General features: G+C 40.0%; 1 protein-coding gene and 2 non-coding genes across 4 annotated transcripts; 1 reads left to right on the top strand and 2 right to left on the bottom strand.

Moving 5' to 3' along the window:
* Positions 1-18,888: 18,888 nt before the first annotated feature.
* On the top strand, positions 18,889-18,995 carry LOC126974584 (U6 spliceosomal RNA). Its single transcript, XR_007731547.1, has one exon. It is a non-coding gene; the product is annotated as a U6 spliceosomal RNA (small nuclear RNA).
* An 8,261-nt stretch (positions 18,996-27,256) lies between these two features.
* On the bottom strand, positions 27,257-55,408 carry LOC126974414 (uncharacterized protein DDB_G0284459-like). 2 transcript variants are annotated; one of them, XM_050821896.1, is made up of 10 exons: positions 55,007-55,407; positions 52,299-52,433; positions 49,201-49,396; positions 47,668-48,073; positions 44,987-45,796; positions 43,644-43,777; positions 38,103-38,226; positions 36,243-36,380; positions 33,639-33,866; positions 27,257-30,794 (listed from the first exon to the last, which is right to left on the bottom strand). In XM_050821896.1, exons 1-10 carry the CDS (start codon positions 55,176-55,178, stop codon positions 30,699-30,701), a joined length of 2,439 nt encoding a protein of 812 aa, XP_050677853.1. In that variant the 5' UTR covers positions 55,179-55,407; the 3' UTR covers positions 27,257-30,698. The 2 variants fall into 2 exon arrangements, 1 of the variants encoding a protein (XP_050677853.1); XR_007731526.1 differs by lacking the exons at positions 27,257-30,794; positions 33,639-33,866 and having other exon boundaries at positions 36,366-36,380; positions 39,855-43,777; positions 55,007-55,408.
* On the bottom strand, positions 33,978-34,048 carry Trnal-uaa (transfer RNA leucine (anticodon UAA)). Its single transcript has one exon. It is a non-coding gene; the product is annotated as a tRNA-Leu (tRNA).
* Positions 55,409-120,281: the final 64,873 nt, after the last annotated feature.

The raw sequence follows: 120,281 nt of genomic DNA, 5'->3' as shown, positions 1-120,281 counted from the left end.
CCGTGAAGCATTATTGTGTTTCAGTCTGAAAAGTCGGTCGTAGCTAGAGAAATTACTGGGCAAATGATATTTTACATCTTTAATTGTCTCAAGGTGTCGAGCGCAATTGTGGTGCCTCTAAGAATATTTGGGTTTTTCAAGAATCTTGAGCGGCACTTCATTGTGATGGGCAGAATCAATTATGTATCTGTTTGTCTTCGTCCCTTATAAATAAAATATTTTCAGATTTCACATTTCCGACACGGTGATCAACGAAAAAATATAGAAAGAAATATTTATAGATATTATCTTTTCTTTTGATGATAATTAAGTTGGATATTTGCAAAGGTAACTGTATGTTTTTTTTCCCCCGCTTAGTATTACTAACAGCTGCTTTTCATTTTATTCACTCTAGTAAGGCTAGATTAGAAACTAGTAGAATGTCCCTCCCAGATACCAGTTTTTCATTTTGTGAACCATGCCAAGAATTAAGTTAAGTAAAGTAAAGTATGCATTTATTCATGACAACACAAAACTTCTTAATATATAAAAATTACGTGACACGTTGTTTGTCCGCGATGGACTCCTAAACTAATGAACGGATTTAAATGGGGATTACTTCATGGAGTGCAGTTAGGTCCAACTTGAGAGATAGGATACTTTTTATTACGATTTGAGATCCATAGTTATTTTTATTTCCAATTTTTTTTTGTACGAACATATTTTCTGTGAGAGAGTATTTAAGTGACGCACGGTTTGACAGTTCTGCTGTGAAACAATTTCATAATTACAACAAGGAGCATACGTTACGAAATAATTCTTGATGTTATGAAAAATTATTGACAGATACGTAAAAAACAGTACTTTTTTTATTATCTACAGAACAACGTCTGTCGGGTCAGCTAGTATTATATAGTAAAATTAACAAATTAAAAATAGGATGTCAAGAAAAGGACACCCACTCAGCATATTTGGAATTGAAATAAGGATCACCCCAATCCCACACTGATTATCACCAGGTCGACCTGACAGCAGCCGTAGACAACACGGTTCCTTTGTTATAGGTCTTAAAAGTGACCGTCTAAAAATAGTAGAAAGAGAGAAGAAACTAAAAAGGTTGAACTCTAATGGGAGTTTTAAAATATTTTTTTATTTTATTGAATAGGATATATATCTTTAGATTTTTTTAATTATTGTATATTTTCTGATTATTATTATTTTTATGCCTCTGAACCCTTTTGTTTTTCTAATAGAAAAGATTTCAGATTGTTTTTAAAAGAGAACAAACTTTATTGATATATATAATTTAAGTATATTTATTATCCTAAGATAGCCACTAATATTTAACTAGCTGGAGCGACATTTCTAGCATCAAAAGTTAAATTTAAATGGTTTTTACGATAATAAAAATATACCAAATAAATCTGCGTATTTCATAGCCTGTACTTTCATTACTTTCACTTTTAAATATAAAATAAATTTACCTTAACAACTGTTCACAATATTCAAACCAATTTACATTAAAATTGAATCTTTATGTTCCCCAACATTGGTCTGTAACAACATCAAACTTTACCGAGCCATTTGTAACAAGAAATCTTTAAAGATTCATTATTCTCCCGTTGATTGAATTATTTATTTAAATTTATGAGATAGCCCTTAGCGTGGAGTTTAATGAAACAGCCTTTAAGAGGCGTTCATTTTTTCGCAGGTAATAATGATTTTGTTACTCAGGGATAAATATATCATATAAAATAAATTTTAATATTAATTCATAAAGGTGTTTTTTTTTAGAATAAGGGACGAGACGAACAGGACGTTCAGTTGATGGTAATTGATACTCCCTGCCCAATACAATGCAGTGGCGCTCAGGATTCTTGAAAAACCAAAAACATTTGCTCTTGAGGTTGCCACGGAATTGGAAATCTTTGTGCTGCAGAGTATGCAATTTACAATATGGGTCTCAAAGAATCAAAAAAAAATTAAAGAGATAAGTGTAATTACCGTCACTTGTCAATATATTTATGAAAATCTAATGTATGTGCACAGGAATATTAACTTGTTACCTTACCTTATTAAAAAACCTGTCGACAGATAGCATTGGACTATAACTAATAATATAATTATATTGGACATAACTCTGGATACATAAGATCTTGTCATTCAACGGTGATAGCAATATATCCGTAACTAGAGATACGTAATTGAAAACGCCCGTTAGCTCGCTCCAATTAAAGGTAACGTGATCGCTACTAAGGGCTGAAACACTTAACCGCGTTGCAGCAGCGCGCTGCTGAAAGCGGTAGTTTGCGTTGCGGCGTTACGGCGTCGGGAAAAAGAGCGTTTTACTATCGTATGGTATAGGGTAATAGTAGGGTTTTTTTAATGTGAATAGACGTGTCTCTGGTATCGTCGTAAAACACTTATTGCTTAGTTGTTAGAAGACATTACTTTATTTTAAATATACGACACACCTTTGGAAATGCTGGGCTTGACTATAAGGTAACGTAAAACAAACGTTGCAAAGCTTCGACGTACATGACGAGGGTTGTCAAACTTAATGTCACGTAGCAAAGCTTCGACGTACATGACGAGAGTTGTTAAACTTCAAAGCATTGATAATTTAGACAGCTCCGTCAACAATACTCGTCGCTCAGCGGAAAAGTGTTTACTTCAGACGCTGTAGACCCGGGTTCGATACACCTACCAGTGTAAGGAATTGTTGGGGTTTTGTAAAATTACAGGCGATTTCTAGAAAGTTCAGGATTAAATCGAACAGAGGAAAAAAAATGTGGAAGCAGGATAAAAATACTTAAAAGAAATTTCTAGTTCTATTTAAAGATAGAATGGAAGAGAATCATTTTGAAAATCGAACAGATCCGAGGGTAGGCTCATAAGCCGTACTTGAAAGTGAAAAGGAAAAGAAGGAAGAAACGAGGAAGTTGTGAAATGTGGATAGTGATCCAGGAGAAGACGAAGAAGAAGATAGAAGAGAACTAGTGTTCAATGCGGTATGATCTATTGAAGGTACCGCCATCGACAAGAGGAACAGTGACATACCGGCGAAGTGCAAGTTCAGAAAAGTGATCGCAAATAAAGACTCGTTCCTTTAAGCGGAGTATTTATATCCAATCCCTGACCCACTCTCGTGTCAGAACCTTAAGTGTAGTGTGTGAAGTTCCCGAACAAGAGATGATTGAAGCTTCATCTGCGCACGAGCATACCAACTGCAACCCCTGTGATATTCCAGGTTGGTGCACTTGCTCCTTTAATCAATCCTTTTGTTCACGCCTTAAATCATCCCGCATCCATTTCATAACATCCATTCATCCGGCATTTAACATCCGGCTAGATTATGGGTACCACAACGGTGTCTAATTCTGCCGTGAAGCAGTAAGGTGTGAGCATTTCTGTGTTTCGGTCTGAAGGGCGCCGTAGCTAGTGAAATTACTGTGCAAATGCGACTTAACATCTTATGTATCAAAGTGACGAGCGCAGTTGTAGTGCCGCTCAGAATTTTTGGGTTTCTCAAGAATCCTTAGTGGTAGTGTATTGTAATAGGCTAGGCGTATCAATTACCATCAGCCGAACGTCCTGCTCGTCTCGTCTCTTACTTTCATAAAATAAAAAATGTATTGCTTGGAATAATTAAGGTGAAAATTTATTGAAACATTTTATGTGCTAGCTAACAATAATGAATAGTAATGGTGAAAGCAAAGTATGAAACTAATAGTTGAGTTCATTTAAAAAGAACTAACTCGTTCTATAGAAATATAAAATCAACTGGAATAAAGCTGAGTAAAGAATGATAAATCGCGAAAGTTTTCACAAAGGAACAATTTTCGCAGTTAAAAGAAGTTGGGTCGCGGACAGCGCGGAACTGAATTGAGCGAACTTATTCAGTTTGTCACGCAAACTTCTCTGCGATATTAAACTTGAAATAACTTGTATTTCTGTACGTTGGTTTCACTGAGAACACTGGGAAACTATGAGAGCTCTCATTAACCTGTTAATGTTAACTAACGGCGAAGCTGGTGATGTTACTGGGATAGTAAGATTTTGCATCTCATCTCCTAAAGTAACAAGCGCAATTGGGTTTCCGTACAGAATTTTGAGTTCAATCAAAGCTCCTGAGCGACACTGCATATTTTTTTAATAGAACGAGTCACCTGGTGTTAAGTGATCACCGCCGCCCAAATTCTCTTGCAACACCAGAGGAACATGCAGGAGTGTTGCCGTGCCGGCCTTTAAGGAAAGTGTACGCGCTTTTTTGATGGTATCATTGCGGATGGTAGGAAATACCGAACAGAAGATCTCCACGACGGTCTTGACCAGATCGTCGATCCATCTTGTGGAGTAATTGGTTATAATATATACGACAGTTGGATGAATGTATGGATGTACGGACCTGTGAATATCTCAGCCCTACCTTCTGGCTTTCTAAAGTAGTATCTACTAATATTATAAATACGAAAGTTAATAAGAATGTATGGATGTCTACTAAATGGATTTTATTGAAACTTGACAATAATATAGCTTAAATATCAGAATCATACTTACATAAAAGATATGTAAAATAGATAATCTCTGTCTATATTATTTACATATTTATAAATATTTGAATAGTTATGACGATGACAATAACCAACCGAGTGCGATTCTACGTGACTTGCTTATACTTCTTAAATCGCAAAATCAGCATGTTTATGCTGACTGAATGAATAACTGGGCAAATGAGACTTAACATTTAATGTCTCAAGGTGACGAGCGCAGTTGTAGTGCCGTTCAGAATTTTTGGGGTTTTTCAAGAATCCTGAGCGGCACTGCATTGTAATGGTCAGGGCGTATCAATTACCATCAGCTCAACGTCCTGCTCGTCTTGTCCCTTATTTTCATAAAAAAAAATGACGGAAGAACGGCTGGACTGATGTTCATGACTTTTAATTGGCTGGATTTGCCTCCGTCCCGAATCGCAGAATAATATAAAATCATTGAAAAATTGACTAAAAAAGAAAATACTTATTTTCATTTAAAATCATGATCACAATTTTCTACAGGGTAATCTATTTTTATGGAAAAGGAGGACTCAAGAGCATATGGGCCACTTGGTGTTAAGTGATCACCGCCACCCACATGCTCTTGCAACACCAGAGGAATCAAAAGAGCATTGACGGCCTTTATCTCTGGATCTACTAAGCCGATAGAAATAGAAATTTAAATCTTTGTGAGTGTCATATATATACTATATATTAACCCTCTAATACTTTTTCACAGTAGTTGTATTTGTAAAATACGTCGGAGAAAAAACCGTAGAACACTAAAAATTAATTATATGGCAAAACAACGTTTGCCGGGTTACCTAGTTGGTTATAAATTATTTATATTCATCTATACTAATATTATCAATCATTAACGCATTTGAGATTCGCTGATGACATAGTGCTATTCGCTAAAACATCCGAAGATATGAAAACTATGATAGAAGAACTTGCAACAGAAAGTGAAAAAATAGGGTTAAAACTCAATCCAGACAAAACTAGAGTGATGACAAATGGGAAAAAAGACATGATACAATTAGGAAATACTGAAATCAACTATACTGATGAATTCATATATCTGGGACAGCTCAAAACTCAAAAAGAACCTATGCGCGAGGAAGTAAAGAGAAGAATTACGAACAGCTGGAGAAGATATTGGAGTTTGAGAGAGGTTATGAAAGACGAAAAACTTAATATTAATATCAAGAGCAAATTGTATAACACCTGTATTTTACCCGTTCTGATGTATGGCTTTCAATCATGGACTTTAACTCATGAAATGATTACCAAACTCGCAACTTGCCAATATGCTATGGAGAGAAGTATTCTGAACGTGAAAAGATCAGACAGACTAAAAAACCGCGTCATCAGAAGTAAAACAAAAGTCATTGACGTCAAATCCAAAATTAGAAGACTCAAATGGAGATGGGCTGGGCACATGGTAAGAGGACATGACACATGGAGTAAGAAAGTGACAAGATGGTATCCCAGGGAAGGGAAAAGGAAAAGAGGTAGACCCCAGAAAAGATGGGAGGACGATATCAGGGAAGTGGCAGGAGTAACTTGGAACAGAGTGGCTCAAGAAAGACACGAATGGAAACGGTTGGAGGAGGCCTTTGCCGATTGGCAAACAGATTCACAAAAAATAAAAAAAGTACAAATACTAGAATAAGTTATTTTGTTTCTAATGTTTTATGTTTGAGTATTGTTAGTTCTCTATGTTAGTAAGGATCTGAATAAAGGCTATATTATTATTATTATTATTATTATTATTATTATTATTATTATTATTATTATTATTATTATTATTATTATTATTATTATTATACTAATATTATAAAGCTGCAGTGATTGTTTGTTTGTTTGTTTGTTTGAACGCGCTAATCTCTGGTACTACTGGTCCGATTTGAATGATTCTTTCAGCTAGTAATTTTCTAAAGTTCTAGTCTTTCGGGTCAGCTAGTAATTTATAAAACAATGAAAGCTGTAAATGCTAATTTCAAGGAGTGGCAATGAGTTTCTTGCCACTCATCACATTAAACCTCAACCTTTTCCGAAGTGGTGGTAAAAGTAAAAAGAAAAGATAATTGACAATCATAAGTGTCATTTTCTTGACCTACATGAATAAAGTGACTTTGATTGGATTTACTCTTAATTCTTTATAATAACTATCGACGATTAAGACAAGGTAAAACACGAATGCGTTTATGTTTGTAGTTAGCTTTGAGTAATAAATCTATTTTGACATTCTGTGTAAGTTTGAAAAAAAAAGCAAATTTGAACATTGGGGTATTTTTGTTGTATCAATACATAGGTTGTAATATTTGATTGAGGATTGGTCTCTGCTGTGCTCCAACTAGATACCGCAGGCGTAGTCGCAGCAACGGTACTCAAGCCAGTCTCGAATAATGTGTGACGTTGACGCGCCACATGTTCTGTTAAACTAATAATATTATCATAGGTAAGTATTTTGTATTTTATTAATTTTAATGTAAAATAACACGAAGCGTATGTTACAAAATTTGAAAGGTGCGATTAAGTGTCAAGATGACACGCACACAAGCATCTAAAAGTTGCCGTAATAAAAAAGCTTTTGTTCTTAGGTAGTGCGGTATCTAGTTGGAGTGCGGCGGAGACCAATCCATAATCTAAGTTAATATAATTTTTAAAACGAAGCTGTAAATAATGAGTGAGTGAGATTGGCAATGCGTTTTAATAATTGACTTAATTTGTGTCTTACAGCATATTGACTTGTTCAACTGTTCATTTATTCAGACGGAGGTATTCGCCTGACAATAATATGTCAAACAATTAATTATCACAACAAGATCGACACTAGACTGGAGGCTCTATTAATTAAGCTACGGCGAGCTCACATATTGATAATTAATATGTATTGTAAGAGGCTTTGACGCGTGAAGGAAATTATTAATGTGTAAAGGTTAAGTTGTTACATTTTGTACTTCAAGTGATCTGATAAATGTCAATTGATAGTGTAGGTTAATGTTGAGAAACGCTTAATTATTATTTTTTGCATTTAAAATTATTAGTATGCAGTTTGTCAGAGTTTTAGAATGTTACTAGGGGTTTCTAGAAAATTCAAAATTCGTTATTTTATTTTTATTTCATAAGGTGGCAGATGAATGCAAATATATAATATATCTACATGTTTACATAGTGACAATTAAAAGCCTCCACAAATAACTCTTAAGCAGTTTTTTAACGTTTTTACATTTAACTTACTGCTTAAACTAATTGAAGGTTAATACTATGTACCAGGTAGGTAAAGAACTTACATATTTTTGCAATTTAAGCTAACTTTAAGTATACATATATTGTCATTATATTATTTTTCTTTGACCTGCCAATAATCTTGTAGAATATGTTTTTAACACTGCGTAAACTGGAACAAACAATATGTATTTTTACAAAAAAATGCACTTTTTAATTAAATTAGAAAATTAAATTAGAAATGGCATTGAATATTGAAGGATTAGTATTAATTGTGAAGTTTTTTTGTAAATCACTTCTAGCCACATGCAAGATATGTTTAAGTTTTGATATCCATAAAGTGCACAGTAGTGATAATCTTATGTAACATATTCTCAGTATCACGAAACAAAATTGACCGAAATCGGTTGTTTTACGGCCGTACCCAATATTTCTTACTTGAGATAAAAATCGTGACTATCGTTGACTTTTCTGTCCCAATAAACTTATCGACGGTAACTTATGCGTACACGCTGTCGGTCGACATAGATTGTCAGCGATAAAAGTTTGTATGGAAATTGCAATTCATGCGTCCCAATATAAGCCAATAAGAATTACTTATCGGGTATATTGGGACAACTTCAGATTATTGACAGAATTAATTACTGACAGAAGAAGGTAGTAATATATCTCTTTCTATAGATACTGTCTGATACGGACTGCCTTTGAGTAATAATACCTAGATTTTCTCACTCTAATTTTTATGCTCCCGTCTGAACCAATCGAACAATATCAACACAGCTTTATAAACAGTTTGTGAAGCTAACAGAGACGTTTTTGGGTTTAATTCTGATTTGGAAGTCAATAAAGGTCGCTCGGATCGGATCCTACATACGAAAGTAGTTACGCGGGTGATATATAAATTTGAACCTACCAACATTATTCCGTAACCCTACAGGGTAAGTTGACCTAGATCAGCAAAGGGCTTTGTAGTAGAGGTAAATACTATTTTATTTGACAAAGGAATACGATATCTAAAGGCATTTATTTTTTCAAATTCATGCCTTTGGAACTTTTTGATGCCAATAAAAGCATTACCATCGGTTCGAAAACGAAATATTGATCTTTAATTACTACACTACTAGTGTATTTTTTAATCCGCTGGCTCCTTGAAACCTTTTTTAGCAGCGTTGAGCTTTTTTCTTGGGATGGGTATAAAATGTTAAACCCGCGTCAGGACACGTGGCCTGATCGAAAATTCGAAAGACACTGTTGTTGAAATTATGGATGAGAGATTTATACTTGTAACTAATTATAGTTCGGCTATTTCAATTTAATTATCATTCGGTCATTGGACCAGTGGTTGAATAATTGTGTGTGCGAAGGCGAAACACCGCGAGTTCGAGGGGTCAAATCTCAGCCGTGAAGTATTTTTAAAGTTAATTTTATTTTATTTTAAGGCTTTGTCATTAGCGAAGACTCTCCTTAAGGCGATAGTTTAAGAAATCACTTTATGAACAACAAAAAATACACATCTATAATTTAAAAATATTAATTACAATCTTAAAATGCTAAATTAAATGAGATAAGTAATAAAAACTAAACGAGCTCAAAAAGTCAGCTTTTCAATGTTTTTGAGCTTTTCGAGATGAAAAGTCTGATAAAAGTTAAATAAAACCCTTTTTTATATATTATGTTTAAACCGCAATTACTTTTGAATGAAAAACCGATTTCACGGAGTTTTCAGTCGATCGGCAAAGCCGTTTAACAACTATTCCAAACTAACCACATTAATTAAATTTTTTTTGTAGTTGTTTTAAGAATTCTATAAAAACTACCTGTCTATCTAAGTTTGGTCAAGCCCTTTAAAATGGCGCTAACCGCGATGAGATCAGTCGTGCCGTTCCAAAGTTATAAATGGTTTACATACATCCGTACATCGACACACACATATATACATACATAATGACGTACGACACCATCGCAGGAATTTTCAGGGAAGCTTCCTGTGATCTTAACACGTCAAGATCTGATGAAGGCTCGATTTTCGAAAAACGAGCTAAAACCAATAACTTCCTGATTTTTGACACTTTTCATTGAGCGGGAAGTTAAAAATGAAGAAGAACTGTCCGGCACGTGATTCCCAGCTAATAGGAGCTGATTTTGTACTTTATTGTGTTAGTACATAAGACATCAAACAACACTGGTTTTCAGTAGCTCCTCGTGATACTTAGAGTTGACAGTTATAGTAGTCTTCCCACCGTAGTTAACTTTTGTTTATTAAATATATTGAATATTATAGTTTTTGATTTTGTCTTTACATATTCAAGATTCACGAGATCACCGCACGCTTGTCACTATTGAATAACCATTAAATGAAGGAATGAATGAAAGTACTTTATTGCAATAAATATTATATTATAAAATAAATTTACAATTTGTGCATAACAGTTATAGTAGCACGAATAGGCGACCTTATCGCTATCCAGCGATCTCTTCCGGGTGTAGGAATTGAAGGAGATTTTATTTATCACTTGACAATAAGCAATAAATTAACATACTCTAGGGTATATGTAATATTATACATACAACTTACATCTATACTTTTAAATATACGCACAGAAGATATACTAAAATAATAACATAAGCATATATTTATATACTTAATAGTTATACTATACATTTTCTCTAGACGACTTGTTCTAAGTAATATTTTTTATTAAGTTTTTGAATGTATTTGGCGTCTGAGCTTTTCTTATATACCTTTTCTACCTGGTCTATATATATTAGAAATTTGTATGTTCATTAAAAATTTGGTGAACTTTTTAAACCAGCAAAGGACTATTCCATATTAGGATTAGGGGAGAGGCGTACAAAATGGCATAGGCGGGTAATATGGCACACCTACTTATTTCTTAAATGAAACAAATATTTGTTCGCGCAATGGCCTGTAGAGGGTCGCTTGGTGACAGGTCGTAACCTGTGGCAGCTCCAGTAGTTTCCGTTCGACCGTGTGGTGCGCACGCGTGTTTTTATGATTTCTGCAGTCACGAGTTTTGTTTTGTTGGATTTTGCAAGTCGTAAAAGTGAGTATTTTTTGACGTTTATTTGTTTGTTCTTAGCGTTAAAATATTGTAATATTACTAAATAAGTTCCAGAATGTTTTGAAATCTCAAAATTCTTGTTACATTTTTATTCGTTGATTTCTAAAATTGCAGGTTATGAAGTGGACAAAATGGCATACACCTTGTTCGAGTAAAATAGCATACTATGTCATTTAACCCACCTTTTTATATTTCTAGCGTTGGGATACAATCTCCATGGAAAAGGCTATTCAGGCTATAAATAATAATGAAGCCCGAAGAAGATTCAACGGCAGCTGATAATCTATGCATACCATCAGGAGGTCCATCTCAGGTAGTAGCTGGCAGTTCTACGTCCCTGGTAATTGCAAGTACATCAGCTGCAGACAACCCAAGTCCAGTCTCAGTTGCCGAGTCTACAGGCTCAGTTACTGCAGGACCTATGATACCTACGTCATCTAGGATACTCCAAGACGTGAATATCAATGGTCCTGTTAGCGTGCTATCTCCAGTACCTAAAGGAATATATGTGACTGGACAAGGCAAAAGAAAACCACGCAAGAAACCATCAGTATTGTTACTAACTTCAACGCCAAATATAGAAGAAACAAAACCAAAATCCGCTCCTCTACCTCGTCCAAAGAAAAAGACAAGAAAGGTTACAAAAGTTTTAGACTTTAGTTCTGATAGCGAAAATGATTTTTTTCTTTAATTGCTTACACAGTAACCATAGACGATGACGAAGATTGTCCGTGTATTTATTGTAATGACCTCTTCTCAAGATCCAAGCCAAAAGAGGTCTGGCTCCGGTGCTTGAGCTGTAAAAGATGGGCTCATGCATCTTGTGCAGATGTTCCGAAAAAGACAAAGCGTTATACGTGTGAACTCTGCATGTCGAGTCGATGCATGCAATCGACTGATTTTTGTTCCTAATTTAGTATGTCATTTTGTCCACAGCACGTGTGTCATTTTACCCGCCGAGGGCGGACAAAACGGATTTTTTCTAAGTTTTTTAAAAATATTTTTTAATATTATTGTTTTTGTACTCAGATGATTGATCTCCATAATTATAAGTAGGTAATGAACCAAAGAATACATAATTACTTAAAGTGATGAATATTATAAATAAATAAATATTTTATGACTGATTTTATAACTAGTATGTCATTTTGTACGCCTCTCCCCTACGAGATCCAACTCGCCTTCTGATGCCATACTGTAGAACAGCGCTTCATCAAAATAACGCAAATGTGTATTAGTCTTTAACCACCTTCCAAAGAATATTAGAGAGATGCCTAAAACATTAATGCATAAAAAATTAAAATTATGGCTAATAGATAAATGCTTTTATAGTTTAAAAGAATTCTTTAGCCAAAAATAATAGTATATATATGTAATTTTTTGAGAGGTACCTATTATATTATTGAATTAAAACTGTGTAATGTTTATTAGTGACGTATAAATATAAAAATTCCAATATTGACAATCAAATATTTGTATGCCGATATATTGGCGAATTGTGCTGTACACCAATTAATTGTTAACAACTATGTTACCACAATTCATACAAATAAATCATTTCATTTCATTTCATTTTCTTGGGGAGTTTTTGGGTTAAAAAAGTAAAGTGCCTACGGAAGACGAAAAATATAAGTAGTCAATCTCAATGTAAAATAAAAATTGAAATTTTATTTGTGGAAAATAAAATTTATTAAATTAGGATTTAACAAATCTCTTTTGAATCGTCACTATAAATATTTCTTTTAAATTACTGAATCTACCATATGTTCGAAAAAGGAGAGCTCGTGAGAAGAACATACAAGAAACTCAACGAGCACTGTTTACAAAGTTTTTTTTATGAAAATAAGGGACGAGACGAGCAGGACGTACAGCTGATGGTAATGGATACGACCTGCCCATTACAATGCAGTGCTGCTCAGGATTCTTGAAAAACCCCTAAAATTCTGAGTGGCACTACAACTGCGCTCATCACCTTGAGACAAGATGTTAGGTCTAATTTGCCCAGTAATTTTACTAGCTACGGCGCCCTTCAGACCGAAACACAGTAATGCTAACACATTACTGCTTCACGGCAGAAATAGGCGCCGTTGTGGTACCCATAATCTAGCCGGCATCCTGTGCAAAGGAGCCTCCCACTGGTAAAGAATAAACTGTATAAATATAAATTATCGTAACTTGGATGCATCAACCTTTAGAGCTTGAATTCATTGTTAGTGTAAGAATGCATCATGTTCACCAATTAGTAATTGCATCCAACAAATATTTATTAACAACTAGCTGATACCCGCGACTTCGTCCGCATAAACACATGACAAAACACGTATTACTTATAAAGATCTTTATTTCTTAAAACTTTATATTAAATGAAGATATCGCCATATTTTATCAATTTACATAAAAATAATCTGATAGATAGTTAACAGCTGTAAGTAATCTACCAACTAAAGTAAGCTTAAATTAAGTTTATTTTTTACCTCCTGAGAAAGTTGGAAAGATATAAAAATTCTAATTAGCTTATTCATTTTAAACTATTCTCTCAATTTGATTTCTGAACGACGCGACGCAGGATACATCAAAGGAATAATGAAATTGTTGTTTTTATTTAATTCCAAGCATTTTCATATTTATTCATTTTAAGCCATCTCTGGACTACCACGAATAATTCAAGACCAAAATTAGCCAAATCGAAACTAACAAACAGCAATTCATTTTTATATATATAGATAACAGCTCGATCTGGAACCATTCCGGCGAATGGCAATATTCAGGCGAAATCGAATTGAGAGCCACTTGAGTCTTTTCCAAAATTCAGATACTTGACCATATAATAATAATAAACTTTATAAGCAACATAATTATTACACTGCAGGTCGTAGAAAATAAGTAACTTCAACATAATGTGTAAGAATAATAAAGAATAGTAAATACAGATCTAGTGGAATTTAAAAAGAAAAATTAGTTCAATAACATTGAGGAGCACTTCAATCACTTTAGTATTGCCCATCGGAGGAGTATAAGTTGAGCCAACTGAGCCATAAGGCGACACTAAATGCCAGCGACCTTGAGCGATATGAGTTCACGGCTGCCGGCCCGCCATCTATGTAACCAAGCCAATATTTTCAAAATTCTTGGGTGGAAAACAGTTTATATGCTTACAATCCTCGTTATTCACTACTAACCTGAATAAATGAACCTACACAAAAAAGTACAAGCTATAAGAATAACTGTTCTGAGAGAAGTACCAAAAAAATGCGTAACGCCATGCCAAAAAACTTGTTTAACAATTTAAAAATTTGTTTAAGTTCAAAAAGGCTCGGCAGTATTAACTATAACCAACAGCAAGCATTAGCAACCTACAAATAAGACTTAAGGATATGTGTAACAGGATTAAGTAGTGTTCATAGCTCGAAATGCTATACTTTCACCACAAAACTTGTCTAAAAACACCATGTTTGTCTGTTTTCTGCTTACTCTTCGCCTTAACACCGATTTTCAGTGGGCACCGTGTTTCGCAGCACGGACAGCGACCACGACATACAAATCTTCATCTTAATATATATAAATTACGTGACACGTTGTTCGTCCGCGATGGACTCCTAAACTAATGAACGGATTTTATTTGAGATTACTTCATGGATTGCAGTTTAGTCCAACTTGAGAGATAGAATAGCTTTTATTTCGATTTGGGACCCATAATTATTTTTATTTCCAATATTTGTTTTGCATGGACATATTTTCTATGAGAGCATTTTTTGACGCATGGTTTGACAGTGCTGCTGTGAAACAATTTCCTTTCAACAACAAACTTACGATAGGTATCCGTCGGTCGAGAATAGGCGCCACCTCCGCCACCTACAGCGGGTGGTACGGGAACGTATCGCGGAACTCCGCGGCGAACGTTGGGACCGCTTGCTCGGCAACCTTAAGCCATCACATGTGGCTTTCTGGAAGCTGCCTCGCGCGTTCAAACAGGAGCCGCCCACTGTCATGCCTCCTTTGGACAGACCGGGACTGCAGCCGGCGCTCGATGACGATAAGAAGGCTGAATGCCTCGCTGATAGTCTCGAGAGTCAGTGCTCGCCAAATGCAGCAGCCGACCCGACACACGTTGACGAAGTTGATCGTGAAGTTGAATGAAATGTAATAAATCCCACCTCTTACGAAGAGGTGAAGCTAATCATTAAGGACCTTTACTCCAAGAAGGCCCCGGGGCCCGACACTATAAACAATAGGGTTCTTAATATCCTACCCTCGACTCTTATTACTTTATTGGTTACCATTTTTAATATTCTATTGTCTAATAGCGCGTTCCCCGAACAATGGAAAGATTCCATTGTTATCGGTATCCCAAAACCCAATATACCTAAAGCTAATCCGAGTAGCTATAGGCCTATTAGCTTAATTAACTCGATCGGGAAACTTTACGAAAGATTAATTCTCGCGCGTCTTAATCATTACATCGCGGAGCTCAACCTGATACCCGACATACAGTTCGGATTCAGAACCGCTCACTCGTGTCCCCAGCAGGCTCACCGACTCACCGAGTACATTCTCGTACGGCGTCAACTTCACGCTACCACGGCAGCCGTGTTTTTCGATGTCGCGAAGGCATTCGACAAGGTATGGCACAACGGCTTAGTATTCAAGCTGTATCAATTGGGAGACAGACCAGACAGGCTCGTGCGCATCATACGAGCCTACCTTACTGATCGCTCCTTCCAATATCGAGTAGAGGGCACCCTATCCTCACCCAGACCCATCAGGTCTGGCGTGCCACAGGGTTCAGTCCTCTCTCCCACTCTTTTCTCGCTCTTCACGAGCGACATTCCCAAGTTTCCGAGTGTCCAGCTCGCTCAGTACGCTGACGATACGGCACTCTACTTTGGCTCCGCTCTATTGAACCGCTCAACCTTGAGCAGGAACATTAAAGTGCTTCAAGCCGCCGTCGATGAACTAGGCAACTGGTTCAGAAAATGGCAGATTGAAGTGAACCCCACCAAGAGTGCAGCGGTACTCTTCGGTAACGCGAATAGCATCCGCGCTAAAAAATGACCGACCGACGTCATTAAATTGTATGAAACACCCATACCGTGGGTGAAGGATTACAAATACTTAGGAGTCATGTTCAACAGCAATATGAACTTCAAGAAACATATTGATACGGTATGCAATAGAGCCCGATTTGTCCTCAGTCGCCTTTATCCACTTGTGTGTGGGCGAAGCAAACTTCCGCTCAAACACAAAGTGACGCTGTACAAAACCATCGTACGGCCCATACTGTCATACGCAAGCGTCGTTTTCGCGCACACCTGACCGAGCTACTTACGTCGTTTGCAAGTAGTTCAAAATAAATTCTCGCGCATGACAACCGGAGCCCCGTGGTTCATCCGAAACGTTGACCTTCACCGCGACCTAGAGCTTCCGACGATAGCTCAACACTTTAAAGAGATCTCGCGACGCTTCTTTGACAAGGCGCCTAACCATCCCAACATCTTGGTTAGGAAGGCATGCGGGTACACCCCCCTTCACCATAGTCTCAACCCAATAAGACGTCCCAAACACGTAACGGTAGACCCGGATAACGACATCACCATTGCGAATGCGAAAACCACACAAACACCGACACAGACACGCACACACCGCCTTCGCAGGCGTAGGCGCGGTCAACCACCGCAAACCACTGGCACTCGTCACTCTGACGATGGCCCCGCACCCTAGATGCACCACACATTGTTTTGATACCCGACGAGACGCTAGTCCTCGTCCTGTAATCGTTTCACTACACTCACTCACACACGGACTGACTGACGGACTGACATACACCACTTACACAATCACAAACACACTCCACAAACAGACACAAACACAAACATACATGCACACAAACATTTACACTACTTGCATACATACAAACATACATACATACAATCATAAACACATACATACACACTTACATACATTACACAAAACATCACCACACTCGCCGGCGAATGTGTTCTTCTCACCTTTCATCTTTCATCCTCATTTCATCTTCATTTTCATTCTCTCTCCTTCCCACAAGCACACATCCGGTCTGAGGTTCGAGTCTCCTTAGGAGACGCCCCGCGGCTGTTGTTGCGTAGTCTTTGCGGCCTCCACGGCCCACGTCCTACTTCGCTGTGAAAGCCAGGGCTGCTAACAGCACAGAGGAGGTTTTAGTCGGTATGGGGCGTCCGCTTACGCGGACACTCGAGTCCGACATACTACGTCCAGGAGGTCTATTATCAAAATCGAAAGCCGAATTTCGGTCCGAAACGAAAAAATGACAAACTTTGAATTAAATCCTATTACCAAAGTTTTTCGGATCCGAATAGTGCGGACGGATATCGTTCTAGAACCATAGACATGACCATAAAAAGTGAGGTGAAACAGCGAAAAAGTAAATGTCAAGTGAATTTGGGAATAAGGTAAACGAAAGACAAAATGTCTAATCGCAAATTCGCATCGATTTTCGGATCCGAAGCACTTTCGTAATTGCAAAATGCACGATCCGTCCACCGAAACTTCGTATTTCGATTTTGGTAATAGGGCTCCAGGGCGTAAATACGTAACAGTATTTCCTCTTCTCAAAAAAAAAAAAAAAATTCAACAACAGCGAGCATATTTTTGGAAATAATTCTTGGTGTTATTATTGACGAATTCAATAAATAGCAGGGATTGTTTATTATTTACAAAACAACGTATGTCGGCTAGTACATCTATAATTTAAAATACTTAATAACATTTACATAATATTATTATACTAAAGGTAAACTAAACTAAATTGTTTATATACTTTGATATTTATAATTTATTTTAACTTAGTTTATAATTAATTGCGTAACCAAAATATGAACATAATTGCAATTTTTGAAGACGCTCGAGTTAGTTTAGATAGCTAGTATCTTCATAGTCAAGATAAGAGGGTAGAAGAATAAAGCAGGCAAAATTTTGGTGGGAATAGGTTAAAAATTACGAAGCCTACATAAGGTATACACGGCTAGAAAAATGAGTACCTATACATTATTCGACATTATCATGCAAATTTTTTACCGACTTAGTGAAAGGTACAATATCGTTAAGGCATTAATTTTCTCAAAATTGATTTCTTTAGAATTCTTTTTCAAGTCATTTCTAATACTACCATCGCTTCGAAAACGCTCTGAGAGAGAAGAAGCCGCAAGACACTTTCCCCCGGCATTCTTTTGTCATTGTTATTGCTATAAACTTATCATAATCTAGTCCCAGGCTGTCCGATCACTTAGATATTCAACTGTGGAGTAGTAGGATTAACGACAGAGCCATTTTTAATATAACATATAAATTTATTTATAGATAATGCTTGAACAGTGGCCGGGACTTTATTATAGAAATATATAATATATTTACTCTTAAAGCTATTATGTATCATATAAAGCCTGCTAGAATTAGTTACAAGCAATCCATTATTTCTAGTGTTATAAAAATGAAAATCAATATTTAGAGCATATTTTATTAGTTATTTAGGCAAATTGGAGGGAGATTCGACCATTTAACGAAACCATTCAATACGAAATATATGTATATAGGATGAACTGCCAATAACAATTGCCTGTGTCTTGTGTGGATTTATCTCACATTCACTTTCGCATGGAGTTTCGAAACATATAATATTTATTTTGCTATATTATTTCATTTAAGCATAGAAGGACTTCTAAAAAAGCATATAAAGCCGGTCTTGTAAGTCCCACTACTCGTCTTTGCCGCTATCAACCCTTCTTTAATATTGTACAGCGGTTTAAACGTTAGCCGTGACGCTAGATGGCGCTTTCAACAAAATTTGCTCATATTGAGTTAAAATGTTCAAAATTGTTATAATTTATGCAAAACATTAGCCTTAAATATGAAATTATGTACTAAATATCCATAATTGTTTTTAAAATGTTAAAAAAAATACAATTACAGACACGATTTAGTCAGAAACGTGATGAATTCTGAATCACGCTAACAATGTTTATCGTTCTGATAAGTATATATACTTTACTCACTACAAATTTAGTGTACTAGCTTCGGCAGTACATATACTAAAATTGGAACGATACAGAGAAGATTAGCATGGCCCCTGCGCAAGGATGACACGCAAAATCGTGAAGCGTTCCACATTTTTTTGACAAATTTACCTACATAATTTTAAACATTAATTATTATTGAACTACTATTACTACTGTTGAATATAATATAATAATAGTATTTATTTAAGACAAGTGGAGTCGGAGGTAGGGATGCCAACTTTTATAAGAAAAAAAAGAGTAGGTATATCTGATTTCAAAATAGATAAAGAAAGAGTACGGACTTCAAAAAAAGAGTATCATATTTTATTGTATATTTTAACAAAGGTTAGTTTTAGTAGCACATAATAATTTTACATGGTTTTTAAAAGAATTGTATGACTCCAAACACCTTTACCAGTGGGAGACTCCTTTGCACAGTATGGCGGCTAGATTATAGGTACCACAACGTCGCCTATTTCTGCCGTGAAGTAGTAATGTGTAAACATTACTGTGTTTCAGACTGAAGGGCGCCGCTAGTAAACTGGGCAAATCAGGCTTAACATCTTATATCTCAAGGTGACGAGCGTAATTGAAGTGCCGCTCAGAATTTTTGGGCTTTTAAGAATCCTGAGTGGCATTGCATTGTAATGAGCAGGGCGTAATAATAACCGTAGCTGAACGCCTTGCTCGTCTCGTCCCGTATTTTCATTAAAAAAAACCATTCTAACTCTCAATTTACATAAAGCAAGACCTCATTTTTAATTAATTTGAATGAAGCCCAGTTTCTCTCATCCCGCTACTTGACATTCATGACCGTCAAAATGTGGCTTGGGGAAATGGGTTTACCAACATACCTACATAACAGTAAATAAACGACTTTTTTGGTTATGATAATCGGCTTACAAATGGACTAAGTATGGTAAATATTACATTTATAATAAGTATTTATAATAAGTTACCGAGTGGCTAGTTAAGTTAGTTTAGTTAAATTCTAGATTATTAAAGAATTTAAAATAAATAAAAAAATATTTCTTAATAATATTTACAAATAGCCCATATTCACTAAAACTATAGTTTTAAGTTATTTTATTAAGTATTATCATTGTTAAGTACATCTTATTCTATTTTATTCAATTTACTGTAAAGGGTTTCAAATGTCTGAAATAAATGACATATTATTATTATTATTAATATAAAGTTGCCCTTATACAAAAGCTATTGTTCTTAGGTAGCACGGTATCTAGTTGGAATGCAGCGACCAATGCATGCAGACCAATTATTATCGGCCATCAAAATATCGACATATCTTATGAAGATGTGGTTTTAAAACGTAGTGCCATCGTGTAAATCTGCATTTAGTAAACAATTCAATTTACAAGAGATGACTAAAAAACTGTTGAAGAAAAGTGTTGTGCCTTGTGCGGTGTTTCCGGGACGATACGACATGGGTACCTTCAAAAAAAAAGCGCGTACACCTTCCTTAAAGGCCGGCAACGCTCTTGTGATTCCTCTGGTGTTGCAAGAGAATGTGGACGGCGGTGATCATTTAACAGCAGGTGACCCGTACGCTCTTTTGTCCTCCTTCCTTTCCATAAAAAATAAAAAAATAAAAAATAAAGAATAGCAATTCCCTTAAAATGCGGAACATCTAATGTTATAAATACACGAGTATACAATACAATACAGTTATTAAATACACGCACATCCTACTTTGCTTAAAAGTCTACATAAATCAATATTCTCCCTGAGATCTCGGATCAAAGACAGTAAATCACAGAAGGAGGCGTGATTAAGGAGCCATCAAGCTGAGGAAACTAAGAGAATTTAAACGAATGTCTGTTTCACGAAACAATTTCCTTAAAAGGTTGACAGTGGGGGCGGAGGCGACTAGGGAAGGGGGTGGTATCGACCTTGACCCTTTGATGTATCGCGTCGATAAAGTTACACCACCATTAGCTGAGACAGTGACGTATCTGAACGTTCGTGTTCGAAAATTAGTTTTATGAACGTTTTCAGTTTGAACACACATACAACTACGTAAGGCTTAGGATAATAAAAAAGCGATTTGCTCGATTGTATGAAACGTGCAGTCATTGATAGATTGAAAGATGACAGCTATAATCTTGTAAAAAACAGAGAAAGCCGATATCCACTACGTTTTATGTAACTGTTCGCTTTCAAACTTAGCCGCATTATGCTTCCTCCACAAGACGGGCCTGCGATCTGGTTAAGATCGCCGGAATACGTTGGATGAGGGCAGCGCAGGACCGATCGGTTAGAGTCGACTAAAGGAGCTGTAAGAGGAAAAATTAAGAGTAATTTATGTACAATTATTTTACCTCCAATTTTCCCTACAATTATTTTAAATACGAAAGTAGCTCTGTCTAATGGTTTTGCTTGTTTGGTACAAAATTTACTTGACATTGAGAAAGGATATTTTAGTTACCTTGTGATGGGTTGCGGTGATCAGGTGACCCTTTCGCTCGTTTGTACTCCTCTTCGATAAAAAAAAAAACTTGGAACAGAGATAGACTAGACCTAGAGAAAGAACACATACAGGTTTTATATGCATTTAATCACTGTTCATTTTTTTATGAAATTAAGGGACGAGGCGAACAGGAGGTTCATTTGATGCTATTTGATACGCCCTGCCCATTACAATGCAGTGCTGCTCAGGATTCTTGAAAAACACAAAAATTCTGAGTGGCACTACAATTGCGCTCGTCAGTTTGAGATGTTAATTCTCATTTGCCCAGTAATTTCACGGCGTCCTTCAGACCCAAACACAGTAATGCTTACACATTACTGCTTCACGGCAGTAATATGCGCCGTTGTGGTACCCATAATCTAGCCGGCATCCTGTGCAAAGGAGCCTCCAACGGGTGGTATTCATAGGTATCTATCTATAGCGAAAAATGGATTGAAGGAAAAGATATAAGTTTGTATTATGTAAGTTCGCCTCTGTTGCAGGTTTATAAAATCATATATCACAATACCAAGGTACTCACGCACTTGATAACAAATAAATAAGTATTTTTTTCCTATTAAGTATCGTGCGCAAAGTTCGATTTTGCACATGCATTTGCGTTCGCAAAGTACCACTTTCCCATACGTTGACAAGAGCGTGCGGGAATGTAACTGAGCGTGCGGGAATGTAACTGAGCGTGCCGGAATGTTTGAAAATATAAGTTACGCCTAAAGCTATCTCAAAATTGTTTGTTTTGGTGCATCACTACATATTATATATATTCTTTTTATGGAATAGGGGGACAAATGAGCGTACGGGTCACCTGTTGTTAAATGATCACCGCCGCGCCGCCAACAATCTCTTGCAACACCAGAGGAATCACAGGAGCGTTGCCGGGCTTTAAGGAAGGTGTACGCGCTTGTACACAGTAAATGCTTGTTGCTTATCTTGTAATTTAAATGATTTGTAAAACGATGAAAATGTAAATCATGATTTAAAATAGTGGCAATGAGTTTCTTGCTACTTCTTCTCATAGCTCAACCCTTTACGAAGTAGCAGTAGATTCTATAGGAAAAAAAAAAACATTTTTAAATGTCATTTCTTTGACCTACATGAATAAAGTGATTTTGATTCGATTTGATTGTCTAGACCTAGAAGTAGCAGATGGTGTAGCCGTGTAGGGTTAACCTTTATATATGAATAGGAATGCTCGAAACTCATAAATTTCCTCTCAGATCCTAGATACATCGCAGAGCATTTAAACCCATGACGGATAAGCTGAACTAAAGGGCGAAGGAAGGCTGAGGAAACGATAAAATAATTTGCACTGCTTACGAGTATGTTTGAAACAAAATTCGAGAAAATGGATTTTCTACGGCATTTGCTTTAGGCGCCTATTCGAGGAGCACGGAAAGGACGCCGATGTATCTCGAAAATGTGAAATTGAAATTACTGCGCAAATGAGACTTAACATCTTATGTCTCAAGGTGAAGAGCGCAGTTATAGTTCCGCTCAGAATTTTTAGGGTTTTTCAAGAATCCTGAGTGGCACTGCATTGTAAGCAGAGCGTATCAATCACTATCAGCTGAACGTCCTGCTGGTCTCGTCCCTTATTTTCATTAAAAAAATATCAAATGACCATAAGAACGAAATCAAAGATTATACTAAGCTTACACTCAGTTATGTTTTTCGTAAGTGAAGTCTGAACAAAGAGTGAGTACACTCTACAGAACTCAGTCTACAGTTTAAATGTACCAAGAAATACGAGGGTAATTTGATAAGCGATGCCCCCGAGCTCGGAGCATTTATATCACTCTAGTTTTATGATGGACTTGCCCCAACGTGTCGATTAGATTATCCTTACACGTTGGAACTAAGTGGAAGCTTTACTCGCAACAATAATATTTTATCTGAATGTACATGAATGAAATGAATGTAAATCTGAATGTAATGTACATTTATCAACATTTGGATAGCTAGACTAAGCCAAAGAATTCGCATTACTGCTTCACGACAAAAATAGGCGCCGTTGTGGTACCGATAATCTAGCCGGCATCCTGTGCAAAGTAGCCTGGTAGAATAATAACAATTGTGTCGCAATTTTGGATCGCGCGGGCGGAGAGAGTAAACAAACGAAGATGTAATAATAATGACAACGTCTTATTGGTCACTTTAAACAAAAGCGGTGTTAGTTTGTTGAAAACAACTTACAAAACATTGTACTGGTCTTCTGGTTTTCTCGTAGTGTACTAAACGAGTTGCAACGTCAAAACCAAAACTCAGTGAGCAACAGAGCTTGTAAAAGTAGTAACATTGAAGTCTTCGGTCTTTTCAATTATCGTTTGTACGTTTAAAACAGCCAGCCTAGCTCAACTACAAAAAGATAGTTGTGCCCGCTTATCACAGTCATAAGGAATCAATTCCAAAATCTTAGAAAATAATAATTCATGTGTAATAAAAACATTTGATGTATAAATACACACAAGGAGATACTCTTTCCATTGCAGACGTAGATTTTATCGTATTATACATTGCGCAAATAACATATATGCGCACATTCCTGGAAATTCAACTTCTATTTTGATAAACAGATGTGTTAATGGAGATTATAGTTGTACGTACACACAATAATTTACATTGGTAGCGGCTTCACGTCCGCAGGTAATTATCGAATCCAGTATAAGCAATGCTTTAAGTTAGCAGACTATTATGAATAAGGGGGTGAATCTTTACTTGTATATTATAACTGTTTTAATTCTGTAAAAACTTTAAATTATGCATTGTATTTTAGTAGTTAGTATACTTTAGTGTTTATTCGTATTGTTGAATTTAATTATTCTGTCACAACGTGGTGTGTGGGGTGGGTGGAGACCTATAAATGGGTCACAGTTATGTAAATTAACATACATTAAGATTGCTAATAGCTGTTGGTCTTCCTAATAAATAAATAATCCCAATTAAATTCCGTCATCCTCGAGGGATTTGCCCATGTTGATGATGATGATGAGAGTAAATTTAAAAGTTTATTTATGTATGCATATATAAGTATTAAGTCTTAGTATTATTATTGTATAGTACAGTTTTTATTATTATCTAGTCGTATTAGTTAATTCTGTAATAAGCTTAAGCTGGAATAAAAAATAAATAAAAAAAAAAACCATTGAGGTTTGATTTCCTTCATGAATCAAGGTAAGGGTAATTACTCACAAGGGACCATTCTCGCTAATCAGCTGATTCTCTAGGTATCCCATGAGATCATAACTTAGAAAAGATGGTGTAGTGGGTTCATTAGTTAGTTGGATGGATTCGAGACTTTTTTTTTAGCGGTCGGATGCTCTAAGGCTACCTTCCAATAGTCTGGGCCTAATCCTAATAAAAAGGAGAGCTGGAAAAGATGGGTATCGGCGTCAGTTCTGGAGCACGGGTTCGTTGCACTATCAGGGAATGCCGTTCGATTTATGGAAGTCCAAGTGGAAGTCAAGGTTAAAGGAGCTTTAAGGAGAGCCTCCGGGAACATATAGATATGGCCATAGATGAATTTCACCGTGCGACAAGCGGTGGTGAAGAACCTTGACCACCCAAAATTGAATTGGACGCGAAAAGAGAGCCTAGGAGAAAAGCTTAATCGTTAGCGTTTTGGGACAGCGAGTCAGCATTCCATAGAACACGAAAATATTAATAATTTATGTATAACATATAAATAAAAACTGACTTAGAATATATGAACTCATCCCTAACTTCAATTGTCATCAGATGGCATCTGCCATTAGCAGAGAAAACGTTACACGTGGCGGCACTCTGAGGACCGGTATCCATCAAAGCGGAGAGGAGAGATGTATTTTGATAACCAATCAGATTTCGTTATTTCCACATCTCCTCTCCGCTTAGCTTCGGTGGAAATGGATTTAGCGGAGAGGAGACGGGGTGTCTCATTTTAGATAGTATATTGCGTCGCGTCGTGAATTCAAGCGGCCTGTGCAATGCCCGGCCGAAAGCGTTGTTATAAACACAGCTCACATCTCCTATCCTCTTTGGCGGAAATAGCCTGACAGCTTCGCGGCTTATCTCCTCTCGTCTCCTTTCCTATACATACTTAAATATTTACACTTATGTACACTTAAATATCTATGTTTAAAGAACGTTCAGACGTGGTGACTGTTGTATGTAAGTACTATGGAAATCGGAACAGGCTGGAGCGTGCCATTGTTCTAGTTTTTTCTGTTCTGTGGTTGTAACCATATACAGTTTACTTACAGTTGCGTTTATAATTTTAGTGTATTGGAAGAAATTGTCTAATGTGAATCTTAGAAGTAGTGGACTTTAATATTGATTCACTGACCTGCATTTGATAAAATGAAATTGTAATCAAATACTAAATCGCTTAAGTAATACACATTCTCTATCGTATATATATCTAATTTTGGATTTGCTCTTGGTTAAACTGATATTTTTATTTTAAAATGAGACTTTATTAGTGGGAGGCTTCTTTGCACATTCCCACAACGACACCTATATCTGCCGTGAAGCAATATTGTGCAAACATTATTGTATTTCGGTCGCCGTAGCTAGTGAAATTACTGGGCAAATGAGACATCTTATATCTCAAGGTGACGAGAGAAATCGTAGTGCCGCTCAGAATTTTAGGGGTTTTTCAATAATTCTGAGCGGCACTGCATTATAATCAATTCCTATCAGCTGAACGACCTACGCGTCTCGTTCTTTATTTTAATAAGAAAGAAAAACACTCATTTGGCGGTTTGTAACGGTTTATCAAATCCTGGGCTCAACGATGTGTGTAAGTTCGTCAGTCTCCTACGTCTCACTACACTAGATACATTCTAGGATAATTATTAAGCGTTTCCAAAGACCCAAACACTTGTTATACAACGTGGCGCTATGTCTACATTAAACTAACTTTAAACAGCCGACACAAGCAAGACGTTCAGCTGATGGTAATTGATACGATACATTACAATACAGTGCCGCTCAGGATTATTGAAAAAACCTAGAAATTCTGAGCGGTACTACTATTGCGTTCATTACCTTGAGACATAAGATGATGTCTCATTTGCCCAGGAATGAGAGCAGGCAGACTAGATTGCATAGGTAACCCATAAGTGTGAACCCATTGCGGGTGGAGTAGTCTGTAAATGGCTATAATATTGTCATTAAAGCATTGCCTAGAATCGGAATACTGGGTCTTGAAATCTCTAGCGATTATGTTTCGAATTACATTCTAGCGCTCTACAAAGCGCAGGTCCGGCCACACATGGAGTATTGCTGTCATCTCTGGTCTGGCGCACCCCAGTATCAGCTCGATCCATTTGACCGCGTGCAACGCAGAGCAGCTCGAATTGTCGGGGACCTAGCGCTCTGTGAACGGCTGGATCACTTGGCGTTGCGTAGAGACGTCGCTTCACTGTGTGTCTTCTACCGCATTTATCACGGGGAGTGTTCCGAAGAGCTGTTCAACCTGATTCCTGCCGCCGAATTTCACCTTCGCACGACACGCCACAAGTTAGGATATCCCCACCATCTGGATGTGTGGCGGTCCTCCACAGTGCGGTTTTCAAGGAGCTTTCTTCCATGTACTACAAAGCTGTGGAATAAGCTTCCTTGTGCGGTGTTCCCGGAACGATACAAAATGGTTCAACAACCTTCAAAAAAAGCGCGTACAGCTTCCTTAGAGGCCGGCAACGCTCCTGTGATTCCTCTGGTGTTGCAAGAGAATGTGTGCGTCGGTGATCACTTTAAAACAGGTGACCCGTACGCTCGTTTGTCCTCCTTTTCCATAAAAAAAGTCTATCAGTCTGTTTTTATGTCGATTGTAAACAAACATGTCTGAATTATTGTTATTTTAGAAATGTACACCGATATAATCAATTGTAATGAATAAAACATTTCTACAAAGTTTATTTACAAATTTATTCAAATCTACAATAGTAATACTTCCTATTTACAATAATTACAACTTAAATATCAAATAATTTATATTTTCACACAATGTTGGAACAATTTGTTCGTGCACAGAATTACGACTTTGAAGACCTTATCATAATTATCCACATTCAAGATTTAAATGCAAGAAACAAGTCAAGTCTGTTTCCATATGTAAACCGATTGTCACAGTATTTTCATGTGTAAAGTAAGCGCCTCTACAAACTAAACGTTAACCAGAATATTCTGAAGACCGAATAAAAAAATTAAATTAAATATGTAACCCAAATGTATGAACGATGCGGGACTCGAACCCGCGACCTCTTGGGTTCCGTCCGAGCACTCTTGCAACTGAGCTTACCGTTCGAGTGACGTATGGCTCCATCTACAGGATCTACTTTACAGTTGATAGCCTGCTCAACCCCTATAATTGCAGTCTAGCGAAAATCTTTAACAAAAAAAGCGATTCACTCGATTGTATGAAACGTACAGTCATTGACAGATTGGCAGATGACGGCTATAATCTTGTAAAGAATAGAAATAGCCGAAATACACTACGTTATAAGCAATTTTTCGCTTTCAAACTTAGCGGGATTATAATTCATGGCCAATTGCGATACTGTAATTACTATTTCAATCTTATGTCAAATCACTACAAGTTTCATATTAAACTAAATTTCGTAGTCCTAATTACGTTGTATTTACATCCTCTTTGATAATTATTGCATATTAGGAAATTGACTTGAGATGTCGCTCTTGCAAATCTAAGGAAGTGAGGGTTATCACTTTAAAACAACAAATTGTTCAGTTTATTGTCATTAATTTCCCATTGGAAGGCGAATATATTATTTATTTAAAGTCACAAAATAATTTTATTCAAATAAATTAGAGATTGAGAGAAAATTGCAATTAATTAAATTGTGAAGCAATTCTCGTATTTCATGTATCCAGTTTAGTATCCAAATAATTATCCAGATGTTGTGAGCATTCTTGAATGTAAATTCCGCAAAAATTCGTTTTCAAATAATTCGACACGTGTTCCGCCTCTAGACGAGGAATCCTCAGATGTTGACTCACCAAATTCTGGCACGAGACTGAAAGCAACACACAAGAATGCTCGCAATATTTAGATAACCAGTTTAACCGATTTCATATTTTTTATATTCGGATTAAGAGTTAACATAACATATTTAAAATAAGTTAAAATTTATTTTGCTAATTCGATAAGATTTATTTGTGATAGGCATATCTTCTTAATTTAATTATATTTAGCTTAATAAAGTTGTTAAATAACTATCACAAATAAAAAAGGCACACATTGGAAAGAAAAACCACTTAAGTAATTATTTCATCAACATAAATAAGATACAATCTTGTTGTATACATTTTCGGCCTTACAAATAAACTTGGTATAAAGTTATAACTGATGATAAACAAAGAAAATGCAAAATGTTTACAATATCCTTGACAACATTGTCAATACAATGATAATTCTGAAGTTTTCCGAATGACAAGCTGCCTTGCAAATAAACGCGGGAAACGTTATACGTCCGAACAAACCATTCGTAAGCAAAATCTCTATTTGTAAACATTTTACATATTCTTGGTTTATGCTTAGTTATAACTTTATGCCAATTTTATTTGTAAGGCCGTTTATATTTATATATTGACTTATGGTTTTTTAATAGTACCACATAAAACAGAATACATTTACAGAATATATCATTGGATCTATTCTGTTTTATGTGGTATTTTATCCAATGATAAAATTAACCGATTCTTAGTCGCATATTACTATATCCACAAACTTTATATATGAGGAGGCAAACGGGCAAGTCTCACGGGATGGGTAGTGTTGAGGCAACCGCCCATGGACATTCACAACAACAGGTGTCAAGAGATGTGTTGCCGGCCTTTAAGGTGCTCTATTCTTGAAGGTCCCTAAGTGGCATCTGTTCGTGAAAACAGCAGCCGGTAATTCATTCCACAAAGTGGCTGTTCGAGGCAAGAAATTTCTAGCAAAACGCGCGGTTTTGGAATACCAGACGTCAACGTGATGCGAGTAGTATTTTGCATTTTGACGTTAAGTCCGGTGGTGGAATTCGGCCGCTGGAATCAACCGAACGGCTCCTCTGAGTGTTATTGCACACTATAATTTCCACATTCTCAATTCACAGAATTCGACTTATTAAAACAGGCACACTTTTTATGATAAATCTCTGGCTTATTTTATTTTTCTGATCATTAATACGATCGCGCACATATTCCAAGTAACAATCACTCTAAAGCGTCATTCACACGAGAGTTAAAGAATAGCGTTAAAACCCAGAGCAAGAAATGCCACAACATAATAGGTTGGTGGAGGGGTTTCTTCGCATTTTATTACAATATATGTATATTATTATTATTAGCATATTATATGCTACTTTGTTCGATTAACACTGTCTAAAGAATTCTGAAGAGATCAAAACAGGTGGTTAGCATACTATGTGCGAAAAGACTTTTTCTCCGTCCTTACATTCCACCCGTCTCCTACCCTTAATATTAAACACAAGTTCGATAAAAAACGTCGCGTTTTAAAAAAAGCGTTGACATATTATGATTAATTGGCAAAGTGCTGGGGCATATATAACGACACAAGAAGTTTATTTGTAACAAACTTTAAGAGTAAAAAGTAAGTGCAATAAGCCCAGATTAAATAATTTCAAAAAATGCCAGTGAAACAAAAATTTATCGAGATACCGCTTTTTGTACCGCGTCTGTCTTGGCCCAACTTCCGACCATAGCGCCACCGTGCCTTTGGGCTTAGACTAGGTAAATTTATTGAATTAGGCGTTACTTTGCAGAAATCCATAATTATACAAATGATTTAAGTTTTCTTTAGTGTTAATTCCGCCAATATTTGATTTTAAAAGAAATCGACACGTGTTTCGCCTCTACACGAGGCATCCTCAGGACGTGTTGTCTCGCCAAAATCTGGCGAGTCTCGTGCCAGATTGTTTTAAAAACAAATATTGGCGGAATTAACACTAAAGAAAACTTAAATCATTTGTATTAGACTAGGTATGCTACCACCATCAAATATATTTTAGTGCTCTCGTGTGAATGGGGCCTAATAGTATACCCATATTATAAACAGTATTTCTGAAGAGGGCGAGGGATATCTATGCTTAATATTAAAAGCATATCGAAATCGTTGTATATAATAATATAATGTAAGGTAATAAATAATTTTTAAAAATATTTAAATCTCAGGGTGGCGAGCACTACGCCCTAGGTCGTTTGCGACGCTTCACGAGTCAGGTCATAATGTCACTGTTATGAGTAGCTGATGACAGTTAACACCAAGTGTTAACCTGCTCGTTACGTCACTTTTGCTGTCCTAGTATAAATCCAGGTCAGCTTGTTGGCTGCATCAGTCAGAGCAGACCTCCTCGGCCACCTGCTGCCACTTGGCGACCAGCGATGACACTGTCCTGTGCTTCATACCGATGGAGTTCGTTATCTTTACCTGAAAACAATTACAAAGAAAATATAGTATATATGAGAAGCCCAGACGATAATAATTCGATCGTTCAATAGTGACCACAATATGAATATTAAAAAAGTGGCTTGGCGATCACACTAAAAATATAATTTAATAAAATAATATGTTTTACTTGAGCGAGACATTGTATTTTATTTTAAAAAAAGTAGCAATATGTCATTAAGATTCGTTTTGGTGTCTATTTTTTTTATATGAGAGGGGGCAAACGGGCAAGAGGCTCACGGGATGGGGAGAGGTGAGGCAACCGCCCATGGACATCCGCAACAACAGGTGTGTCAAGAAATGCGTTGCCGGCCTTTAAGGTGGGAGTATGCTTTTTTCTTGAAGGTCCCCAAGTCGTATCTGTTCGGGAAGATCGCTGCCGGTAGTTGATTCCACAAAGTGGCTGTGCGAGGCAAGAAATTTCGAAGAAAACGCGCGGTTGTGGAATGCCAGACGTCTACGTGATGCGGATGGTACTTTGCACGTAATGTCCGATGGTGGAATTCGGCCGCTGGAATCAACCCGAACAGCTCCTCTGAGCACTCCCCGTGATAAATGCGGTAGAAGATGCAGAGAGAACCCACATCTCTACGCAATGCTAGAGAATCAAGCCGATCGGAGATGACTTGATCGTCGATGATTCGAGCCGCTCTTCGTTGTATGCGGTCAAATGGAAGAAGCTGGTACTGGGGAGCACCCGCCCAGAGGTGAGAACAGTACTCCATGTGAGGCCGAATTTGCGCCTTATAAAGTTGCAGGCGGTGGCTTTTAGTGAAGTACTGTCTCGCCTTACTGAGTACACCAAGCTTTTTAGAGGCCAGTTTGGCCTTCTCTTCCAAGTGACCACGGAACTGAACGTCGCTCGATATATCGACGCCAAGTATGCCAATACAGGCTGTGGCAGTTAGAAGGGGATACGACAAAGGGAGACTTTTTAGTGGTGAACGCACAAACTTGTGTCTTCTTGGGGTTGAATTGGACTAAATTATGTCGGCCCCATTCCGAGACTTTGCAAAGCATAGTCTCGATTTCAGACACAAGTTTGTTCCGGTTCTCGTCGACGCTATCCCGGGACATGTTGGCACGGCCGGTGTAGGAAGCATACCCTGTGCTGTCGTCTGCATAGCAATGAATATTGCTGATTTGCAGCATATCATTGATATGCAGAAGAAACAGCGTAGGGGATAGCACGCAGCCTTGCGGGACACCAGCGTTTATGGGTTTTAAGTCGGAGCATGCACCGTTGATAACAACCTTGATGCTCCGATCAGCCAAAAAGCTAGCGACCCATTTGCACAACTTCTCGGGAAGCCCATAGGATGGCAGTTTCGTTATAAGCGCTTTATGCCACACCCGATCGAAGGCCTTCGCTATGTCCAAACTCACCGCCAACGCCTCTCCCTTCGACTCAACCGCTTGCGCCCATTTATGGGTGAGGTATGCAAGAAGATCACCAGCTGAGCGATCCTGACGGAAACCGTACTGGCAGTCGCTGATCAGCTGGTGCCCCTCTAGGTATCCCAAGAGCTGGCGGTTGATGATCGACTCCATTACTTTGGAGAAAATGGAGGTAATGGCAATAGGGCGGTAGTTGGACGGATCTGAGCGTACACCTTTCTTAGGGATCGGGTGCACTAAAGCCGCCTTCCATAATTTCGGGACTACGCCTGATGAGTAGGAGAGCCGGAAAAGACGGGTAAGGACCAGCGCCAGTTCCGGAGCACATGTCCGCAGCACTATCGGCGGAATGCCATCGGGCCCGCTCGATTTGTGAATGTCCAAGGTGAGAAGCGCCTTAAGCACGGCACTATGCCGGATTTTTACCTCCGGCATATATGAATCGCACCGCGGAATATGCGGTGGTGGTGCACCTTGGTCATCCAGAGTCGAGTTGGACGCGAAGAGGGAGCCCAGGAGATCAGCTTTCTCTTTCGCGTCATGGGCCAGCGAGTCATCATCCCTGTGCAGTGGCGGAATGGCTGGCTGGCAGAAGTTTCCTTGGACAGCCTGTCTGGCTTGTGGCGGCGACATGAGACGGGTCGACTCCTTCCCTAAAATATGGTCGAGGGAGGCGATAGCTGACCCATGCGTCATGCTCGTGAATGGGCGCTACCTGTGATGGCAGGATGATCCTGTTACCGGAAGCTCTGCTTCAGAATCTTAAAAGCTATTATTTTTTTAATTATCGCTTATAAAATACTCGCAAAATAACTTTATTTATTTACGGTGTGTGTGGATGCAGCTACTGTACTCAATAACTTTTGTTTTGTATTAATTTACATTTATTTTTTTGACCTACTTACTTTACGTTTCTTGCTACTTCTTCTCATTAGCTCAACCCTTTACGAAGAAGTGGCAGAATCAATAAGAAAAAAATTCTTTTTTGACATTCGTAAGTGTCATTTCCGTGACCTACATGAATAAAGTGATGTTGATTTGATTTAATTTGTGAGAGCCAAGGTTATCTATTAAGTATTTTAAAACAACGGATTTTTTTAAATTTACATGATCACTATAAGATTTTGTTAGGCTAGCTAATTACGTAATAACTTAAGACAGAAGGACCCTTACGTTGGGACTGAATAAATTGACAGACTTGGTATTGTAATACCTCTCTATATTGATATCACAACTTTTAACGGAAGATGAATTTGTTATGTTTATGGCGTTATCATTTGAAATACCATTATAGTAAGGGGTAAAACTAGCATTAACAATTTTCATATTTGTAAACTAAGCAAACTGATGTTTCATTAGTCATAAGTAGCTAATTATGTTAGGATTATTATTATTTATTAAATTAGGATTAAAATTCAAAGCGCATACCTTAGACTTTTTCTTCGTGCCCTTATCTTTATCTCTCTCGCTCTCTTTCACCTTATCCTTCTCACTTTCTCTCGCTTTCTCTTTTTGACTCTCTCTGATTCTCTCCTTTTCTCCGCTTCTGTCCCGCTCGGGGGTGTTCTCGGCAGTGCTTGGCGCGGTTTCTTTCTCAAGAGCTGCTATATCGTTGTAGAACGACATTAGTTCGTCACCAATCTCTTTCTTCTTCTCCTATATAATTAATTTCATAATTAATAATAATAAACAATTTGTTAAGTTTTTAAAGTGATAACCCTCACTTCTAGGATTAATACACAAATAAAATTTGAAAACAAAATATTATGAACGATGCGGGACTCGAACCCACGACCTCTCGCGTTAGGCGAGTGCTCTTCCAACTGAGCTAACCGTTCGAGTGACGTATCCTTTATAAAATCTTGTATGCTTTCTTCAACTCTCAGGTTGTGGCTTCATCTACAGGATCTACTTTACAGTTGATAACCTGCTTAACCCCAATATTTGCATATTAGGAAATTGACTTGAGATGAATTGATGAGCACCCGCACGGAACGCGAGAGGTCGTGGGTTCGAGTCCCGCATCGTTCATAGAATTTTGTTTTCAAATTTCATTTGTGTTATTATAATAAATGAGAATACTGAATGTACTTTTAATTCAATTTAAAAAATGTCAGCAATATTATTATATTGATTAGTTATTGTGTTAACAAGCGCTACCAACGTCCTGGAGCCAGAAGATATCCCAATTAATAATTACATTTATATAACTGTCGTTACACAAATAAAATTTGAAAAACAAAATTTTATGAACGATGCGGGATTCGAACCCACGACCTCCGGCGTTCCGTGCCGGTGCTCTAACCAACTGAGCTAACTGTTCGAGTACCGTCTCGTTATAAAATCCTGTTTGCTTTGTTCAACTCTCAGGTTGTGGCTTCATCTACAGGATCTACTTTACAGTTGATAACCTGCTCAACCCCAGTATCCGCATATTAGGAAATTGACTTGAGATGTCGCTCTTGTAAATCTAAGCAATATGTTATGTTTTTAAAGTGATAACTCTCACTTCTAGGATTAATACACAAATAAAATTTGAAAAAAAAAAATTATGAACTGTCGTTAATTATACCTAGCTGTTATTTTATATAATTATCATTTCAGTTTAAATATGATTACAAATAACTATAACAGGATATAATATTCAGATCTTTAGTAAGATTAACTTTAATTTGATTCGTGTAAGTTAGTTGGCACTACAGCAGTGCCAACTAACAGTTGATAGTATTACCACGGTTGGCAGTAGTGCCCTAAATGAGCTAGAGTGCTAAGTTCGAGTATTTATTATTTATTGTGAATTCTAATTTTAACTCTGCCCAAACACAGTGATTATACGAATTGTGTGTGTTTAACTTAGATAATTTATACATCTAGATAGAGTCTTTCGCTGTTAGACTACCGATAAAAACAAGCCAGGATTATTAGTTTAGTGTGCGTGACAAGTTACGTCTTACACTCGCGATTTATATGACTCTTTGTGTTAGTGTGCGTGAATTGTTCAAAATAGAAGTTAGTTCTAAATTCAATTTTTTTCGACGTTTTCACAGCTGTCATAGTCTATCTAGACGTATAACTGATCAACGGTGTTTAAATTATCAAGCCCTTCTACCTAAATATTAACAATTTATTTTCCCAAATGTTTATTAATTATGTCCAAATAATATTTATATCAATGACCAAAATAAATTTGACTTGCAACAACACTACCATTAATAACACGGCCTTACAAATAAACTTGGTATTATCTTACAGGTATAACTTAATACCAAGTTTATTTGTTAGTTTATTTAGTGTAAGCCAAGAATATTCAAAATAACTATATCGTTGACAACACTGTAAATACAATGATAATTCTGAAGTCCTCCCAATGTCGAGCAGCCTTGCAAATAAACGCGGGAAACGTTATACGTCTGAATAAACCAAACCACAATATGACTATTTGTAAACATTTTGCATAATCTTGGTTTACACTGAGGTATAACATTACGCCAAGTTTATTTGTAAAGGCGCTTATGATGAATAAGTTCTGTTTTTTTATGTAGAGAAAAATCAGCAGCATTCTTTGAAGGTGGTAAGCCTGAAACATAATTAAGCGAAGCGATGCGAAGCTGAACGGAGCTCCTACCCGGTGATTCCAATTGATTTCTGTGTTAAATTGTTTCTCGGCCATTTCTGAACCGATTTTAAAAAATTTTGAACTCATAGAAGGCTTTCGAAATTGTCGAGACATTTCATACTTGATTCAATTATTACAATTAAAAACAAATATGATTTACAAATTATTCTGGTCAGGGATCCTATGCTAAGGTTGAACCATGTCCGGGGATTTTTAAGCCACGAAGTACGCCTTCTTCCGGGTGGACGCTTTCCCTGGACTTTCCCCTGCATGATGAGTTGGAGCAGGTCGTATTTATCACTACGCATTATGTGACCAAAGTACTGCAGCTTGCGTTTCTTGACAGTATTAAAGATCTCTACCTTTTTGTTCATCATCTGCACTCCACAACATCCTGGAACTGGAGACATACTAACCGTGACTATGACAGGGGGCGGCGGCGGCGTGGGGTCGCGGGTGCCAGGGGGAGGGGGGTCGGACCACGCGGGGGGCGGCGGGGTGACCGCTCTCGACGGCGGGGACGGCTGAGGAGGGTTAGTGTTGATGATGTCCTCCTGAATATAATGAAACATTACACAAATAAAATTAGAACACACATTATTTTATTAACGATGCGGGACACGAACCGGCGACCTATCGCGGTCCGTGAGAGCACTCTCCCAACTGAGCCAACCGTTCCAGCCATTGATAAAATCTTGTATGCTTTGTTCAACTCTCGGGATGTGACATTTGACATTACATTTCCGACGACAGTCGAGTAGAAATAACAAACTAAGAAATCAGGCTTAGATATTTCAAAAGAATCTGCTTCATCTTAACGACAATAATTAAAAAAATGTTCACTGCCTAGAGATGCCTATTTTAGTTTCAATATTGTATATGTATATATTTAAGTGTGCTTGGAATAAAGATTAATATTGTGTATACCAAGAAAAGACTTACTAAACCGACTCAAAACAGTATGTAAGCATTACAAGTTTATGTTTGTTCCTGGTGTAAACATTGTGATTGAGAGGCATCAGTTATTATGTTTATATTATAGACCTAGGGTATAAATAACACAAATAGCCCTCTTCTGCAGTACAGAGATGGTATTAATATCGGTACCACTGCCAATAACCCCATATGACATAAAACATAATGAAAATAAATATAGTTAGGTTACTCACGCAGAATCTATGTCAGTTAAATGTCTGATCTTTTTAATGGCGTGTGTTGTAATTAAGTCTTTTAGCCAATTATTCAATATGTTATTTGGAATTAAAAATACTACTAAAAATATAGCAGATTGCAGAATCAACTATTTCCGTTTAACAAAAAATTCGCAATTACATTTTTGACATAATTCCACCTTCGCACGACACGCCACAAGTTAGGATATCATCCCCACCATCTGGATGTGTGGCGGTCCTCCACAGTGCGGTGTTCACTTTTCAAGGAGCTTTCTTCCACGTACTACAAAGCTGTGGAATGAGCTTCCTTGTGCGGTATTTCCGGGACGATACGACATGGGTACCTTCAAAAAAAGCGCGTATACCTTCCTTAAAGGCCAGCAACGCTCTTGTGATTCCTCTGGTGTTGCAAGAGAATGTGGGCGGCGGTGATCACTTAACACCAGGTGACCCGTACGCTCGTTTGTCCTCCTATTCCATAAAAAAAATGGCGCTTTATGTTTGATTTTCTTGCTATTTAACAATAGGTTATTGGCGTTAAACCAGTACACTATGTAAGATACTTCGCCATACATAACTTGGTTATATTTCACTTTAAAAATGATTGATATCTCATCTGCAAACAATACTACCTTGTTTTTATTTTAAAGTAAGGAAGATCATTAACGTAAATAATGAATTGAGTGAAGTTTGGTTGTTATCATTACTGTAACATAACATTGACAGTAAGGGACGAGGCGAGACGAGCAGGACGTTCAGCTGACGGTAATTGATACACCCTGCCCATTACAATGCAGTACCGTTCAGGATTCCGAAGGAAAAACCCAAAAGTTCAGAGCGGCACTACTATTGCGCTCGTCACTTTAAGACATAAGATGTTAAGTCTCATTTGCCCAGTAATTTCACTAGCTACGGTGCCTTACTGCTTCACGGCAGAAACCGCTGTGGTACCCATAATCTAGCCAGCATCCTGTGCAAAGAAGCCTCCCACTTGTAAATGCCCTCAGTCGTCTCTTACGACACCCTTGAGCCTGGGACTTCCCTTTTCTTTTTAAGCCCCGGGAAAACAGGGCAACTCTTCACTGGTCTTGCAATGATAGTTACCTTGTCGTCGACGCTGGCATGAGGAGGCGTGGTGCTGATGTCCATGTCGGTAGTGAGCACGGCGGGAAACTCCCACTGCACGAGCCCATCCGCCTCGCGCCGGTAGCAGTACCGTCCCTCCGACCTGCGTCACACAAACGTACAAACACAAGTCCCGGTAGGCTCACGACACGCCCCGTCACTCTATTTCAACTAATGTTAATTAAGCTCTCATTTACTCACAATCTAAGGCCTTTACGCGGTGACTTAAGTCAAATCTAAATCACTCCATTCATGTAGGTCAAGGAAATGACACTTATGAATGTCAAGTTCTCTTATATGATTCATTTTTAAGTTATTTGAAATGTACCCACAATTTACGTTTTACTAATAGATATGTTATTTCAGTCATAACTCTATATTTCTCTAAGTATTTTAAGTCAGACGTGTCATATCGTACCATACCTTACTTCAATTATGAGTATAGGTGATCTGGTGATCTCTGTTGTAATGGAAGAAATCTCAAACATTAAGGCTTTAATAAGACGGTCACGGCAACCACATCTCCGTAGTCTGTCCCACCTAAACACATAAATATTACCTAAATGTAAAAATGCATATGGTAGGCGGAATACTAAATGGTTTGCCAGCAAACGTTTTAGAAAGCATTGAGAAAAAACCGGAAAAGGCAAAGTATTTATTAAACAAACAATTTATAATGTAATTATGTATATTATCAGGCGTGTTAATATAATTGTTATAGGAATTTAATATAATAATATAAGTAATTAAGAGCGATCTCGTCCCCACGGATAAACCTTACATGGTTTCTTGTGGGTGACTTTATATGTATTTTCTTTGTAATACTTTTAATTGTGAACAATAAAGGAAAAAAAAAGTTTGGTTGGTACACCAGTATAGAGACACCAACAACTCTACAGAAACCTGGATTCGAGATACAATAACCGAAGATGCAAGTGACTCAATGATTTAACAGATGACGTTATTAAAAATAATTATTTGCGTAAAATCGCGTTTAATATTTGCATTTTTTGATGAAACATTCAATCTTACCCGTGACGCGGCAGGATACATTGAGTAAATACACGCGTTAGTATGAGCACAAAACCAATCCAGTTGATTCACGTAGTATTTCAGTTATCAAACAAAGTTAATTTATACAGGATGGTTTTCCTTTTTTTTGAGAACGACGCGTGGTGATGGCCAAGTCGAAAACTACGAGACTTAGAGAAAAGTCGTGAAACGAGCCCTCGATTTATAAGAAATCAATAAATACATATTTAGTTTTCGACCCGAATGATAACGACATTACCTATGAAAGCTTAATTCACAAATGAGATGAAATAACAGTACAGGGCCCCAGCACTTCATCCACGAAAATGGACCAAAAAAAACAAGTTTGAGTATAAGTAAAAAATATTAACAGTAGCCCATTAGGGACTGGGCTTAAATACCTGTTACTATGTGCAAATCCGGTAATTTCTCCTCTAGACGTTGCTTTTTAGGTATATTCACGTTTAACTTGTCAAATGATTACTAATAATATTACGTTATTATTAACATACTAACCACAAAATGGCAGTTTCTTAATTAACTTTCATTTAAAACAAAACAACGTGAATGTATCGAAAGGCAAAACAAGTTCCCGAAGACAATACACCGTCCGACTCATGTCGTCACTCGATGTTCTGGAAAAGATCAAAGTGCATTACCGGCAATTAAATGTAAAAGTGTATGACGTCATATCCTTACCGGAACTTACGTGGTGAGCTCCGCTTCTCTTATCCCCGCCATCTTGCATCAATCTTCGAGCTTCAATCGTTATTGTGGGTATTAGAATATTGTTTCATCATAAATTGATTACTTATAGTAAGGCAAGCGACCAGGCGGTTCCAAAAAAAAAATATTTACAATATAAAACCACGGCAGTTGTAGAACTAACACGATAAAAAAGCGTCTAAGTAGACCTTTTAAAATTTCGAGTCTGTTCGTAACCAAACGACATTAAGTTAAATGTGGCACAAGGCGTGATCTTTTTTTTTTTTTCAAAAACTCAAATAACCATTATTTTTATTGAAGTAAAACTTTTTTATCGAGGTTTGAGAGAAATTTTATAGCAATGTCGTCACGATTTTCGGTTACGCGCCATATTGTTTTATCAAATTTCAGTATAGTGACGTAAAGGTATTATATAATATATTACTTTAAAATTGATAAAATAAAGACTTTTGTATGCATGTCTATATGATAAAATAGCTTTAATTTAATACAGATATTTTCTGTGAAGTTGTAAATAGTAGAAAAATGATATGTCATAAATAAGTTACACTTCTTACCTGTGCATTCTGGTAAACACACACATTTATTATTATTATTAATTCAAGACATCAATTAAATTCGTATTCGGCACTAAAAAAATATTTGTAATGAAATCGAAAATTATAATTTTAAAAATATAAATGAAATCAAGAAAACTACCGCCGCCCCTTGGACTATTAACATAAAAGAGTCTAAACCACTAGTCGCTTGCAAATTTTGTGATAAACAGGATTTCGAAGAGTCGGGTGTCGTATCGATAGCGCTGCAGAAAACTCGCCGGGATTCAGAGAAACTCGATGCTTATAAAATATAATTTATTCTTAACAAATATATATTATATAGATAAGACAGGTACCATATATTATCACAGACGAAAATCAATATCACAATTTTACTACAAATATATGTTATCAATATAAATATTAGAAAAAGACAATTTGCAACTCGCCCTGTTTATACTTTTGTCAAAACAATTTTATTAATTTGATTACTTACAAAATATATTTGGCTGATCTATATCGCAGTCAGGTGACATTAAAAAATGTTAAAGGACTTATTTCACAATGGATATGGTAATACGTAATACAATTTTATTATAACTACACTATTTTTTAGAATTGATCCAGTCTATTAATTACTAATAAAAAGGATAATTTCAAATTTGAAATGAAAAATATATATTTGAATGTAATAGGAAGAAAAATTTATCACTTTTATATTTAATCCATTCACCTCTTCTATAGGTGAATCAATAAACTTTAGGCCTATCACAGACGATAGACTATCCGTGATGCACTTTTTAGTCTGTGATAATAAAACATATAGAATTATATGCAGTACCGCAAAGGACGCGCAAAAAGTTTGACACACACAATATCCTCGCAGATCTGACAGACCGCGCCGTACAAAAAGTGCGCCAAAAAGATATAACGTTCGCGTTAACACGTATAGCGCAGACGACGCTCACTTTAGTCTGTCGTCTGCATTTGCTAGTGATTGACGTGTATCATGGCGCTAGACATCGATATATCGATTATTTTTCAAGAAATAGAAAATAGACCAGCACTGTATGATACATCTTTGGCGAGTATCATGACAGAAATTTAAAAAGAAAATTTTGGGATGAAGGTAAAGATTTAGGTAAATTTATTTGGATATAATGTTAGAACTAAGTGTTTAATATGAATGAGTCCCTTTAATAATCGTTCTGAAAGAATAAGATGAACCCAAAATTCTCTATAATTTCTTCTTCTTTTTTATATCTCAAGTAGGAAACAATACACCACAATCTCTGTACTTCCATTGCGTGTACATCCCTACAGTTCTGCCGACAAAATGAGCGAAAGTGTACGTCGTGTGCGTTAAGTCTGTAAAATATCTTCCACAGACGTTTTGCGCGCGCAATGCATACTTTTTGTGTGCCGCAGACTCGATAGCACAAAAAGTGTGTCATCTGAGATAGGCCTTAGTTATTTCGTTGGATACAATATCAACACAAGTACTTTTTATCCTCTAAAAAATCTGACAACTGATATTAATTAAAACCATTTCATTCTGTATCTCTAGATGTACAACATCCAGAAAAGGCCTGGACTGTGGATACTTTGTCAGCATCTATTTATGAATGTTACAGATAAGTTCTTTTTTCTTCGAGTCTGTAAAATTCGTAGACAATATTTGTGAATATTATAAATTTTTATGTGTATAAGTATGTTCTTCTCGAGTTTATTAATCAAACTAAAATGAAATTGTAGAAACATACATACATACCAAGTAACTATATACTTGGATAATTATAAATTATCTAATTCATTCACTTGTATGTGTTGAATTTGATGGTTCCAAGTTGAATTTGTCTCTTGGTCTAACTCTCACTATTAGAAAAAATATAAATATACTTAGAAGTAGTACACAAAAGCAGAATATGTCCATCAAATGTGCTAACTCAATCGGGAAAATGATATGACTGTGTGTAAACTGAATACGGATATAGCAATTTTAAAAGTGTAAATTTATATCTAATGGCGGATTCACATGGATCTAACATTAGTTGCCCAACGAAACAACAAAGATTAAAATGAATTCCAATGAACATGTTCAGATAGTTCGAATAGAATCAACTCAACACAGGTACCAAAGATGACCGAATTTATAAAGTTCCTGGAGTACTTAATTAATATTTATAGTATTTTACAAGAAATAAGGTAATAATTATTATTATTTCTCACTTCTTTTGTAAATATATTAAAAAGAATAAAATTAAATTGTTAATATCACAAATAATTAAATACTTAATAATTTTAGTAATTATTATTTGTGTATATATTATATAGTCTAACTGTACGAGTTATAAACCGTACATAATATTGTTGTTGTAAGTATTTTCATTGTTATTTGCCGCGATTCATAAACGCGTGCATTTTATTTTCCTAATAAAATAAAGTTAGTTATCATTCATTACTCAATAGGAACGGTTTTATTTATAGTAACTCATCCTTCCACTTTGTCTCTGCCTTCCATTTGGTATAAAATGATAAATATCATTTTATACCAAATGGTATAAATGGTAAATGATATTTGGTATAAAATGATAAATATCATTTTATACCAAATGTATGGAAAGTTAAAGCATCAGCCTCTACTTTTTTTTTGGTCCTTCGAGCCGGATATGAACCAGCGACCTATGGATTTACAGTCCAGTATGTATATTTGTATATAAAATAAGAAAATACAACTTGTTTCAATCTTTAGCACCCATCACTACCATTAAAACTAGAATACCAATACTCAAAGCTTGGTGGTCTACTTGGGGATGGCTGAAAACCAGCGCTGCATGAAAATATTATATCAAGCAGCATAAGCTGGGCCTACGCCATTTTGTCTTAATGTAAGTTTATAATATTATTAAGTTGATTTTGTATATTTAAATTTACTTCAAGGCAATACATTTTATTATTGTTATTACTTCAATGTGACATTGGCTAACTTGTGGTATACCTTGCACAAAAGCCACAGTAGAAAGAATAGAATAGCGAATTAGCAATTGATCAACTAAATAAGAACCGTGTGAACCCGTTTGATAAGTTATTTAATTCTGTTTGTTTTATTGTGTGCGTTTAGCTAGATATCAATATAGATCGTGGATGTGTTTGAGTGTTGGTGTGGTAACGGTGTGTGCGAGAGGGAAACGCTCGCAAGGGGGCTCGGTGGTAAGGGGCGTACCTCTGGAAGACGCAGAGCCAGCCGGGAGGTGCAGCGGCGGCCTCGTGCGTGCTCAGTGACTGTTGTGCGGCGCCGCTCCAACGACGCAGATAATCGCCGGTTAGTGCGCCAACACGAAACGCGTTCAACAGTGTCTGTACACACACATCAAAACATCTCTGTTATTATTTCCTTTCGCTTACAAGTGGTAGAAGAAGAATGCCCATGCGATGATTAAATGCATTATTTCACCATATCACTAAACAACCTACTAGCCTAAGATTCCACTGCTCTATTCTGCAGGTATCTGTTTTTTTGATAAAACTAATTTTAAATGAATTTGAAGGAATTTTTAGTGTCACTAATTTAGTGATAGGTTGCATATAAAAAATGGCAATTACCTGTAATTAATTTTCTGATATAAATTACAATTTTGTTTTTTTTAATCAATTTTACGTAATATTAAAGAAAAAGATGCATAGATTAGATTGTTGATGCTTAGACCTTATACTATAACCCCCTTATTCATAATGGTCCGCGCTAACTTTAAACAGCCGCTTAGGAGTGTTTTTTTCATTCTGACTTAGGTCAATAGAAGAAGACAGAGTGAGAATTAGCAATGTTTTAAGTTAGCAGACTATTATGAATAAGGGTGTTAAATTGTAATCTCTTATGTGGCTGTACCGCTAAATTGCTATAAAATATACCCTACAGACTTGAATCACATGCATGAAATTAAATGTCATTATCTTAAACACTTCAGCAATCCACTTTTTGCCATTTCGCTAATCTACACTACTAATAAACACTATAATATGGAGGTTTCATGGAAAATAAATAAACTTCCTTGGCTTTGCCCTTCTGTAGAACTACATCTTTTAGTAGAAATTGTTTCAGCATGTCTGTGAAAATATATAATAAATTGCCCAATGAATTGAAAGATTTACCGTTCAAAGTTTTTAAAAGAAGACTGCATCAGTGGTTAACAAATAAGTGCTTCTTTAGTTTATATGAATTTTTCAATACAAAATGAATTATTCTATTTGATAATAATATATGTAAATTAATATACTTTTATGACATTGAATTTGTTAATATTATACATAGGTACTAAATGAATTATTAAGTTATTTACGTCTCATATTATAATATCTTAAAATTTCATTTTATAAATATTATTGATATCATTGTGAAATCCGACATGTTTCAATATAACAGTACGATTAGTGTTTAGACAATTTTGTAACATATTTTGCATGTCAATTAACGAAACATATTGAATTATCCATTATATTGTTAACACCTTAAGTACAATGTTTCCTGCAAATAAAATTTCATTTCATTTCATTTGGAATAAAACTTACCTGCATTTGTATTAACATCTCCTGGACTGGTGTGAGTTCACTTGGTTGCAATTCATTCAAGTACTTCAACTTCGCCTCAACAAGATCTACCAAGTTGTCTAAATCTTCATCCTTCTTATCTTCATTGAGTGTCTCACCTTTTGTGAACACTAAACCATTCCCATAACTAATGGAATTTTTTGGAACACTGTTAGAGTTATCATCTCCACTGAAGCCGAGACCTGTTCGTTCACTGGAGAATCCTTCAATAAACTGACTATACTTTGTTGTGTATGATGGAGTTGCTACTTTCTCTATCTTTTTTGGCAGAACTGAGTTTGAAATTCTGAGTTTCTTCCTATGAGATTCAACTACATCTTTAGTATCGAGCAAATACATGTTTGGTTTTTTTTCTTTCTCAACTGGAGGAGTCTTAGGTCTAATCATTACTGTTTCACTTATATTCACAGCACTAGGAAATAGAGTGGCACCATTTATTTTATTCAATATTTTATCATCTATAGGCGGCGTCATTGAACGAGGCGAATTACTTGCACTATCTATTTTAACTTCCAAATCAATTTTCTTTGCCTTAGCTACTTTTGGTAATTCTTTCTTCTCTATTTCTGCTAGCAATTCGTCGACATCTAAATTTCTAGTATCAGACTTTGGTGAACATTTTTCAGAATCCTCTTTGATTATTCTCTGTATTTCAGACGGCAATTCGCCACCCAGTTTTTCTAATAACTTTGCTTTATCTTTTAATTTTTCTAGTAACGAATTTTCATCATCACTATTCTCATCCACAGGTTTTGGTGTTGATTTTCCTTGCTGCGGAGTAAAAATCCAACCATTAATTTGTGCATCTATAGAGATGTGTCTTAATTTTTATGTGGTCTTCATCAGATTGAAAACTTTAACCCATCATAAATTTGTATATCATTATCAAAGTCACATCTTAACATAAACAATGCTAAGACTTATGACATAAATTGCTTGAGTACAAATCATGGCAGAAGTTCGTGAGCATTGTGACTTGAGAGTTAACATAAACTTTGATTAGTATACATTTGGAATTTCAGGATTGGTTATCATCATTTATATAACTTGTTACTAATGTTTTAAAATAAAATAGTTTCTCAAAAAATTTTATCAGATTTTTTTAACAAATATTGGACAAAGGTAAGGTTGTGTACATCAATAAACTATATAGCTTAATATCTATTAATTAGACATGCGGGTTTCATGTAAGTATCTTTTTTTGTATGGAAATAGGAGGACAAACGAGCGTACGGGTCACCTGGTGTTAAGTGATCACCGCCACATTATCTTGCAACACCAGAGGAATCACAAGAGCGTTGCCGGCCTTTAAGGAAGGTGCACGCGCTTTTTTTGAAGGTACCCATGTCGTATCGTCCCGGAAACACCGCACAAGGAAGCTCATTCCACAGCTGTAGTACGTGGAAGAAAGCTCCTTGAAAACCGCACTGTGGAGGATCGCCACACATCCAGATGGTGGGGATGATATCCTAACTTGTGGCTGATGAGTGCTGACAATTCTTTACAGTGGGGAAGTGTATTTGCTTAAATACAGTGTTGTAAAAAAATACTAAGAAAAATATATATTTATAATAAAAAATAATAAGATTACATCATAATACTGTCTTATATAAAACTGCCTTTTCCTGCCTGAAAACTGCCTCTTATCTAGTTCTTTTCGATATTATGCGTAATCAAAATAAAATAATGTTGTTAAATTTAATCTTATATTTTTTTAATATGCAATGGAAAAACGTAACTAGTAAATTAGAAATATAAATAAAATTAGCTTCATAACGACTTCAATTCTAATTCAAATAATTTTTTTTTAAATGGGCTTTAAAATATTTTTAGGTTGAATAATTGTATTTGTTTGATTGTTTGAACACGGATCTAACATTCAAAATTGATAGTTAGGATTCATGAGGAAATGAAAGGTATGGACTATTATGCTACATCCTTTATGTAGCCATAACAATATTTTTATTAAGTAATGTAACTGAATGAAAAGCACTCCTGACATATTTGCCATATGGAAAAGAAGGACAAACTAGCTTACAGTTCACCTGGTGTTAAATGATCACCGCCACCCATTTCTCCCCCTTTTTTTGAAGGTAACCATGTCTTATCGCCCCGGAAACATCACACAAGGAAGCTTATTCCACAGCTTTGTGTGGAGGACCGCCACTTATCCAGATGCTGGAGATGATATCCTGATTTTAGGCGTGTCATGCGATGGTTGAATTCAGCGGCAGGAATCAGTTAAAACAGCTCTTCGGAACACTCCCGTGATAAATGCGGTAGCAGACACAGAATGAAGCCATGTTCCTACACAGCGCCAGGTGATCTAGCCGTTCACAAAGCATTGGGTCCCCGGTAATTCGAGGTGCTGTGCATTGCACGGGGTCAATTGGATCGAGCTGATACTGGGGTGCGCCAGACCAGAGCCATATTTGGCCGGACCTGCTTTGTAGAGCGCTAGAATGTGGGCCGGCTTGAAGTCTTGCCGTGCTCTATTTATTACGCACAGTTTCTTTGAAGCCAATATGGCTTTGCCTTCCAGATGACCGCGGAATTGGCCGAATTCCGATACTAGAAGAGGCTTTAAGGGAAAGGACTTTACACTTAAATCTAGCTATCTATATGTTATAAATGATTATTACCTCAGTGCTAGCACAACTTTCAGGTGATTTTGTTATATTTTCTTGAACTGGCGGAATTATCGGTGATTTAGGTTCACTTGGAGGTAGTTCAGGTCCAATTGCTGATGAATAAGTTTGTTTTGGCGGTAGTTCTGGTCCAATGGACATTGAGTACACTAGTTTTGGTACACCTGGGATAATCGGAGGAGCAGGCCCACTCACTTTTGATGGTAGAGTTGGACCAATCGGCTGAGAATATGTTTGCTTTGTTGGTGCAAATTCAGTGTTTGGTTTTGTTTTCTGCCTCTTCAGTGGTTGCCTCACATTTGGTGCTGATGTTGAAGTAGCTTGTGGTATTGCTGGGATATCATCATCATAAGACTCTGAATCAGAGTTGTGATATGATGTTATCAGTTCTATTTTATAGCTGTAACAATTGTTTATTTAATTCTTATTCAAGAAAACAATCTCAAAATTCTACATGCATTATTAATAATAATAATAAAATTTATTGCCTTGAACTTAATTTAAGTATACAATATCAGCTTATTACAAACATACATTAAAACAAAAGGGAGTAGGCTCAGCTTATGCTGCTTGAAATAATATTTTCATGCAGCGCTCGTTTTCAGCCATTCCCATCTCCCTAAGGTGTAAGGTGGGATACATACTAAAGAGGGCAAACTAATAACGATTACAATACAGATGTAAACTTTTTCTAAATGTATTAACCAATGACAATTCCTCTCTATGGAAAATACTGTGTAATCATTATTTTGTATCCTACTAGTGATATATTTAAAAAAAATCTAGTGTATGTAGTAGTAAAATATGTTTTTGGGATATTGAACAGAAAGTTGAACATAATTGTATCAATCCATTGAGGATTGACAGTTTGTTTGTCAGATCCATTGTGTGAACAACCCTTAAAAAGTGCCCGAGAGTTGAGACTTTGGTGTTCATTTATGCGGCCTTACAGTGTGTATATGCACTGATTTTCCCTTCCTCATATTTGGTAAAAGCCGGTTAGTGAAGCTTACAGACTTAAATCAAATTAGGATAATACAACACTGGTATTTTACTTTGGGAGGCTCCTTTGCACAGGTTGCCGGCTAGATTATGGGTACCAAATACAACGGCGCCTATTTCTGCCGGAAGCGGGCTGCCGTAGCTAGTGAAATTACTGGGAAAATGAGACTTAACATCTTATGTCTTGATGTGACAAGTGCTATTTATTGTATTGCCGCTCAGAATTTTTGTGTTTTTCAAGAATGCTAAGAGGCACTGCATTGTAATGGGCAAGGTGTCGTCTCGTCTCGTCCCTTATTTTCATAAAAAAAAGGTATTTTAAAAAAGTATGTACACCTTCCTAAAAGACTAAAATGATCTTGTAGTTCACTTAACATCAATGGACACTTATACTTGTTTATATTCTGCTCCCATATATCAAAACTCTATCTAGTAACCACAATATGAAACTTAGTGTAATATAGAATGAATTAAAAAAATGAGAATACATGATGTATATAAAAAAAAAAAACACTTAATACTCACTCAGTGTCACTGTCACTTGAAGGCCTCTTTCTAACAATTTTTTTTTCTTTACATGTCACCATGCACATATTATTATTCTTTTTCACTTGCTTTTTTACAGGTGGTGGTTTTACATTTGCATTATTTTGTGGTTGTTGCTTCTCAACAAGGCTCTGTTGGTACAACTTCCATTCTGCAGCTGTCACTTCTGCTGTTTCTATAGTTTTAAGGTTTAATTAAGATATTTCATACAAACTCATTAAAGGATGATGTTTAATAATAAATATTATGTCTTTAAGATTATGTATAAATTTAAAATATTTAAAAAATATATTATAAAACATTCTTTTATTCCAAAGGCGTAGTCCCTGACTCATGGAAGTCAGCCCTTGTCCATCCGATCCAAAAAAAAAGGAGACATTTCGGATCCGGCAAACTACAGGCCTATTGCTATTACCTGCCTGCTCTCCAAAATCATGGGGAACATAATTAGCCGCCAGCTTTTGGTATACCTAGAGGGTCACCAGTTGATCAACGACCGACAATACGGCTTTTGCCATGGTCGGTCGGCAGGTGATCTTATGGTATACCTAACACATAGATGGGCGGTGGCTATTGAAAGCAAGGGGGAAAGCCAAGCAGTTAGCCTGGATATAGCAAAGGCCTATGATCGTGTATGGTACAAGGCGCTCCTCTCAAAACTTCCATCATTTGGGCTTCCCGAGAGCTTATGCAAGTGGACCTCCAGCTTCCTGACTGGGCACAGCATACAAGTCGTCGACGGTTTTTGCTTGATTCCCAAGCCCGTGAACGCTATCTCCCACGCTGTTTCTTCTGCATATCAATGATATGTTGGACACCTCCAAAATACATTGCTATGCAGTCGACAGCACTGGTGATGCCGTATACACGGGCCGGGAGAAACTTGTGTCTTCTGTCGAGTCCTCTCTCGAGAAGGTCGCGGAATGGGGTAAATTGAACCTTGTCCAATTTAACCACCAGAAGACTCTAGTTTGCGCGTTAACCACTAAAAAACCACATTCGTCGTATCGCTCTTCGACAACAGTTCCCTTAAAGCCTCGCCTAGTATCGTAATACTGGGTCTCGAAATCTCGAGCGATTGCCAATTCCGTGGCCATCTGGAGGGCAAAGCCAAATTGGCTTCGAAGAAGCTGGGCGTCATCAATAGAGCACGGCAATACTTCAAGCCGGCTCACATACTAGCGCTCTACAAAGCGCAGGTCCGACCACACATGGAGTATTGCTGTCATCTCTGGTCCTGCGCACCCACACCCACCCACCCCGCTCGATCCATTTGACCACGTGCAACGCAGAGCAGCTCGAATTGTCGGGGACCCAGTGCTCTGTGAACGGCTGGATCACTTGGCGTTGCGTAGAGACGTCGCTTCATTGTGTCTCTTCTACCGCATTTATCACGGGGCGTGTTCCTAAGAGCTGTTTAACCTGATTCCTGCCGCCGAATTCCACATAATATGTGCGCAAACGCTAGAAGTAGCCGCCATTTGTGGCGGGGTGGGCAGTGACACAATTAAAGAAAAATTGAAAGATTTCAAAGCGAATGACAGCTGACAAAGCTTTCATTTTCGGGCCAACTAACAGATGGCACTACAGTATTCTGAAAACGTCACTTTAAGGCGTCTGTCCCAAACTCTTTTAGAAAAAAGCGATTCGCTCGTTTGTATGAAACATGCAGTCATGCTGTCACATTTACAGATGACGTCTATAATCTTGTAAAACATGCAGATAGCCGAAATCCACTAAGTTTTCAGCAACTGTTCGCTTTGGCCGGCTAACATTTAGCCGGGTTATATTTCGTGGCCAATCGCGATACTGTAATTACTACTATTTCAAACTTCTGTAAAATCACTGCACGTTTTATACTAAACTAAATTTCAATTTTTACTTAGGCAGTTCCGCCTTTTATTACGTAGTACTTACATCCTCTTTGGTTACTTTACCTTCATATACTAGGTAAATTAAATACTTAAATATATGTAATAGATTTTCAAAGATTAAAACTCGTGTTTTATAATAGAATTTTCACATTAGGTATTTGCATAAAAGTACTATTTTGTTTCTAAATTTAGACCAAAAGTTCGAAGTTTGCAGGGAGACAAAAAATCAATTATAAATTACATGTATAATTTAATCCCTTATTTTTTTTTTATTTAAATGTGTGATACTCGCGTTAATCAAAGAAATCACTACAGTAAAATTTTCCTAAATTATAGCTTATAATCTCTCACTCAACATATCAAACAAAACACACAAAGGCCCGGAGACTTGGCCGGCAACGCTGTTGTGATTCCGCAAGAGAATGTGGGCGGCGGTGATCACTTAACACCAGGAGACCCCTACGCTCATTTGTCCTCCTATTCCATAAAAAAAAAAACATTTAAAATAAAAAACAGTCACCGAAGGTAATATAATAATAATAAATCTATATTCTTTATCAGATTTGTGAAGTATTTTTGTCAAATAACTATTTAAGAATAAGCCACTCTTTACTGTGGCTCATTTTAAAATTAAAATTATGTATATTAACAAAAACATGCTCTTAACTGAATAAAATACTATATCAAAACTTCAAAATTATAAAAACCTTTAGGAGAATTGAGATTTTGAAGAAATCAACATTAGATTTTTACATACGTAGTCTGGATATAAGTTCTGTTACAAATAAAAAAAGCATTTTATTTTCTATTATGTAATGTATATCTTAAAATAATATATCATTGTATAAATAAGTATAGAAAAAAAATCTATTCTAAAAGACTACCTTTGGCTAAGTTTACTGAATACAATTTCATTTGGCGACTACACCCTGCTCCCAAGTTAATATAATCCCTTGTTTGTAATACTCATATTAAGAAGATACTGCGGTTCGTAAATGTGACAGGGCTTGACAACAAGTTATAAGTATGAGTGACAAACACAATAGTTCAATACTGGATGTGGTGTTACTAGGACTCATTTGGACTAGATAAATAGCCACCCTCTTCCAAATAAATAAATAAGTCACATTAAGAAAACACATTTGTAATAATATATTATACCTAATTTAATTTACTATTGTAATATATACAGAAAATACATACTTCCTGTGCTTATTTGCTGCTGAGCCAGTTTGAGTGCTAGTAAGTACTCAGGTGGTGCTTCCCAAGTTACGGCATTGGTGTGTTGGTTCCAATAATATGTGAAACCACTTTTTTCATCGTAACATGCTGACCATTCTGAAAATGAAAAACACACATTTTAATATTTCATGCATAAATCTTATTTTATTAATTCAGGTAATAATAAAAAGCCACAATGAATTTGGATAGCTGTTGAGGACGCTCAATACACCAATCAAAGTGTGAGGATAGTGATGGGTGCATTGAGTGTCAATATGGATTACAACTTAGAACTAATTCTTAAAGAATCAACTTGGAATCAATTATTGCTTGTACATTACCATCGCCAGTTCATCTGTATAACGAAAATACTCTATTCCGTGAGATCATCCATTTGAGCAGATGATGCTAAGTACTTGGGAATGCATCTAGATCGCAGACTGACCTGGCGAAAACACATACAAGCCAAACGAAAACAACTTGATGCTAGAGTGAGAGATATGGACTTTATGATCGGACACAAGTCTAAGTTGTCAAACAGTAGCAACATGTCAATTTACAAAGCAATACTTAAACCAATATGGACCTATGGGATTCAACTATGGGGGACAGCAAAGAACAGCAATGTAGAAATACTGCAATGAATTCAAAGTAAAACAATATGAAACATGTGTAACATTCCCCAGTACATTAGCAACCTGCTGATGCATGCTGATCTAAAACTAAACACTGAAAGAGGAAATCACCAACTACAGCATAAAGTACCAGCTGCAACTATAAATAATTTGGCTTCCGTACTGGAGGACCCTGGTAATGTCATATACAAAAGACTGAAAAGACACAGCATTCCTAACCTAGATGATAGATTCACCACCAGATAGTCAGCAAACATGTAGATCAGTTCGATGGAGCTGACTATAAAAATAAAGTACATGACAAACATTAACCATAAAACAGACAATAAATTGGCTTTTGGGCTAGGCACAGATCGCCAAGATAGCAGAAAATATCAGAGGTGAAAAAAAAAACCATCGCCCAACATTAGTGTTGCTCTTTTCATTGTAGATTATGGGTACCACAATGGCGCCTATTTCGGCCGTGAAGCATTACTGTGTTTCGGTCTGAAGGGTGCCTTACCTAATGAAATTACTGGGCAAATGAGACTTAACATCTTATGTCTCAAGGTGACAAGCACAATTGTAGTGCCACTCAGAATTTTTGGGTTTTTCAAGAATCATGAGTGGCATTGCATTGTTATGGGCAGGGTGTTTAATCAGCTGAATGTCCTGCTTGTCTCATCCCTTACTGTCATAATAAAAAAAACGGTTGTTGTTGTTACTGTTTTTTTTTTATTCTTTCCCTCTATTTATCATTAGATTCATACAGGCAAAAGAACCATTACCATACTACAGATTTCAAGCTCTCTTGCAAGTAACACCCTTGGGTGTGTTTTATGTAACTTGTTACATAAAATAATTCATGTGATAATGGGTCATAGCTTTTTAATATAGGTATTACTGGCAGGCACATGTCTAGAGCTTAATTAAAATGATTAAATATCATAATCAAAATTAAATAAGAGATAGCCACACACATTTGGACTGGACAAATACCAGGGGTCATTGAGGACTCTCACAGTACTCAGGGACATTAGAGGTTTGAGTAACAACTACCTTGGGCAATTGGTATGGCAAGATTAGACTTGCACCGCACCACTCAAAATAGGCTCACATTAGTTGTCAACCTTTACCCTACTTCTGCTAGTAGAATTATTATGCAATAGAAGTTGTTGGACTTAGCTCAAAATAACCAACATATTGTCCATGGAAAGCCTAAGGTTTTTAGCCAAATTGGCATTTTAGTGAAGCACCATTTCAGCCAAAATGTGTGATATAGATTGATAGAATTTTTTTTCATCATTTGGTCTAAGTTTCATTACAATCTGAGCATAAAGAGACAATCTGAACTCGCTACATAGTACAAACATTTAGAATTTAAAAGTTCTGGTAATACAAGAATATATTCTGTAGTATACAAAATATTAAGTGGATACAGTGCATATAATAATAGAAAAAAGTGTATCACACACAATCTATCAACATAATATTTTTACTCCATTTCAATAGTCTAACCAAGTGGAAATAATAACATATATAGATTTTTATGGCTGAGATATGCTGCAGACAAATAAAGCTAGTGAAAAAAAGGAAGGTTTTTGATTTTAATAATGGTTATTTGTCTGGGTCATAAAAACATAAGTAGTAAATATGCAAAATCAAGCCTACTTTTTTATTCAAATTTGTGATTCATACATTCTTACCTCTAATACTACAGAAAATTATTCAGAAATATAGTGTGGAAAATGATGTTCCAGGGTATATAGATAGAGGTCACCAAGAAAAATAAAATATCACCATTTGTGGAAACTTTGTACACTTAAATATTGATTACTGATATGTATCACATGTCAAGTCTAAAATATTCCATGTCCTCTTATTATACAGAACACCATCTATAATATGGAATCTGATGTGTTGATATTTTTTCTTTTCAATTAAATCATAGGGTTGGTATTGTCAGTAAATAGAATAAATGAATGTTCATGTTTTCGTAATAGGGAGTGGAAATTGGAAGAAGAACCAATAAATTATAGTTTACACTAAATATACTTCAAATAAAATGATGCTTACGGCAATGCGGTATCGGCGGTGTATGAATATTAGCTGGCGGTTTATGCATCGCGTAACTCTTAGTACTCGTCTTCTCCTGATGCACTTTCTTAGTTAAAGGTTCTATTGCACCGCTGTCTGAGTCATCATCTGAATCCCCATAACTTAAACCGAGAGGGTTTAATTTGCTCATTTTGAAACCAAACACTTCTGTCAGAATCACAGTCAGAATTCAGATGTAGAGGTATAAAATTGAGACGATGCTGTTATCCTTGACCAATAATCATCGCTATGTACCCAGATATATAATGTACTCTTACAAAATATAAATGGATTTAAATAATTTATTGATCTAAAATTACACACAATATACACACGCTTAGCGAATAGCTTTATTGCAAATTGCAAATTGTCAAATTGCGTAGTTTCTGCTTGATAGGGATGGCGATCTGAGATCGATTAATCGAAGAATCGTTAAGGTCGAAAAGACGATTTTTTAATCGTTATGCAGTATTAAATAATTGATCCAGTGAATCGATATTTCACCCTTGAAAATCGCCGTTCTATTAATTTGATTTGGCAATAACCAAAAAAATATTTACAATAATTAGTTGAAAGTATCCGTAAAACTTGCGAGATAGTAGTATACTTTCCTTCGTCTCCATTAAAAAAAGTTATGTCTACGTACGTATACTGTACAGCGTTAGCAACTTGAAGTGGACTGACTATCGTACCAGGGCCGTAAAATTATCGTACATGGATCGAAATTATCGTATTTTTTAGGATAATGTCTATTATAGATAAATAAATCATATAAATTGTAATCCAAGTCTGATTCAGTCAGTTGACTGCTCGTACTATCTACTTTGCATGTAGAACTCATTCTTCGTTGCACAGATAAAAAACAATTAATACGTTACTAAGTTACAGAAAATATACAGCCACTGAAAAAATGTATTTGATAAATATACCTACTTGCCAATGATAACAATCACTCCGAGTGTGTAATCAAAATTTTGCTGCTCTAGAAAATTACTTCTTTCTTCACTTAATTTGAATAATTCCGTTTGTCAGAGCGAATACAGACATATAATCATAATAATATAACGAAATAACTGCCAACTTTTCTACACAAAATATACGATACATATGAAGTGTGAACATAATCGAAATATCGAACTTATATTCTCTTGTTCGCATTGGTAGATGCTATACTAACCAATAAGAAAGCGTGTACAGCAGGCGCTGGATAAAGTTACAGTATCGGCAGTGGTGAAACTTAGTAGAGCGGATCGTAAGGACCAATAGGAATAGAGAACTTGTATTTCCCGGTATTTTCCCAAGATTTTATTGGACAAAATAAAATCATGCTACTGCGATTTAGACTATCAACGCATGAGTGAAATAATATAAATTCTCAAATTTTGCATCATGATAGGAAATTATCGTACAATCTGCGTACGATAATAATATGCTATCGTACATCGTACGTAGGCACAAAATTATCGTATGTGTACGATAATTATCGTACGGTTCCGAACGCTGATACTGTACTGAAACCGTTTGCATCCGAAAAGACTGGACAAACCTATTTTTAAAAAGTTTAGAAAATTATAACGAATTGGGAAATTTGTCTCTTTCATGAAATAACTTCAATTTTGAAATTAAATGATTTTGATTTTATAATAAAAAAAACATTGCGTGCGTACAAAGCACACATGTCAGAAGTGAAACCTGCATGGTGCATGATCCTCTAAACTGCATATGAATTCCTGGTACGTGTTGCTAGGATGACACATGATTTCAACCGCTATGAAAGACATTCCTACCACCACTAAGGTATATAATAATATGTTCTCCTGGTGTCTATGTAGTAATACGTCGTGCCCTTGGAGTCAGAATATATTAAGGTATACTCGCGCCATACTTAAGACAATCTCTTCTTCGCCTGGTACCAAAACATTGTATTATGCTTCCTATCTCATTATTATGTTAAATATTATGAATTGATGTGACTGCTCTTTTTCTGTCGCTTTTTCGTTTCATCGACTTTCAAATCACAACGATGATAAAGAAGTTTTCACTTCAATAATATGCATATTTCTGTCTCATTATTTGCCGGCTTTATCCTGCACATTTTTGTATTTGTGTCTCTTACGAGGGCTGCACTAAAAGTATCGGGAATGGAATATTTCCACTGTTCCTGTAATATTAAAATCTTTTTAATTGAAAACTCCTTGGTTTTAAAAATCGAATACCATTTATTTATTTAAAAAAAGATTCTCGGTCTTGTCACAAGGTCTTTTCAAATCAAAAGAAGAAAAAAAAAAAAAAAGGTCTTTTCAAACTTGTTTAGTCGGTGAAAAAATGGAATTGACTCGAGAAAATTCTAGAGCGATGATTTATTATGACTTTCGAAGTGGTTTAACACAAAAACAGTGTGTTGACCAGATGGTTTCTGCATTTGGTGATGAAGCCACATCCAAAACCACAATTTATCGCTGGTTTGCTGAATTTCAACGTGGAAGTGTCAAGCTCAGTGATGATCCCCGTCAAGGTCGTCTAAAAACTGCAGTCACCAAAGAAAACGTTGATGCTTCATGCTGTGCGTAAGCTGATTGAGGAAGATCGACATGTCACATACCGCGAAATTCAGGCAACTATAGACATTGGCATGAGTCAAATAATCTTGCATGAACAATTAGGTGTAAAAAAGTTGTTCTCCCGATGGATACCGCATTTGCTCTGTGAAGAGCAAAAAGCGGCTCGCGTTACTTGGTGCATCAGAACTCTCGGAAGATTCCACGCAGGATCCTCAAATGCTGTATACAACATCGTATCAGGTGACGAATCCTGGATATACGCGTACGAACCAGAAACAAAAAACCAGTAACGAGTTTTGGTATTCGAAAATGAGTTAAAGCCAACAAAAATTGTTCGTTCACGGAGTGTTGCAAAAAAAATGGTGGCCACGTTTGTCTCCAAAACCGGCCATGGTGCGACTATTCCTCTTGAGGGACAAATAACGGTTAATGCAGAATGGTATGCTAGCATTTGTTTGCCACAGGTCATTTCTGAACTTAACTTCCGTAAAGAGAACTGCAACCGCCGCATCATCATCCATCACGACAATGCGAGTTCTCACACCGCGCACAGAACAAAAGAGTTTTTAGAGCAAGAAAACATAGAATTATTAGACCATCCACCGTACAGCCCCGACCTAAGCCCTAATAACTTCTATACTTTACCTAAAATAAAGAATAAATTACGTGGTCAGAGATTTTCATCACCTGAAGAAGCTGTGGACGCCTACAAAACGGCCATTTTTGAGACCCTAACTTCCGAAGGAATGGTTGCTTCAATGATTGGTTCCATCGTATGGAAAAATGTGACAAATTTCGCGGAGAAGACTTCGAAAAGCAATAAATACATTTTTAAATAGTAATGTTGTGTCACTTCCTTGATTCCCGAAATTTTCAGTGCCGCCCTCGTACGACAGTTGGAAATTCGATGTTGAGTGCATACTACACGATGACTTATGGACGTACGTGGAAAGTGTTCCAGCTGATGGAGACGCGGTTGCTAAACGGGGTGATCAACGGGCACGCACCTAGATCTGCCTGCTGATAGAGAACCAGTGTAAGGTACACGTTCGCAAAGCTACGACGGCGTATACGACCTGGAACAATTTAAAAATCCGAGGACAAGGGTATCAACAACAGATGCAGACTGTTGTTGAGACTGGTGAGCCTTAAACTTGATATGTTTAATTCGATAACTGAATACGTAACAGAGATAATGCGAGTAGTTAACCAACTCTTAGATATGGGTAAAGAGATTGACGAATCATTAGCAGCACTGATGGTACAGGGGTTACCGGAGGAGTTGACCCATTAGGTTGGCGTTAGAGAATACCAACACGTAGCTAACAACTGATTTTATAAAAACGAAACTGCTGCAACTAGATGGCACCAAAGTTTGCGCAATCCAGGGTGTTGCAGGCCCAAGTTGGGCACTTACTACTACTAAATATCATAAGAAGTTTGTTCAGAGGAATAAGACGGTGAAGTGCCTTATCTGCGAGGGACCGCATAAAGCCTGTGATTGACTACATAATCCTCGGCAGTCGAAGACCAGTCATATGGCAACGGCGACGGCACTGAGCACCGGGAATCAAGAGAAATCTCATCTCGATGAATGGATTCTAGATTCTGGAGCGTCAGCACATATAAGCTAAGGAAAGGACTGGATGAGCGATTTTGTAAAGATTCGAAATGCAATTAAGAAAGTTAAACGTTTAATATTAATTCTAATACAAATTAATTTAAACATTTACACAGTAAATTAAGTATTTTAACAATAAATGAAACATCAAACCTCTTTAAAACATTCAAACAGTCAAAACAGTGTCTATTAAATATTAGACCTTAATAAATAACGGTTTTATGTTTACAAATAGCTATTTGTAATTAAATCCTATATATTTCAGATATATCTACAACAATTATATTAATTTTAATGATAAACTAGAACATAAATATCAATAGTTGCTAACTATTGACGGTAGGTGGAAATTCGCGCCCATAAGAAACCTAACTTTCTTAAGAGACAAACTAGCGATTTGGGTGAGTTTTAAAAATCATTCTACTTGTAAATTAGAATGCGTAGCCTGTCTGATGGGCAAGCAAACAAGAAAACCATTTGTACGCAACAAGACTACAAGGGCTAGAGAGCTCTTAGAGTTGGTACACTCTGACATTTGTGGACCGATGAGTGAGAAGTCTATAGGTGGTCACAGGTACTTCATAACTTTTATCGATGATTTTTCCCGAAAAACGTTCGTGTATTTTCTTAGTGCGAAAAGTGAAGCCTTTGTAAAATTTAAGCAATTTAAGAGTTTTACGGAGACTTTGTGTCTTGTGTTGTGGGAAGAAGTTGAAAGTGTTGAGATTACAACGGCGGCGAATACGTCAACGCGAGAGTCGGCGCATTCCTTAACAAAACGGAGTAGCTGAACGTGCGAATCGCACGATAACAGAGAAGGCAAGAGCGATGCTACAGGAAGCTACCTACCTCTAGGTCTAGGTCCACCTACTCGGTACTGGGCAAGAGCGACCAATACCGCAGTTTACTTGAAGAATAGGAGCCCAAATTTATCTGTAAGACAGATGACGCCAGAAGAGGCATGGACAGGACAAAAATCGGTTCTTAGTCATCTCAAATTGTTCGGATGTAAGGCGTAAATGCAAATTTCAGATCAGAAGAGAACAAAATGGGATCCGATAAGCTTGTAGATGATCTTCGTGGGTTACTGTGAAGAGTTAAAAGGATATCGATTCATTGATCCTTCAAAGGATCAACTTCACAGAGCTCGAGACGTGGTATTTTTCGAGAACCAAATCAGTATATAATCAGTATCAGTATCAGAAGACTGCTGATCCTAAAACGAACAAGGTAAAAGCAACAATTGAACTAGATACAGAAGATCAACAGCAAAAGGAAATCCCTCAAGAAAATGAACCTACTCGGTCAGAACAGATAATTGAAACGTGATAAAGAAATGATAATACTGGCTATCTACGTTGACGATATCCTCATTTTCTACAACAATGAAAATTAAATGAGAAAAGTTAAGGACGAGCTTAATTCAAAACTTACTGAAGAGAAGACTTATAGTGCCGAAAATTACAATGTTAAATTAAATACCTAGTGCTAAACATAAACATGAGTTAACATTTACAACAAACGTGTATATGGGCGCAAATCGCCACCTACCGTCAATTGTTTGCAACTATTGATATTTATGTTTTAGTTTGAATATATTATTATTGATATATCTGAAATATATACGATTTAAATACAAATAGCTATTTGTAAACATAAAACTGTTATTTATTAAGGTCTAACTAATTTAATAGACACTGTTTTGACTGTTTGAATTGTTTGAAGATTGTTTGTTTCATGTTTTATTTATTGTTAAAATACTTAATTGAATGTGAAAATGTTCAAATTAATTTGTATAAGAATTAATAGCGTTATAGCGTATAGCTATAAAAGCGGTTGTTTTATATAAAGACGGTTCATATCTATACTAGCAGTTGTGCTTCAATAAACTGAGAAATTATTAGTGTTGTATTTCTTCATGGTGGACCCTGGTCAAGGAAACCCTGGCGTAACGCCGACAGCAGCGGTGGGATCACAGCCCCATGACTTAGGGCCTCCAGATTGGATGGTCTTTGCCATGGATCAAGTGATGAGTCTCCTAATCTCCATAACGGAAAGGCCACCCCGATGAAAAAACTCATGTATCAGGGACTGGTGTGCTTATTATGTTTAGCTCCATGAAGTTCGATGAAAGGATCTTGTGACGCCGTTGAGAGGACGAGCAAAAAACGTGGGCCGATACCTGGTCACGTGGGATCGATTGAAGAAAAGAGCTGACACGTTTGGCAACGAATTCCGGTCAGAGGCTTTGGCGCCCTTCAGGAGGGTTCGACAAGAAGCTGCCGATGCAGAGGTAGTGATGGATGCACTGTTAACAGGTATTTATTCTGTTTTTATTTGTTCTGAGTTGTTGAGAAATACCCCTAATTCACTTCACGAAGGATTAAGTCATATGTTTTAATTGCAATAAGAAAGACTGCAAAAATCCCTTTAAAAATATCTGTTTGATAATTTATGTTTATTTGATTGTAACAAATCAAATAATAATTCCAATTCCCGTGACAGTTTTTGTAAAGTTTAGTGAGTGTGAGTGTGATACTGACATCGGAAGGGTCACTAAGATAAAAATTGTTACGGCGCGCCGTCAATATGACTAACGTAACGCCCCAAACAAATAACCTATAGTTCATCTATAAAACGGAGCAATTTTTATGTAATTATTGGTGAATTATAAACTTCTTTTTAATACAGACTGTTCGAGCGAAAATAACTCCCTTCGTTGCCCGAAAACAAACAGTTATGCCTTCAAAAGCATAACTTATAAAAAACGATAGCAAGCCTCGCAACTCAGTTATTCTAACGTTAAAGCTTGCGAGATCCATGTAGTACCAAGGCAGTCTATTTATTCAATCCAAACTGTCATTAGTTATTACGTAATTAGCTAATCCTAGCATCATCTTATAGTGACCATATCAATTAAAAATAAATTACTTATTCTAAATTTGAAGCTTCTATATCTGCTAGAAGCGCCTAAGAGTTTTATTGATCGTTCAGTCAGTAAGTGACAAAATTAAGAAACTTTTACTAGTTATCTACTGGTTCAAGTTTTAATTATCGGTCAATCAGTCAGTGACAAAATTAAGAAAATTTTACTAGTTATAATTCTTAAGCTACTGGTTCAAATTGAATGGAATTTGAAAGTGTTGATACAATGCGTGGTTGGTAACTGATAATTCAGGCTTCTTGTTTTAAAGAAGTTGGGTTGGTTCAAAGAAGTTGGTGGGTTCAAAGAAGTTGGGTCGAAATGGCCTGAATTGCTTCGATAAAAGCATAGTACGGCCGCGCCACTTTTTGTTGCTCGGCTTGGCAGGGGCGCTCCCGTGCCCCCAGATTTCAAAACGAGGCATTATAGCTATACCTAGTTGAAATTGATAATGTTCGCTTAGAGCTTGAGTTGATGTAGTAAGTGATAATGAAAATCAGTTTGGCATCTTAATAGATTTTTACACTTAGCGAGTATAATTAATCGCGAGTTTTTTTAATCAATGAATGTACAAATTTGACATTCGCCTTTGAATTAGATACCGACTTTGCTTTGATTTCTGAAAGTTTAATTCAAATGCCGTTAGAGATAATTTAATCCTTTACCCCTTATAGCAGACCAAATTGATAGATTAGGCAAAACTCAATATTATAGTTGTATAGTCATGCTATAAAGGATTCGAGCTACCATAATTGATTGACTTATAATTACCATTTACATTCAAATTACAACGAATTCAAATGAAGATTTTATTTTTGAAAATGAAATAGTTTCATTGCTACTGCTAACTAAGCCGTGTGATGTCGTCTCACGGCCAATGAAAATACCTAATTTGTTTTTAATCCGGACCAGATTTAAAAACATGCGCAAGCAATCCACACCCTCATATTTCCATGATTTAATTCCTTTAATGATTTTGAAGGTCAGTTTCGTGATATAAAATCATAGTACGATGTGTACTGCTTTTGATGATGACGAATAAGAGATTAGCTAAATAATGCAAAAATTATTTTCAATGTAATTACCAATATAGATTTGAACGATACCGTGTAGTATGGAATTTGTTCTCTTTCACTGGTTTTCTGTGGGTGGGTGAGTTGCTTTTTAGAAAACGTAAAGAAGAAATCAAAATTATAATATTGGGATAAATTAAAAAAAAGTAATCCGCTAACAACACCGTAATGATAGTTAACTTTTATAAATTTTTGTGTTGAATTTCACGTAGTGTTACCGTGCTTAACCCTAGTCATCTAACCTTTGTATGTAGTCGAATCGACGAATGGTTAGGCATAGAGGGGTACATATATATTACTTACATGTATATACATATATGTATATACATGTAAGTAATATATATATGTGTGAGGTATACTGTTAATTGTAAAATAAAACATTTTTTAATAATTTTTAAATGAAATATCTATCTTTCTTAACCGATTTGTAAGGCACTTAGTTACATGAGATCATAATCATAATCAATCTATTTTAAAAATAGCAAAAAAAAGTAAGTTATATATCGCCTTTTCCTTTTTGGCAATCTAATATTGTGAGATCCTACGTAAGTAAAAAAATGAAAAAAAAAACTTAAATTTTTCATTGCAAGTTACGCAAATGTCAACTTTATCTTCTCAGCAAATTGCGGTATTACAATTGGAACAGTAACTCTTGGTCCTACGCCTTTTTTTATAAGTACAAAGCCCACAAACTTTTCTTTCTCTTCATTTCTAGTGATTTGATGGTAGAAGATGAGTACTAGATGTAGATGGGGCTGCAGTTGAGGTTTCTACCTTGTTGGCACCCAGCAAATCTTCAATATTTTACTTTATGTGCGTTGGCATTGTACGTAATTCCAATCTAATTTTCAGCCAGGGTTCTACAAGTTGTGAATGTAACTTCTTCATAATATCACGACGAGTCATAGTTGTTTATCCAACTCGAATAATATTCATTGCCGATGCTCTTCTTGACGTACGCCCTTTGCTTGTGGCCCAAACATGACGGTTCCGGCTGCGGATGTTACTTTGCGATAATGTTAGCATGAAACCTCCACAGGTGGAAGTTACTTCTGAAACGGGTAGTGACTGTGGCTCTGACACGACCTGATCCAACTGACCAGCTGCAGAAGACTCTTCTCCTTCATAATCAGACGGGTCGTCTTGGAGGTCACTTTGCATATCATCATGTTCCAAATTATCTTCTACTTCACTGTCAGTAATACTAATATCTTCCGAAATATCTTTTTCTAGCAACAAACGCGTCATTTCCTCATCAGATAGTACATGTCTTACAGCCATAGCAAAATAACTGCAAAATAAATTGCACATATTTTAATCCCAATATAACACAAACCCTAACCATTCGTCGAAACGACGAGTAAAATGGAAATATTTTGTAAAATAGAATACTTACCTGTTTAACACGTCTTTCCGACGGTAGTGTGGGGCAAGAACTGAGTTGGTTTGAGGCAACAAGACTGTACACCCGCGCAATATAAAGACACAGACATATTTGTATCTCGTATTCGTCGAAACGACGAAGGTTAGGCGTCTGAAAATATACTGCTCATAAGAGGTGTAACGCTCATAAAAATCGTGTTTACGTATCTAGTAGTAGTTTGAGGTATTTTAAAATATTAATTCTTATGTTTCAACAGTGAGTTGCATTATTTCTCGCCACCCTCAATTGCGTACAAATTAGTTAGCGTGTAATTTGATTAATAGTTCGTGGTTTGAATTAAATTTTTCATATGTGAAAATAATTTAACAGTACTGTCAATATTAAAAAGAGTTAGCCTTTGTAAGTTAAATCTGTATGGCTTACTTTGCTGCAAGACTATAAGTGTTGAACAATTACTTATAGCAACACCAATATTACCACAGTACAACACATGAGAATTAAGTTGTTGTAAATATTTCAGTTTTTACGAATTATTAACGAAAAAATATAACGAAATAAGATCTTAACAGCCTAATATTATCTTTTGTTATTTTTATTTTATGATTTTGGCTAGATAGATTCTATAAGATATTACGACAAGAGTATTGTTACGTTAAGGAATGTTATAACTAGTGAGACTTATTCCTATCTCAAACGTAATGCCTACTGAGCACTTAAAGCTTTAAGTTGATGTTACAGTTCTAATTGTTAATACTTTTAAATAATTTTATTAGCCTAGGACGCCGTGTCCCGCCGATGACCCGTGAAGTATCATTCTCAAGACACACGATGAGGCTTACGCGATGATAGACTGCCCCTGAGCGGTTACTGTGTGTTAGTGATGTAGTTGACATCTTTCATATCAACCTATTGAAAATTTTATTCAGATGTGATCATTGTCCAGTGGGGCTCTTTATTTCGGTCATGATTGACCGAACGAGCGATCAGTTTAGTCTGTTGATGATAAACCCGTAAAATTTGTTAAAAGATAGTGAATTAATGGAATAATCAAGACTCAAACAATTTTTATAAATTATGTTGAATCGCATGGCGTTAAGAATGTCGTTGCATTTTACGAAATAACTTTCAGTTTTTTTTTGTTTTTTCATGTTCAATGGATCCAACTGCGTGACACTGACTCCTGGTGTTACAAAGTGGCACCTGAATTTGCCGCTTTGCCTGGTGTTATGTGCAACAGATACGGAAAAGGATGGAGCATTGCCATGGGCGCGATGTGTGCTGTTTTATTTAAATGCACTTTCACCCCCAAGTGGAGGAAGGTTTGATCTTATAGATTCATATTATTGGATGCTGCCTTCGATTGCGCTTAGGCGAATGGACCGTATGGGCAGAAAAATCAGTGGAGTCCGAGGGTGCTTCCACTTCCTTTGCGGATTATATAGACTCCCTATGATTGAATATGTGTTGAAAATTTGTGATAAGTTTTTGTAATTATTAATGTGTGTGCGTGAAATTTATTTTTCCTATCCAAAGAACCTCCCTAAAACGCTGGCTGGCCACCACGCGTATCCTTTAACCTGGTCTTGCGTTGGCGATGTGTTGCCTTTTGTTTTGGCTAGATCCGATGGGTGAGGCCTTCTGTGTTGGCTAAAATCCCAATATGGGTGAAGCCTCATCTGATATTCTTATAAAAACAGCGCAAGGGACGCGCTGGAGTCAGTATGGCCGTATGGGCGCAAATCGCCACCTACCGTCAATTGTTATTTATTTATTTATTAAAGCACACCACATCATATACAATACAATCTACACTTAATCTAATGTTATAATTAGTAGTTCTAAAGTATACGGCAATTATGGTGAACATAAAAATTACAAAAAATACTCCCTAAATACTTCTGAAAAATAGAACTAATACTATGTAAACTATAATAAAAACAAAAAAAAAAAATGAAAGTACAAATTATAACTTTAACTTATTAAAATAATGAAAATAATAAAGACGAAAAAAAAGAAAATCTACTTATTTGACAAATGCGATTGAGAGAGATCTCCGATCGATTAATGAAATCATATTAAATTTCCTGAGGCGCTGATGGTACGGGTGTCTATGAGAGAATCCAGTACTAATGTATACAAGGTGTCGTGTGAATGCTCTTTGGATACTCTCGATGCGTTGCGAATGGATATAGGGGATTCCATATAATACTACCATATTCGATATGACTGCGCACTAGAGCGTTATATAGAATTGTTGTTGTTATTTAGGAATTATTTTACAATACCTAATTGTATTTGTGTTTTAAAAGAAGTTGTAGATACAACACCACACAATAGATACAACAGAGTAGATACTCTGTTTCATCTATTGTACGGAAGCTATAAAAGCGGTTGTTTTATGTAAAGACGGTTCATATCTATACTAGCAGTTGTGCTTCAATAAACTGAGAAATTATTAGTGTTGTATTTCTTCATGGTGGACACTGGTCAAGGAAACCCTGGCGTAACGCCGACATGTACAGTACAATAACTTAACTATATTTTATTAATTAACTAACAATAACTATATTTTATTCTCTATTCGTAACAAGATTACATAAGTTTGAGAATTAATTTCTTTCTAAATTCTTTATAAGGCAACCCGAAAACATCCATATCAGAAAAATATTTATTATAGGAGTTAAGTGCTCGTGGTAAAGCTATTCAAAGTATATTTTTTAATAATTATGAAGAAATTCACTGGGTTGCAACGAAAAGGATTCTGAGATACCTTAAAGGCTCAAAGAGTATGGGACTAGTATACTCTAAGGAAAACAATTGTCTTCACGCAATTTATTCTTTATTTTAAGGAAATTAAAGAAATCATTAGGGCTTTAAAAACTCTTTTGTTCTGTGCGCGGTGTGAGAACTCGCATTGTCGTGATGGAGGATGATGCGGCGGTTGCAGTTCTCTTTACGGAGTTCAGAAACGACCTGTGGCATATAAATGCTAGCATACCATTCTGCATTAACCGTTCTTTGTCCCTCAAGAGGAATAGTCGCAACATGGCCGGTTTTGGAGACAAACGTGGCCACCATTTTTTTTGCAACACTCCGTGAACGAACAATTTTTGTTGGCTTTAACTCATTTTCGAATACCCAAACTCGTTACTGGTTTTTTGTTTCAGGTTCGTACGCGTATATCCAGGATTCGTCACCTGATACGATGTTGTATACAGCATTTGAGGATCCTGCGTGGAATCTTTCGAGAGTTCTGACGTACCAGCTGATACTGGGGTGCGCCAGACCAGAGATGACAGCAATACTCCATGTGAGGCCGGACCTGCGCTTTGTAGAGAAGCTAGAATGTGGGCCGGCTTGAAGTATTGCCGTGCTCTATTTATGACGCCCAGTTTCTTTGAAGCCAGTTTGGCTTTGCCCTCCAGATGGCCACGGAATTGGCAATTGCTCGAGATTTCGAGACCCAGTATTCCGATACTAGGCGAGGCTTTAAGGGAAGTGTTCTCGAAGAGCGGTGATACGGCAAATGGGGTTTTTTTAGTGGTAAACGCGCAAACTTGAGTCTTCTGGGGGTTAAATTGGACAAGGTTCAACTTACCCCATTCCGCGACCTTCTCGAGAGAGGACTCGATAGAAGACACAAGTTTCTCCCGGCACTGGTCGACGTTTTCCCGAGAGAGACCTGCATGGCCCGTGTATACGGCATCACCAGTGCTGTCGTCTGCATAGCAATGCATGTTGGCGGTGTCCAACATATCATTGATATGCAGAAGAAACAGCGTGGGAGATAGCACACAGCCTTGGGGAACTCCAGCGTTCACGGGCTTGGGATTCGAGCAATAACCGTCGATAACGACCTGTATGCTGCGCCCAGTGAGGAAGCTGGAGGTCCACTTGCATAAGCTCTCGGGAAGCCCAAATGATGGAAGTTTTGCGAGGAGCGCCTTGTGCCATACACGATCAAAGGCCTTTGCTATATCCAGACCAACTGCCAGGCCTTCCCCCTTGCTTTCAATAGCCGCCGCCCATCTATGTGTTAGGTATACCAGAAGATCGCCAGTCGACCGACCATTGCGAAAGCCGTACTGCCGGTCGTTGATCAACTGGTGACCCTCATGGTATACCAAGAGCTGGCGGTTAATTATGCTCTCCATGATTTTGGAGAGTAGGGAGGTAATCGCAATAGGCCTGTAGTTTGCCGGATCCGAACTGTCTCCTTTTTTTGGGATCGGATGGACAAGGGCTGACTTCCATGAATCAGGGACTACGCCTTTTGAATAAGAGTGCCGGAATAAACGCGTTAGCACCGGCGTCAACTCAGGGGCACACGTTCTAAGCACGATTGGAGAAATGCCATCCGGCCCGCTCGACTTCCTGACGTCCAACGAAAACAGAGCTCGCCTAACAGTTTTCTGTCGGAACTGTACTTCAGGCATGGAGCTCTGACACCGCGGGATGGTCGGCGGTGTTTTTCCGTTGTCGTCAAGAGTCGAGTTGGAGGCAAAAAGAGTGCACAGGAGATCGGCTTTCTCTTTTGCCGTATGGGCCAGGGTGTCATTCCTCATGTGCAACGGCGGCATGGACGGCTGGTTGAAGTTACCAAGAGCAGCTTTCGACAACGACCAGAACTTGCGTGTTCCGGTCGGGTAACTGGAAAGCTGCTCGCCAATTTTGACGACGTGCTTTGATTTCGCACGGGCGATTTGCCGCTTAAAAAATCTGGAGGCACGGTTATATTTCCTCTTCAGAACTTTGCAGTTCGGATCCTTTGAGCCCAGCGCCGCAACCCAAGTTCGATACGCCTGTTTTTTGCAGTCAGATGCTGCTTTAACTGACGCATCGAACCAGGGCTGTGATCTGCCACCGATCGGTACTACAGAGCTTGGTATAAAAATATCCATGCCCTGCAGTATCACATCGGCTACTGCAACGGCGCAGGCACTAGGATCATCCGAAGGGAAACAAACCCTGCCCCAAGGGTAGGATGCAAAAAAGGAACGCATCCTATCCCAATCTGCTGACTTGTAGTGCCAAACGCGGCGGGTCGCTGGTGGTCTGCGACGTTGGCGTCGGATAGGCACTACACTCCTGACCAGGCAATGGTCGGACGTTCCGAGAGGGGCGTCGACAGAGACCTGGTAACCATCGGGATGTGTAGTCAGCAGAAGATCTAATAAGGACGGCATGTGGCTATCCACATCCGGGAGCCGCGTCGGCGACTCAACCAATTGGGACAGACCATACGCCAATGCAAAATTATGCACAGATCGCCCTGCGTAGTCTGTGGTACGTGATCCAAGCCATTCGGCATTGTGCCCGTTGAAATCACCCAAGACTACGATTTCAGCGGAGGGGATCTGAGCAAGCACGTCATCAAATGCCGCTTGAACGCAGCCCATGAGGTGATCCGTTTCTGCGTTACCACTATGGGACCTGTAGACACACGCATAGATGCGGACGCGGTCCTCTAAATCTACGCGGAGCCAGAGAGTAGACAGGCCCCTACCCTCAAAATTGCCGAGACGGCGACAGCAGATATCCTCCCTAACGTACACACATACCCCGGCATGAGGCATGAAATTATGCTCAATTTTGTACCCGGGGTACGTTAAATATGACGTATTGCTAGGTCGAGATATCTGCGTCTCCGTAAGGAAACACAAGGCCGGCTGCGACGTCTCAAGGTGGTGATGGACGGCGTTTAAGTTGGAGTGAATTCCCCGGATGTTACAAAAGTCCACATTAAGCGTGGAGCGGGGTGCCGTGGTGTTGCTGCCCTGTTTGTCCTGTGACATACACGGTACTGTGCCCTCCCCAGAATACGAAGGGCAGCCCGAGCGCGAATGCTCGGGGAGGGATTCTCTGGCTCTACAAGAGCCGGTACCCTCCTGGGGTAATTTCTCTTTAAATACCGCTGTGCGAGTGTGGTAAGTAACCCGGACGAGTCTGGCCCGATTGTGCTGACGTCATGACAGCAGCGTGACTCTCCCACTTTCAAAAAGCCCGTAGTCGCCTCTTACGACACCCTTGGACCTGGGACTACCCTATTCTTTTTACGCCCCGGGGCAGCACAGGGCAGACGACTTTCTCAACGACTACACAAGTTTGACAACACCTTGTGACAAGACCGAGAATCTTTTTTTACATAAATAAATGGTATTCGATTTTAAAACCAAGGAGTTTTCAATTAAAAATATTTTAAAATGATAGGAACAGTGGAAATATTCCATTCCCGATACTTTTTGTGCAGCCTATGTAGTTGCTGTTTCCACTTAGTTTCTCTATCGCTGGAAGACCTGAACCGGCCGCACTCGTAGAATCTGTGTGTGTACTCTGTGTAGTAAGCTCGTAGTTATTACTGTTCTTCTCTTTATTTGCCATCACGGCTCACATATACTTACGCACACTCTAACGCTTTTACTGCATCTGCACTCTTTAAGGATCGTGCTGGGCCCATAACCTATTGGATAGTTTGAACATAGCAGATACAGTTATATAGTATATTTGGTAAAATAGCACATGAATAATAGAAAAACATAGCTTTCAGCCTCAGCTGACACAACAGATAAAAAAAAAAGAAAAACCAGCAGTCACTCTAAAAATCCAAACATACGTCATGATTCATACCAGCCAGTCAATGAACAACTGTACTTCTTTGCTCTAACAAAAACGGTAAATGCGACTCAATATATATATATATGTATATATAAGCTAGTGGACCCGACAGACGTTGTCCTGTACACACGTCTTAAATTTGAAAAATCAGTCCAGCCGTTAGGAGGAGTTCACTAACATACACATGAGCAGGAGAATTATATTATATGGACGGAATTGAGAAATTCACTGGAACACCCAAAAAATCATCAAAATCGGTCCAGCCATTTAGGAGGTAGTTTACTTGTGAATCTAAACCATTCTCAAATCCATCAATCTCAAATTCACTGGAACACACAAAAAAATTATCAAAATCGGTCCAGCCTTTTAGGAAGTAGTTCAGTTACAACAGATGCTCAAAATAAATATATATAACTAGCTGACCCGACACACGTTGTTCTGTGCATAGTAAATAAAATACTGTTTTTGTTATGAATTTGTCAATAATATTTCATAGCACAAAGAATTATTTTGTAAAATATGCTCCCTGTCAATGACGTTCTATATTATTGTGTATATTATATATAGAACGTAAGGGCGGGGGTATCGTCAGTGAATCGTTATAGATATTGACTGACGCAATCCCTACTCCCAGCGTCTGTCCGACGCTGGGTTTGGCGAATGGTCTAGGGGAGTTCCATTAAAGTGATCCCCTAAACAAGGCCAGTGGACTATCCTTCACGAGGCTGCCGCCCGTTCTTTGGCCAATTACCTTTGTAGAGTCACAAATATTTACGGCAATTGGCTAGACAAAAACCTCTGGCCGCCCCACAACCTTTACCCACCCCTAATTCCTTCCTCCCCCCCTTCCTCCTTCACTTCACCTCAAGTGGTCGTGAGGTCGAAGGCTCATTACACTAATGGGTAAGGGACTTTCGACCACCCACGTGTTTGTGCCATGCGTGGATACCCGTACGGAGGGAGCAGGGAATCTTGGTGGTTGAGCGGATAGCGGGTTGGTCAGTCACCTGCTTGACGTAGCACACCTCTTTGGTCCTGGGTTCCTCTTAAACGGGCGGTCGAGGGCCAGCCACCCTCGATCAATCGGCTGTGGCTTCCCGTCAGAGGGCTGCCGGCGAGCTACCTAAAATCCATGTGGGTGCCTATGGCCCGGTCGCGGGTGCTGGGGTGAGCGCGGGGGGCTCTCTTCTCCCCGTATGCAGCTCCTGCATTTCTCGACCGTCAGTCATCAGTCATTCACGGTGAGGGTCGCTATATCCCCGCAGAAATCCTGGCGTCCATGCACATCAGGGTGTATGGCGTCCCCTACTGAGGCTCCATGGCGGGTGGGGCGCTGTCGGGGATGAAATTTACAAAATTTCAAGTATGGATAAAAAGAGAAATACTGACACGTCTATCGATCCAGCTGCTCTCCCGGGAGCGCTTATTCAGGTGACCGCAAAGTTGCCTAAGACCCAAACTTCGGCTGCTCCTACAGCGCCAAAAGAGACTTTAGACCTCTCCACTCTTAAGGAAGCTATACCGGCAACAACCTTCACGGACGATGCCTGGACGCTTCCTATCAGAAAAGAAGAGAGCAAGCCCAGCTACAAAGCACCTAGTAAGGCTGCACGCAACCGCGCGCGAGCTGAAGCTAGGAAGGCGAGGAAAATTGCCGCCAAAGCCAACCCTCCCAAACCCCAAGAGGTTAAAGGAGGTGGCGCGGTGGGAGACAAAGGCAAGCCTCAAGGACAGCCTCACATCCCACCAAAAGAAACACACAAACAGGCACAGAAAAGGCCGCGCGGGAAACGTGCGGGCAGACTAGTCCACGAAAGGGCAGAAGCTCGAGTTGCTTCCGGGCAGGGATCACACCCTCCCAAGGGTAACAAACGAGCTCGTCCTGATGACACTTTGTCACCACGTGATGACGCAAAGAGCACGCGTACGAACCCGCGGGCCACTCCCAAAAAGGGCCTCATAAATTATGCGGACATATGCAAGTTTAACGACCTGCTAGTCGCTAAAATGAATGAGCCCTTTAAAGACATCAAAGCTGAGCAAGCCGAGGCAATCCAGATGGCTATAGAGGAAGCGATAGATGCAGACATATGCGCCGCCACCTCCTCTACAGACCCGCTAAGGCTGCCCAGCTTCAGAGGCAGAGCCAACCACGGTGAGGGTACCCTCAAGCTTTGGTGCGAGGATACGTACACCGTGGAATGGCTTAGAAAAACGGTCGCAAAGATTAGCTCGCCACTGCCACACACCAGACTGGTTGTTCGGAAATAACGTTAAAAAATTAAAAACGGCTGTCAGATGTCAATGTTGCACGGGCTGTCTAAAATTTTCCAGACCGCGTGGTGTCACGTGCTTCCTTCTCCCATACAACGCCGTTGAGGTTATGGAATGCACCTTTATCCCTCAATATCTCCGCAATCCAATGTCCGATTTTTACCAAACTTGCAGCGATAGGCAGGTCTCGATCAGCGCTACAGGAATTAGTGTAGCGTTTCTTGATTGCTGCAGCGACAACTCGGGGCAGTTGACACAAAGTCCAGGGCCCGTATCTTCAAAGCGCGCTGCACAAAACTTTCACCAACACTAATCCTGGTGTATTGAGCACTAATGAGACACTGTAGCAATTTTCACAACGATACGATCACTTTTTACCACTGATTTTATTTTTCAACAAGGAGCAATACGTTGTCGACACGGTAGTTTGGTCAAGACTGGGTTAGGTTAGGTTAGGTTAGGTTAGGTTAGGTTAAGTTTCCGTTCTCGGACCACTCCTGTGGAACATTGGATATAACCAGGTGCTCCGAGAAATGCTAGCGGAAGGCGCTAACATAATATGCTACGCTGATGACACCATCGCGATAGCTGTGGGGCGAAACTTCCGTGAGACGCGTGTGCGCGCAACGGCTGGAGTCGCCCAAATAACAGCAGGGATCAGGAGTCTGGGCCTGAGGGTGGCTCTAGAAAAGTCGGAAGCCATCTGCTTTTATGGTCCGAGGAGAGCTCCTCCTGATGGAGCTAGTATAATCGTGGGGGTTGTCTCCATCCGCATCGGAGCTACGCTCAAATATCTTGGGCTGGTCCTGGACTCACGATGGACATTTAGAGCCCATTTCACGGCACTGGCTCCTCGGCTCACAGTTACGGCAGCTGCTCTAAGCCGCATCATGCCGAACATAGGCGGTCCGGGCGAGGGGTGTCGCCGTCTCTTCGCCGGAGTGGTGAGGTCCAAAGCCCTTTATGGAAGCCCCATTTGGGCTGACCGGATCAACACTCACATCCGGACGACGTTGAGGCAGTCGCAACGAGTAATCGCCATCAGGGTAGCGAGGGAATATCGCACGGTATCGTATGATGCCGTGTGTATTATAGCCAGTACCGCACCCTGGCACCTCGAGGCGACTGCATTGGCGGACATATACTGGCGCCGAGCCGAAGAAAGGGCGCAGGGGCGAATGGTATCAGTAGACGTCGTTAATGGTTGGCGGAAACAGGCTCGAATGGGTGTTCTTATTCAATGGGAAAGTGAGCTTCAGTCGGCTTCTGCAGGGAAGTGGAGTTCGGCCGTGCTATGCCCCGTGCTTCTGAAATGGGTGGACCGGCGAGGGGGGTCCCTCAGCTACCGGTTTGTGCAAATTCTGCCGGGGCATGGTTGTTTCGGTAGCTATTTGCACAGGGTAGCCGGGCGTGAGTTGACCCCTGGCTGCCATCATTGTGGTGCTGCATTGGATGACGCGCACCACACATTGATTGAATGTCCGGCATGGGAAACCGAAAGAAGGCCTCTGTCGCGTATTCTGGGAGCAGGCGCTAGTATGAATCTCCCTAACCTCATACGAGCCACTGTAGAAAGTGAGGATGATGGCGCGTGGAGAACATTCCAGGCGTTCTGCGAGGCCGTCATCGAAAGAAAAGAAGAAGCGGAGAGGATCCGGGAACTCGACCCGATGGCCAACACTCTCCGCCGAAGAAGGCCCGGAAGGCGACGCCGTGGTTTCTTGCGGCAACCTACCAACACCTAACTTTCCCCTGGGTAAAACACAGCAACCTATCAGCCGCACGTCAGGGGCCTGCATGCTGAGCCATGCGGAGTAAGTGACGGCCGAGAATGCGTGTGATACCGATCAGGCGGATGTGCAGTGGCTGGCCACACAATTAATAAGCATTGTCAAAGCTGTACATTGATTAAGTAAAGAAGAAGAGGCCACAAATTTTTGCACACCCTATTGCTATACGCAATAGTGGAGGCAAAACAGGACAGCGGCAAAGGCGAGTCGATTAACGCGACTCTCGCAAGGCGGCACAGGGAGAAGGCTCCAGTTGTTACCCAGTGCCGTCGTAGAGCGGCTGAAGGCACCGTCAGGTTTTAGTGGGTATAGCACATGCGAGTCCCACATACCCCTACATCAGCCTAACACGCTGTGGGGGGATCGGTAAGTGGATTTCCTGACGTAAAAAAAGAAAAAAAAGGTTAGGTTAAGTTTGGTTAGGTTAGGTTCCCTTCCACCTGTGGGTGTCTATTCCCACGGGGTCCAGGCCTTGTCGTGGCGGAAGGGCTCAGTACCTGGGGTGCAATCCAGCACCTTGGGGAAGCCAACTGGACTTAGGGAGGCTGCTCCCAAGTAGTTCTTTCCTTAAGAACTATTTGGGACGCAACCTGACTGGGGGGGGGGCTCATAGTTGAGCATCAAGGACGGGCTTGGTGTGCATTCGACTTGCCTCCGATCAGGTGGGAAAACCTAGCTTTCCTGCCACCGTCAGTAAGCCCGTCTTGGCTTAGCCGCCCGGACGGTGAGGAAGAAAACCTCTTCAAAAAATCACCCCGAATCCCGTGCTCTAGTGCGTGGCCAGGGGGTGCATGGCTGATGGGTACTTCAGTCGCAAGCGCACTCCCAGCCGAGGTACCTGCGGACCCCTCGGTTGGGCACAAATCTACGCTTGCCCGGGTATTGGGGGATCTCTGCCCGGGTCGACCTTTATTTCTCCCCCACTCGTGGGTACAAAAATGAATAAACCAAAAAATAACAAAATAAATAATGAGAGGAAGAAGTTAAGTGGATAGAGCGGTCAGTCGTTGTCTGACGATGAAATTGAGGTGACGCTATTGCAAGAGCCCCTAGCAGATGTTCTGGGCTCTACAACGCGAAAATCAGAGCGCCTCCGCTCGAAGGTGGTTGGGACCTTCAGAGGACGACCTCCAACACCAGTGTCAACAGACACTATGGGCGGGAATGTGGAGCTCGAAGCCGAGACCCGCAAGCGGGGTCACTCGAGGGAAGAGGAGGGTGACGCACCCCAAGGTTTGCTGCCCCCTAAAGTGGCAAGCAGCCTAAGAGGGCGGTCACGTACTCCAGTCCAGGCCTCAGCGGGCTCAGCATTCTCAAGAGCAGGGGCCTACAATAGGGCCCGCGCGGAAGGTGAGATCATCGCCGAAGACGAAATTGAGGATCTTCTCGACAAGATCCGGGCGCCGGTGGACGGGGATTCTGATTCCCAAGCATTAAAGGAGAGGATGACCTACGCGGTGGCCGTCATCAACAAAGTGGCCACCAAGTCCACAAACCTTAAGGGTTCCTTTGTTAGGGCCCTTAAGGATTCCTCCAAGATAATCTCTAGTGTAATGGACGCACTAGTAGAGGAGCTGATTGGTCTCCGAGCCGCGAAGCGTTCCTTCGCGGCTCGGAGACCAATCAGCTCCTGATTCTGATCCAGCTCCTGATTCTGATCCAGCTCCTGACGGAGCAGGTCGCTGACCTCAGCGTTCAATTTGCCCAATTTAAGGCAGGAGCGCGGTCGGAGCAACCGGAGCAGCCGAAGTCTGCTTCACAGCAGACTGCTCCCTCTCCTTCCCCGTCGGACGCACACATGCGTCAAGTTATTGACGCAGTTTGGAGGATGATGGACGGGCGGCTTGCAGGACTGGAGGCTAGACTGCCTCCAGCACCTATAGTCCGGCCTCCACTCGCTGCATCACAACCAAAGCACGCTTCGGTACTGAGACAGTTTCACATCTCTGGAGGCCGCGTCCCAGCGACAACACCGGTCGTTGCTCCAAAAGCAAAAAAAGCAGCACGCTCAAATAAGACTGCTCAAAACGCGGGTCGTGCCCCTGCTGGTGCGGAAACTATGCCTGGCCCCTCCTTGTCTGCCTCCCAAAATGATGGCTGGAGTGGTCGATTGGTGTCACCGTAGCTGCAGAGCCCTACTATGTTCCAACCTGTCCAAACTGGTTGGGTGACTGGGACGGCTCTGTGGCAGTCGTCGGTTCCACGGTGGCTCATTCCCGGCCCTTGTCGCTAAGAGACAAGGGCTCGGGATATGTTGCTGCTGATTGGGGGGGAATCACCATATATGGTGTGTACTCTTCCCCCACCCGGAGTTTAAGCGATTTCGAGGTTCTCCTGAGAAACCTGGAAACCTCGATACGGCGACTTGCGTCTGGGCACGTCTTAGTGCTAGGGGACTTTAACGCTAAATCCGTGGGTTGGGGCTCCCCCAGAACGGACGCCTGGGGTGAAGCAGTGGAGGAGTGGGCGGCGACAATGGGCCTCTGTCTTCTAAACAGAGGCTCTAGAAATACGTGTGGACGACAGCAGGGGGGGTCGATAGTGGACCTTTCGTTTCCTACCCCTGCTGTTGCAACACGAGTAAGGAACTGGCGTGTCATGGAAGAGGTTGAGACGCTCTCGGATCATCTCTATATCCGATTTGAGCTCTCCCGAACCCAGGACGCCAGAAGGGGTCACACGGCGCGGCATTCTTCCCGCTTTCCTTGGTGGGCTGTTTCTAAGCTTGATAGGGACCTACTGGAGGAAGCAGCCATACTTAACTCCTGGCTGTCTCTTCGGCCTCCTCATGAGGAGGTAGACATGGGGGCAGGCTGCTTTCGCGATGCGATTACGCAGATTTGCGATGCAGCCATGCCCCGCGTTCAAAGTCGCCGGCCTCTAAGGAATGAGGTCTACTGGTGGTCCCGAGAGCTGTCGGATCTCCGTGCGGCCTGCATTCGTGCCCGGAGATCCTACACACGCAGCCGGTGGCATAATCGCGATGAGGGGGAAGAAGACCGGCTTCACGAGGAATACCGATTTGCACGGAAAACTCTGAAGCTGGCCATATGCCGCGCCAAAGATGAGAAGAGAAAGGAGATGCTGGAGGGTCTCGATAGTGACTCTCCAGCCCAACTTCCTGCAGGAAGTGGTTGAGGGCCTTTTCCCACAACGGGTGGAACACGCGCCCCCGTCGATGGCCCCTTTCGCCAGAGATGACGGGGAGGCCGAAACAGCAGTCGTGCCTCCCGCTACAGAGGCTGAGATAGGGGCGGCTTTTCTACGAATTCGTTCGAAGAACACCGCCCCTGGGCCAGACGGTATTCCTGCCCGAGTGCTGGCCTTAACCCTCAACCACATGACGGACCGCCTCAGGGAACTGTTCGACGCGAGCCTGGTGACCGGACGGTTTCCTGACTGCTGGAAGAGTGGGAAGCTGGTTCTCTTGTCGAAGCCGGGGCGGCTTGCAGACTCGGTCGCAGCCTACAGGCCCATAGTATTGCTGGATGAGGCGGGTAAATTATTTGAGAGGGTGATATTTACCCGCATCGTCCGACATCTGGGCGAGGTTGGCCCCGATTTGTCGGACGCCCAATTTGGCTTCCGAGCCGGGCGTTCGACGATCGACGCTGTAATGCGCCTGAGGGCTGTGACCGAAGAGGCAGTGAGCTGCGGTGGCGTGCTGTTGGCGGTGTCGTTGGACATCGCCAACGCATTCAATAGTCTGCCGCTCAGCTGCATTAGGGAAGCACTCCTTTATCACGGAGTGCCGCAGTACCTGAGGCGGCTGGTGGCAGACTATTTAGAGGAGCGTACCGTCATGTACGAGGACCGAGATGGATAGCTCAGACATCGGCCCATGTCGTGTGGTGTGCCACAGGGTTCTGTTCTAGGACCACTCCTGTGGAACATGGGGTACGACTGGGTCCTTCGAGGGGATTTTCTCCCGGGGCTGGGGGTCATCTGCTATGTAGATGACACCTTGGTCACGGCCCGGGGGAAAAACTTTCAGGAGGCGGCGTTCCTGGCTACCAGAGGCGTCTCTCAAGTGGTCGGGCGCATCGAGGCGTTGGGCTTACGGGTGGCTTTGGATAAAACTGAGGCCCTTTTATACCACGGGCCTCGTCGTGGTCCGCCACCCGGGGCCTAAATATAGGTGAATTCGGTCCTCGTACCGGTTCAGGCCCACATAAAATATCTGGGCCTGATCCCTGACGGGATGGCTCTTCGACGAGCACTTCCGCCAGCTTTCACCAAGGCTGGTTGATGCTGCGTCCGCCCTTGGGCGACTTCTATCCAATTTGGGCGGACCCAGCGTCGCTACGAGACGGCTATACACGGGGGTTGTTCGGTCAATGGCACTGTACGGTGCACCGGTGTGGGCGGCGGCTCTAACTGCCCAGATTAGGGCGCGCCTATGGCGCCCTCAGCGGGTAATGGCGGTTAGAGTCATACGCGGTTACCGCACCGTGTCCACGGAGGCAGCGTGCGCGTTGGCCGGAACGCCCCCGTGGGACTTGGAAGCGGAGGTGCTCGCCGAAGTTTATCGGCGGACGGCTGAATTTCGGGCGGGTAGCGGCAGTCGGCCCCCGCCCGAAGAGGTACGCGAGTGGCGAAAGGCCGCCCGCCGAGCCATCCTAGCTCGATGGTCGTCCCGGCTGGAGGCTCCACGTGCTGGATTTGCCGTCGTGGAGGCGCTCTAGCCGGTCATTGTCGAGTGGGCAGGGCGTCAGCACGGGGCTCTTTCTTTCCGACTGACGCAGGTGCTTTCTGGGCATGGTTGCTTCGGAAAGTACCTGCATTCGGTCGCTAGGAGGGAACCGAGCCCCGTCTGTCACCACTGCGACTGCTGTGAGAACTTGGCTCAGCATACGCTGGCAGCATGCCCACCTTGGGCAATGCAACGCCGGGCCCTCACTGCAGTCATTGGAGAGGATCTCTCGCTGCCGGCCGTCATACGCCCCATGGCCGGCAGCGAAAGGCATTTTACCGCGGTCGCGACCTTCTCATCAGATGTCATCTCGCAGAAGGAGTTGGCGGAGCGGGCTCGGGAGGACGATGTCCTTTCGGACCGTATCCGTCGCCAGCGAACCGGGCGGCGGAGGGGCGCTTACATACGCCTCATGCCACCCTGAGTGTGGCCGCGGGTGGACGGGACGGTTTAACCCATCCACCCGCCTTAATGGTCAGCCGCGAAGGGGCGACGTCCGCGTGTACCTGGACGCCGCCTAATTGAGAGTTATATAGAAGATGGTGGCCGCACCCACGCGGGCACGCGCCAGGAGGAGTACCGGATGTGTTAATAACACCGTTCCCGGACTCCTCCTATCAAGGCGTGGTATGGTACACCGTGTGGTTTTAGTCGGTTCGATTCCGACACACCGCCCTACCGAAAACTCCGGTGGGGTGACGGCCCGTGGGGGTTTCCACACGTATATAAAAAAAAAAGGTTAGGTTAGGTTAGGTTCCCTTCCACCTGTGGGTGTCTATTCCCACGGTGTCCAGGCCTTGTCGTGGCGGAAGGGCTCAGTACCTGGGGTGCAATCCAGCACCTTGGGGAAGCTAACTGGACTTAGGGAGGCTGGTCCCAACTAGTTCTTTCCTTAAGAACTATGCTGGATGTGGCCTGACTAGAGTGATGCTCGTAGTAGAGCTACGAGGACGGGCTCGGTGTGCATTGACACTGCCTCCGTGCAGGTGGGAGACCCAGTTTTCCTACCACCGTCAGTAAGCCCGTCTTGGCTTAGCCGCCCGGACGGTGAGGAAGAAAACCTCTTTAAAAAATTACCCCGAATCCCGTGCTCTGGTGCGAGGCCAGGGGATGCATGGCTGATGGGTAGTTCAGTCGCAAGCGCACTCCTAGCCGGGGTACCTGCGGACCCCTCGGTTGGGCACAAATTTACGCTTGCCCGGGTATTGGGGGATCTCTGCCCTGGTCAACCTCTATTTCTCCCCCACTCTTGGGAACAACAATGAACCAAACTAAAAATAAAAAACAAATAAAACAAATGAGGGGAAGAAGTTAGGTGAAAAGAGCGGAAATATCGTCGACTGACGACGAAATTGAGGTAGCTCTACTAGAGGAGCCCCCAGCAGACGCTCGGAGAGGTAGGCGGAAGTCAGAGCGCCTCCGCTCGAAGGTGGATGGGATCTTGAGAGGACGGTCTCCTACACCACTGTCATCAGACACAATGAGAGGGAATGCGGAGCTCGAAGCCGAGACCCGCAAGCGGGGTCACTCGAGGGAAGAGGAGGGTGACACACCCCATGGTTTATTGCCTCCAAAAGTGGCAAGCAGCCTTAGGGGGCGGTCGCGTACCCCAGTCCCGGCCCCAAGCGGGTTCCGCATTCACGAGAGTGGGAGCCTACAACAGGGCTCCTGCAGAAGGCGAGATCGTCGCCACAAATTCTTTGAGAGGGTGATATTTACCCGCATCGTCCGACATCTGGGCGAGGTTGGTCCCGATTTGTCGCACGCCCAATTTGGCTTCCATGCCGGGCGTTCGACGATCGACTGAAAACTCTGAAGCTGGCCATATGCCGCGCCAAAGATGAGAAGAGAAAGGAGATGCTGGAGGGTCTCGATAGTGATCCCTGGGGTCGCCCATATCGTGCGGCGCAGCAAAAGTTGCGTTCACAGGGCCCCATCTTACAGAGAGACTCTTCAGCCCAGCTTCCTGCAGGAAGTGGTTGAGAGGCTTTTTCCACAGCGGGTGGAACACACGTCACCGTCGATGGCCCCTGTGGCCGGAGATTACAGGGAGGCCGATAGTGAAGACGTTCCGCCCGCTACAGAGGCGGAAATAGGGGCGGCTGTTCGAATTCGTTCGAAAAATACCGCCCCCGGGCCGGACGGGATTCCTGCCCGAGTGCTGGCCTTAGCCCTCAACCACATGACGGACTGCCTCAGGGAACTGTTTGACGCGAGCCTGGTGACCGGACGGTTTCCTGACTGCTGGAAGAGCGGGAAGCTGGCTCTCTTGTCAAAGCCGGGGCGACTAGCAGACTCGGTCGCAGCCTACAGGCCCATGTTGCTGGACGAGGCGGGTAAATTGTTTGAGAGGGTGATATTGTTGCGTAGCAACCCTTCGAAGTATATGACGAGAGTTGTCAAACTTCAAGACATTGTTAATTTCAACAGCTCCGTCAGCAATACTCGTAGCTCAGCGGAAAAGTGTTTACTTTAGACGCTGTAGACCCGGGTTCGATACACCTACCAGTGTATGGATTTTTTTTGGGTTTTGTAAAGTTAAAGGAAATTTCTAGTAAGTTCAGGATCAAATCGAACAGAAAAAAAGGGATGGAAAATGTGTAAGCAGGATAAAAATAGTTAAAAGAATTTTCTAGTACAATTTAAATTTAAAGATGGAATGGGAGAATCATTTTAAAAATAGAACGGATCCGGGGGTATATAAGCCGTATTAAGCGTGGCCTACGGCAGTTCTAGTTCTGACTCGAAAGTGTAAAGAAGAAAAAGAAGAAAAGAAGAAGTAGTGAAAAGTGGAAGTGTTCTAAGAAGAAGAAGAGAGAAGAGAAGTAGTGTTCGGTGCAGTGTGACGCGTTGAAGGTACCGCCGGCCACAAGAGGAACAGCGGCAGACCGGCGAAGTGCAAGTTCAGAAAAAGTGAACGCAAATAAAGACTAAAGACTCGTTCCTATAAGCGGAGTACTATTTCCAATCCCTGACCCACTCCCGTGTCAATTGGTGTCAGAAGTGGGATTGGAAAGATGCCATTAGTGCCCAGGAACGAGAAGGGAGTGACCACGCGAGCGGGAGTAGCTGCAGCGGCAGAGGACGAGTCAGAATCATCCGGCTCTGGACTCAGTGCGACCGTGTCAGCACCGCAGGCTCCTGCCGTAGGCATCAGCACGCTCATGCAGCAGATGGCCGCCATGATGCAAGAGCAAGCGCGCCGACAGGAGAAGCAGCTGCGGACCTTGCAAGAGGAACAAGCGCGCCGACAGGAGGAGCAAACGCGCCGACAATAGGAGCAAGCGCGCCGACAGGAGGAGCAGCTACGGGGCTTGCAAGAGGAACAAACGCGCCGACAAGAGGAGCAGTTGCGGGGCTTGAAAGAGGAGCAAGCGCGCCAACAGGAGGAAGAAGCACGCCGACAGGAGGAGCAGCTGCGAGGCCTGCATGAAGGCCTCCCCAAAGACATTTTATCCGTTGTACAGAAAAACTCCACCCGTATTGACGCTGTGGAAAAAGAGATCGCCCGGATTGATAGTGTGGAAAAGAAGATGGACAAAGTTGAAGAGAACTTTCAACGGAAGATGGGAGAGATGGAAGTTACCATTAATCAGCTCAGTGGGAGGGTCGTGTGTCCTTCAGCCAACACAGGAGTTTCCTGCGGAACCACATCGAGCATAAATTTAAAAGTACCTCCCTACGACGACAAGTCTTCCTGGGCTGCCTTTAAGCTACAATTGGAGACGGTCAGAAGAGCCTGCGGTTGGAGTGACCAAGAAGCGCACTCTGCCCTCACACTAGCGCTCCGTGACGAAGCACTCTCCGTATTGGAAGCACTCGGCGCTGGGAAGGAGGAAGTGACCTACACAGACCTTATTGGCGCGTTGGAGGCACGCTATGGTGATAAACACCTCGAACATGTGTACCGGGCGCAACTTAAGGACCGCAGTCAAAGGGCCAGCGAAACTCTACAGCAGTGGTCCGTGGAAGCCGAGAATCTAGTGCGTAAAGCATATCAGTCGTCGCCAGCTGCAATAGAAGAAATGTTGCTGCAAGTTTTCATCGATGGAATACGGGACGCTGAAGTTAGAGCAGCCGTACGATTGAGTCATTATACCAGCTTGAAGAAAGCGGTGGCACATGCGTTGGAAGTGGAAGCGGTTCGCCACGATTCTCGGGCGTTGAGACTCCGCAAAATTGTACCAGCAGATTCCAGCCGAAGGCAAGCATATAACCCAGTATGCTATGGTTGTGGGGAGCGAGGACACATTAGGAGCACTTGCCCGAGGCGTGAGAGCATAACGCAACGTAGGAAGGATGCGGCGGTCTCAACATCACCGCTGGAGCAGCAGGAAAACTAGAAAAGGCCAGGGCAGTGTGGTGGGCGCTGGCCGGTAGAAGTAAGCCCCAAGGATCTTCGTTAAGCAGACATGTGACGGAAACACTTTAGTTATAGAAGGAATGATAAATGGAAAATCTTGCCGTTTCACTTTGGATACGGGAGCCTCACGTACAGTCGTTAGCCAAAGAAGACCAGAGAGCATCGGAAGACGACATATGCGAGGAAATGTAAACTTAATACTCACAACAGCTACCGGCCAGCGCATACCAGTCCAGGGAGAGAAGGTCGTGGCCATGAAAATCGGGGATACGTTGTACTGGCAAAAAGTGGTAATCGCGGATATCACAGATGACTGCATCATTGGTTTGGATTTTCTTCGAAATCATCAGTACCATTGACATGAAACATGGTGTATTGAAGCATGGAGGTGAAGAAATTCCAATAAAAGGCGGAACTGTTGGGAAAGTGTTGTGCTTAAGAGACACTACTTTAAATCCGAGATCGCAGACCCTAGTCCCGGAAGTCCTGCCAAGGGATGACAGAGGAAGACCTTGTAAATGCGCTATAATAGAAAGAGAGACATCGGACACGACATGGATCCCAGCCAGGACTGTTGTGGGTAACTCCCAGATTGCGATGGTTCCCGTGTTTAATCCTCATGAGGACAAGCAAATCATTGGTTGCTTGGTTAAGAAAGTGTGAAGAAGGGAGGAAGACCGAAGCTGCAAACCAGTATGTGAACATACAGAAACTTCTGGATGGCTGTAAGGACAATCTTACCAAGCTACAGTTAATAAAAGCAAGAAATTTCCTGCTACGCTACTCCGGGATTTTCTCAAAGAACGACGGGGACATCGGAAGAACTGGTTTGGTGAAACACAAGATCGACACAGGAGACACTGTACCGATACGGCAAAGACCAAGACGTATTCCGTTTGCACGCGAACAAGAAGTGGAAGACATGATTCGGGATATGAAAGAAAATGGTGTGATAGAACCGTCGTCGAGTCCATGGTCTTCTCCAGTGGTTCTGGTGAAGAAGAAGGATGGATCAACTAGATTTTTTGTGGACTATCGGCGTCTGAATGATGTTACTAAGAAGGACAGTTATCCATTGCCAAGAATCGATGACACCTTAGATTCACTTTGTGGCATGACGTGGTTGTCTACTCTGGATTTGAAAAGTGGCTACTGGCAAGTTGATCTGGACCCTAAAGACAAGGAGAAGATGGCTTTTTCAACCGGAAAAGGATTATGGCAGTTCAAAACAATGCCCTTCGGATTATGCAACGCCCCAGCTACTTTCGAAAGGTTGATGGAGTATGTGCTGGCAGGTATGTTGGGAGAAACCTGCCTTGTCTACTTGGATGACATAATCATTATGAGACGAAGTTTTGAAGATCATCTTAAGAAGCTCGAAAAAGTCTTCGCAAAACTGCAGGGTGCCAACTTGAAGTTGAGTCCAAATAAATGTTCCTTCTTTCAACGTCAGGTGAATTACTTGGGGCACGTTATCTCGGAGCAAGGCGTTGCGACGGATCCTGCCAAGATAAGTGCTGTCAAGGACTGGCCGACGCCGACAGAAAAGACACATGTGAGAGCATTCCTTGGACTATGCTCTTATTATCGACGCTTTGTGCAAGGGTTTTCCGATGTTGCTAAGCCCTTACATCGACTGACGGAGGAGAAAAGAGCCTTTTCCTGGGATGAAGACTGCGAACAAGCTTTCTTAGAGTTGAAGAAACGACTATGTGAATCACCTATCCTCGGATATCCTGACACGGAGGGAAGATTTATAGTAGATACTGATGCTAGCAATTCTGGAATTGGTGGAGTGTTATCTCAGAAGAGTTAGATTGATTAGTTTCTGTTAGATCAAGAAGTTGTAATTGCATACTTTAGCAAATTTTTGCGTCCGCCCTTGGGCGACTTTTGTCCAATTTGGGCAGACCCAGCGTCGCTACGCGACGGCTGTACACAGGGGTGGTGCGGTCAATGGCACTGTACGGTGCACCGATGTGGGCGGCGGCTCTGACCACCCAAAATAGGGCTCGCCTCTGGCGTCCTCAGAGGGTTATGGCGGTTAGAGTCTCTCCTTTTTTCCAAGATTCAGGGAAGTAACACTGCTCGAGGCATTTGTTTATGATGCGCAAGAATAGTACTGGGTCATTTTCTATTGCCAGGCAGCATATGTCTGCAGTAAGGCCATCAGCTCCTGGGGCCTTCTTGGGGTTGAACGATTTTATCGACCGTTTAAGTTCGTTCATTGTGAACGGTGGATCGTTAAGGCTATCCTGTCTTTGCATGTTTATACTGTTTGCCTGCTCACGGACCTGACGATGATGAGAGATGTCACTGTCTTCTAGGTCTTCTGGGTAGAAAGTACGTGCCAATAATTCGACAGAACCTTTTGAGTCGAGTGTTTCTCCATCCTTTTCTAGTGGCAGGTCTTCCTCTCTGCGCGTGGTTCTCCCGATAACCCTGTAGATCCCTTCCCAGACACCCTCCCTCACCTGTTTTTCGCAAAACAATTTCCAGCTGTCAATCTGAGATTGGGTTGCAAGCGATTCATATTCTTGTTTAAGTTGGAGATATTCGGCAACGACCTTTGTGACTACCCCCTCGTGTTCACTCCAAAATTTCAAAAATTCATAACTTTTTTGTTTTTAAAAAGAAAATTTTGAAATTTGGAATATGTATTAAATTTATTGATATCTATAGAAAGCAATTTTAAAAAAGTAGTGTTGCCGATCGTATTGCTAAGTTTGAAAATTTGACAAAATTTTAAAATTTAATAACTTAAAAACTACTGGTGCGATTTCGTTTTTCTACATTGCTGGTGTCTTCTCTTCCTATGACGCGCCTTTTGATGTGACCTCGTGGCCACGTGGAAGTTGTTTTTTTGCTGATATTACTTCGGTTTTCAGCGATAAAAATCCAATTTGGTATCACCAATGTAGATCTCGATGAGGCGCTTCCGTATCCACTTTTAAAAGTATATGTTACCGACCTGGTTTCGGCAGCGTAATTTTTGAAATTTAAAAATTTTGAATTTTGCACTTTTTCACCCACTGTACTTCCAAATTTTGTCCGATTTTAAAAATATTTAAACCACCATGTAGAGCTCACTTTTCTGCGTCTTTTGATATATGGTACACTACATAGGTGTATATATCACGCGAAAAATTTACCACACTTTGAATTTTCGTTATGAACTTTTTCAACACTTTGAACGCGGAGCAACTACGGACGTGTGGTTAGGTTAGGTTAGGTTTTTTTTTTGTTTTTTTCTATGCTGTTCCCTCCAACTCGGGGATCGAAGCTCTTGTTTCTCTAGAGGCTCTTTCATATACTGCTCTCTGTTCACCATCCATACTTCATACGATGTCTTTCTTTATCCATCCTCATTCATACTATACAACGGTGGGGTACCGATGCTATTCCTGGCCTACCATTTAGTGTACCTATTCTAATTCTGGTTCTATACTTATTTAATCTTATTCTACTTATTTCTATACACATATTTTCAGATTTGTATTTAACTTATTCTATTTACACTTAATATTCAATTTTTCATCAGTCTCAGTATAATACTATTCTTATTCTACGATTTGTTTTTATTTATTACTTTACAGTATCTTAAAAATACAGTTCTGATTCTATCGTCCTCCATCATTGTACATATATTTTCCTGCTTTATTTCTTGTCCTATTTCTATTTCAACCTTTGCTCTACTACTACCATATATTGTACATTCTGTGATTATGTGTGCAACTGTTTCGTCGACATTTAGATCGCAGTTACATAGCGGGCTCTCACTCCGCCTAAATCGGTTCAAGTAGTGGGAGAATCCCCCATGCCCTGTAAACAGTTGCACAAATACTGGGTCAAGTTAATTTTCTTTAATATTTTATGAGATTTTATTACATTGGGGAAAAATATCTTTGTTACCGACGCAGTGCGTCCTTCTTTGTACCTACTATCCCATTCATCTATCGTACTCATTCTTAGCTCTCTCTTCACACCTGAAATAGAGTACCTATTATACTCGGGTTTTGTCTTTAAAAGCAAAGCTGCGTCCTTCGCCAACGCGTCAGCCCTCTCATTCCCCTCCAGCCCCGAGTGCGCCTTGACCCAAAATAATTTTAAAATTTTGTTGCGAATTTTGATCTTTTTTAATTTCTCGCGCGTTTGAACAGCTAGGGGATGGAGGGTAACTCCACCCACCACTGTTTCCAGTGCTGAGTGGGAGTCGCTGTAGATGTTTGCGACGGCCGCCTTGCCTTTATGAACCTCCTCAGTCGCCTTGCAGAGCGCCAACAGTTCCGCCTGGTAGACGCTGCAGAAAGACTCCAACTTTACTTTCCTTATACCAATCTCAGAGCCATTCTCCCACTGGGACAATGCAGCTCCGACCTTTCCTTGGATCTTACTTACGTCTGTGAATATTTTCAGTCCCGATTGCTGGAGTATTTCTGCAGCATCCCCCAGACATTGGAATGTCAGCCCTTACTGGTCAGCCGGATGTGGAGATTCAACAAAGGGCACAGGTCTCTCCACCTCCCGGTCCCCGATCACCAGACGAGAATGACCCTTCTTTATTTCATAAAGGGAGGCCACTTCCTGGATTCTGAGATCCAAAGGAAGCAGTCCGGCAAGTATTAACGCCGAGTTGAGCGATACGGTCCTGTACCTTTTGACACATTTCTGGACAAAACCCCTCTGCACTGCATCTAACTTTCGCCTTACACCCATCTTCTTTGCGGCTGGACCCCATGCACTCGCCGCATACAATACTATCGGTTCAACTGCCGCCGTATAGATGGTTCTGATTATCTCAGGTTCCAGTCCCCAGTGTACTTTTGCGGTTCTTGACAGTTATTTGTAAACATTCAATGCCCTACGGCACACATTTGCCACGTGGGCATTGAATGTCAGTTTCTCGTCTATCAAGAGACCGAGCACCTTGATCTCTTTTGATATGCTTATGCTAACACCCCCCATGTTCAGGATTGGGGTCTCATACTTCAATTTTCTAGTTAGTAACATTGCTCTTGTTTTTTGAGGCGCGAATTTCAGCTTATTTATGGCACCCCAATCCCGAACAGACTCCAATGCTTCGTTAGCCTCTCTCTGTATTTCCAGTGCACTTTCCAGTTCCCACCGGAGAAAATCAGAACCACATCGTCGGCAAACGCCTGGCAGTGAACTTCCTTTCTCTCCATTTCTTTCAACAATGGGTCCAGCAGCACATTCCATAAAAGTTGGTCCCCCTACAGACCCTTGCACACAACCTTTATCAGTCTTCTGATAAATTATACTGGATACTATAATGCTAAAAATAATTATATTAATAAAGTTTGCAACAACATCAACAACGAATTAGAAAGTCAGCATTATAAACAGGAATTTTTGGTATGCAAGGATTGGTTAAATAAACTAAAATACAAAAATAGAAGCGTTAGAAACCAAAAAGAAATGTCTACACAAGATGATAAAACGATATTGTCAGTTAAAAACTATTGTAATAAAGCAACTCAAACAATTAATCTAGAAAATAATACACAAGCTAATTTTTTTCGACCATAAACCATGTAAGGAAATGTATCTCTTGCACCAAAACATTGCTGGTGTTTTAAATAAGCTAGAATGGATTGAGCTAGCGTTGTCTGAAATAGAAGTAGATATAAGTATCATTTGTCTTACTGAAACTTTTATAAAAAGGGGAGAAGAATCTAACCTCATACTGCAAAATTATGAAGTCGTTTCGACGTTTTGTAGATTGAATGAAAGACGAGGAGGTAGTTGTATTTTATTGGAGAAATCTCTAGATTATAAGATTCTCGATCAGTGTACTGAATACTCAACCGAAAAAATATTTGAATGTTGTGCTGTTGAAGTAAGAGCGATAAATTGCTACATTGTTTGTATATACAGGACACCAAACTCAAATATTACTTTATTTTTTGAAAAATTAGAACTACTTCTCCATAAATTAACCATCAATAATAATAAAAAGATTATATTAGCCGGAGACTTTAACATTGATATATTAAAAGAAAATCAGATATCAAAATTATTTCAAAATCTATTAAGTAATTTCAATATTAATATAAATATAACGGAACCAACTCGACAACAAGCATGCCTAGATATAATAGCGACAAATATTCCTACAGCGGAAGGCAAAGTAATTAAACTTTTTCTATCGGATCATGAATCATGCCAACTAGTAAGTTTACCGAAAATATTTATAAATAAACCGAAAAATTGGTCTATAAAAATTAGGGATTATTGTCAAGAGAATATACATAAATTTAATATGTACTTACAATCTCTAAATTGGATCGATGTATTAAATGAGTCAAATGCCAATACAGCCTTCAAAAATTTTCATGATTTTTTCTGCCTGTTATACGATCTTTGCTTTCCCATATATAATAAGAAAATGTCCAATTATGTTGGCAATAATAAATGGATATCAAAAGGTATTAAGGTAGCTTGTATTAAGAAAAGACAGTTGAGATTTAATCACTACAAATCAAAGTCTCATGAAAGTAAGATAAAGTTAAAAAAATATAGCAAAATATTACGGTCTTGTATTGACTGCTCTAAGAGACACCTAAATAATCAATATATACAAAACTCAAAAAATAAAACTAAAGCTACATGGGATATAATAAAGAAAAAAGGTAGTCATAATAATATGATAGCTAAAAATTGTATTGACCTAATTCATTATAACGACGTTGATATAACAAATCCATCAGACATTGCAAAAACATTTAATAATTCCTTTATTGATTTGACTAAAAATTGTAATCATAATTGGAATAATCAATATAAATACAAAGTAAATGCATTCAATAATAGTATATTTCTCTCTCCATGTTCCGAAAACGAAGTAATAAAGATAATAAATTCTCTTAAAAATACAAAGGCAACAGGTTATGATTCCATATCTACACATATACTCAAACACTGCAAGCACAATATCTCTCATATTTTGACTTACTTAATTAATATATCCTTTTCACAGGGTGTCTTTCCAGAAAGCTTAAAGTTATCTGTTATTAAGCCTTTACTCAAAAAGGGTACTAAAACCGATATCAATAATTATCGGCCAATTACTCTTATATCTATTTTCTCAAAGATAATGGAAAAAGCAATGTATGTAAGAATAATGCATTTTCTAAATAAACATAATATTATAAAAAAAGAACAAACTGGATTTCAAGCTAACAAATCAACTACTTTGGCTGCTTATTACTTAATAGAAGAAATAACTACATGTATTAACAAGAAAGTACCTGTAATATCAACCTTTTTTGATATGTCAAAAGCATTCGATTTTGTTGATCATCATATCTTAATATATAAATGTGAAAAATATGGTATAAGAGGCCCTGCTCTAAAATGGATTGACAGTTATTTAGCCGATAGACAACAAATTGTAGAAATAAATAAAATAAATGAGAAACTGGAGATGACTACATACAAGTCACCCTATTTAATTAGTAAATTTGGAGTTCCTCAAGGAAGTCTTATGGGACCCTTACTGTTTTTAATTTATTTGAATGATTTACCCGATGTGGTTGACTATAACTGTGTATTATTTGCAGATGACATATCCATAATTATTCCTGACGAGCATAAAGCGATAAATAATTATAATATGACTATTAATAAAAATTTAGAAACTATATTGACATGGTTTAATGAGAATAATTTATTCGCTAATATGACAAAAACTAAATATATACAATTTTCTAATTATAAAACAATACATAAATCTCTAAATATAACACACAGTGACCTAACGATTAAAGAAACAAACACAATAAAATTTTTAGGCATTATATTAGATTGCAATTGTAACTGGAAAGCTCAATGTGATACAGTGGCAGGCAAAATAAATAAGTTCGTTTTCGCTTTAAGAAGGCTCAGACAAACTGTATCCTTTAATGCTGCACTTACTGCATACCACGGTTATATTGCGTCAGTTTTACGGTACGGGTTAATACTATGGGGAAACTCCACTAATATTTCAAATGTTTTTCTGGCACAAAAAAAATGTATAAGAGCTTTATGCAATGTCAGTCCTCTAGAATCGTGTAGACCATTATTCAAAAAGCACCGTCTGTTAACGCTTACTGGTCTATATATATTAGAAATTTGTATGTTCATTAAAAAACATGGTGAACTTTTTAAACCAGCAAAGGACTATTCCATATTAGGATTAAGAGATCCAACTCGCCTTCTGATGCCATACTGTAGAACAGCGCTTCATCAAAATAACGCAAATGTTATGTGTATTAGGGTATTTAACCACCTTCCAAAGAGTATTAGAGAGATGCCTAAAACATTAATGCATAAAAAATTTAAATTATGGCTAATAGATAAATGCTTTTATAGTTTAAAAGAATTCTTTAGCCAAAAATAATAGTATTCAAATGTAATTTTTGAGAGGTACCTACAAACTAATGTTTATTTTATATTATCTCATTGAATTAAAGCTATGTAATGTGTATTAAGAACGTATAAGTATAAATTAAATATGATATTCCAATATTAACAATCAAATATTTGTATGCCGATATATTGGCGAATTGTGCTGTACACCAATTAATTGTTAACAACTATGTTACCACGATTCATACAAATAAATCATTTCATTTCATTTCATTTCATTTCACTTCTTCATACATTCTGACCCTGCGTACCTGACCAGCACCTTTCTTTCCGAGAGATAGCTGTCCACCAAGCGCCTAAGGTTGACTGGGCACTTGAACTCCGCTAGTCGGCACCTAATCGAGTGCTCCCTCTATGTCCAGAGATATGACTAAAACTATCTTTTTATTTTCGCGCTCTTTTTTAATAAATTGAATCATGTCATAGAGAGAGTCCTCGGTGCCGCGCTGCGGCATGAAACCATACTGCCGGGTACTCATTTTTTGTAGGACATGCCATCTTATTCGGCGGACAACCATCTTCTCGAATATCTTACCAAGAACTGGTAACAACCCTATCGGTCTATATGATTTTGGATGGGTGTAACTATCCTTGCCAGGTTTACGCAGGGCTACCACAATCTCAATCTTCCATACCTTGGGATAGTAAGCTAACTGCAGGCATTTATTTATTAAGGCCAAAAACCAATCGATGTTCAGGGTGATAGCTACCTTACAGATGTCGGCTGTAAACTCATCCACTCCTGGTGCCTTTTTCAGGTTAAAGCTATCAGCAGACCACCTTAACTCCTCCACTGTGAATGGGGGATCGTATGATTCATCATGCGTACTTCCATTCACTCTTTCAGCTTCCTGTCTTATTTTCTGGTGGTCGGCTGTGTCTTCCCTAGTATTATCCGAGGGGAAGAATGTATCTGCCAGTAATCTAACAGATTCTCTCTCCGTCAATATATTATCCTGGTGTTCAAGTGGTACTTCCTCTTTCCTATCTGTTGTCCGGTTTATCACCCGGTATACTCCATCCCACATGCTTTCTTTCTCTTGCTTACAATAAAAGTTTTTCCAGCTTGTGGTCTGGGCATTCCGCACTTCTTCCAAGTATTTGTCCCTGGCCTCAAGATATTGTTTAGCAACCCATGTACGGCGGACGGCGCGAGCGTTTCTAATCCTACGTTTTTTAGTTAGAACTTCTCGTTTTAGTTTGGTGAGTTCTTCGGTCCACCAAGGCAATCCTATTTGTTTTTATCTTTTAATTTCGGTATTATGTCATGACAGACATCAGCTATGCAATTCGTATATTTTTCGACAGTTTTTTCCAATACTTCCACGTTTTCAATTTGATCTATTTCCCGTTTATTCATATTGTTGTTTTGCCAAATTTGGGTCTATTTAATATTAAATTGACTCCAATTTGCTTTCCTGGTATTGAAAATTCGGGTTGTTCTTTTAATAACTACACCACCCGAGTTTTGTAATCTAATAGTAAATAGAATTGCCCTATGATCCGAGGTAGTTATGTATTACGACACTCTCCAATTTACAATATTTCCAATCAAGTCCGCCGAACATGTCATGATGTCCACACTGCTGCTGAATCTTCGACCTCCTCGGATCGTATCAAAAGTAGGCTCGTCTCCGCAGTTAAGGACATTCATACCCAGTTCACCTAACAGGCCTGCAACATCCTCCCCTTTCTTGTCTACGTCTCTACTCCCCCACCACAAGTTCCACGCATTAACATCACCACCGAGTATCACGTGTCCGTTTCCCAGACCTTGTACTGCTCTCCTTATGTGGTCGAAGTAGGGATCCAGGGGTTTATCCTTTTCTAGGTATACTGACACCACCCCAATATCCCAGGCGCCAGTTCTCAATTTTGCGACCACTACGTTGGCCCCGATTTGTCGGACGCCCAATTTGGCTTCCGAGCCAGGCGTTCGACGATCGACGCTGTAATGCGCCTGAGGGCTCTGACCGAAGAGGCAGTGAGCTGCGGTGGCGTGCTGTTGGCGGTGTCGTTGGACATCGCCAACGCATTCAATAGTCTGCCGCTCAGCTGCATTAGGGAAGCACTCCTTTATCACGGAGTGCCGCAGTACCTGAGGCGGCTGGTGGCAGACTATTTAGAGGAGCGTACCGTCATGTACGAGGACCGAGATGGATTGTTCAGACGTCGGCCCATGTCGTGCGGTGTGCCACAGGGGTCTGTTCTAGGACCACTCCTGTGGAACATGGGGTACGACTGGGTCCTTCGAGGGGATTTTCCCCCGGGGCTGGGGGTCATCTGCTATGCAGACGACACCTTGTTCACGGCTCGGGGGAAAAACTTTGAGGAGGCGGCGTGCCTGGCTACCAGAAGCGTCTCTCAGGTAGTCGGGCGCATCGAGGCGTTGGGCTTACGGGTGGCTTTGGTTAAGACTGAGGCCCTTTTGTTTCACGGGCCTCGTCGTGGTCCACCAGCCGGGGCCTCAATAGAGGTGAACTCGGCCCTCGTACCGGTTCAGGCCCACATAAAGTATCTGGGCCTGATCCTTGACGGTAGATGGCTCTGCGACGAGCACTTCCGCCAGCTTTCACCCAGGCTGGTTGACGCTGCGTCCGCCCTTGGGCGACTTCTGTCCAATTTGGGCGGACCCAGCGTCGCTACGAGACGGCTATACACGGGGGTTGTACGGTCAATGGCACTATACGGTGCACCGGTGTGGGCGGCGGCTCTAACCGCCCAGAATAGGGCACGCCTATGGCGCCCTCAGCGGGTAATGGCGGTTAGAGTCATACGCGGTTACCGCACCGTGTCGACGGAGGCAGCGTGCGCGTTGGCCGGAACGCCCCCGTGGGACTTGGTAGCGGAGGTGCTCGCCGAAGTTTATCGGCGGACGGCTGAATTTCGGGCGGGTAGCGGCAGTCGGCTCCCGCCCGAAGATACGCCAGTGGCGAAAGGCCGCCCGCCGAGCTATCCTAGCTCGATGGTCGTCCCGGGTGGAGGCTCCACGTGCTGGATTTGCCGTCGTGGAGGCGCTCCAGCCGGTCATTGTCGAGTGGGCAGGGCGTCAGCACGGGGCTCTTTCCTTCCGACTGACGCAGGTGCTTTCTGGGCATGGTTGCTTCGGAAAGTATCTGCATTCGGTCGCTAGGAGGGAACCGAGCCTCGCCTGTCACCACTGTGACTGCTGTGAGGACTCGGCTCAGCATACGCTGGCAGCATGCCCAGCTTGGGCAATGCAACGCCGGGCCCTCACTGCAGTCATTGGAGAGTATCTCTCGCTGCCGGCCGTCATACGCTCCATGGCTGGCAGCGAGAGGCATTTTACCGTGGTCGCGACCTTCTGCGAGGATGTCATCTCGCAGTAGGAGGTGGCGGAGCGGGCTCGGGAGGACGATGTCCACTCGGACCTTATCCATCGCCGGCGAACCGGGCGGCGGAGGGGCGCTTATATACGCCTCATGCCGCCCTGAGTGTGGCCGCGGGTGGACGGGACGGGTTTACCCATCCACCCGCCTTAATGGTCAGCCGCGAAGGGGCGACGTCCGCGTGTACCTGGACGCTGCCTAATTGAGAGTTATATAGAAGATGGTGCTAGCACCCACGCGGGCACGCGCCAGGAGTAGTACCGGATGTGTTAATAACGCCGTTCCCAGACTCCTCCTATCAAGGCGTGGTATGGTACACCGTGTGGTTTTAGTCGGTTCGATTCCGACACACCACCCTACCGAAAACCCCGGTGGAGTGACGGCCCGAGGGGGTTTCCACACGTATAAAAAAAAAAGGTTAGGTTAGGTTAAGTTAGGTTAGGTTAGGTTAGGTTAGGTTAAGTTAGGTTAGGTTAAGTTAGGTTAGGTTAGGTTAGGTTAGGTTAGCAGCGGAAGTGTGCGAAAGCGTTCCCGCAGCTCCGCCGGAAGACGGTGAGGAGGAACACCGCTGGTTTTTAGCCAGTAAGAGTCCGGCATAACCCGACAGCGCCCCCCCCCGTGCCTGTCGGGTATCCATGAGGATTTTCCAGCGAAAAAAAAAAACAAAAAAAAAAAAAAAAAGGTTAGGTTAGGTTCCTGCCCAAACTGGGTGGGCGATCGGGACGGTTCTGTGGCAATCGTCGGTTCCACGGCAGCTCATTCCCCACCCTTGTCGCTAAGAGACAAGGGTACGGGATATGTTGCTGCTGATTGGGGGGGAATTACGATATATGGTGTCTACTTTTCCCCCAACCGGAGTCTGAGCGATTTCGAAGTTTTCCTGAGCAACCTGGAAACCTCGATACGCCCGGGGCGAGGCAGTGGAGGAGTGGGCGGCTACGATGGGCCTCTGTCTTCTCAACAGAGGCTCTACAAATACGTGTGTGCGAAAGCAGGGGGGGGGTCGATAGTGGACCTTTCGTTCGCTACCCCTGCTGTTGCAACACGAGTAAGGAACTGGCGTGTCCTGGAAGAGGTTGAGACGCTCTCGGACCATCTCTTTATCCGATTTGAGCTCTCCCGAACCCAAGACGCCAGAAGGTTTTTCAAATCCAAGAGGGCCGCCGTGCAATATTATGATCACTAAAATATGGGTATCGTATCCGAGGTTCTCGAGAGTGCAGAGAACGATTTTGTGATCATTTTTCAAATCCAAGATGGCCACCGCTCAAAAGTATGATTACTGCATTTTGATTTTCGTATCAGAGGTCCTCGAGGGTGCTGAGAACGATATCGTGATAATTTTTCAAATCCAAGATGGCCGCCGCTCAAAAGTATGATAACTACATTATGGGTATCGTATCCTAGGTTCTCGAGGGTGCAGAGACAGATTTTGTGATCATTTTTCAAATCCAAGATGGCCGCCGCAAAAAATTATGATTTTAGCAATATGGATATCGTGTCTGAGGTTCTCGAGTGTGCAGAGAACAATTCTGTGATCATTTTTTAAATCTTAGAGGGCTGCCGTAAACAATTATGTTTTCAGCAATATGGATGTCGTGTCCGAGGTTCTCGAGGGTGTAGAAAACAATTTTGTGATCATTTTTGAAATCCAAGAGGGCTGCCGCAAACAATAATGTTTTCAGCAATATGGATATCGTGTCTGAGGTTCTCGAGGGTGCAGAAAATAATTTTGGGATCATTTTTAAATCCGTGATGACCGTCGTGCAAGATTATGATCACAAAAATATGGGTATCGTATCCTAGATTCTCAAGAGTGCACAGAACGATTTTGTGATCATTTTTATATCCGAGATGGCCGCCGCTCTAAAGTATAATAACAAGATTATGGGTATCGTATCCTAGGTTCTCGAGGGTGCAGAGAAAGATTTTTGATCATTTTTCAAATCCAAGATAGCCGCCGCTCAAAATTATGATAACTACATTATGGGTATCGTATCCGAGGTTCTCGAGGGTGCTGAGAATGATTTTGTGATAATTTTTCAAATCCAATATGGCCGCCGTGCAAGATTATGATCACAGAAATTTGAATATCGTATCCGAGGTTCTCAAGAGTGCACAGAACGATTTTGTGATCATTTTTTAAATCCAAGTTGGCCGCCGCTCAAAATTATGGTAACTACATTATGGGTATCGTATCCGAGGTTCTCGAGGGTGCAGAGAACGATTTTGTGATCATTATTGAAATCCAAGATGGCCGCCGCTCAAAATTATGATAACTAGATTATGGGTATCGTATCCGAGGTTCTAGAGGGTGGAAGAGAACGATTTTGTGATCATTTTTGAAATCCAAGATGGCCGCCGCTCAAAATTATGTTAACTACATTATGGGTATCGTATCCGAGGTTCTCGAGGTGCTGAGAAAGATTTTGTGATCATTTTTCTAATTCATGATGGCCGCCGCACAAAATTATGATTTTAGAAATATGGATATCAAAATTATGATAACTACAATAATGTAGTATCTACATAAGGGTATCGTATCCTAGGTTCTGGAGGGTGCTGAGAACGATTTTGTAATCATTTTTCAAATCCAAGAGGGCCGCCGTGCAAGATTATGATTATTAAAATATGGGTATCGTATCCGAGGTTCTCGAGGGTGCAGAGAACAATTTTGTGATCATTTTTGAAATCCAAGATGGCCTCCGCTCAAAATTATGTTAACCACATTATGGGTATCGTTTCCGAGGTTCTCGAGGGTGCAGAGAACGATTTTGTGATCATTTTTAAAATCGAAGATGGCCGCCGAACAAAATTATGATTTTAGCAATATGGATATCAAAATTATGATAACTAGATTATGGGTATCGTATCCGAGGTTCTCGAGAGTGCTGAGAACGATTTTGTGATCATTTTTCTAATCCAAGATGGCCGCCGCACAAAATTATGTTTTCAGCAATATGGATATCATGCCCGTGGTTCTCGAGGGTGCAGAAAACAATTTTGGGATCATTTTTATATCCGAGATGGCCGCCCCTCAAAAGTATGATAACTAGATTATGGGTATCGTATCCTAGGTTCTCGAGGGTGCAGAGAAAGATTTTGTGATCCTTTTTCTAATCCAAGATAGCCGCACAAAATTATGATAACTACATTATGGGTATCGTTTCCGAGGTTCTCGAGGGTGCAGAGAACGATTTTGTGATCATTTTTCAAACGAAGATGGCCGCCGCACAAAATTATGATTTTAGCAATATGGATATCAAAATAATGATAACTAGATTATGGGTATCGTATCCGAGGTTCTCAAGAGTGCACAGAACGATTTTGTGATCATTTTTTAAATCCAAGTTAGCCGCCGCTCAAAATTATGGTAACTACATTAAGGGTATCGTATCTGAGGTTCTCGAGGGTGCAGAGAACGATTTTGTGATCATTTTTGAAATCCAAGATGGCCGCCGTTTAAAATTATGATAACTAGATTATGGGTATCGTATCCGAGGTTCTCGAGGTGCTGAGAAAGATTTTGTGATCATTTTTCTAATCCATGATGGCCGCCGCACAAAATTATGATTTTAGCAATATGGATATCAAAATTATGATAACTACATTATGGGTATCGTATCCTAGGTTCTGAAGGGTGCTGAGAACGATTTTGTGATCATTTTTCAAATCCAAGAGGGCCGCCGTGCAAGATTATGATTATTAAAATATGGGTATCGTATCCGAGGTTCTCGAGGGTGCAGAGAACGATTTTGTGATCATTTTTGAAATCCAAGATGGCCGCCGCTCAAAATTATGATAACTAGATTATGGGTATCGTATCCAAGGTTCTCGAGGGTGCAGAGAACGATTTTGTGATCATTTTTCAAATCGAAGATGGCCGCCGAACAAAATTATGATTTTAGCAATATGGATATCAAAATTATGATAACTAGATTATGGGTATCGTATCCGATGTTCTCGAGAGTGCAGAGACCGATTTAGTGATCATTTTTCAAATCCAAGAGGGCCGCCGCTCAAAAGTATGAAAACTACATTATGGGTATCGTATCCTAGGTTCTCGAGGGTGCAGAGAATGATTTTGTGATGATTTTTCTAATCCAAGATGGCCGCCGCACAAAATTATGTTTTCAGCAATATGGATATCATGTCCGAGGTTCTCGAGGGTGCAGAAAACAATTTTGGGATCATTTTTCAAATCGAAGATGGCCGCCGAACAAAATAATGATTTAAGCAATATGGATATCAAAATTATGATAACTAGATTATGGGTATCGTATCCGAGGTTCTCGAGAGTGCAGAGACCGATTTTGTGATCATTTTTCAAATCCAAGAGGGCCGCCGCTCAAAAGTATGATAACTACATTATGGGTATCGTATCCGAGGTTCTCGAGGGTGCTGAGAACGATTTTGTGATCATTTTTCAAATCGAAGATGGCCGCCGTGCAAGATTATGATCACTTAAATATGGGTATCGTGTCCGAGGTTCTCGAGAGTGCAGAGAACGATTTTGTGATCATTTTTCAAATCCAAGATGGCCGCCGTGCAAGATTATGATCACAAAAATTTGAATATCGTATTCGAGGTTCTCAAGGGTGCACAGAACGATTTTGTGATCATTTTTTAAATCCAAGTTGGCCGCCGCTCAAAATTATGATAACTACATTATGGGTATAGTATCCGAGGTTCTCGAGGGTGCAGAGAACGATATTGTGATCATTTTTGAAATCCAAGATGGCCGCCGCTCAAAATTATGATAACTAGATTATGGGTATCGTATCCGAGGTTCTCGAGGGTGGAAGAGAACGATTTTGTGATCATTTTAGAAATCCAAGATGGCCGCCGCTCAAAATTATGTTAACTACATTATGGGTATCGTATCCGAGGTTCTCGAGGTGCTGAGAAAGATTTTGTGATCATTTTTCTAATCCATGATGGCCGCCGCACAAAATTATGATTTTAGCAAAATGGATATCAAAATTATGATAACTACATTATGGGTATCGTATCCTAGGTTCTGGAGGGTGCTGAGAACGATTTCGTGATCATTTTTCAAATCCAAGAGGGCCGCCGTGCAAGATTATGATTATTAAAATATGGGTATCGTATCCAAGGTTCTCGAGGGTGCAGAGAACGATTTTGTGATCATTTTTGAAATCCAAGATGGCCGCCGCTCAAAATTATGATAACTAGATTATGGGTATCGTATCCGAGGTTCTCGAGAGTGGAAGAGAACGATTTTGTGATCATTTTTGAAATCCAAGATGGCCTCCGCTCAAAATTATGTTAACCACATTATGGGTATCGTTTCCGAGGTTCTCGAGGTTGCAGAGAACGATTTTGTGATCAATTTTCAAATCGAAGATGGCCGCCGAACAAAATTATGATTTTAGCAATATGGATATCAAAATTATGATAACTAGATTATGGGTATCGTATCCGAGGTTCTCGAGAGTGCAGAGACCGATTTTGTGATCATTTTTCTAATCCAAGATGGCTGCCGCACAAAATTATGTTTTCAGCAATATGGATATCATGTCCGAGGTTCTCGAGGGTGCAAAAAACAATTTTGGGATCATTTTTAAATCCGAGATGGCCGCCGCTCAAAAGTATGATAACTAGATTATGGGTATCGTATCCTAGGTTCTCGAGGGTGCAGAGAAAGATTTTGTGATCATTTTTCAAATCCAAGAGGGCGGCCGCTCAAAAGTATGATAACTACATTATCGGTATCGTATCCGAGGTTCTCGAGGGTGCTGAGAACGATTTTGTGATCATTTTTCTAATCCAAGATGGCCGCCGCACAAAATTATGTTTTCAGCAATATGGATATCATGTCCGAAATTCTCGAGGGTGCAGAAAACAATTTTGGGATCATTTTTATATCCGAGATGGCCGCCCCTCAAAAGTATGATAACTAGATTATGGGTATCGTATCCTAGGTTCTCGAGGGTGCACAGAAAGATTTTGTGATCATTTTTCTAATCCAAGATAGCCGCACAAAATTATGATAACTACATTATGGGTATCGTTTCCGAGGTTCTCGAGGGTGCAGAGAACGATTTTGTGATCATTTTTTGAAATCGAAGATGGCCGCCGAACAAAATAATGATTTAAGCAATATGGATATCAAAATTATGATAACTAGATTATGGGTATCGTATCCGAGGTTCTCGAGAGTGCAGAGACCGATTTTGTGATCATTTTTCAAATCCAAGAAGGCCGCCGCTCAAAAGTATGATAACTACATTATGGGTATCGTATCCGAGGTTCTCGAGGGTGCTGAGAACGATTTTGTGATCATTTTTCTAATCCAAGATGGCCGCCGCACAAAATTATGATTTTAGCAATATGGATATCAAAATAATGATAACTAGATTATGGGTATCGTATCCGAGGTTCTCGAGAGTGCAGAGACCGATTTTGTGATCATTTTTCAAATCCAAGAGGGCCGCCGCTCAAAAGTATGATAACTAAATTATGGGTATCGTATCCAAGGTTCTCGAGGGTGCTGAGAACGATTTTGTGATCATTTTTCTAATCCAAGATGGCTGCCGCACAAAATTATGTTTTCAGCAATATGGATATCATGTCCGAGGTTCTCGAGGGTGCAGAAAAACAATTTTGGGATCATTTTTATATCCGAGATGGCCGCCGCTCAAAAGTATGATAACTAGATTATGGGTATCGTATCCTAGGTTCTCGAGGGTGCAGAGAAAGATTTTGTGATCATTTTTCAAATCCAAGATAGCTGCCGCTCAAAATTATGATAACTACATTATGGGTATCATATCCGAGGTTCTTGAGGGTGCTGAGAACGATTTTGTGATCATTTTTCAAAACCAAGATGGCCGCCGTGCAAGATTATGATCACTTAAATATGGGTATCGTGTCCGAGGTTCTCAAGAGTGCACAGAACGATTTTGTGATCATTTTTTAAATCCAAGTTGGCCGCCGCTCAAAATTATGGTAACTACATTATGGGTATCGTATCCGAGGTTCTCGAGGGTGCAGAGAACGATTTTGTGATCATTATTGAAATCCAAGATGGCCGCCGCTCAAAATTATGATAACTAGATTATGGGTATCGTATCCGAGGTTCTAGAGGGTGGAAGAGAACGATTTTGTGATCATTTTTGAAATCCAAGATGGCCGCCGCTCAAAATTATGTTAACTACATTATGGGTATCGTATCCGAGGTTCTCGAGGTGCTGAGAAAGATTTTGTGATCATTTTTCTAATTCATGATGGCCGCCGCACAAAATTATGATTTTAGAAATATGGATATCAAAATTATGATAACTACAATAATGTAGTATCTACATAAGGGTATCGTATCCTAGGTTCTGGAGGGTGCTGAGAACGATTTTGTAATCATTTTTCAAATCCAAGAGGGCCGCCGTGCAAGATTATGATTATTAAAATATGGGTATCGTATCCGAGGTTCTCGAGGGTGCAGAGAACAATTTTGTGATCATTTTTGAAATCCAAGATGGCCTCCGCTCAAAATTATGTTAACCACATTATGGGTATCGTTTCCGAGGTTCTCGAGGGTGCAGAGAACGATTTTGTGATCATTTTTAAAATCGAAGATGGCCGCCGAACAAAATTATGATTTTAGCAATATGGATATCAAAATTATGATAACTAGATTATGGGTATCGTATCCGAGGTTCTCGAGAGTGCTGAGAACGATTTTGTGATCATTTTTCTAATCCAAGATGGCCGCCGCACAAAATTATGTTTTCAGCAATATGGATATCATGCCCGTGGTTCTCGAGGGTGCAGAAAACAATTTTGGGATCATTTTTATATCCGAGATGGCCGCCCCTCAAAAGTATGATAACTAGATTATGGGTATCGTATCCTAGGTTCTCGAGGGTGCAGAGAAAGATTTTGTGATCCTTTTTCTAATCCAAGATAGCCGCACAAAATTATGATAACTACATTATGGGTATCGTTTCCGAGGTTCTCGAGGGTGCAGAGAACGATTTTGTGATCATTTTTCAAACGAAGATGGCCGCCGCACAAAATTATGATTTTAGCAATATGGATATCAAAATAATGATAACTAGATTATGGGTATCGTATCCGAGGTTCTCAAGAGTGCACAGAACGATTTTGTGATCATTTTTTAAATCCAAGTTAGCCGCCGCTCAAAATTATGGTAACTACATTAAGGGTATCGTATCTGAGGTTCTCGAGGGTGCAGAGAACGATTTTGTGATCATTTTTGAAATCCAAGATGGCCGCCGTTTAAAATTATGATAACTAGATTATGGGTATCGTATCCGAGGTTCTCGAGGTGCTGAGAAAGATTTTGTGATCATTTTTCTAATCCATGATGGCCGCCGCACAAAATTATGATTTTAGCAATATGGATATCAAAATTATGATAACTACATTATGGGTATCGTATCCTAGGTTCTGAAGGGTGCTGAGAACGATTTTGTGATCATTTTTCAAATCCAAGAGGGCCGCCGTGCAAGATTATGATTATTAAAATATGGGTATCGTATCCGAGGTTCTCGAGGGTGCAGAGAACGATTTTGTGATCATTTTTGAAATCCAAGATGGCCGCCGCTCAAAATTATGATAACTAGATTATGGGTATCGTATCCAAGGTTCTCGAGGGTGCAGAGAACGATTTTGTGATCATTTTTCAAATCGAAGATGGCCGCCGAACAAAATTATGATTTTAGCAATATGGATATCAAAATTATGATAACTAGATTATGGGTATCGTATCCGATGTTCTCGAGAGTGCAGAGACCGATTTAGTGATCATTTTTCAAATCCAAGAGGGCCGCCGCTCAAAAGTATGAAAACTACATTATGGGTATCGTATCCTAGGTTCTCGAGGGTGCAGAGAATGATTTTGTGATGATTTTTCTAATCCAAGATGGCCGCCGCACAAAATTATGTTTTCAGCAATATGGATATCATGTCCGAGGTTCTCGAGGGTGCAGAAAACAATTTTGGGATCATTTTTCAAATCGAAGATGGCCGCCGAACAAAATAATGATTTAAGCAATATGGATATCAAAATTATGATAACTAGATTATGGGTATCGTATCCGAGGTTCTCGAGAGTGCAGAGACCGATTTTGTGATCATTTTTCAAATCCAAGAGGGCCGCCGCTCAAAAGTATGATAACTACATTATGGGTATCGTATCCGAGGTTCTCGAGGGTGCTGAGAACGATTTTGTGATCATTTTTCTAATCCAAGATGGCCGCCGCACAAAATTATGATTTTAGCAATATGGATATCAAAATAATGATAACTAGATTATGGGTATCGTATCCTAGGTTCTGAAGGGTGCTGAGAACGATTTTGTGATCATTTTTCAAATCCAAGAGGGCCGCCGTGCAAGATTATGATTATTAAAATATGGGTATCGTATCCGAGGTTCTCGAGGGTGCAGAGAACGATTTTGTGATCATTTTTGAAATCCAAGATGGCCGCCGCTCAAAATTATGATAACTAGATTATGGGTATCGTATCCGAGGTTCTCGAGGGTGCAGAGAACGATTTTGTGACCATTTTTCAAATCGAAGATGGCCGCCGAACAAAATTATGATTTAAGCAATATGGATATCAAAATTATGATAACTAGATTATGGGTATCGTATCCGATGTTCTCGAGAGTGCAGAGACCGATTTAGTGATCATTTTTCAAATCCAAGAGGGCCGCAGCTCAAAAGTATGAAAACTACATTATGGGTATCGTATCCTAGGTTCTGGAGGGTGCTGAGAACGATTTTGTGATCATTTTTCAAATCCAAGAGGGCCGCCGTGCAAGATTATGATTATTAAAATATGGGTATCGTATCCGAGGTTCTCGAGGGTGCAGAGAACGATTTTGTGATGATTTTTCTAATCCAAGATGGCCGCCGCACAAAATTATGTTTTCAGCAATATGGATATCATGTCCGAGGTTCTCGAGGGTGCAGAAAACAATTTTGGGATCATTTTTATATCCGAGATGGCCGCCGCTCAAAAGTATGATAACTAGATTATGGGTATCGTATCGTAGGTTCTCGAGGGTGCAGAGAAAGATTTTGTGATCATTTTTCTAATCCAAGAGGGCCGCCGTTCAAAAGTATGATAACTAAATTATCGGTATCGTATCCGAGGTTCTCGAGGGTGCTGAGAACGATTTTGTGATCATTTTTCTAATCCAAGATGGCCGCCGCACAAAATTATGTTTTCAGCAATATGGATATCATGTCCGAAATTCTCGAGGGTGCAGAAAACAATTGTTGGGATCATTTTTATATCCGAGATGGCCGCCCCTCAAAAGTATGATAACTAGATTATGGGTATCGTATCCTAGGTTCTCGAGGGTGCAGAGAAAGATTTTGTGATCATTTTTCTAATCCAAGATAGCCGCATAAAATTATGATAACTACATTATGGGTATCGTTTCCGAGGTTCTCGAGGGTGCAGAGAACGATTTTGTGATCATTTTTCTAATCGAAGATGGCCGCCGAACAAAATAATGATTTAAGCAATATGGATATCAAAATTATGATAACTAGATTATGGGTATCGTATCCGAGGTTCTCGAGAGTGCAGAGACCGATTTTGTGATCATTTTTCAAATCCAAGAGGGCCGCCGCTCAAAAGTATGATAACTACATTATGGGTATCGTATCCGAGGTTCTCGAGGGTGCTGAGAACGATTTTGTGATCATTTTTCTAATCCAAGATGGCCGCCGCACAAAATTATGATTTTAGCAATATGGATATCAAAATAATGATAACTAGATTATGGGTATCGTATCCGAGGTTCTCGAGAGTGCAGAGACCGATTTTGTGATCATTTTTCAAATCCAAGAGGGCCGCCGCTCAAAAGTATGATAACTACATTATGGGTATCGTATCCAAGGTTCTCGAGGGTGCTGAGAACGATTTTGTGATCATTTTTCTAATCCAAGATTGCTGCCGCACAAAATAATGTTTTCAGCAATATGGATATCATGTCCGAGGTTCTCGAGGGTGCAGAAAAACAATTTTGGGATCATTTTTATATCCGAGATGGCCGCCGCTCAAAAGTATGATAACTAGATTATGGGTATCGTATCCTAGGTTCTCGAGGGTGCAGAGAACGATTTTGTGATCATTTTTCAAATCCAAGATAGCCGCCGCTCAAAATTATGATAACTACATTATGGGTATCGTATCCTAGGTTCTTGAGGGTGCTGAGAACGATTTTGTGATCATTTTTCAAATCCAAGATGGCCGCCGTGCAAGATTATGATCACTTAAATATGGGTATCGTGTCCGAGGTTCTCGAGAGTGCAGAGAACGATTTTGTGATCATTTTTCAAATCCAAGATGGCCGCCGTGCAAGATTATGATCACAAAAATTTGAATATCGTATCCGAGGTTCTCAAGAGTGCACAGAACGATTTTGTGATCATTTTTTAAATCCAAGTTGGCCGCCGCTCAAAATTATGATAACTACATTATGGGTATCGTATCCGAGGTTCTCGAGGGTGCAGAGAACGATTTTGTGATCATTTTTGAAATCCAAGATGGCCGCCGCTCAAAATTATGTTAACTACATTATGGGTATCGTATCCGAGGTTCTAGAGGGTGGAAGAGAACGATTTTGTGATCATTTTTGAAATCCAAGATGGCCGCCGCTCAAAATTATGTTAACTACATTATGGGTATCGTATCCGAGGTTCTCGAGGTGCAGAATAAGATTTTGTGATCATTTTTCTAATCCATGATGGCCGCCGCACAAAATTATGATTTTAGAAATATGGATATCAAAATTATGATAACTACAATAATGTAGTATCTACATATGGGTATCGTATCCTAGGTTTTGGAGGGTGCTGAGAACGATTTTGTGATCATTTTTCAAATCCAAGAGGGCCGCCGTGCAAGATTATGATTATTAAAATATGGGTATCGTATCCGAGGTTCTCGAGGGTGCAGAGAACGATTTTGTGATCATTTTTGAAATCCAAGATGGCCGCCGCTCAAAATTATGATAAGTAGATTGTGGGTATCGTATCCGAGGTTCTCGAGGGTGGAAGAGAACGATTTTGTGATCATTTTTGAAATCCAAGATGGCCTTCGCTCAAAATTATGTTAACCACATTATGGGTATCGTTTCCGAGGTTCTCGAGGGTGCAGAGAACGATTTTGTGATCATTTTTCAAATCGAGAATGGCCGCCGTACAAAATTATGATTTTAGCAATATGGAAATCAAAATTATGATAACTAGATTATGGGTATCATATCCGAGGTTCTCGAGAGTTCAGAGACCGATTTTGTGATCATTTTTCAAATCCAAGAGGGCCGCCGCTCAAAAGTATGATAACTACATTATGGGTATCGTATCCTAGGTTCTCGAGGGTGCAGAGAAAGATTTTGTGATCATTTTTCAAATCCAAGAGGGCCGCCGCTCAAAAGTATGATAACTACATTATCGGTATCGTATCCGAGGTTCTCGAGGGTGCTGAGAACGATTTTGTGATCATTTTTCTAATCCAAGATGGCCGCCGCATAAAATTATGTTTTCAGCAATATGGATATCATGTCCGAGGTTCTCGAGGGTGCAGAAAAAAATTTTGGGATCATTTTTATATCCGAGATGGCCGCCCCTCAAAAGTATGATAACTAGATTATGGGTATCGTATCCTAGGTTCTCGAGGGTGCAGAGAAAGATTTTGTGATCATTTTTCTAATCCAAGATAGCCGCACAAAATTATGATAACTACATTATGGGTATCGTTTCCGAGGTTCTCGAGGGTGCAGAGAACGATTTTGTGATCATTTTTCAAATCGAAGATGGCCGCCGAACAAAATAATGATTTAAGCAATATGGATATCAAAATTATGATAACTAGATTATGGGTATCGTATCCGAGGTTCTCGAGAGTGCAGAGACCGATTTTGTGATCATTTTTCAAATCCAAGAAGGCCGCCACTCAAAAGTATGATAACTACATTATGGGTATCGTATCCGAGGTTCTCGAGGGTGCTGAGAACGATTTTGTGATCATTTTTCTAATCCAAGATGGCCGCCGCACAAAATTATGATTTTAGCAATATGGATATCAAAATAATGATAACTAGATTATGGGTATCGTATCCGAGGTTCTCGAGAGTGCAGAGACCGATTTTGTGACCATTTTTCAAATCCAAGAGGGCCGCCGCTCAAAAGTATGATAACTAAATTATGGGTATCGTATCCAAGGTTCTCGAGGGTGCTGAGAACGATTTTGTGATCATTTTTCTAATCCAAGATGGCTGCCGCACAAAATTATGTTTTCAGCAATATGGATATCATGTCCGAGGTTCTCGAGGGTGCAGAAAAACAATTTTGGGATCATTTTTATATCCGAGATGGCCGCCGCTCAAAAGTATGATAACTAGATTATGGGTATCGTATCCTAGGTTCTCGAGGGTGCAGAGAAAGATTTTGTGATCATTTTTCAAATCCAAGATAGCCGCCGCTCAAAATTATGATAACTACATTATGGGTATCATATCCGAGGTTCTCGAGGGTGCTGAGAAAGATTTTGTGATCATTTTTCAAAACCAAGATGGCCGCCGTGCAAGATTATGATCACTTAAATATGGGTATCGTGTCCGAGGTTCTCAAGAGTGCACAGAACGATTTTGTGATCATTTTTTAAATCCAAGTTGGCCGCCGCTCAAAATTATGGTAACTACATTATGGGTATCGTATCCGAGGTTCTCGAGGGTGCAGAGAACGATTTTGTGATCATTATTGAAATCCAAGATGGCCGCCGCTCAAAATTATGATAACTAGATTATGGGTATCGTATCCGAGGTTCTAGAGGGTGGAAGAGAACGATTTTGTGATCATTTTTGAAATCCAAGATGGCCGCCGCTCAAAATTATGTTAACTACATTATGGGTATCGTATCCGAGGTTCTCGAGGTGCTGAGAAAGATTTTGTGATCATTTTTCTAATTCATGATGGCCGCCGCACAAAATTATGATTTTAGAAATATGGATATCAAAATTATGATAACTACAATAATGTAGTATCTACATAAGGGTATCGTATCCTAGGTTCTGGAGGGTGCTGAGAACGATTTTGTGATCATTTTTCAAATCCAAGAGGGCCGCCGTGCAAGATTATGATTATTAAAATATGGGTATCGTATCCGAGGTTCTCGAGGGTGCAGAGAACAATTTTGTGATCATTTTTGAAATCCAAGATGGCCTCCGCTCAAAATTATGTTAACCACATTATGGGTATCGTTTCCGAGGTTCTCGAGGGTGCAGAGAACGATTTTGTGATCATTTTTCAAATCGAAGATGGCCGCCGAACAAAATTATGATTTTAGCAATATGGATATCAAAATTATGATAACTAGATTATGGGTATCGTATTCGAGGTTCTCGAGAGTGCTGAGAACGATTTTGTGATCATTTTTCTAATCCAAGATGGCCGCCGCACAAAATTATGTTTTCAGCAATATGGATATCATGCCCGTGGTTCTCGAGGGTGCAGAAAACAATTTTGGGATCATTTTTAAATCCGAGATGGCCGCCCCTCAAAAGTATGATAACTAGATTATGGGTATCGTATCCTAGGTTCTCGAGGGTGCAGAGAAAGATTTTGTGATCCTTTTTCTAATCCAAGATAGCCGCCGCACAAAATTATGATTTTAGCAATATGGATATCAAAATAATGATAACTAGATTATGGGTATCGTATCCGAGGTTCTCGAGAGTGCAGAGACCGATTTTGTGATCATTTTTCAAATCCAAGAGGGCCGCCGCTCAAAAGTATGATAACTAAATTATGGGTATCGTATCCAAGGTTCTCGAGGGTGCTGAGAACGATTTTGTGATCATTTTTCTAATCCAAGATGGCTGCCGCACAAAATTATGTTTTCAGCAATATGGATATCATGTCCGAGGTTCTCGAGGGTGCAGAAAAACAATTTTGGGATCATTTTTATATCCGAGATGGCCGCCGCTCAAAAGTATGATAACTAGATTATGGGTATCGTATCCTAGGTTCTCGAGGGTGCAGAGAAAGATTTTGTGATCATTTTTCAAATCCAAGATAGCCGCCGCTCAAAATTATGATAACTACATTATGGGTATCATATCCGAGGTTCTTGAGGGTGCTGATAACGATTTTGTGATCATTTTTCAAAACCAAGATGGCCGCCGTGCAAGATTATGATCACTTAAATATGGGTATCGTGTCCGAGGTTCTCAAGAGTGCACAGAACGATTTTGTGATCATTTTTTAAATCCAAGTTGGCCGCCGCTCAAAATTATGGTAACTACATTATGGGTATCGTATCCGAGGTTCTCGAGGGTGCAGAGAACGATTTTGTGATCATTATTGAAATCCAAGATGGCCGCCGCTCAAAATTATGATAACTAGATTATGGGTATCGTATCCGAGGTTCTAGAGGGTGGAAGAGAACGATTTTGTGATCATTTTTGAAATCCAAGATGGCCGCCGCTCAAAATTATGTTAACTACATTATGGGTATCGTATCCGAGGTTCTCGAGGTGCTGAGAAAGATTTTGTGATCATTTTTCTAATTCATGATGGCCGCCGCACAAAATTATGATTTTAGAAATATGGATATCAAAATTATGATAACTACAATAATGTAGTATCTACATAAGGGTATCGTATCCTAGGTTCTGGAGGGTGCTGAGAACGATTTTGTGATCATTTTTCAAATCCAAGAGGGCCGCCGTGCAAGATTATGATTATTAAAATATGGGTATCGTATCCGAGGTTCTCGAGGGTGCAGAGAACAATTTTGTGATCATTTTTGAAATCCAAGATGGCCTCCGCTCAAAATTATGTTAACCACATTATGGATATCGTTTCCGAGGTTCTCGAGGGTGCAGAGAACGATTTTGTGATCATTTTTCAAATCGAAGATGGCCGCCGAACAAAATTATGATTTTAGCAATATGGATATCAAAATTATGATAACTAGATTATGGGTATCGTATTCGAGGTTCTCGAGAGTGCAGAGACCGATTTTGTGATCATTTTTCAAATCCAAGATGGCCGCCGCACAAAATTATGTTTTCAGCAATATGGATATCATGCCCGTGGTTCTCGAGGGTGCAGAAAACAATTTTGGGATCATTTTTAAATCCGAGATGGCCGCCCCTCAAAAGTATGATAACTAGATTATGGGTATCGTATCCTAGGTTCTCGAGGGTGCAGAGAAAGATTTTGTGATCCTTTTTCTAATCCAAGATAGCCGCACAAAATTATGATAACTACATTATGGGTATCGTTTCCGAGGTTCTCGAGGGTGCAGAGAACGATTTTGTGATCATTTTTCAAACGAAGATGGCCGCCGCACAAAATTATGATTTTAGCAATATGGATATCAAAATAATGATAACTAGATTATGGGTATCGTATCCGAGGTTCTCAAGAGTGCACAGAACGATTTAGTGATCATTTTTTAAATCCAAGTTAGCCGCCGCTCAAAATTATGATAACTACATTATGGGTATCGTATCTGAGGTTCTCGAGGGTGCAGAGAACGATTTTGTGATCATTTTTGAAATCCAAGATGGCCGCCGTTTAAAATTGTGATAACTAGATTATGGGTATCGTATCCGAGGTTCTAGAGGGTGGAAGAGAACGATTTTGTGATCATTTTTGAAATCCAAGATGGCCGCCGCTCAAAATTATGTTAACTACATTATGGGTATCGTATCCGAGGTTCTCGAGGTGCTGAGAAAGATTTTGTGATCATTTTTCTAATCCATGATGGCCGCCGCACAAAATTATGATTTTAGCAATATGGATATCAAAATTATGATAACTACATTATGGGTATCGTATCCTAGGTTCTGAAGGGTGCTGAGAACGATTTTGTGATCATTTTTCAAATCCAAGAGGGCCGCCGTGCAAGATTATGATTATTAAAATATGGGTATCGTATCCGAGGTTCTCGAGGGTGCAGAGAACGATTTTGTGATCATTTTTGAAATCCAAGATGGCCGCCGCTCAAAATTATGATAACTAGATTATGGGTATCGTATCCGAGGTTCTCGAGGGTGCAGAGAACGATTTTGTGATCATTTTTCAAATCGAAGATGGCCGCCGAACAAAATTATGATTTTAGCAATATGGATATCAAAATTATGATAACTAGATTATGGGTATCGTATCCGATGTTCTCGAGAGTGCAGAGACCGATTTAGTGATCATTTTTCAAATCCAAGAGGGCCGCCGCTCAAAAGTATGAAAACTACATTATGGGTATCGTATCCTAGGTTCTCGAGGGTGCAGAGAACGATTTTGTGATGATTTTTCTAATCCAAGATGGCCGCCGCACAAAATTATGTTTTCAGCAATATGGATATCATGTCCGAGGTTCTCGAGTGTGCAGAAAACAATTTTGGGATCATTTTTCAAATCGAAGATGGCCGCCGAACAAAATAATGATTTAAGCAATATGGATATCAAAATTATGATAACTAGATTATGGGTATCGTATCCGAGGTTCTCGAGAGTGCAGAGACCGATTTTGTGATCATTTTTCAAATCCAAGAGGGCCGCCGCTCAAAAGTATGATAACTACATTATGGGTATCGTATCCGAGGTTCTCGAGGGTGCTGAGAACGATTTTGTGATCATTTTTCTAATCCAAGATGGCCGCCGCACAAAATTATGATTTTAGCAATATGGATATCAAAATAATTATAACTAGATTATGGGTATCGTATCCTAGGTTCTCGAGGGTGCAGAGAAAGATTTTGTGATCCTTTTTCTAATCCAAGATAGCCGCCGCACAAAATTATGATTTTAGCAATATGGATATCAAAATAATGATAACTAGATTATGGGTATCGTATCCGAGGTTCTCGAGAGTGCAGAGACCGATTTTGTGATCATTTTTCAAATCCAAGAGGGCCGCCGCTCAAAAGTATGATAACTAAATTATGGGTATCGTATCCAAGGTTCTCGAGGGTGCTGAGAACGATTTTGTGATCATTTTTCTAATCCAAGATGGCTGCCGCACAAAATTATGTTTTCAGCAATATGGATATCATGTCCGAGGTTCTCGAGGGTGCAGAAAAACAATTTTGGGATCATTTTTATATCCGAGATGGCCGCCGCTCAAAAGTATGATAACTAGATTATGGGTATCGTATCCTAGGTTCTCGAGGGTGCAGAGAAAGATTTTGTGATCATTTTTCAAATCCAAGATAGCCGCCGCTCAAAATTATGATAACTACATTATGGGTATCATATCCGAGGTTCTTGAGGGTGCTGAGAACGATTTTGTGATCATTTTTCAAAACCAAGATGGCCGCCGTGCAAGATTATGATCACTTAAATATGGGTATCGTGTCCGAGGTTCTCAAGAGTGCACAGAACGATTTTGTGATCATTTTTTAAATCCAAGTTGGCCGCCGCTCAAAATTATGGTAACTACATTATGGGTATCGTATCCGAGGTTCTCGAGGGTGCAGAGAACGATTTTGTGATCATTATTGAAATCCAAGATGGCCGCCGCTCAAAATTATGATAACTAGATTATGGGTATCGTATCCGAGGTTCTAGAGGGTGGAAGAGAACGATTTTGTGATCATTTTTGAAATCCAAGATGGCCGCCGCTCAAAATTATGTTAACTACATTATGGGTATCGTATCCGAGGTTCTCGAGGTGCTGAGAAAGATTTTGTGATCATTTTTCTAATTCATGATGGCCGCCGCACAAAATTATGATTTTAGAAATATGGATATCAAAATTATGATAACTACAATAATGTAGTATCTAAATAAGGGTATCGTATCCTAGGTTCTGGAGGGTGCTGAGAACGATTTTGTGATCATTTTTCAAATCCAAGAGGGCCGCCGTGCAAGATTATGATTATTAAAATATGGGTATCGTATCCGAGGTTCTCGAGGGTGCAGAGAACAATTTTGTGATCATTTTTGAAATCCAAGATGGCCTCCGCTCAAAATTATGTTAACCACATTATGGATATCGTTTCCGAGGTTCTCGAGGGTGCAGAGAACGATTTTGTGATCATTTTTCAAATCGAAGATGGCCGCCGAACAAAATTATGATTTTAGCAATATGGATATCAAAATTATGATAACTAGATTATGGGTATCGTATTCGAGGTTCTCGAGAGTGCTGAGAACGATTTTGTGATCATTTTTCTAATCCAAGATGGCCGCCGCACAAAATTATGTTTTCAGCAATATGGATATCATGCCCGTGGTTCTCGAGGGTGCAGAAAACAATTTTGGGATCATTTTTAAATCCGAGATGGCCGCCCCTCAAAAGTATGATAACTAGATTATGGGTATCGTATCCTAGGTTCTCGAGGGTGCAGAGAAAGATTTTGTGATCCTTTTTCTAATCCAAGATAGCCGCACAAAATTATGATAACTACATTATGGGTATCGTTTCCGAGGTTCTCGAGGGTGCAGAGAACGATTTTGTGATCATTTTTCAAACGAAGATGGCCGCCGCACAAAATTATGATTTTAGCAATATGGATATCAAAATAATGATAACTAGATTATGGGTATCGTATCCGAGGTTCTCAAGAGTGCACAGAACGATTTAGTGATCATTTTTTAAATCCAAGTTAGCCGCCGCTCAAAATTATGATAACTACATTATGGGTATCGTATCTGAGGTTCTCGAGGGTGCAGAGAACGATTTTGTGATCATTTTTGAAATCCAAGATGGCCGCCGTTTAAAATTATGATAACTAGATTATGGGTATCGTATCCGAGGTTCTAGAGGGTGGAAGAGAACGATTTTGTGATCATTTTTGAAATCCAAGATGGCCGCCGCTCAAAATTATGTTAACTACATTATGGGTATCGTATCCGAGGTTCTCGAGGTGCTGAGAAAGATTTTGTGATCATTTTTCTAATCCATGATGGCCGCCGCACAAAATTATGATTTTAGCAATATGGATATCAAAATTATGATAACTACATTATGGGTATCGTATCCTAGGTTCTGAAGGGTGCTGAGAACGATTTTGTGATCATTTTTCAAATCCAAGAGGGCCGCCGTGCAAGATTATGATTATTAAAATATGGGTATCGTATCCGAGGTTCTCGAGGGTGCAGAGAACGATTTTGTGATCATTTTTGAAATCCAAGATGGCCGCCGCTCAAAATTATGATAACTAGATTATGGGTATCGTATCCGAGGTTCTCGAGGGTGCAGAGAACGATTTTGTGATCATTTTTCAAATCGAAGATGGCCGCCGAACAAAATTATGATTTTAGCAATATGGATATCAAAATTATGATAACTAGATTATGGGTATCGTATCCGATGTTCTCGAGAGTGCAGAGACCGATTTAGTGATCATTTTTCAAATCCAAGAGGGCCGCCGCTCAAAAGTATGAAAACTACATTATGGGTATCGTATCCTAGGTTCTCGAGGGTGCAGAGAACGATTTTGTGATGATTTTTCTAATCCAAGATGGCCGCCGCACAAAATTATGTTTTCAGCAATATGGATATCATGTCCGAGGTTCTCGAGTGTGCAGAAAACAATTTTGGGATCATTTTTCAAATCGAAGATGGCCGCCGAACAAAATAATGATTTAAGCAATATGGATATCAAAATTATGATAACTAGATTATGGGTATCGTATCCGAGGTTCTCGAGAGTGCAGAGACCGATTTTGTGATCATTTTTCAAATCCAAGAGGGCCGCCGCTCAAAAGTATGATAACTACAATATGGGTATCGTATCCGAGGTTCTCGAGGGTGCTGAGAACGATTTTGTGATCATTTTTCTAATCCAAGATGGCCGCCGCACAAAATTATGATTTTAGCAATATGGATATCAAAATAATTATAACTAGATTATGGGTATCGTATCCGAGGTTCTCGAGAGTGCAGAGACCGATTTTGTGATCATTTTTCAAATCCAAGAGGGCCGCCGCTCAAAAGTATGATAACTACATTATGGGTATCGTATCCGAGGTTCTCGAGGGTGCTGAGAACGATTTTGTGATCATTTTTCTAATCCAAGATGGCTGCCGCACAAAATTATGTTTTCAGCAATATGGATATCATGTCCGAGGTTCTCGAGGGTGCAGAAAAACAATTTTGGGATCATTTTTATATCCGAGATGGCCGCCGCTCAAAAGTATGATAACTAGATTATGGGTATCGTATCCTAGGTTCTCGAGGGTGCAGAGAAAGATTTTGTGATCATTTTTCAAATCCAAGATAGCCGCCGCTCAAAATTATGATAACTACATTATGGGTATCATATCCGAGGTTCTTGAGGGTGCTGAGAACGATTTTGTGATCATTTTTCAAATCCAAGATGGCCGCCGTGCAAGATTATGATCACTTAAATATGGGTATCGTGTCCGAGGTTCTCGAGACTGCAGAGAACGATTTTGTGATCATTTTTCAAATCCAAGATGGCCGCCGTGCAAGATTATGATCACAAAAATTTGAATATCGTATCCGAGGTTCTCAAGAGTGCACAGAACGATTTTGTGATCATTTTTTAAATCCAAGTTGGCCGCCGCTCAAAATTATGATAACTACATTATGGGTATCGTATCCGAGGTTCTCGAGGGTGCAGAGAGCGATTTTGTGATCATTTTTGAAATTCAAGATGGCCGCCGCTCAAAATTATGTTAACTACATTATGGGTATCGTATCCGAGGTTCTCGAGGGTGCAGAGAACGATTTTGTGATCATTATTGAAATCCAAGATGGCCGCCGCTCAAAATTATGATAACTAGATTATGGGTATCGTATCCGAGGTTCTAGAGGGTGGAAGAGAACGATTTTGTGATCATTTTTGAAATCCAAGATGGCCGCCGCTCAAAATTATGTTAACTACATTATGGGTATCGTATCCGAGGTTCTCGAGGTGCTGAGAAAGATTTTGTGATCATTTTTCTAATTCATGATGGCCGCCGCACAAAATTATGATTTTAGAAATATGGATATCAAAATTATGATAACTACAATAATGTAGTATTTACATAAGGGTATCGTATCCTAGGTTCTGGAGGGTGCTGAGAACGATTTTGTGATCATTTTTCAAATCCAAGAGGGCCGCCGTGCAAGATTATGATTATTAAAATATGGGTATCGTATCCGAGGTTCTCGAGGGTGCAGAGAACAATTTTGTGATCATTTTTGAAATCCAAGATGGCCTCCGCTCAAAATTATGTTAACCACATTATGGGTATCGTTTCCGAGGTTCTCGAGGGTGCAGAGAACGATTTTGTGATCATTTTTCAAATCGAAGATGGCCGCCGAACAAAATTATGATTTTAGCAATATGGATATCAAAATTATGATAACTAGATTATGGGTATCGTATTCGAGGTTCTCGAGAGTGCTGAGAACGATTTTGTGATCATTTTTCTAATCCAAGATGGCCGCCGCACAAAATTATGTTTTCAGCAATATGGATATCATGCCCGTGGTTCTCGAGGGTGCAGAAAACAATTTTGGGATCATTTTTAAATCCGAGATGGCCGCCCCTCAAAAGTATGATAACTAGTTTATGGGTATCGTATCCTAGGTTCTCGAGGGTGCAGAGAAAGATTTTGTGATCCTTTTTCTAATCCAAGATAGCCGCACAAAATTATGATAACTACATTATGGGTATCGTTTCCGAGGTTCTCGAGGGTGCAGAGAACGATTTTGTGATCATTTTTCAAACGAAGATGGCCGCCGCACAAAATTATGATTTTAGCAATATGGATATCAAAATAATGATAACTAGATTATGGGTATCGTATCCGAGGTTCTCAAGAGTGCACAGAACGATTTAGTGATCATTTTTTAAATCCAAGTTAGCCGCCGCTCAAAATTATGATAACTACATTATGTGTATCGTATCTGAGGTTCTCGAGGGTGCAGAGAACGATTTTGTGATCATTTTTGAAATCCAAGATGGCCGCCGTTTAAAATTATGATAACTAGATTATGGGTATCGTATCCGAGGTTCTAGAGGGTGGAAGAGAACGATTTTGTGATCATTTTTGAAATCCAAGATGGCCGCCGCTCAAAATTATGTTAACTACATTATGGGTATCGTATCCGAGGTTCTCGAGGTGCTGAGAAAGATTTTGTGATCATTTTTCTAATCCATGATGGCCGCCGCACAAAATTATGATTTTAGCAATATGGATATCAAAATTATGATAACTACATTATGGGTATCGTATCCTAGGTTCTGAAGGGTGCTGAGAACGATTTTGTGATCATTTTTCAAATCCAAGAGGGCCGCCGTGCAAGATTATGATTATTAAAATATGGGTATCGTATCCGAGGTTCTCGAGGGTGCAGAGAACGATTTTGTGATCATTTTTGAAATCCAAGATGGCCGCCGCTCAAAATTATGATAACTAGATTATGGGTATCGTATCCGAGGTTCTCGAGGGTGCAGAGAACGATTTTGTGATCATTTTTCAAATCGAAGATGGCCGCCGAACAAAATTATGATTTTAGCAATATGGATATCAAAATTATGATAACTAGATTATGGGTATCGTATCCGATGTTCTCGAGAGTGCAGAGACCGATTTAGTGATCATTTTTCAAATCCAAGAGGGCCGCCGCTCAAAAGTATGAAAACTACATTATGGGTATCGTATCCTAGGTTCTCGAGGGTGCAGAGAACGATTTTGTGATGATTTTTCTAATCCAAGATGGCCGCCGCACAAAATTATGTTTTCAGCAATATGGATATCATGTCCGAGGTTCTCGAGTGTGCAGAAAACAATTTTGGGATCATTTTTCAAATCGAAGATGGCCGCCGAACAAAATAATGATTTAAGCAATATGGATATCAAAATTATGATAACTAGATTATGGGTATCGTATCCGAGGTTCTCGAGAGTGCAGAGACCGATTTTGTGATCATTTTTCAAATCCAAGAGGGCCGCCGCTCAAAAGTATGATAACTACATTATGGGTATCGTATCCGAGGTTCTCGAGGGTGCTGAGAACGATTTTGTGATCATTTTTCTAATCCAAGATGGCCGCCGCACAAAATTATGATTTTAGCAATATGGATATCAAAATAATTATAACTAGATTATGGGTATCGTATCCGAGGTTCTCGAGAGTGCAGAGACCGATTTTGTGATCATTTTTCAAATCCAAGAGGGCCGCCGCTCAAAAGTATGATAA

The sequence above is a fragment of the Leptidea sinapis genome, chromosome 32, assembly GCF_905404315.1.
Source record: "Leptidea sinapis chromosome 32, ilLepSina1.1, whole genome shotgun sequence".
NCBI lineage: Eukaryota > Metazoa > Arthropoda > Insecta > Lepidoptera > Pieridae > Leptidea > Leptidea sinapis.
This window is presented reverse-complemented; position numbering and strand designations above follow the sequence as displayed.

Bases quoted from the DNA above. Each gene is read 5' to 3' on its own strand.
- LOC126974414 (XM_050821896.1), bottom strand. From the start codon at position 55,178: ATGAGCAAATTAAACCCTCTCGGTTTAAGTTATGGGGATTCAGATGAT. The intron at 49,397-52,298 runs GTATGTATTTTC...TTAAAACTATAG, and splicing joins GCAGCAAATAAGCACAGGAA to AAACAGCAGAAGTGACAGCT. The intron at 48,074-49,200 runs GTGAGTATTAAG...CAATTGTTACAG, and splicing joins TCAAGTGACAGTGACACTGA to CTATAAAATAGAACTGATAA.